Below are 126459 nucleotides of genomic sequence, written 5' to 3'. Positions count from 1 at the left end.
AGAGACCACTAATCTTAACCACTGCATCAAACTGGTTTTTTATTCCACTAATTTCCTTTGGGGCTGGTCATCCCCACACATTTATAGGATATGCAAAAACAGCATTGGGAAATGGATTGGTTTTAATGCAAAACATAAAGTTGCAAGGAAACAGAAGCCAGAGCAAAAATAAATAAATAGTAATAAATAATTGCTTATCTGTACACCGCCCTTTCATGGTCAGTTCTCCCAGTTCAATGTGCACAAGGCAGTCAGGGTGGCATAGTGGTTAGAGGGCTGAACTAGAGACTTGTAAGACCATAGCCCAATCCCTACCCTGCTGTGGGCTTCACTGGGGGGCTGGGGGCCAGCTACCATATCCCCCTCCCAGAATTTTCATGGGGAAGTTAGAACAACTCCTGTCACTCTGAACTCGTTTGAGAAGGGCAGGGTAAAACTGTGCTGGTAACTGAAACAGGGGTTTTCAAGAGGAATCAGGATGAGGATATTCAGTAGCATCCTGGGCAAAGGGGAAAAGGGATTCAGATTACTTTGAAATTGTTTTGGATTAAATAGATTAGCCCAGATTTCCTAATTGGGTCAGATCAATTCAGATACAGCCAAATTGATTTGGCATAACTGATACCCACGGCACCATTCAAATCTATGGGGATTTCCCCCTTTCTGTATTTTCCAGGCTTGGGTGGGGGAGAATTTGTGGTAGAGGCACCAAACTCACCGTGTAGCAGCAGGAGCCTGTCCTCAAAAGCACCTCCCCCCCCCACCACACACACACACACACACACACACAAAGCTGCAAAAAGATTGGACTATATTCTTGGTTTTTCTCTTCATAGGAAATAATGGAGATTGGATGGACTGGACCCATGGTCCAATCTCCCACCTCCAGAGTTGGGAAAGACACAAAGGGGAACTTTCCCCCTTTCTGTTTCCCTTTAAAGTTTAATTGGTCACTTGCTTGAATCGCTGAATCACACCAAATCACAATTCGGTAATTTGATTTGGCCACTTTAACTTATTGGGAAATGGTGATTTGGACTGAATTCAGCCGATTTGTGTTTGAATCAAGGCTAATTCAGGTACTTTTGGGCCAGATCAAATCACATCCCTAGGCTTACAATGAAGCATGCATCTCATTTCTCCTGCCAGCTTGGTGTAGTGGTTGAGAGTTGTGGCCGTTGTAGAAATGGGTTTGATTCCTCATTCCTTCTCCACATGCTGCTAGCTGGGCGACCTTAGGCCAGTCACAGTTCTCCCAGAGCTCTCTCGACCCCACTTACCTCACAGGGGGTCTGCTGAGGGCAGAGGAAGGGTAGGTGATATAAGCCACTGAGACTCCCTCAGGTAGTAAAAAGCAGGGTATAAAACCCAACTCTTCTTCTAGACAAGTTTTTTCTCACATACTTTAAAAAACGGAATTGCATCACCATTGGAATCAGCCCCTTCTCTCAGATCTCTCTCCACCTCAACTACATCACAGACATTCGGTACATTTGTATTGTGGACCTCATTGTACTGTTTTTAAGGACTGTTCGTAGGGTATTTATAGGCGCAAGATAAATGGTATATAGGTATAATTTTCACGCAGAATAAAATAATGAATGACGGATTTGCAAACAATAACACTGCAAATGCATATGTGGTATGACAGGGGGGGAATGGTACCAAGGAACCAAAAATACGTTGAAATTAAGCTGCTATGGGTTTGATCCACTCAAGGGGAAACTGTCACTGATGGGTTTTGGGAAAGATGCTGCCACCATGAGAAATTCATTCCTATCGTGGACTATTAAGCCAGCTTGGTGTAGTGGTTAAGAGCAGCGACTTCTAATCTATCAAGTTAGGAGTGATTCCCCACTCCTCCACACACAGCCAGCTGAGTGACCTTAGTGGGTCACAATACTGTTCTGCCTGAGCAGTAATAGCAGGGCACTCTCAGCCTTACCTATCTCACGGGGAGAGGAAAGGGAAGGCAAATGTAAGCCAGACTCCTTCAGGTAGAGACAAGTGGCATATAAAAAAACCGACTCTTCTTCTTCTTCTTCTTCTTCTTCTTCTTCTTCTTCTTCTTCTTCTTCTTCTTCTTCTTCTTCTTCTTCTTCTTCTTCTTCTTCTTCTCCTTCTCCTTCTCCTTCTCCTTCTCCTTCTCCTTCTCCTTCTCCTTCTCCTTCCCCAGTTATTAGACTCTTGATGCCTGTACCTGGCGCTGTCTCCAGCTTTTCTCACTCTATCTCTCCCTCCCAATATGATAATCAAAGCACCCAGGCTGTGTGTGGGCTGTGAAATCTTCATAATTACTAGATACACCTGTATGATTATGTTCTTGGCAGGATGGCTTTGTTTTGTACTGGTTTTCTTTCTTCCCCCGCCAGGAAAGCCTGAAAGGCACAAAGTCACATGAGAACCAGAAGTCCCTTGGAAAACCTGTGCCCAGGCCCTGTGCCTTCACTCCTCAGCACCTTTCTTTCCCATGGTTTTGCGTTGTTGTTTTTTGGGGTGGGCGGGTGGGTGGGTAGGAGTTACTGCCATTTGCATGTGGCAGGAACTGTTTCCTAGGAAAGCATTCTGTGAGCTTGCATGCTCAATTGGCATATCAAAAGACTAAAGGGATGCATCCTTTTTTGTCCATGGGGATATCCTCATCATAAATTTGATTCCCTCTGGGGATTCTGTGCAATTACAGCTCATCTTATGACTACTGAGACTTGTTCCCCTGGAGAAAGTAGATACTTTTGAGGGTGGACTCTACAGCATCGTACTTCACTGAGATCCCTGTCCTCCCCAGGCTTCATCCTCAAATCTCCAGGACTTTTCCAATCTGGATTCAGCAGCCTCCCCACCCCCACCCCCAATCTCCTGCCAGTGGCCAGGGGGACTGGTTGTTACTCATGCTGATCTAACAAAAATTTATGCAACAAGAAATCCACATTGTTTGGTTTATAAACATTATGTGCATACATTATGTCCATGCTAAATACTGACCCCATAAATTGCCTAACAATGGCAGAAAGGAAACAAAGAATACCAATCCCGACTACTGCTCCGAATATGGAATCGAGAATTTTTTTTTTAAGTTTCTATTGGTCCATCCATAGTTTAGAGAAAAGCAATATTCTGAAATACAGCAGTGAGCCTTCCTCATTTCACTGGAATCTTTGCATGATATATGAGCATTCCTAGTAGGGAAGAGGTAAGCCCGTTCTACAGAGTTATTTTACACTGCTGGTGATAACGTTCACCACCATGTCCACGATCTTAAGGATGTCTCCCTGGCCAGGGGCAGGATGGGATACTTGGTGCTAGATAAAATGAGCTGCCGGGCTGTTTTCACACTGGAGCCTTCCTCTGCAATCCAGTTGATGCTGCTCTGGCCTTAACCACAGGCTGGATTACAGCAAAGAAGCCACCCCTCAGTGCCCCTGCCACTTATCTGTCTCAACTGGTAATAAATAAACAAAGAAGGGCATTTACCCTTGCAAGATGCTCCGTCTTGCTTTCAGCTTTTGTTGAGGGTCGCTATAAGAACATTCCCCTTACACTGAGACAATGTTTTTGTGGGAGTGGTGAAATTGATACAAGAGAGCATATATTGTTCCACTGCCCTGCTTATGTAGACATTCGTAGCAACTTGATTGAACCACTCCTTAAATGGTTGCCAGAACATCATGATGCAGATCGAGCAAAGAGGCTGCTAAGTGATGAGTCCCCCCAGGTGACAACTCAGCTGGCTAAGTTTTGTGCCGTCACCATAAAAATCCGATGCTCTAAAGTAGCATAGTTTTAAGTTCTAATTTATGATCTGTTTTAAATTGTAGTACATTAAATGAGCATATTATTTTGGTCTTTTATGTATTAACTTCATAGAATCACAGAATCATAGAGTTGGAAGGGCCATACAGGCCATCTAGTCCAACCCCCTGCTCAACGCAAGATCAGCCCAAAGCATCCTAAAGCATCCTAAACTTCATATAACCTGGTCTGAATGACTGTCATAAAGTTTGACTGACTGACTGGCCACCCCTCAGTGGATTTTGTGACACTGATTTAATGCATCCCCTGGATTTTCCCATCTACACAGGGTGTGTGTTTCTGCACTGAACAGGATCCTGGCCCCTCCTGCTATTCCCTGATGTCCAGAAAATAAGAAAAAACTCAAGCCAATTGGCTGCTCTTCATTCTCCTTTTTATTTATATTTTGTTGTTCTTTTAAATGTTCACAACTTGAGATTCCCTTCTTTCAAATAATATGAAGCCACCAAAAAATAACCACCAAAACGGGTGCTGGATAAATTATATAATTCTATTTCCCATGTTGGGAGGATTAAAAAGGGCTACTCCTCACCAGAGGCGCGAGCCTTTGGCAAGAGACAAAGGGCTCTTGGCCTGTGGCTCTTAGCCTGGGGTTCTTGGCCGAGCAATTAGAATCAGTAGATTATATCAGTAGATTATATTTCCCTAGTACTTGCACTGCCTAGACATTACAATGGACCTCCAGGACACTCATCCCATCATCTGCAGTGAGTGTGACATGATTGCCTTCCTCCCAGAAGACAAGATGGACTACAGCTGCCCCAAGTGTAAGCTGGTAAAACTTTTGGAGGAAAAGATTAGGGGATTAGAAAACAAAATTATTACTCTGACCCAAAGTAAGAAAGGGGAGGAGTTCGTAGTCCAGAGCTCTGCAACATGGAATAAAGAGAATAAAGAGAATACAACCAGTCCTGAAGAGGACAAGGAGATTGACCACAATAGGGAGCCTCTGCAGGCAGTTCGGAAAAAGACTGAACGGCGAAGGGCGAGACAGTTCTCGGGGCCTTTGGAGCTCCAGAATAGATTTCAGGCCCTTGCAGAGGAGGTGCAAGGGTCAACAAGGGAAGAGGTCCCAAAACAAACTCTAAGACAAAGGGAAGAGGCCACGGGGACAGAAGGAAATGGAGTTGAGAAGAAAAAAAAAAGGAGAGTACTGGTAATTGGAGACTCCCTGCTAAGAGGAATGGATCGCCACGTGGCTGGGCCCGACCCCCTAACCCGAGAGGTGTGTTGCTTGCCAGGGGCGAAAATTAAAGATGTTTCAGAAAGGCTGCCCAAACTCCTCAAATCTACGGATCGCTACCCATTTGTGATGGTCCATGTGGGAACGAATGACATGTCCCTGAATACCATCGCTCCTATTAAAAAAGACTATCAAGATCTGGGGAGGAAGCTCAAGCAAATGGGGGCACAAGTGGTATTCTCTTCAATCTTGCCTGTCAAGGGAAGAGGAATGCGTCGGGAGAGGAAGATAATGGAGGTGAATCACTGGCTGCGTAGTTGGTGCCGGCAGGAGAGATTTGGTTTCTGGGACCATGGGATAGGCTTTCTTGAGGAAGGCCTACTAGCACCTGATGGACTGCACTTATCAAAACTGGGGAAGAATGTGTTTGGCAGGAACCTGGGAAGATTCATCAGGAGAGCTTTAAACTAAAGCCACTAGGGGAAGGAGACGATCAACATAGGGAGTGTATGGAAGGAAAACTATCGGAGGCAGCCCAACCGGCAAGGCCAGCTCATAGGGAACCAAAAGTAAAAGGATTCAGATGTCTTTATACTAACGCCCGAAGCATGGGCAATAAAAAGGAAGAGCTGGAACTTCTCATGCTGATGGAAAGGTATGATCTAGTAGGCATCACAGAAACTTGGTGGAATGATTCTCATGACTGGAATGTAATGGTGGATGGATATGAACTGTTCAGAAAAAACAGAATAGATCGAAGAGGTGGAGGAGTGGCACTGTATGTGAGGAAAGGGCTTACCTGTCAGGAAATTCTAGTGAAGGAGAGCATATCTACAGTGGAAAGCATCTGGGTGAAAATAAGCGAGGGGAAAACAAACAGTGTGGTGGTTGGTGTCTGCTACCGACCGCCTGACCAACGAGAGGATGTGGATGCTGCACTTTGTGAGCAGCTTGAGAAAATATCCAAACGGCAGGACCTTGTCATCATGGGTGACTTCAATTTCCCAGATGTGTGCTGGGAAACAAACTCTGCGAAGCGTCCTCAGTCATGCAAGTTTCTGACCTGCCTGGCTGACAATTTCATTTATCAAATGGTAGATGAACCCACAAGAGGTTCAGCCATACTGGACTTAATACTAACCAACAGGCAAGAGTTGGTGGATGAGGTGAAGGAGGTGGGGACCCTAGGGGGAAGTGACCATGTCCTCATAGAATTCCTTTTGAGATGGGGAGCCAAGGAAGCTTGTAGCCAGACGCGGATGTTGGATTTTCGTAGGGCAAACTTTAATAAACTCAGAGACATGATGAGTGTCATACCATGGACGAGAATGCTGGAAGGGAAGGGAGCATGTGAAGGGTGGGCGCTACTCAAACAAGAGCTATTGCATGCTCAATCAATGACTATTCCAGAAAGACGAAAACACTGCAGGAGCTCTAAGAAGCCTATTTGGATGAACAGAGAACTTCAAGAGGAACTAAGAAAGAAAAGGAAAATGTTCAGGAAATGGAGGGAAGGACAGAGCTCTAAAGAAGAGTACCTACAGGTTACTAGGCACTGTAGATCAATCATCAGAAAGGCCAAAGCTGAGAGTGAGCTAAGATTGGCCAGGGAAGCCCATTGTAACAAGAAAAGATTTTTCAGTTACGTGAGGAGCAAACGTAAAGTAAAGGAGGCAATAGGCCCGCTGTTGGGTGCGGATGGACAAACTCTAACGAAAGATGCAGAGAAAGCAGAAAGGCTTAGTGCCTATTTTACATCTGTTTTTTCCCACAGGTCTAAGTGTTTAGGCACATCTAGAGATGGCTGTAGCCAAAGGATAGTGTCTGGGTGGCAGGTTAACATGGATAGAGAGGTGGTCGAGAGGCATTTAGCTGCACTGGATGAGTTCAAATCCCCTGGTCCAGATGAAATGCACCCGAGAGTACTCAAAGAACTTTCCAGAGAACTTGCACAGCCCTTGTCCATCATCTTCGGAACCTCTTTAAGGACTGGAGATGTCCCGGAGGACTGGAAAAGAGCAAACGTTATTCCGATCTTCAAAAAAGGGAGGAAGGATGACCCGGGAAACTACAGACCAGTGAGTCTGACCTCTGTTGTGGGGAAGATAATGGAGCAGATATTAAAGGGAGCGATCTGCAAACATCTGGAGGACAATTTGGTGATCCAAGGAAGTCAGCATGGATTTGTCTCCAACAGGTCCTGCCAGACCAACCTAGTTTCCTTTTTTGACCAAGTAACAGGTTTGCTGGATCGGGGAAATTTGGTTGATGTCATTTACTTGGATTTTAGTAAAGCTTTTGACAAGGTTCCCCATGATGTTCTGATGGATAAGTTGAAGGACTGCAATCTGGATTTTCAGATCGTTAGGTGGATAGGGAATTGGTTAGAGAACCGCACTCAAAAAGTTGTTGTCAATGGTGTTTCATCAGACTGGAGAGAGGTGAGTAGCGGGGTACCTCAGGGTTCGGTGCTCGGCCCGGTACTTTTTAACATATTTATTAATGATCTAGATGAGGGGGTGGAGGGACTACTCATCAAGTTTGCAGATGACACCAAATTGGGAGGACTGGCAAATACTCCGGAAGATAGAGACAGAGTTCAACGAGATCTGAACACAATGGAAAAATGGGCAAATGAGAACAAGATGCAATTTAATAAAGATAAGTGTAAAGTTCTGCATCTGGGTCAGAAAAATGAAAAGCATGCCTACTGGATGGGGGATACGCTTCTAGGTAGCACTGTGTGTGAACGAGACCTTGGGGTACTTGTGGATTGTAAACTAAACATGAGCAGGCAGTGTGATGCAGCGGTAAAAAAGGCAAATGCCATTTTGGGCTGTATCAACAGAGGCATCACATCAAAATCACAAGATGTCATAGTCCCATTGTATACAGCACTGGTCAGACCACACCTGGAGTACTGTGTGCAGTTCTGGAGGCCTCACTTCAAGAAGGACATTGATAAAATTGAAAGGGTACAGAGGAGAGCGACGAAGATGATCTGGGGCCAAGGGACCAAGCCCTATGAAGATAGGTTGAGGGACTTGGGAATGTTCAGCCTGGAGAAAAGGAGGTTGAGAGGGGACATGATAGCCCTCTTTAAGTATTTGAAAGGTTGTCACTTGGAGGAGGGCAGGATGCTGTTTCTGCTGGCTGCAGAGGAAAGGACACGCAGTAATGGGTTTAAACTTCAAGTACAACGATATAGGCTAGATATCAGGAAAAAGTTTTTCTCAGTCAGAGTCGTTCAGCAGTGGAATAGGCTGCCTAAGGAGGTGGTGAGTGCCCCCTCACTGGAAGTCTTCAAGCAAAGGTTGGATACACACTTTTCTTGGATGCTTTAGGATGCTTAGGGCTAATCCTGCGTTGAGCAGGGGGTTGGACTAGATGGCCTGTATGGCCCCTTCCAACTCTATGATTCTATGATTCTATGATTCTATGATTTTCAATTTCTTTCTTCTTCGGTAGTATTATAAAATGATATTACAACGTATTAGTATTTGATGCATACTCAATACTCATTTTAAATAAACAATGAAATTTCCATCTACTTCAACTATAAAGTTTCTCTAATTCTTTTGACTGTTTCATATATAATGTCCTGACCAGTTCAAACCTTCTGGGAGGTTTTCTAACAGCTCATAGAGCACCATCTTCAGGGGGGTGTAACTTGGATCCCATAAATCCAGACCTCATTAAACATAGAAGGCAGGTAGAGGAAAGTCAGCCAGAGATCCCCTGTGAGCTCTTATCACTAGTATTCTACTGGGTTACAAACTTCACAAACCAAATCAGTTCATTTGATGCCTAAAGGTTTATGGCAAACCAGGCATGCCACAACCATGAACCAAACTGCATTTTCCCAGTTCAAGCCCATTCCTACTTCTGTCTCTTCTGACTGCATTAATAGCGTCTTTGTTTTCTAGTAGGTTTTCCCTCACAACTCATATCAAGTTAATTGTTAAGAGACACCACTTACTACATATGTGATATGATGATTGGCCTGGAAGAGCTGGGTTCAAATATCCACTCGGCCATGAAGCTCCCTGGGTAACCTTGGACCACTCAATCTCTCTCAACCTAAGATACCCCAGCTGTCCCCAACCGCCGGTTCGAAGACTGGTACTGGTCCGTAAATCAGTTGGTACCGAGCCACAACTCCTCCTCTTCTTCCTCCCCGGCTACTGCCTCGGGGGCTGCCCTGCCACTCTGCTGCCGGCTCACCTTTGGTGCTCTCCAGCGGCCGCCATGGCTGGGGCTCCCCCTCGGCCTGTCAGTGCACAGCTGCTGCTGGCAGCGCCCCCCAGTGGGCGACAGGAAGTCAGGGGCACTGGCGGGAAAGCAAGTGGAGCAGGGGCTCAGGGGGCGGCGACATCCCTTGGCAAAAGACTACCCCCCCCCCTGAGCCTCAGTAAAATTGTCAAGCGCTGACCGGTCCCCAGTGATAAAAAGGTTGGGGACCACTGCCTTACAGGTTCAACGGAAGGACAAAACGGATGGAGGAATAACTAAGTGCCCCACCCTCCACAAGAGAAAGATAAAAATATTTGGTTTTGCCCTGACCTGGGTAGCCCACAGTAGCCTGATCTCATCAGAGTTAAGCAGGAACCATACAGGTTAGTACCTGGCTGGGAGATGACCCAGGAAATCCAGGGTTGCCTTGTGGAGGCAGGCAATGTTGAACCACCTCTGTTCAGCTCTTGCCTTAAAACCCCCGTGTAGAGTCCCCCTGAACTGGCTGTGACTTGGCGGTATTTTACATAAAATTTGTTTTAAAGGTATGTACTCATACAACCACTAGAGGTCAGACTTCTGCAGTTGTCAATCTTCATACAGAACAGATTCAAACGGGTAGCCGTGTTGGTCTGAATTAGCACAACAAAATCAGAGTCCAGTAGCATCTTTAAGACCAACAAAAATTTATTCAAGGCGTAAGCTTTCAAGTGCAAGCCTTGAATAAATCTTTGTTGGTCTTAAAGGTGCTACTGGACTCTGATTTAATTGCTCATACAGAACAGTTGTTCAGAAACTCCTCCTTCGGCTTCCGACAATTCCTGGTAAAGAAGTTGTGGGTCTTTTAACCCTATTAACCCCAAAACATTCTGACACTTCCTTTAAGGAGCTTAATGGACCAGTTTGCTTCTCATGGATCTAGATTGTAAAAGAATACATCATATTGACTTGTTTACCAAGGAAACTGTTGTTGATGCTTTAACAAGCCTTCTTCCCCAAATTTGTGAGCCAGTATAGAGAGGAATCAGCAGTATAGCCCTATGAAGAAAGCTAAGCTCTCTCATGGCTTGCCCAATGTTGTATCGTAAGAATCAGGCCTAAAAATGTCATATGAATGTTCTCCATTCCCTCACGAGGGGAAAAACCAGAGTCCCTCAAATCACTTTTTGCAAAGCTCATCCAGTTTATTAGAAACAGAGAATTCCAAAGCAGGATTGAAGACGAAGTACAAGCAGGAAGTTTTTATACAGAAGAGCTTACCATATCATGAGTCACCTGGAAGTAGAATGACACTTTTAAGTTACCTCATGGAACATTGTATGGAGCATCGGTCATTTGTTCCTATTAATGCTATTTCAAACATCAGGGGAAATCAGATGTAAGTGTTTTCAGGTACTCTGATAAAACAGATTCTTTCATGTTGAATATTTTTGACTCAAAACTTCCTCTCATTGATTTAGGTTCTGACTTGATTCTGGAATTTAATCCTTCAGCTGTAAATTCCTTTATTCGGAAATGTATAAAGGAGAAGGATAATTACAGTACATATTTTTGTGCCTGCTGAATTTGTTCTTCATTATTTTTGGGAATCCCTCCACCTGAAGGGATGTGTCAGTCTTAAATTATTTTAGAGCTTTTTTATTGATTTGATTAGCTGCACAACCTGCCTGTTATGAGTGAAAGGTTAATGAGGTCCCCTTTCTCCGAGCATTTGTGTCAGTGTCCCTTAGGGAAGATCGCCATGTTGGTGCATCCCGTATTGGAAAGTGACGCCTAGGAATTTATTTTTGACATTCTATTTGGACAATATATTTCCCTTTTTCTGCAGTATAAGCCAATCTCACTCCTTTTATCTGACAGATTTCCTAATATTATCTTTGCTGTCAAGTGTTTGGGCACAAAATCTTCCCGGTGTCTCCAGTTAAAAGGACCAGGTAGTAGATGATGTGAGACCATGTAGAACCACTGTCGGACCAGACTGACCTTGATAGACCAATGTTCTGAGTCCGCACAAGGCAACTTCCTGGGCATGTAGGCCAGCCTCACAACAACCTTGTGAGGTGGATTGAGAGTGGCTATCTAGTTAAAGGTCATCCATCATGCTTCATTGCTGAATGGAGAAGTGAACTCGGATCATCAAGCCTGACACTCCAACCATGGTCCATATCAGTGGTATTCCTTCTCACCTGCACTTTCACACGTGAACGTTCTGCCTCCAGCCGATGCACCACCCGAGTCATCTCAGCAAGCTCTTCTTTGACATTGCGCAGGTTGTCATAGTGCTGGGAGGCAGTTGTTTTCGACTTATGATGCTAGAACCAAAGGGGGGGGGGGCAAAAGAATCCATCAAACAGGGAAAGAGAGACAGACAGATGATGTTCCAAAGGGCCTGCGAAGGAACACTGCTCTTCCATGAGGCATATAGCTGAGGCCAAAATGGGCCTTCCTCCTTTCCTCTCCTCTTCCGTACCATGGGGAATTAGAACCAGGAACAATGCAACTTTAACCCCATTCATGAACTGTCAGAGTTTTTACTCTTACCTTGTATCGATAGTCTTGTGCATTGTTTTTATGGCATGCATTTTTATTATTTTAATCTTTGTATGGGATTTATGATATGGACCATCCCGAGCCTGTCCACAGGGAGGGACAGTTAGAAAATAAATAAATAAATAAATTCCTGCAAAAAAAAAAAAGATGCTTCAAGATGCATCTATTCAGTGACATAAGGTAGCTTTAAGAATCTCTGGAAACTATGGTTTTACCATAAAGTTTCTGTTAGTTCCTAGAGCTACCTACATCACTTCTGGGTTTTTTCTTCAGAACTGACATAGACCGTTTATGCACTGGAGGTTTCATGCCAGGCTGCAGGCTGGAGTTTTAGTTATGGCAGGTTGACCCAACTCTTCCTGCACCCACATGGGGGAGCATTTAGCCTGGTGCACCTTATCCACCCCCAATTTGTTCTCCTGCACGGAAGCTGAGGCAGTGAAGTTCCCAGTGCGTAAATGGTGATAGTGGCACACAAGAGGGAACTGACATGGGATATATGGTATACTATAGAGCAGGGGTGGCCACACTGTGGTGCTCCGGGTATCCTTGGACTACAACTAACATGAGCCCCTGCTAGCATGGTGCTGGCAGGGGCTCATGGTAAGTGTAGTCCATGGACATCTGGAGCACCACAGTTTGGCCCCTTCTGCTATAGAATCTTCTCTCCTAAGCTGCCATTTTCCCCCAGCTGAACGGTGGTAATTCCAGGAGAATTTCTGCCCCTACAGGTTGGCAAACTAACTTGGCACAAACACAAACACACATCCCATTTAGGAAAAATAATATTGAATATGGACTGCTGGACAGGGATGCCTAGCAGATTCCAGACATGATAAGGGAAGCAATTAGCTTGTTTGCAGGGCACTCAAATTCACAGAAGGACTCCATCTAGTCCTGTTTCTTGTTTCCCACAGAGAATGCCAGAGACCTCTGGGAAATACACAAGCCAGGGCTTGTAAACAACAGTTCTCCCTGCTGTTTATCCATAATCCCCGGTAATTGGAGTTATACTGTCTGAACATGGATGTTCCTTTAGCTATGATAATCCTCTTTGGATCTGTCTAATCCTTTGAAAAAACTACCTATGCTAATGGCTGTCACAACTTCATACCAATTCCATAAATAATAATTCACAGGGAAGGTGGCAGGGAGAAACTGAGCCATGTCTGCAGGCAGCGAGCAGATGTAGCTCAGTGGTAGAAAATCTGCTTTGCATGCAGAAGTTCTGTTGTTAAAAGGATCAGAATAGGACCTTGGAGAACAAAAAACCTTGAAGAACCTCTGCTGGTCAGAGTAGACAATGCTGACTTGATAGACCGATGGCTAGACTCAGTAAGAGGCAGCTTTCTTCAAGTATCTTCCCTAATTTGCTCCCCAAGCCAACCTCTTTCAATGATCATAGAATCATAGAATCATAGAATCATAGAATCATAGAGTTGGAAGGGGCCATACAGGCCATCTAGTCCAACCCCCTGCTCAACGCAGGACTAGCCCTAAGCATCCTAAAGCATCCAAGAGAAGTGTGTATCCAACCTTTGCTCGAAGACTGCCAGTGAGGGGGAGCTCACCACCTCCTTAGGCAGCCTATTCCACTGCTGAACTACTCTGACTGTGATTTTTTTTTCCTGATATCTAGCCTATATCATTGTAGTAGTTCAAACCCATTCCTGGATCCATGTGGCCCTTATAATTTGCAGCTGTAGGAAGGTAGAATGCACCTGAGTCCCTCCTTTGCAATACGCCTCCCACCTTCTGACTTGGATCTATGCACTCATGGATCTGTATTCCTACTTATATCTGGCAAAGGGAAGCACTTACTCTCTAAAGCTTATACCCTGGAAAACTTGTGGATCTCCAAGGTGCTTCTGGAGTCCAATCTAGCTGTTCCACTGCAGACCAACCTGACTGTGGCTGCTGAGATATGACCCACACTGCTTAATCCTGATCCCACCCGCCCTCTAGCCACTCACCTTGTCAATAAAGCAGGCAGATTTGCTGTTGAGACACTGGAGTGCGTTCTTCTCTTGGCATTTGGCTGCTTGAGCCGAGGTGTTGAGATGTCGCAGCAGGGTTTCATGGCAAGTTATGGGAGTGATGCCGGGTGAACCAGGAGCACAGATCCCCCAATGCCTGACACCATAACCATATCTGGTGCCACAGTAGCTATATCCAGTGTCTGTGCCCTAATAACTATATCCACATCTTGGAGGTAGGCAGTAGCTGGCAGCACTCCTGGGCCCACAAGGGCTGGTGCCCCCTACCAACCGGCTAATGGTCCCTGGCCCTAAAGAAGTCCGCCTGGTCTCGACCAGGGACAGAGCATTCTCTGTCCTGGCCCCCACCTGGTGGAATGAGCTCCCGGAGGAGATCAGGGCCCTGACGGAGCTTAAACAATTCCGCAGGGCCTGCAAAAAGGAGCTCTTCCGCCAGGCATTTGGTTGAGACCAGACGTAATCAACAGCGAATGAAGGGCCCCCGCTCCCCCCCCCCGCTCCTCCCCCTTCCTCCCAGAACTCCACCAGAGCGCTCTGGACCTATTGTGGTATTGCAATGTTGCATCGTTATACTATTTATTATATTGTTATTCTGTTATACTGTTATATTGTTATACTGTTATACTGTTATTAATTACTGTATGTTTTTAACGAAGACTGTTTCATGTATTGTTGATTAGTTCAATGTAAACCGCCCTGAGCCTTCGGGGAGGGCGGTATATAAATCTAATAAATAAATAAGTAAATCAATAAACAAACAAACAAATAAATAAATAAATAAAATAAATAAAACAGCCTTCTCCTTCATAGCCAATTCCAACAACCTCTGTATGGCAGGAAGTGCTCCCCTGGGATGGGTTCCCCATGGGGGGAAGGACAGCTGAATACGAGCTGAAACTCTTGGGGGGATATGCAGGGTTTGAGCAGCAAGACATTTTGGTTTTTTTTGTAGGCGAGCAAAAGATGATGGGGGGGAAGTGTAAAGGTGTTGTGGTGAAGTACAGGGAAACTTGTCCCCTATATTTGGGGCTGCTGGGCTTGGGCAACATAAAAACAGGGGACAAAGTCACTTCCTGGACTTTACAAGCTTGGTATGTTTAGCGAAACTAGTCCTCAGGATGCTTAGGGCTGATCCTGCGTTGAGCAGGGGGTTGGACTAGATGGCCTGTATGGCCCCTTCCAACTCTATGATTCTGGGATTCTATGTGTTTTCATAGCATGAAATGGCTGCTCACTTGGCCCATTAAAAGGTTTCAGGGATTACCCAAATTCATTGTTTACCGCACCTGCAAAGCCCTATGAAACAAACGGTTTATTCCACCCTCCTTTTTTAAATGCACAGATGAAACAAGACATATAATTAACGCATGGCTATCTAGAAGCTTGGATTTGGCCCACCTACTGTCTTTCTGAGCAAGTGGCTGGATGTGTTGGCTTCCCATGTCCTAGTTTATAGACCTCCCACTCGAGGGGAATCTGTCGTCTCCTAAAATGCCAGGAGGCTTAATTAGCAGATTAGATGCCTCCCAATGAAAGGTGGCTTTGATGTAGCCAAGTATTTTCTGCGTGGCACAATGGGAACTTTTGCAAAATCACCAAACTGCTGAGGAAGCAGCCGTCTGCAGCAGGAGTGGTTGAGGCTCAGTGGCGGAACAGTTGCTTTGCAAGCAGAAGTCTCAAGTTCAATCCCCAGCTTCTCCAGCTGGAAGATGTGGCAGTAGATGATGTGAAAGACCTTCGCCCAAGATCCTTATTAGTAGTCTGAGTAGGTAATACTGCCCTTGACAGGCCAATGGTCTGAATAAATGTGAATTGCTGGAGCCAGTTTGGTGTAGTGGTTAGGAGTGCGGACTTCCAATCTGGCATGCCAGGTTTGATTCTGCGCTCCCCCACATGCAGCCAGCTGGGTGACCTTGAGCTCGCCATGGCACTGATAAGGCTGTTCAGACCAAGCAGTGATATCAGGGCTCTCTCAGCCTCCCCCACCTCACAGGGTGTCTGTTGTGGGAAGAGGAATGGGAAGGCAACTGTAAGCCACTTTGAGCCTCCTTTGGATAGGGAAAAGCGGCATATAAGAACCAACTCTTCTTCTTCTTAGGTTTTCCCAATGCCTGGGACATCTGTGTGTTAGTCCCTGCACTCCAGGGTTGTGACACCTAAATACACCCCTTTAACCCATCGCCATTTACTTTTTGTTGCAGAACAGAACTGCAAATGCTTACTTCCTTAAAGACTGGACATGTTGCCCAAGCTCTAGGTGAGGATCCAAGTTGCTACACCATCCCACCTGGGGCCAGCATGACTGATTGTGTCTGTGTTGCGAATTGTATTTAGCAATTCACATTTGGCAACTGTGCTTGCCTGCATTTTCGAGACATTAAGGCGCTGCTGTGAAATGACACTTCACTTGTAAAAGTGATACAGAGGCCTGTAATTTCCTGCCGGGGCAGTCCCAAAGGTGCCAAACTGGTCTCCTAAGAGGGGATACATTCATTTTAATTCTGCACATTCCTTTCAGGAGGGATCTTATCTGAAGCATTGTGACTAATTACATATGCTTATAAAAGTTATGGGATTGGGGTTAGTAAAGGAAAAGGGAAGCCTAGTGGCTCATATCTCCCTAAGGTGTGTACAGGACATTAGCACATTCAAAAGAAATTCTGTCTAAACATCCGGAAGAAGTTCCTGACAGTTAGAGCGATTTCTCAGTGCAACAGGCTTCCTCGGGAGGTGGTGGGTTCTCCTTCTTTGGAAACAGAGGCTGGATAGCCATCTGATGGAGAGGCTGATTCTGTGAAGGTTCAAGGGCGTGGCAGGTTACAGTGGATGAGCAATTGGGATGTGAGTGTCCTGCAGAGTACAGGGGATTGGACTAGACGACCCAGGAGGTCCCTTCCAACTCTATGAGTCTGTGATGCTATGATTCTATGGTGGAAAGTGCCATCAAGTTCAGGAAATTCTGACAAATTCCTAGAGCTAGCATGGTGTAGTGGTTAAGAGTGGTGGCCTCTACTCTGGAGAACCAGGTTTGATCTTCCACTCCTCCACATGCAGCCAGATGGGTGACCTTGGGTCAACTGGCTCCAATGTTAGGGGAAGAGGGGACTGCCCTTCATGCCAACCACCCACTTGGACTTTTCCTAGTTCATTTAATATTCAGTTGCCATCTCTGGGTTGGGAAATACCTGGAGATTTGGGGAGGGGGGGTGGAGCCTGAGAGGAGTGGGGTTAATGTGGGGGATAATGCCACAGAGGGCCACGTCCAGGTTAATCAGATGTCTGTCACATTAAGATGTTGTAATCCCGGTTCTCTAGCCACCACCTGGAAGTTGGCATCTTTATGGCCAATCTACCTCTGGTCTATAAAAAAAACACCCCTTCTCTTCCTCAGCCATTGTCTTCTTCTCTCTGTCCTCGAATCGCCTTCCTTTTCTTTTCCAAACATTTTAGTCCTTCAGTTAAAAAAACAAACACCTTTTCCTGCCAAATATACAGGGTGACATATTTGAGTGAATGTTAATATTAACTCTGATTTCAACCCAGAGGAAATCAAATAAGAGCTGGAGTACAGCAAGTAGGATTGGGGAAATCCAGACACAAATTCCCCTTTAGCCAGGAAACTTCCTAGATGCCCTTGGCCTAGCAATAGATGCTTCTCATCAAGATGGCATTCGGTTAGTTTGATTTTGTCCCCATCTGGATTTGATTCATGGCTTTTTATGTGCCTTATATATTTTTATATTTTGTGTTCTGCTTGTATTGAAAACTGCCTTGAGTTCTAGAAGATAGAAAGGCAGGTGATGTGTGTGTGAAATGCCATTGTGGCTTCTGACTTATCGCGACCCTATGAAATAATGACCTCCCATCATCAACAGCCTTGCTCAGGTCCTGCAAACTAAGGGTTGTAGCTTCCTTGTTGAAGTTAATCCATCTCATGCAGGGTCTTGCTCTTCTCCTGTTGCTCTCAATGTTTCCTAGTGTTACTGTTTTTTTTTTTTTTTTGGTGACTCTGGTCTTCTTCTCATAATGTGACCAAAGGACGCTAGCCTCAGTCTGGTAATTTTACATTCGCTGGCAGGGGCTCATGGGAATTGTAGTCCATGGACATCTGGAGGACCACAGGTTGACTACCCCTGGTCTTGACAGTCCATGGTATCTGTCAAGCTATCCTTGAACACTACATTTCAAATGAATCAAATTTCTACCTGTCAGTTTTCTTCATTGTCCAACTTTCATGTCTAAATAGTAATGGGGAAACCTGTGCCATGAATTATTTAGATCTTGGTTCTACAGCGACACATCCTAAAATGTCTTTTCTAGCTCCTTCATGGCTACCCTTCCCAGTCTCGGTTTCCTTCTGATCTCTTGACTGCAAGAGATATAAAAGGCGGCTAATAAATGTTTTAAATGAGATGAGCTCTACAGTTTGGGCTGAGTTTGGGGGAGAAGACCGGACTTAGTTCACTGGTGAGTAGAAAAAAGGATGAGGGGAGAATGCCATGTGCTTCCCCTGGGTCTTTAGTTGAAGGACAGAATGAAAGACATGGGTCACCTGAAGAAAGAGTGACAGGGCAGCTTTGCTTCATCAAGTGTCTGCCAAATCAACCTAGTTCTTACCCATTGACAGGCAGGTGGGCAATCCCGGCTTAATAAAGACGTTGACACTCTCAGTTTTTCATTTTGGCATAGCCTTGCCACAGCTTTTATTCATAACCTAGGAGTGTTGCTCTGGCATAGACCAACCACATCACCCCCTTTTAATGATCCTGGCAGCCCCATAGGAATCCATTCTCATCTCCCAGCCGGGAGCCCAAGTTCCTTTTCTGTCAGGATCCTTACCCCAGGGAAGTGTCCAACTCAAGGTACCTTTGTGGGCACACATCACTATTGGTCCACCTTGAGCCACCCGGCTGTGTGAGCTCCATGCCCTCCCCTGGGCAGGCCAACTCACACCCAGCCACCTCTTAGGAGGCCCCTAAGGCATGGCTTCTCCCACTGAGTGGTGGAGAGAAGAGGAGGTGGCTGTGGGAGGGATCATCAACTGGGACATTAGGCAGGAAGCCAGTCAGCAACTTGAACGGCGCTGTCCAAAGTGCTCCCTGCCTTGCTTACCGGAAAGGGTAGGAAGCCCACCACCCCCTCGATTGCCCTGGAGTAGTAACCCCTCCCCACACAGTGAGCAGCTCTATTAGCCACTGTTGCTCAACACTGACCATTGACTGTATCTGGTGCAATGCTCCCTATGAGACGGCCGATTCAGATATATGCCATTATTGAATGCTGCAGTCAGCAGATAACCCAGTTAGGTACGGACCAGACTTGAAAATGCAAAATATGACACCTGCCACAGTGCTAACATTTAATTATTCCTCTGTTGCACAGTTACAGCCCGCTGAGTGACATCCTGTCCTATAGGCAGTGAAATGTCTGGAGGCTGGTATTACTAAGGCTGCCCATTTGTTACTTCTGTTTTATTCTGTCTTAATTTTAATATTGATACACTGTGGGTTTTTTTTTTTAATCCACTGTTAATTTTAACCCATGTTGTATATTGCCCAGACCCATATTGGGAGGGTGGTGTACAAATTTAATTACTTAATTGTTGACTTACTTAATTAAAATAATAATAATAATAATCTGACTCCAGGCTTTGCTCAGCTACGTTTATTGAAAACCGATATTCAGAAGAGCGATATTTTTTAACAACCCAAAAGCTACCAACCAGAGGGTAAAAGAATGAAATGCACAAGGTTGAAATAGCTCCTACTTTCTTACATCCAAATTGTTGCTAAGAGTCAGGCAATGCTAAATCTCATTCATTTGAATGTAACTCGGCAGGTGCATAAGCTGAAAAACAGCCTGACTTCCCTTCCCCATTCACCAAGGAACGGTCTAGTCCAGGGGTAGTCAACCTGTGGTCCTCCAGATGTCCATGGACTACAATTCCCATGAGCCCCTGCCAGCAAACGCAGACCAACACTCCTAGATTACCAATAACACTCATGGGAATTGTAGTCCATGAACATGGGGGCCAGAACACAGGCCATGATGCCAGCACAGGCCCAGGCACTGCCCTCCAGGCCGGAGGAGGCCAGGACCCTCCTAGGAGAAGAGAGGGGGAGGGGGTGGACTCTGTGTGCATGTTTTTGTGTGTGTATGTCTGGAGGAGGAAGGGACCAGGGAGTAGGTCGGGAAGGAAGAGGGAAGGAGAGAGAGGGGGATGGGAAGTGGGGAGGGAAGAGGTTTTTGTGTGTGTATGTGTTTGTATGTGAGTGTGAGAGAGACAGAGGGGAGAGGGGGATGGATTAAAGAGCTCCAAAGTGGGTATGTGTCCCACATAACTGCAAGAGCCTGGGTATCACTCATTTTTTAACAATTGAGAAAGCCCTGAAACATTCTTTAGACTTCAAGAACCCACAGAAGTAGCACAATTGTACAGAATATGGTTGAGAAGCAAAGCTGTGTAGATACTCACCCAGCACCCTACCCCTTCCCATCCCCTCTAGGGCTATCATTGATCATTTGGGGAGGTCATATCACCCATTAAATATTTAACAAATTTGATATATAAACATGAACTCCCACCCATTCAGGAAGCCCTTCCAGGGCTATCAAGAAACCCCAGGATTTCACAAAACCCTGGTTGAGAAAGCCTGCATCAATCAGCCCTACTGTTGTGTTTGGGTCCACCATGAGGACTTTATATAAGATGTGTGTTTCAAGTTCATCACTGGGGAAACCAGTTTCCAGACAGGAGTTGGAGAGTGGCTTTAAATCTCCCTCTCAATGCCATTTCCCCTACCTGGAACAGCCCCACCTTAGACCCACTGCTTACCCATTGGAAGGCACCACATGTAGAAGAAGAAGAAGAGTTGGTTCTTATATGCCGCTTTTCCCTACCCAAAGGAGGCTCAAAGTGGCTTACAGTCGCCTTCCCATTCCTCTCCCCATAACAGACACCCTGTGAGGTGGGTGAGGCTGAGAGAGCCCTGATATCACTGCCCGGTCAGAACAGTTTTATCAGTGCCGTGGCGAGCCCAAGGTCACCCAGCTGATTGCATGTGGGGGAGCGCAGAATCAAACCTGGCATGCCAGATTAGAAGTCCGCACTCCTAACCATTACACCAAACTGGTGTATGTACTGATAGTGTTCATGCAGATTTCCCAAGTGGAGCAAAAAGCAACACCCTGTGGCCATTTCAGGTCATGACAGGGGACAAGATGACTGAAACACCTCTTTACATGTCATAGTTGCAGCCCAAGTAGTGCCCCCCTCCACCTGCTAGAAAGTTAGGATTGTTATATGGCTGCTGGGAGCAAAGTTTCTCCTATCCCCAGTGAGCCTTGCCTGCAAGCACTCCAGAGACTGGTGAGAGAAATAAATAACCCCAGCAAGGATGTGACATCACTTTCAGTAAAAACCTCACCCGGAAGTCCTTAGTTTTCTCACTAAATTCGATATCATTATGTTGCAGGAGACTTGGCTTTTGCTACCACCATATCTGTCTGGCAGTAAAAACCTGGAAATGATTTCACATCTCTCCAGGAATTGCTGGAAAATTCCTAGAGAATTCCACATCAGTGGTAAATCCATAGAGTGTTTGTGGATTCCTAGAGAGACATGATGTCACTTCTCTGTTTTTCCAGAAGTGATAGCCTGAGGCTGTTGTTGGTGCCCCCCCCATGTTCCCCCTGATTTCCTGCTTATATTTATGGCAGACCCAGATACAAGGTAAGGTTTATGTAATTTAAACTCCCAGAGTACTCATAGATAAGAGACTTCCTGCACAAAGGCAAGCAGTGATTTTTATTATCATTTTCATCATCAATTGGACACATTATTTGCAAATTAGGGCTTTCCAGCCATTCTAGGGGTTTGAACTTGTTGCTGGTACCAGTTCCCCTGAAATGACATCTTCTTATGAGCTGCGACTTGCATTCTTAATCGAGAGGTCTAATTAGAGTTGGGCTGCCCCCCCCCCACGAAAAAAAAGAAAGCACTGGACAATTGTTTGAGAGTTTTTGTTTTGGCCTCACTTCAGTTTTTTGAAACTGAAATAATAATGCAGTCAACATTTTAGATATGTAAAATATTCAGAATATACCAAGCAGATTGTGAACGGCAAATGACCCAAGATTGGGAAGCAAGAATATATGTTGCTGGAACTTCCCAGAGATTCCCCTGGATGGTCAAGAACTGCTGAGTCACGATAAGCATGCTGAGTCAACAATATCTGATACGACTTCAGGTATCTCGGACAGTAGGCAGAAGGCTAGACTTTAGCCTCTGGATCCACAGGGAATGGCTGCAGGTAACAACCTAACATTGCCACCCTTCACATTTCTGATGTTGTATCCAGGAGGGGCGCACATGGGACCCAGCTCAACACAAGGGGCGTAGCCTGCTGGAATGCCTATTCTGAAACTTCCGGCATGGCCGACGTCATTCCCATTGGCCAGAATGCCGCCTCCTCTTCCTGGCCCGCAAACGGGGTCCTTGTTGCACACGACAGCGCCCTGACTCCTTTGCACAGCTGTGTACAGATGCATAAAAGACCGTGTGATGAAAAGATTCCGTAAAACCAATTGAAATTAGCAACAATGTATCTTATATAGTTCTCGGAGATACTTACAAATATTCACGGCACATTCTCCTTCACCCATCCTGGATGGAATTAAATAGAAAAGAAAAGGAATTATCATCTGTATACTGGGACCCAGTTGACACAGTGTTGAGGATATATGTACCTTTATATAGATGTGGAAGTTCACTCCCCTTAGGTGGAAAAGGTACAATGAGCTTACAAGCATGAAACATAAGCTGGTATACCTTACCACTATGAGAATATAGCCCTTTACCACAATTCACAACTCCATCACCCACCTCTTATTCTTTCACTGAACCCTATCCAGTCCCATAGGGTTACAGTTTGTGAAGAATGGGTCTATCAAGAGTTATTAGCCCCAATAATGTGTTGGAACCTCCATGTTCAGAGATAGTATACCTCTGAGTACCCATTGATGAGGCTCAAATGATGTAGCAGATCCTATCCATATCCTACCACTCCACAGAGCAAACTTTTGGTTGTTGTTGTTGATTACAGTATTTAAACCTTTCGCTCAAATCTGAAGCCAGTTTGGTGTAGTGGTTAGGAGTGCGGACTTCTAATCTTGAGAGCCGGGTTTTATTCTGCGCTCCCCCACATGCAGCCAGCTGGGTGACCTTGGGCTCGCCACGGCACTGATAAAACTGTTCTGACTGAGCAGTGATATCAGGGCTCTCTCAGCCTCACCCACCCCACAGGGTGTTGGTTGTGGCATGGCATGGGGTGGGGTTGGGTGGGGTTGGGGCTGTCTTCTCAGCTCCTGTCCTTCTTTCAGGCCTGCATGAGGCAGAGCCACCATGGTAGTAGGAAAGGTGGGGGGAAGGGAGTGAAAGAAGGGCAATCCCAGGAGATCTCCAGCCATCACCTGGTGGTTGGAAACCCTATTCACCAAATAGTTTATTTTGCACTTCTGGGTACATTCTAATAGCCCTTTTGTTGCATCCAACAAGGCCTCATGTTTTTACCTGCATTCCTCTCCTTCCAGCAGCTTCCTGTAGGTGGCGATCTCGATGTCCAGGGCCAACTTGAGGCTCATCAGCTCCTGGTATTCCCGCAGTTGGCAGGCCATGTCCTGCTTGGCCTTGTGCAGGGCTTCCTCCAGCTCGGACAGCTTGCCTTTGGCATCTTTCACAGCCATCTCCCCTCGCTCCTCCGCGGCGGCCACCTCCTCTTCCAGTTTGCAACGCTGTCAAAGCAGAGGGAAGGCACGAGGAGATGGAGCAAACATTTGGCAGCAAGGTGCCGAACACAACCTGGGTAGAATAATCTTCTGCTCTCCCTTTATATTCCTATCCACCTGACTAGCCATAGTGAAAGTTTTGGAGAACTCGGTACTTGGTGGACCTACAAGCCTGTGGCAAGTCCATAATGCTTCAGCTTTCTGCTTGCATTAGGAAGCATAAGGACAAAAGAGCCCTGCTGGTGGTGAAAATGCGCATGCGCGGCAGCTCTGCGCATGCACATTTTCAGCACCAGGGAGCACTAACGCGCATGCGTGGCGCCCGGGCCGCCAGCTCTTCGCCACCCCCGGAGGCGGTCCTCAACCTTAAAAAGGTTGGGGACCGCTACTCCTGTGCATAATGGTTAGTTCAGTTTGGAAAAAGGATAGCTCACTCTATTACAATGGACCAGTGGGCAGGGACCAATCTACCCATACTTGGGACAACACATGTGGTCATATGCCACTTTATTTACAAAAGTAGGGGCAAGGTAGCAACTTGATGTTCTGAGCCACAATTGTTTGCACATGTTGAACTCATTATGTTCTGTAGACAAACACATCAATCATGCATTCAAGTTCAGGGCTCACCTGGGCTTTGACATTTGCAATCTCTGTTTCCATTCTGTGAACAATACGTGTCAATTCACTCAGTTCATCCTTGACATTGCGTAGGCTGTCACAATGTTTGGCTGCAGTTGTCTTCAGCTCTTGATACTACGATGAAGGATGGAAATGACATAACAGGTGGTGGTTCTCCATCAGTCACGGTGTTCTTTCTCAGATATACTGCCTGATATGTCCATTTCAGATGCGAAGGACTTAGGGTAGGACCCCATATATGCAAAGCTCATGCTGCATCACTTAGCCCTGGGAAGATGGGTCAAGGGCTGGAGAAGGTCATCTTCTGGCCCAGACAGAGATTAAGGCTTGGATTTTAAATTCTCCTTGTGGTCTCAGTAAGAATTTGTACATGAGGAAGATGGGGAGAGAAATTACAGAGCTCACCACCTCCTTAGGCAGCCAATTCCACTGCTGAACTACTCTGACTGTGAAATTTTTTTCCTGATATCTAGCCTATATTGTTGTACTTGTAGTTTAAACCCATTACTGCGTGTCCTCTCCTCTGCAGCCAACGGAAACAGCATCCTGCCCTCCTCCAAGTGACAACCTTTCAAATACTTAAAGAGGGCTATCATGTCCCCTCTCAACCTCCTTTTCTCCAGGCTGAACATTCCCAAGTCCCTCAACCTATCTTCATAGGGCTTGGTCCCTCTCATTGCAGCCCCCACTTTGACCCTCATGATATCCTTCAGGGCATAAACTTCTGCTTTTGGAGTTTACCACGCCTGCTTGATAGAATTTCCTAAACTCTCATTATATAAAACAGAGAGAAGGGGATAATTCGAAATGAGAAGACCATTTTAAGTGACCGTGCCTTGGAAGTATAACAAGTTCTGGCCATATAGGCACTCAGGATTTTCAGTGCAATGATATTGGGTTGGTTTCTTCAGACCAGAGAAAAATATAGCATGTGGATAAAGTGTCCTGGCTTTAATATACCATATTCTGGGCCAAAGCTCACAGATCAGTGAGATAAAACCCATACTGTGCATTTTAAGACATCTATAGAAACACTCTAGGAGAACATGAAAACAATCTAGCAAAGCAAAAGAAACAACCAATTGTGTGGCCAAGATGTGAATCCATATCTTTAGGAGCACGATGAAGAATGATTGAGAGGACAGGTGCACTAACGGGCAGCAGTATCTCAAACTGACCACTCAAGCAGGAAAAGTTAAACCAGCTTGGCTCCTTCCTAGAGCTGTTTTCTAAACCTTATAGACTTTGCTGCTGAGGAAGTCTTTTTGAAACAGGGATTTACCGGAACCTCATCCAGCTTTTAGCATCAGCTTTCATCATTGCTTAAAGGAGACATACTCATCCATGCATTATATCCTCTGGAGTAATTTTGTTTAGGATGAAGATTTGTTAATGTAATGACTTATCCTCTCTTCGTTGTACTCCTAAAGACATACATTCATGCCTTGGCTACACGATTCGTCGTTTCTTTTGCTTGGCTCAAAAAATTCTAGACAGGGGACACCAAATTAAAGAGATAGCAATTATACCTGGCACTGACACCAGTTCTCAGCCTCAGCCCGGCTCCGGGAGGCAATGTTCTCATACCGAGCCCGGAATTCTTCGACGATGCAGGCCACATCTAAGGCCCGGCTGTTATCCATTTTCACCGTAACACACGTGTCTGAGATGCGAGACTGCAACTCGCCAATTTCCTACAAAAATGAACATGGAATGTATTTAGTCCAACATGGATGGATGGATGGATGGATGGATGGATTCATTCATTCATTCATTCATTCATTCATTCATTCATTCATAGATCACCACTGTAAGCCCAGCCGGCTTGTGGCGGTTTATATAAAACATAAATACATATAAAAACTTCCAAATACAGTCGATAGCGGCCCAATCAAAAGCCTAACTCCCCTGTGGACTATGGGCTTTTCTGCTCTCAGTCATAGTTACTCCAGTCGATAACCCCAGGCGATGTTAACCTGGGTGGGGCAATTTTAGAATGGAGGGAGGGACTCAGCATCTTTAATCCTTCACCTACTTTTAATTATCCACCTCCATGGAGGCAAGTCAAATGTTCTAATTTTTATGAAATAGTACCTGACCCAGAGTGATTGGGAAAAATATAAATATAAATAAATAAATAAATAAGATTCTTATCAGAGTCTGTACAGGAGTGGGCAAAAGGAAATATGACAATTTTGGGTGTGACTTTCCACCTGTATAAAACCCTATGCCATAGAGCTGTTAGATGCATTGAATTTGGGAGAAAACTCTGATGCCGTTTTCTGTTAATTGGGTAAGCTGCCATTAATAATAAAATTCTCATTAATGGATTCTCTGCTTGCTGTAGGAATTCTTGCCCTCTACAATGGGTGAAAATGAACTAATCCCCGGGGAAAGGGATAGCAATGTCCTGTTCCTTCCCAAACCCCTCCCTCACCAGGCTCCACCCCCAAAGTTCCCAGGTATTTCAAACTGCTCAACCATGATGGGCAAATTGCATTGCTGACCAGACCAAATGTTACCTCCTCAAAAGTAGTTCTATAAAAGCAGATGTCTCGTATCAGTCTCTCCACCTTGGATTCTTTATCTGACTTGTCCATAAAAACACAATCCACTTTCTAGGGACAATAAAAAAATGTAGGGTTTTAAAAGAAATTTTCACCAAAGGACAACATGCAATTAATCCTTCATGGGACAAATTGCTATTATGATCAAATCTAAATTTGAAAATGTCAATAATAATAATAATAATAATAATAATCCAAGGAGGAAAGTATACTAGAATAATAATAATAATAATAATAATAATTATTATTATTATTATTATTCTAGTATACTTTCCTCCTTGGACTCAAGGCGTATTACATTGAAGTTCCCCATAAAACCCCATAAACCTCCAATATTAAAACCAAGAACCTCAAGAGTGCAGCCCAGTGATCTTAAAGCAGCGGTCCCCAACCTTTTTGCAGTTGAGGACCGCCTCCAGGGGTGGGGGAGAGCAGGTGGCCCGGGCGCCATGCACGCGTGGCAGCTCCGCGCAGCTCTGTGCATGCGCGTTTGCGTCCACCGGCGTGCCGGTGGCCACACCTGCCTCTTCCCACCCCTTCACAGCGAGAAGCTAGCTGGGCCACGAATGAAGCGGCCGCTGGGGTTACACAAGTAACTTGGATTACTATGTCACTTTTGACCTTTGGCCAAGATTCTGAATAGTTTGTCACTTGCCTTCTTAAGTGCCACATATTCATTTTCAGCACAGGATCTTCTGTTGCATTCCTCTTCAAACCTGGAGAGGTTAGGAGACAGAGAAGTAATAGTAAGCATTTTATTGCCTTAGTCATGGGCCTGGTTTTCTCAACTACAGTTTCATGAAACCCTGGGGTTTCTTGATGACCCTAGAAGGGTTTCCCAAATGGGTGGGAGTTAATTCATTTTTAATATATTTTTTAAATGTGTTAAACATTTATCAAGTGATCTAACCATATGTGGTCATGTGGACCTGCCCCCCCCTCAAATAGCCAATGATGGGCCTGGAGGTGGTGGGAAGGGGAGGGGCATGTACACAGTTATGTCTCCCAACCATATTCTGCATGATCACACCAAATCTGGGGTTTCCTGAAACTTGAAGAATGTTTCAGAGGTTTCTCAATTTTAAAAATGTTGAGAAAGGCTGTCATTGGGGCATCGCAATCAACATACTGAGTACATAATCCACACATATAATTAAATATAAAATGTATAAGATAGTGAGATAGAGAAAGACAAATTGGCTACGGATTACAAAATTACAATAAGAAGAGAAAGAAAAATGGAGAGAGAGGTTTTATATGTTGACTAGGGACAAAACCCGTTGCATTCAAGAATCCAATGGGCTCTAGATTGGGGTGGGTGGGGTGGGAAAACTCTGCAGATGGCCTCTTCCTCCCCCCCAGGACCTGAAAAGGCTGGAGGCCCCAAGGCAGGGAACTCGCCAGCAGGGGCAGATCTACTGCAGCAGGGATCTGCAGCCTCTGAGGAGGGGGGGGGCAGGGGTGGGGGACGGAAAGCAATTGGCTGACCGCTGGACAGACAGGCAAGCCGGTTGGAGAAGGAGGAACTCAGAAGCGGGACAGCCGCCCTGAGTAGGTGTTAAGCACTGAGTGGCACTTAAGCCATGAGACCAGCTCCTCCTGCTAGGACTTACAAGAAATATTAAGTGGAACAGATAACTAGCATTGACTAGTGTGTCACCTTGTTAGGCAGTGATAAGAGAAGGGCTTTCTAATCTCCCTTTAACTGAATATCCAGCCCTACACACCACAGCCACATTCTCCAACTTCCTTCCTTACTATCCTCCATTTTCTTCTGCAGGCCTCCTGCAAGGTCCGAGATGCTCCCCCGATAGTACCCAAGACCCAAGGGTCTGCCCGGCCCTTCTGTGCTATATGGCCACATCAGGTTTTATGCTACGTAGTAACCCTCCTCTTTGAGGTGCTCAGCCTATTGCTTAATCTGGCCCTGCGGTTCACCTTTTCTTGTTCCCTTCCATGGTTTCCCGCCAGTTGTTCATTTCCACCTGCAGCTGGGACCGTTCCCATTCCAGGCATTCCAGTTCCTTCTTCAGCGTACTGAGGTGGTCGTTAAAGAGCGGCTCCATGTTGCTTTTTTGCCGTTTCTTTTCTTTCAAGAAGTCCCACTTGGTCTTCAGCATCAGGTTGTGCTGCTCAAGGTGTCGGACCTAAATGAATAGGAACAGGGACTGTCCGGACGCGTTTTTAAAAAGTTGCGCATTACTTTCCATGTATTGGCTAAGAAAAGCTGAAGAGAAGGGTTCCCCCCCCCGTACCCTGCTTTTTTCTACCTCTTAGCAGCTTACAATCGCCTCCCCTTCCTCTCCCTACAACAGACAACCGCTGAGGTAGGTGAGGCCGAGAGAGCTCAGAGAGATCTGTGATTGGCCCAAGGTCACCCAGCTGGTTGCAGGCAGAGGAGTGGGAAAGCATACCCAGTTCTCCAGATTAGAGACAGCAGAGTAAGCTGGCTGTCTTAAGTTGAATCCTGATAAGAACATAGTGATAAAATGGTCAATAACCCAAAACTGACACACCGTGAGCTGGTATCCAGTGTGTGCTTTGATTAGGATTGCCAGCTTCCGGCTGGCAGCCCTAACAATGAAGCAAGCCCAGAGGACCATCTTTTTAAAATAAAACCCTTCAGCCAGCTTCAGTGTCTAAAGAGGCAGGTGATCCTGAACACCTTTGGTAAGGCTGCCCCCCCCCCCCCGTTCCCTCATCCCTCCCATCCCAGCCTGGTGCATTTATTCCCAATTCAGAGGTTTGATTTCAGTTGTAGATGGTGACCTTCTTCCAACAATAACCTTGTAAAGTGGGTTAGGCAGAGAGAGAGAGAGAGAAAGAGAGAGAGAGAGAGAGAGAAGTTTATTTTTTATACCTTGCTTTTCATTACCCAAAGGAGTCTCAAAGCAGCTTACAATCGCCTTCCCTTCCTCTCCCCACAATAGGCACCTTGTGCGGTAGGTGTGGCTGACAGAGTTCTGACAGAACTTTTCTGTGAGAACAGCTCTAACAGAACTGTGACTAGCCCAAGGTCACCCATGTGGCTAAGTGAATCAAACCTGGCTCTCCAGGTTAGAGGCTGCCGCTCTTAACCACTACACCACATTGGCTCTTGGTGTGTGTGTGTGTGAGTGAGTGAGAGAGAGAGAAAGAGGGAGAGGGAGAGAGGAAGGGAGGAAGGGAGGGAGAGAGAGAGAGGGAGGGAGAGAGAGAATTGCTGGGCCAAGGTCGGCCACAAGCTTCCATGGCAGAATGAGAATCTGAATTCAGTCCTCTGACGTTCTGACTCTTACACCACCCTGGCTCTTCCATCTTTAGCCGGATATCGCTCTTCATTGTGCACCACGCCTTCCCTAACAGCCGTCTGCAGGGGATCAAGTAGGTTTGGCCGCTTGGGGGCAGCCTGCCACCCACTCACCTTGTCGATGAAACAAGCAAACTTGCTGTTCAGGCACTGGAGTTCGTTCTTCTCCTGGCATTTCACCGCCTGGGCGGAAGAGTTGAGCTCCAGGTTGAGGGGCTGCAGCAGAGTCTCGTTCCAAGTGACAGGCGTGATGAAGGGGGTGCCGGGGACGCTGGCCCCACTGCGTCGAAACCCATATGAACCATAACTGGATCCGGGGCCCCTCGAGTAGCCAAATCCAGGACCGACCCCCTGGGAGCCGTATCTAGCGGCACGGCTGCTACCGAGTGTGGCCTTAGAGCCTTTGGAGTTGTAGCAGGACAGGCTGCGGCTGCTAAAATAACCGGTGCCCTTAAACCCAGGGCTGCCTGCTTTACTAGAGCAAGGAGAACCGAGAGGGCAAGGGGAGCTGGCCCGGTCCTTGCTTCCCGTCGACGGCAGGACGGCTGAGCAAGAAGTAAAATTAGTGGTTCCGCTCCCAGGGCTCGGTGGACAAGACATGACTTCTTAGAAACGGGTGGCTGAAAATGAAGAGACGGAAACTGCGGGAAGGGCCAGTGCAAACCGATTCTCTCCAGAATGAGCCTGGCCTTTATATCGCTTTGGGAAGCTTGGCTTGGCAGCCTCGTAATGGGGGAGATCAGAACAAATCCTAGCATTTATGAGCGTGGAGTTAATAAAAAAGGGAACGTGCGGCTCATTGCATCTATAAAAGACACCCAGGCTGTTACCCATCATTGTTCAGAAGGCCCAGCCTATGAAACTGTGTTGCAGTCTCCCATGGAGAACTGCCCCCAGGGTTAAATGGCAAAGGTCGGGGGGATTCTATACAAGGATGAATCCTTGGGGAAAGACCTCTGTGGGATCATCACTGCACTGCAATAGAGATGAGCAAATATCCTGCGCAGAGCAGGGGGTTGGACTAGATGGCCTGTATGGCCCCTTCCAACTCTATGATTCTATGATTCTATGATTCTATATCCCTTACATGTCTACGATTTTGGTTCACTGCTTTTCCTGTTTATTTTGTAGGTTTGTTTGCATCATGGTCACCAGTTATTTGGCTTTTAAATGAACATTGACATGGTGTTCGAATGCCCAGTGTCCGGTTCTGATGCAGAGCTAATGCTGGAAAAACACATACAGTTGGTGGAAGCGGAAAAGGGCGGAAAAATAACAGGGGCTTGATTTGTGCAAGGGGGAATCTGAAATCGAAAAGGGGGCTGGAAGGTCCGAAGACCAGGAATGTTACCGATTCAAAATCTTCTCTCTGCTACCTGAGGTTCCCCTGTTTCATAGAAGGTGGCTCCTACAGTGAACTTATTTATTATTTAAACATATACCGCTGTTCACCAGGAGGTCTCACCGTGGTTTACAATAAAACATTAAAATCACAATAAAACTCCATAAGTTCCCATTATATGATAGGCAATATTAACAACGATGGCGTTCTGATCCATTAACCCCCACCTGTTCAGTCAGAGGTCATAATGTTGGTCTCACGAGAGAGAGCTGGCCGATGGATCTAACGGATCCAAGATGGAACCCGGGCTCTGCCTTTGCCTAAATAATTTTATTATTACATTGCTTCACTTCAATTATTTAGGTACATCATAAAAGCAAAACAGGGGGTTACCGGATCCTCTTTTGGACTTCAGTTGGAACTAACCTGTTGAACTGTTGCATGAATTATTCTTTGTATGACACTTGTTGAATTGTACAAAAATTTAGAGCATTTGGTTATTATGACTGTCTTTATTACACTTTATAAATGACTATTTTGTACTTTTGGAAACATTATTTACTGTAGCTTCAGGGTCATGACTACACAGCTTCCTTTTTTCCTGGCATTTTCCATTCCACAATATACCATAGATTCTAGGTAAAATCCATCCCAAATTCTCCCCTCCACAGACACAGCCTCCATGTCTCCTGGAATTTCCCCGATCAGAGTTGGCAACCACAGATGTGCACCTTTAAAAACCTATTTTCCAGATAGAAGTATCAGGAAGCTGACAAATATCGGGATTTGTGGTTTTCCCAGATTGGTATTCATATCTTTTTTTGGGGGGGGAGGGGGTGTTCCACTATTATTTGTCTATTATTTTATATATTATTTTATATATTATTTGCCTATGGGAACTAGAGGGCCTGAAGGCACAAGAGACACAAGAGGAAGCAAAGCAACCCCTGGCCAAAACGTCTTCAAAGCATACAGACCCAACAACCCCAAAGAGCCAATGCAGAGCCAGGGAAACCTGGAAGAATGGCAGGACAAGGTAGCAAGCCTAACATGAAAAATGTCCAACCCAAGAATCCAAGCCAATGTCTAACCAGAGAATGATCAAAACCAACTGCAGAGGAGCATTATTGCAAGCTTAACAAACGTAAAACTGGACAAACACTGCCAATGCACAGCCTGAGAATCAAAGGCAATGTTGTGCGGCTAGAGTAAAAAACAGTGAGGTGCACAACCTGATTAAAGAGTGGGTAAAAGTTTATTTAGGATTTAATATACTTGATAGTGCAGAGAGAGGTAGTCACTAACTACAGGTCTAGCTGAGAGAGAGAGAGAGAGAGAGAGAGAGAGAGAGAGAGAGAGAGAGAGAGAGAATGTGGCACTTCTAAAAAGAAGGGGGAAATTGTCCTTAAGAGGAGCAATCTGGAGACATGCAAGGAAGGACACTTAACAGGAGATAAGGTCCTGATCTCATTATCCTATCTAATAATCTTCTTGCTGCCTCCTCAAGGGTCGTCTTCTCTTCTTCTTTGTACACCAGACATGGCCTATTCCGACATGTTGAACCTGACAATCCAACACAAACCACAAAGCAGAGACAAACCAAGAGCCAACGTGATGCTCTAAGACTCTCCCCAAACTCTATGGGGCTGATGGAAGGGATGCAGCATGCTGGTGTGAGATTGACTAGCATGTCCCAGTCCTCCTGATTTCTCCCATTGGGTGCCAGGTAGGGCTGGAAACCCTACCACAATGTGACTTACAGCATTTTCTCCATATTAACTTCATAGCAAACCCTACCAGTCGACCCACGCCCAGCAAACCAAATTCTGCAATGTAGCTGCTGAATGGGGTGTATCCAGAGAGCACAAGCTGAAGAATGTCTTTATTAGCTTTGCCTTTCTGTTTCCAGTAGGGAGCCTTTAATGAGAGTCAAAAAGGCCCTCCAAAGGGCGGCAACTGGAGCAGCAACCGATGCTATAATCATCGGTTTTTATTAGTAAATAAAGCTGGGATGGCGGGGGAAGTGCAAGGCTGTGCATTTGCATCACGAGGGACCGGGCACTCAAAGCAAGTACGGAGGCGGTCGCCAGACATTTCCAAAAGCCAACCAGTCAGGTAAGCATCACGAGGCATCTCCTGATGAGGAATGTGCCTCTGGTGGTAACACCATTTCCCACGACTGTAACAGCTAAATCGAGGGTCACCAGGCTCTGGGTTAGGGAATTCTTGGAGATTTGCGGGTTGGACTCTGGGGAAGGGAGGGTTTAGGGCAGCTTATCTCAGTTTTTTTACCATTGAGAAACTCCTGAAATGTTCTTCAGGCTTCAAGAAGCCCCAGAAGTGGTGCGATTGTGCAGAATACGGTTGGGAAGCAGAGCTGTGGACATGCCCACCTGGTACCCCTCCCCTTCGCTCCCCTTGAAGCCCATCATTGGCCAGTTTGGGAGGGGGTGGGTGGGTCAACATGAGCCTGTATGGTCATATCACCCATTAAATGTTTAACAAGTTTTTCAGAAATATATTAAAAATTAAGTAACCCTATTCGGGAAACCTTTCGAGGGCCATCAAGAAACCTGAGTATTTCACAAAATCTTGGTTGAGAAATCCCAGTTTGGGGAAAGGAAGGACTTCATCAGGGAGGTAAAATGCCCCAGGGTCCACCCTCCAAAGCAGCCATTTTCGCCTGAGGGACGGATCCCTCCAGTCTAGAGGTCACTTGTTCTTCCGAGAGGTTTCCAGGCTCCACTTGGAGGCCAGCCACCCTAGCTGTCCTCGTTCCAAAATGGCCTCCCCAACCATGAGTTAGCTGGCCTACAGAATCTATAATTAGGCTACATACAGAGGATGAGACATATGCTTAATAGGAGGCCTTGCCACCGCCTGGAGTCCCATCTCAGCCCTGGTGTCATACTGGTGGCATCGTTCCATGGACAACATCTGAGCCAATAACTTCATAGGGCCTTCCTCAGGAGGGCAGCTGCGTTTGGCCTGGCGATGAAAGCCAGTGCGCGAGAAGCCACTTGCCGAAAACTCCCAGCTCATAAATGCCACTAAATTGCTATTCCCCCCACCAGAAGCAAGCCAAGCCCAGCTTCCCCAAAGGGATATAAAGGGCCAGGTGCCCTACTTAAACCCACAAAGCTTTGGCATCGCCTTCTTCCTGTCCCCCTTCCTCCCCCCCCCCCAAAAAAGACACGCTTTTTTGCAGTCCCTTTCATCCACTTGTGCTCCGCTCCACCAAGAAGCAATGTCCTGTCACTCTTCTCAGGCCGTCTCTGGATGCGACGGAAAGAAATGCGGCTCCTATTCGGAGGTCTGGCCTCAAAATGGAGGCCAGCCGTCAACGGACAGCCCCGTTTGCGGCCCGATCGGTATTGGGATGTGCTACGGAGGAGCGGGAGATTTTAGCAGTAGGAGCATTGGCTCCTGTGGGACAAGGCTGGTTACCCGCCCCCTTGCAAACCAGCACTGCGGCGGGGTCAGTGTTGCCAACAGCTACCGTGGTGCTGAGTACAGCTACCGGAGTGCCGGAGCCGTCGCTCCTGGGGCGTTGCGCATTGCGCCGGTGACTTGCAACGAGTCGCTGCTGCAGCCTCTCGACCTGAAGATCGACACCGCAGCCTTGGCGGTGAAATGCCAGGCGAAGGATGAGCTGCAGGGGCTCAACAGCAAGCTGGCCTCTTTCATTGGCAAGGTGAGTTTGGGCGGGCGGGCAGGGAGGGCGATGCCTGGCAATGAGAGACGTTGAATGATTGTTGCAGGGGGCACGATGCTCACGACAAGCTTCTTGTGCCTGGGGAAAGCTCAGCTATACAGCCCAGATGGATGGGGCAAGTCGCTGGCCATGTGCTTCTCAAGACTATTGGCGATGCACTTGTCATGGCTGGACAAAGGACTTTTGGCAACATTGACTGCTTTGTACCAATCTATTGGGTGTTCCTGGCTCCAGGGAGGCATACCTGGCCTCAACCAGGGCCAGGGCCTTTTCGGTCCTGGCCCCCACCTGGTGGAATGAGCTCCCAGAAGAGCTGTGGGCCCTGCAGGCTCATGGTGTTTCGCAGGTTCTGCAAGACGGAGCTCTTCCACCAGGTTTATGGTTGAGGCCAGTGTGGTGAGGCCGGTGTGGTGTGGTGGGCCTCCCCAGTCCTAAGAGGGCAGCATTAGCTATGCCATCTGTGTTCCCTCTTCCCACTCTTCTCCTCTATACAGAATTTTTTTTTGGTTGAAGACCGCCATGTTTTTTAGGAGTCTATTTTTACTGTATGTATATGTGTGTGTTAGAGCCTCTTGTGGCGCAGAGTGGTGAGGCAGCAGACATGCAATCTGAAAGCTCTGCCCATGAGGCTGGGAGTTCAATCCCATCAGTCGGCTCAAGGTTGACTCAGCCTTCCATCCTTCCCAGGTCGGTAAAATGAGTACCCAGCTTGCTTGGGGGTAAACGGTAATGACTGAGGAAGGCACTGGCAAACCACCCCGTATTGAGTCTGCCATGAAAATGCTAGAGGGTGTCACCCCAAGGGTCAGACATGACTCGGTGCTTGCATAGGGGATACCTTTACCTTTACCTTTGTATGTGTGTCCACATTTATTTATTTATTTATTTATTTATTTTTATATTTATATACCACCGTTCTCAAAAGTCTCGCGGCGGTATACAGAGATTCATAAGCACAATACAATCCCATTAAAAAACATTTAAAAACATTAAAACATAATTAAAACACAATATCACGATGGTGGATAATAAATATATAACCCACTCCTCTCTCCCCATAATTTTAATGAGGTTTTACTGGGTTTTATATGGACACATTGTGACCCACCATGACCCACCATGAGCCCGCTCAGGAGTGGCGGGTAATAAGTTTAAATAATAAATCAATAATAAACTGACCGATTCCAGGAATTTGGCTCCTCTCGACCATGGTCTGGCTCTACAGTGGTTTCTTGGTCTCTGGTCATTTCCCTCCCTCTTTGCTCCCTGGTGTAGGGATGTCCCCCATCTTTTTTGGTTTTGTTTCTTGCTGCCAGCCTAGTGTACTGGTTAAAAGCAGTAGCTTCAGATCTGGAGAACCAGGTTTGATTCCCCACTCCTTTGATGGGTGACCCTGGACTACTTACAGTTCTCTCAGAGCTCTTTTGGCCTCACCTACCTCAAAGGGTTGTGGGGAGATGAAGGGAATAGTAATTGTAAGCTGCTGTGAGACTCCTGTGGGTAGGGAGCTTGGTGTAGTGGTTAAGAGCAGTGGCTTCTAATCTGGTGAGCTGGGTTTGATTCCCTGCTCCTCTACATGCAGACAGCTGAGTGACCTTGGGCCTATCACAGCCCTGTTAGGAGCTGTTGTCACAGAGCTCTCTTAGCCTCACCTATTCAAGGGGTGTCTGTTGTGGGGAGAGGAAGGGAAGGTGATTGTAAGTCGCTTTGAGACTCCTTCGGGCAGTGAAAAGTGCAGTATAAAAACAGCTCTCCTCCTGTATTATTTTGACCATGTTTGTTGCTTGCGTTTGTTTCTTTTTTGGCATTATTACACTCCATTGGTCCTCAGTTGAGAAATGAATTGGCATCAAAAAGAAGAAAATGCATGAAATTATCTATGGGTTCAATTTTTGCAATGGGAAAAGAAAAAGAAATGGACATGTCTAGCTGAAACAACCGAGCTTTGAAATTCAATAGGATACCTACCTGAATAAGTGAACATTACAGCAGCACCAGAGAACAAAGCCATGGGGAAGCCCTAGTGCCGCTTCTGTAATATATAAAAGGGCCCTCTTGGTTTGGCGATTTGGGAGAGGTAGGCTTTGTCCCACAAGTGAACTGATTACCAAAACACAGATCCAGTGAATGTTTTCTTTTGGGACTTCAGGTCCGGCTATTGGAGCAACGCAACCTGATGCTGAAGACCAAGTGGGACTTTGTCCAAGAGAAGAAACGACGTCAGAGTAAGATGGAGCCCCTCTTCAATGAACACGCCAGTCTGCTGAAGAAGGAGATGGAATGTCTCGAATCAAAGAGGGCCAAGCTAAAGGCCGAATGTAACTCTTTAGAACAAGCCATGGAAGGTCATAAAAAGAGGTGAGCTTTAAGGAAATGTTGTGGATGTCTCTTTAATGTCCTGCTGTGTAAAGGAAAGGTCCGATTTGCTATTGATATCAACAATGGGTTGGATTCTTCCTTCTGCTTGTGGGGCAGTGCCTTCTATTGCCGAGAAGACCTCCCTTGGACTGCAAGGCGAACAAAGTCAGTCCTAGAGGAGATCAGCCCAGACTGCTCCTTAGAAGGCCAGATCCTGAAGATGAAACTCAAATACTTTGGCCACCTCATGAGAAGGAAGGACTCCCTGGAGAAGAGCCTAATGCTGGGAGTGACTGAGGGCAAAAGAAGAAGGGGACGACAGAGATTGAGGTGGCTGGATGGAGTCACTGAAGCAGTAGGTGCAAACTTAAATGGACTCCGGGGAATGGTAGAGGACAGGAAGGCCTGGAGGATCATTGTCCATGGGGTCGCAATGGGTCGGACATGACTTCGAAACTACCAACAACAAAGACATATTTATATCCTGCTTTTCTGCCAATCAGCTGGTGTTCAGATGCTGCAGCAGGGAAAGAGAGCAGTGGGAACTCTGGTTCTGTGCACTTCTGTCTCTGTGGCTCTAATGATGAATTTCTAAATATGGAGACAATACTTAATGACAAGGCAAATACTATCCGCCCGTCCATCCACCTGTCTATCCATCTATCCATGCATCCATCTGCAAATATGCTTAACTTGAATAATATATTCAGAAATGTTTTTTTTTCCGTTGTGGTAAAGAGTTTAAACTTTTTCTTTACAAGCAGACAACAATTACACCCCCATTTATGAGTCTTGAATAGAGTCATAAAATTTTTCCCTTTCCTGATCAGGTATGCAGAAGAATGTAGTAAGCGAACGTCTGCTGAGAATGAATTTATATTACTTAAAAAGGTGAGTGGCTTAATATTTGATACTGTTGTTTGAAGATACTGATTTTGGAGGTTAAGAGAAACAAAACAAAAAATTGGCTTCCCCGGATTATCAGTGCAGTCCTAAACAGAGCTATACCTTTCTAAATGTTATTGACTTTGGTGAATATATGAAGGTATAACTCTGTTTAGGATTGCACTACAAGATTTGTTAAACTGGTTTTCTTGGAAGAGAGTGGACCTTTTTGTACTTCTGTTGGAAAGTGGATTTATTTTTCTTTCCGAGTATTTGCAGCTTTTCCATATTGTATCTTAAGGATTCAGAGCCTCTTGTGGCGGAGGGTGGTAAGGCAGCTGCCATGCTGGCTGAAACTCTGCCCATGAGCCTGGGAGTTCAATCCCAGCAGCCGGCTCAAGGTTGACTTAGCCTTCCATCCTTCCGAGGTCGGTAAAATGAGTACCCAGCTTGCTGGGGAGTAAAACGGTTATGATTGGGGAAGGCACTGGCAAACCACTCTGTATTGAGTCTGCCATGAAAACGCTAGAGGGCGTCACCCCAAGGGTCAGACATGCCTCGGTGCTTGCACAGGGGATACCTTTACCTTTACCTTTATATTATGGATAGCATAAGATAGCGGTCCCCAACCTTTTCCTCGTTGAGGACCGCTTCCGTGGGTGGGGGAGAGCCAGCGGCCATGTTCCTAGTTGCATCATGCATAATTCTCACAAAGATTTTTGCTAACCCCCTCCCCCTTGATAAATTTCTCAAAATTTATAAAAGTTCTTTTGGCTTCCCTTAAAATTCCCTCTTACTTTTCATCAGAGGGGACTTTCAAGACAGTGAATAAGGAAGATGGGGGTGGTAGCCACATTTCACAGCTACTTTTGTCCCCTTTCCCCCTTTAGAACGTCCCCTGTTCCGTGAATCACAATGTAGTAGAAATCATAACTTTGGTTTTCATGCAGGATTTGGATTGTGCTTTTGCACACAAGGCAGAGCTGGAAGCCAAGGTGGAAAGTCACATCAAACAAATCGGCTTCTTGAGATGCATGTATGAACAGGTGATAAGACTTTCAGCTATTACAAAAGAGTCTCTTCTCAAAATGGCAGATCTAGCTGGTTCTCCTGGTAGCAGCCTTATACTCTGTGTGATTGAAGAGGCTTCTTATAAGAAGCCAGCTTAGACTCTCTTTTCACACCAGGGTGCCTCTGTATTTGGTGCTGGGAACCCTGCATCATGAGTAGCCCATTTTCTATATAGAGATGCTTCATCACTAGGGCATTCAATGGCCAATCTCTCACTGTTCCCAGTAGAAGCAATGGAGAAACTTATTCATGGGAGCCTAGGAAAACCTGTACTGCTGAATGTCTTCAGAAAAGGCATACCTTGGGAGGGACCAATGTCTCCAATGGGCAACTTGGGGTTTTCAGGAATGCACCAAAATTGTTGGCATGCTTGGACCAATTTAAAAAATGGAAAAATTAACTTTCCTTTTTAAAGAGCTGTATTTTGTTTGTTTGTTTGTTAGACTGATTTATTACCCGCCGCTATCAAGCAAGTCTTCTCGCGGCGGGTGACAGCATAAAATAGATCCCCACAAGATAAAACATTAAAAACACAACATAATCCAACAGCAAAAATAAATTAAAATATTACAAAATCCAACCTCCTCCCTCCACACACCCCCAGCACCCCAGGGTGCCAATGATCACAATATAGTTGTTCCTAAGTATATTCTCAGATGTAGATGTAGAGGGGCCACTAGATCTTCCATGCCCTGGCCTCAACCTGTACATTTAGCCCCAATGTCATAAATTGCTGGTCTGAACCGGATAGATTACGATCTGAGGAGAAAGAGCCTGTACAATATCCTTATTTTTACATAAAGCACAAATGATTGTCTTACACGGTGCCACTCTGCAGGAAATTTCCGAGCTCCAAGATTCGATTTCCAACACCTGTGTCATGGTCCAAATGGATAACAGCCGTGGCTTGGACATGAGTGACACCGTTGAGGAGTTCCGCCGTCGGTATGAAACCATGGCATCCAGAAGCCGAGCCGAGGCTGAGGCCTGGTTCCAGTGCCAGGTAAGCAATGGTGCCAATTGATCCTTATCGCTTTTGTGTGGTCCCCAACCTTTTGGAGGCTAGGAGAACCTTTCCGTTTGGACACTGGGCAGGGAGTAGATGCAGCGACAGAATGGCTGCTGGAAGAGGCAGACCCAACGACAAAATGGCTGCCAGAGGAGATGGGGCTAACCACAAAATCCAGGAAGTTACTGTCATAGTTTATTGTCAAAGGCTTTCATGACTAGCATCAACCGTTTTTTGTAGTTTTCTCAGGTTGTGCGACCATGTTCTGGTCGGTTTTTCTCCTAACATTTTGCCTGCATCTGTGGCTGGCATCTTCAGAGGTCTGTCACAGCAAGACTGGCCACAGAGATATACATCTTGCTGTGACAGACTTCTGAAGATGCCAGCCAAAGATACAGCTGAAATGTTAGGAGTGGAACACATACCCACAAACCAAAACAAAAACTACAAAAACCCATCATAGTAACTCTTCAACATTTCAGGTGGAAGCCCTTTCGAACAGGATGCCTTTAAATCCACACAGCCCACCAGCTCTCCATGGCTAATCAGAAAACTTCCTAGGCCTAAACCCCATCTGGTCCTGCCTATTTTCTAAAAATACTTGGTGGGCACTAGGAAAGGTGCTGGCAAGTGCCACATTGTCCATGAGCATCATTTTGGGCATTCCTGAATTATAGCATTGGACAAAGGACCTAAGACAATTTCAGATCTCCACTTAGCCATTAAACCTAGTGGGTACAGGCAGCATAGTCTGTTTCCCTAGGTTATTATCGAGGAGAAGAATGATATGTGCCATCTATCCTTTGGGAAAAGAGTAGGATGAAAGCAGGTGGATGATAGACAATTGAGAGAGAGAGATGCACACAAAGAGAGAGAGAGAGACAGACAGACAGAGACAGAGACAGAGACAGAGACAGAGACAGAGACAGAGAGAGGATAGACTGACACATTGATCTACTGAACAGTCTGTTTTGTTTCTCATAATAGTATCGAGAGCTCAAGACGATGGCAGCCAAACACTGTGATAATCTGCGTAATGTCAAAGAAGAGCTCCAGGCTCTGACCCGTGTGGCTCACACGCTGGAGTCGGAAATTGCAAGCATTAAAACTCAGGTGAGATAAATGGGCTGGCATTGGGAATGACAGGGATGGGGGGAAGGCAACGAAGATACAGATGCAATGGCAAGAGCACTCCTCAGCCACACAGGCACATGTTTTGAAAGCAGCACCAGAGCAGATTCACAAAGGCAGGGAAGCCATTTCCCCGAGGCTCCATTCCATCCTACTCTAGCTATGTTTCGATTCAGAAGCCCTGTGGATGGTGTCAACAAAGGCCAGCTTCTCCTTCAGTTGTATGATCAGCAGTTTGAAGGGAACAATATCACTGGGCTCTGGAAGCAACTGACTCCCAAGATCATTCATTCATTCATTCATTCATTCATTCATTCATTCATTCATTCATTCATTCATTCATTCATTCATTCATTCATACTTCTATTCAGTTTCTCATCCTCTGTATTCGTGTTTGTGACAAAGCAGTACAACCAGGAAGCACATGGCAGATTACCCAGATTATTTTTATGTCTAATAGTCAAATTGGCCACATTTACAGATACTTAAACCCGTGAATTATGACCGTACTGACGCAAAACAGATATTTCTTCAAACTTGGGAGGCTTCCCAGGTTTACAGGAAAAGCTGAAAACCATTTTAAAAAATCAGACAGGGTTTTTTAAAATCTTCCCCAAATAAGGAGCATTGTCTACCTACCTCTATGTCCTGGGCAGAGTCCAATAGCAGTGCCAGCAGTGGAGTCTGGTAGCTGCACCAGTCCTGGGAGGGACCTTTCAAGGAGCCCTGCCTCGGCTCCACAGGTAAGTGGAAAAAATTAGGTTTCCCCAACATAAGTGTTGCAGGCCCCTGCTTATTCATTCTCATGTTAAGGCCCAGATTTGTAGGCCACTTTGAGACTCCTTCTGGTAGAGAAAAGTGGAGTATAAGAACCAAATCTTCTTCTTCTGGGTGGAAGATTGTCAGGCATCATCAGCATTGTCTCCATCGTGGTTATTGACCATTCTTGAAATTGCCTGATGCTGTATACATGCTGTGCATGTATTCAAGGCCTGTTAATCCCTAAAAGCCTTTCCCTCCACACACATGCCCAAAAGATACAAAAGAATTTCAAACATATTTTTATATAGCAGTGACAGAAATAATGCAGTCAAAGGACTGCAAACCGTACTGCTCAATACAGCTTTTTCAACTCCACAAAAAATATAGTAGGGAGACCCTTAAGAATAGCATGAAGTGAAATATGGGGTTCTACAGGGGCACCAGGGAATCAGCAAAGTTCACCCTGCTTGCTTGAGTGCTTTTCTGCTTGTGGGCAGAGGCCTAACCCCAAAGCAGACTGATGGTGCACCAGGGGAGAAATTTCCTTGTAAGTCGCTTTGCAGTACTTTTTGCTGTGTCCAAATAGAATTTAGGTTAGCTGCAGGCAGGTCCTGCCCATTTCAAGGAAGGCAAATAGGGGAAATCCTTTTTGCATTTGCAGCGTTGCAAACTGGAAGAGGAGGTGGCCACTGCTCAGGAGCGAGGGGAGATGGCCGTGAAAGATGCCAAAGGCAAGCTGTCCGAGCTGGAGGAAGCCCTGCACAAGGCCAAGCAGGACATGGCCAGCCAACTGCGGGAATACCAGGAGCTCATGAACGTCAAGCTGGCCCTGGACATCGAGATCACCACCTACAGGAAGCTGCTGGAAGGAGAGGAATGCCGGTGAGTGTGACTGAAGCTTGTTTAAGAAGTCTTGAGTCCAAGGGCACCTTTGAGACCAACCAAGTTTTATTCAAGATGTAAGTTTTCGTGTGCACAGCCCACTTCATCAGACAATGAAATGGAAACGACAAGACCACATATGTATAAACAGAGATTGGGTATACTGCATAATATTCACCAGATACAAGGACCTAACACGAATAATATGCTAAGTTTGTAAGGTGATCAGTCATTGGGGTTCCACTCTAGGAGAAAATTGTAAAGGAAATAAACAGGTCAATATGAAAGATACATGGATAGATGCATTCACAACCGTGGAACCTGAGAGTAATTCAAAGAGAAGAACCTGTCACTGTGCTCCATTCGCCTCCACCCGTGATCCAGTATCTGCTTATATATGTGGTCTTGTCACTTCTATCTCATTGTGGGACAAAGTGTGTTGTGCACACAAAAGCTTACATCTTGAATAAAACTTGGTTGGTCTTAAAGGTGCCATTGGACTTAAATGTTCTGCTACTTCAGACCAGCAGTTGAATCTGTCTTCATGAAGCTTGTTAAGAAATCGTTTTGGGAAGGTGATGTTTACAAATAAGTCCTGGTATGTCTGAATTACAAAGGTAACATGCACATGGTCCAATATTTGATAAATGTTCCACATTTGAAACTTCAAGTGCCTCATACCTGACATTTGAATTTGGAAATAATCCCTGAAAGTGGTTGGCACAATGTTTGAAGGAAAATCCTGCCAAAACATGGAACTCACCCCAGAATCCATGTAGACATTCATCATTGAAATTGTAGGTTGGATCTGACCAAAAATTTCCATGCTTGTGGGGAGGGGATGTTTTTTTATATTCCCTATTCTTCAGGAATGGCATTTGGTGGAGAACCGTGCTGTAGTAGGATGGGAAGATGGGGAAATTTTGCCTCTGTGGATGAAAATGCTTCCATCCTTGGAAATTTTAGGCAGGATTCAAGCTTGTATGTTGAAGTATGTAATAGCCAAGTTTTAAATTCTGTAAAATTTCAGTTTTGAAACTGGGAAAATAATGTTAACTCTTATATGTGAAATAGGCTTCACCTCCAGTTTAATCTTGGTTGTTTAATGTATAGTTTTCTGACACATGAGAATGCACCTGTGCTTTAAAATGTACAGGGTCTGTTTGATGCGAGTATATTTAACATGTGTTGACTGCAGCATCAAGAGGATGACACATATGTGTGAACAGGTCGTCAGTGTTAAGCTGCATGGACAGAATTTGTGTAACTCTCCTCAGCAAATGCTTTTCTTCAGAGATATTATTTGACTGAAGAGCCTTTTTTGAAACATATAGAATGAAAGGGCATTCTCTAGTGGCATGCTCTACCCTCAACCAGCATATAATCAAGTGAAAGACACCTACAGGAGAGATTCGGCACAACATTTCCATTGGTTGAAGGCCCTCCACCTGCAATGCCTGATTTTTATGTTTTCCCTTTCTTGCAGCAGCCCCAAATGCCCCCTATAATCTGGCTGCTGGGGGAGAGGTGCCTTCTGTTAGTTGACGTTGTCATAACAAAGAGATCTGAGATATTTTCTTTCATTCATTTCCTGCTAGGTTGAATGAAGGAGAGTGTGCTGTGAACCTCTGTAAGTATAAATGGGGAAAATTGACTACCAATACATGAAGATTTACAGGGGCTTATCCCAAGAGAAAGGTGGTGGAGGAAGTGCTATAATATAAAGAAACGCACACCTGCATGCTGGACCATGCGTACCTGGAATTGCATATTTATCCCTCCAAGAGGGATATGAACTCAAAGTCAATGAATCAGTTGAAGTGTTAAGATGTATTGCGAATTAAGTGGCTCATTATTTTTTTCTAAATGCAAGTACTTGCAAAATCGCAGGTACCAGGCAACTCCTGACAAAGGAATACTTTCTCTGGTGCTTATCTCCAAAAGCAGCGGACGAATTATGCTTCACATTGCTGCTTTTATGCTCATATGAAATAATATTAAGCTACACTAGAATGACAGACAGGTTATAATAACTCATCAGTTAAAGATTCCTTTGATCGAGGGATTGATCCACCCATCCCACAAGAGGCAATGAGTATGAAGCCAGCAATGAGTGTGAAGCCAACTACTTTTCTAGCACCAGAACATGAGCTGCCTGGCTGTTTAAAAGCAAGGCTCCAGCTAGTCTGGCACTGTATTTCAAACAGCCACTAAAAGCTCATAAGTTATAAGCAGAGCGTAAAAGAGAAAGCCACCTCCTCTATCCATTAATTTGCAGGTATATGACTTCTGAAAGTGGTTCCAATCTTACCTATGGATTGGATTGACAGCTCTGGATAGATCTAGCACACATGAATTTGATATTTGATGTTATTTAGCCCAGGGGTAGTCAACCTGTGGTCCTCTAGATGGCCATGGACTACAATTCCCATGAGCCCTTGCCAGCGTTTTCTGGCAGGGGCTCATGGGGGTTGTAGTCCATGAACATCTCGAGGACCACAGGTTGACTACCCGATTTAGCTACCTCAAAGCGCCAGCAAGAAAACGAAAGTAGAGGATGTCCCGGCTGGAACCCGTATTTTGTTTTCCTGCAAAATGTGTGCTTGTTTTTCTTGCCAGGCGTCCGGAGAAGTGAGGGGGCTATAGTGCGTGAAGGGGCTTCCCGCCACGGCCCAGCATGCCCTCCTTCGTATAGAAGCAACCACGGAGGTGTACAGATTGGTGGCAGCTCTGTCGCCACTTTGGACGGCAGCCCTGCCGCGACGGGCATTCATCCAAGCAACGATGCCAGCAACTCCCCACACCCAGACTGGCATGGTGCTCCACATGGTTTAAGTGATGGAAGTACTCGTACCACCACACTGCGCTTTGTGTCCTCGGCTTACTCTTGTGGGCCTCCGTGTTGAAAACAAGAAAGCCGCTGAAGGATGAATCGCGAATGCATCTCTGCCTGTTAACTGCAATGCCTCCATCCGCTGCCAGACAAACAAGCAGAGGTCGGTTCTGGAAGCTGTGGGACATGAGAGTGAAAACGAAACCCACACAATAAAAATAATCTGCTGAGGAAGTGTTTTGACTGAAATCACTGTCTGAATTATGTTACAAAGTTGGGATGTTTACACCTCATTGGTCCATGAGGCAGAAGGCTCTCTTGGTTTTACCTCAGAAGTGGGGAGCCTTCCCATAGTCCTCTAGGAATGTTGGAAGTCAATGATTATCAGTCACAGGTGCAAGTTGCATGGTGGCCACCAGGCCTCCTAATTCCTCTTCCATCAGTGGCATGCTGGGAGAAGAGCGGATTTGCATCCCAGTCTATCCCTGCTCCCCTTGGCTTTGCTTTATATAAACTATAAGGTTTGGCAAGCTTGTTATGATTAAATTAAATTACATGTTGATTACTATTCTGCTCTTTCCTTAGCAGTTCAGGGCAGACCACATCAGACCACATCAGAATTGCTTAGAAACACCCTAGGCCACAGAGAGTTTACTAGACATTCTTTTCTTAAAGTTGTAGTTGGTGTTTCTATTTATTTGGGTAGATTTGTTCCTCAAAGTTTTTTTTTTAAGGTTTCAGATACTCTTGCAAACATGGGGCAAAGTTACATAGAACTCTGTCCCTAGCTCCATTTTGTGGATATAGTGATGATATAAACTACAGCCCAATTTGGACTTATTGTATTTATTTAGATTTATAGACCACCTTATCTGCTTGAGCAGACTCGGGAGAATTAGATATTATGATGATGTTAAGTGAGTATGCCAGTACAAATAAAGGACACTTCACTTTCAAGTCAGTGGTTAAAAGCGATAAGGAGAATTGGTCCACAAAATAGAGGCCCAGGCTGCTTGTCGGAGGGAGGGGTAAACACGAAGGTGAAATCTGGGGTCTAGAATCATTCATAGAATCCATCCTGCCTCCTTTGATAGCCTTGCACCAGCAAATGATGGAAGATTTGGGTGGATGGTACCTGGAGAGGATGGAGTTTTAGGGGGATGTTACATAATTTCTTGGTGATGTAGTAGGAATTTCCCCAAACTCTATGGTCTTTACCATAAAGATAGTAAAAATGCCTATAGTGGCATGGAGGATATGATGTCACTTCCAGGTGGAGGTCCATGGATGTGACATCTTTTCCAGGTGAGGCTCCAGGAATTCCCTCGATCTCTGTGAATTTTACCATTGCAATTGGTAGAAATTTCTAGAATGTTATCATCAACATGATTACTCTGTCCCATTTTTCTCTAGATTATCAAAATATTGAGGATGAGGGGGGGGACTGACAGTGGGGGCAGGAGATTTCCCATTGCCACCAAGCAAATTGTAAGTCTATGCCTCCGCTACCTTAACCTTATTCTTCACTGCAGTAGACTAAGCACCAAACAATACAAAGACATGAGGAGGGGCTGGGGTGAGTTGCATATATACTATGGATACTTGTGAGGTACTGGTCCTACGCTTTGACCTACAATGAAGGCATTTTAGCTTCCCTAAAAAGTTATCCACTACTGACTTAGAAATCTCACTGCTTAGGGATTCTTTCATAACACTACAACTGCTAGAACAGCAGTGTGATTTCAGGTTATCAGGATTCATCAGCTCTTCTAAGGTCCAAACTACAGGTCTGTTAGGGCTGCCAGGCATCTTGGAAGAAAACTCCCAAAGAAAAATAAGGCCTCATCTACTTACAATTTCTTACCGTAGAGTTCCTAATTATTTTAGAGCTACCTGGCTCTATGAGTTTCTTACAATTCCTAGAGCTACTTTTTTCACTTCTGGGTGGTTCTAGGAGTCACCAGGAACTCTGTGGTAAGAACTTGCTGTAAGTAGATAAAACCTAAGCTTTTTTCTCTCTCCAGGGATGCTGCCTTTTCACAACCACTTGCCAGGCAACCTTAATTGTCATTCCTAATTCATTTTCATTTCAGCCATAAAGCCTGTTGGAGCCCGATTTTGCTTGGGACTAAAATGGAGACACTCCTGTCCATGCCATTTTCCCAAGGCAAAATAGCTCTGGAGGAGAGTTATTTGCATAACTATGAAGATTCATGTGTTCAGAATGTTCCATCTGGGGAACCAAGACTGAACTTGTTAAAACATAATATGTAGTTTGACCTTAACTAAGAATGGAGCTAGAGTTTGGAATATTTCAAGGTCCACAGATAAAATGTCCAGGATTTGTACTAGCTCCCAAGAATGACACACAATAAGATTAACGATTTGGAAGTTTGTGTTTTTCTTTTAAACAGAGATTCACCACACTACACACTATCTGCTGTAAAGATTTATTAGAAAATACAGAACTTAACCAAGGAGACAGGCAAACCAAAGGAACAATGTCCGAAAACCATGAATGAAGATAACTTCCTTTGCATGAACTTTGACAGATAAAAGGTTATTGCAAATTAGTGCTGCTAGCTAGTATTGTAGGAGTTGAAAAATGACAGATTTTTCCACTTGTAGTTAGCCCATTTAGGTACGTTTGCCGTACTACTAATTCTGAACAATAGTGACGAGGTCATTCCATCATTTCTAATTGTTCATTAGCCTGGATGTTACGAATATACCCATGTGCAAAAACGCTGCCAAAACCCAATCTTAATTGATAATTGCGTGAACATTTTTCTGTGTGTGTGGTTGTCTAGCTGATGCGCACAATGTGATCCATAGTGCTAAAATGCCTCTAAAAAAAACCCTTGCATGCAATCATGTCAGCCTTCCATTCAACCATGCTGAGATTGCTTTTTGCAGTGTTTGCTTTGTAAAAAATTAGGTAATGAAAAGGTGGAACACTGTTCTATCCATTCTACTATAGAAATAGATTGCTCCACAATCTAGTAAGACGCTTGAATGAGTATATGGAAACATCCCTTCTAAAAACTCCATATGCAGTCAATTCCCTTATTGTAAGCAGCAGTGGTTTTCAATCTGTGTTCCAGGGAGGAGAAGGGGGTGCTTAGAAGTATATCAGAGATTCCTTGTTAATAAAAATGTTTGATGGAAGACAACGTTCCGTGGGGAAAAAAATCTCACATATCATTATCAATCTTGTCCTCCAGTGTGGTATTGTAGGGCACCACTGGACAAGTTCTCGCACACTCTCAACTGGGAATATGTGGGTGGCAATGGGGAAAGGTTTGGATCCCTGGGTACAAGTAGTAGATGGCAAGCAAAATTAGTAATAAAGGCATGTTATTGCTCAGATTTCACGCAAGCGGCATGAACTTTACATCCAGGTGTGCATACCTGAATACAGAAAGTAGCATGAGAAGTGGCCCTCAATGTTCTTCTAGAATGTTGCGGCTATCCCCACTGAACCACAGAATTTCCCCTTTGGCACCCTTTTGTTTAATATTTTGTTCTGAAAGAGGTAGAAGTTGACACAAACTTGACATTTGACCCCTTGGTGCTGCCAGCACTTTGTGCTCCGACCGGTGGGCAAGGGGGCAACAGGTCGCCGCCATTTGCCACAACGCTTCTTCCGACGTTGGTGCCGCACACTCCTCCACCTCGGACAATGGTCCTACTGCTAGAAACGTATCCCCCTCCCATGCACGGATCCGGATCGCACATGGCTCCTCCCTGGGTTCGACACACTGCTGAAAGGACAAGCAAATAATACAGGTTTGCCAGCCGACATCTGAAAAGTTCCCACCGATTTACATAACAAAGGCAGCAAATATGAGGACTTACAGATATTCACAGGAAGGACGCCTTCTCCGCACAACCTGTTCAGAGGACAGAGAAAAGCCTTGTGTTATATCGTTTCATGTGAATTTAGTGATGAAATCTGAAATGACATTCATATAGGGGAACGTGATATGCAAACAGCTCTTCAGTTTGTGAGGGCCAACTCACACAGCAATTTGAAATCACCTCTCCATGATGGCCACAAGGGGCTGTTGTTACCCCTGCGGTGAAACCATTTATTAGGGTTTCTCAAATGAGCCCACCTGCTCTCTTCTCCTTCCAGTAGCTTCCTGTAGGTGGCGATCTCAATATCCAAGGCCAACTTAACGTTCATCAGGTCCTGGTATTCCTTCAGCTGACGGGCCATGTCGGCCTTGGCCTTGATTAGGGCATCTTCCAGCTCTGTCAACTTGTGTTTAGCATCTTTGACAGCCATCTCTCCACGTTCCTCTGCTTCAGCTATGGCAGTTTCCAGTTTGCTGCGCTGCAGAGGTGAAACCCAGAGGCTTTTTGGCACAGGCCCAACCTTGTAAACTCCCATGGTTAAATCTAACCATTCAGATCTCGAACCCAAATACATACTGGCTTCATATTTTAGGCATAATAGCACATTACATAAGTGCTGCCTATTCCTTGAAATGCCATTACAACATCTATCTATCTATCTATCTATCTATCTATCTATCTATCTATCTATCTATCTATCTATCTATCTATCTATCTATCTATCTATCTATCTATCTATCTATCTATCTATCTATCTATCTATCTATATCTATCTATCTATCTATCTATCTATCTATCTATCTATCTATCTATCTATCTATCCATCCATCCATCCATCCATCCATCCATCCATCCATCCATCCATCCATCCATCCATCCATCCATCCATCCATCCATCCATCCATCCATCCATGATTTTATTTGATACTCACCACTATCAGGCAACCATCTCATGGTGGTTTACAATCATAACGCATAAAATCCACAATCATAAAAACATAAGCCACCCAAATTAAAACCCCACAATTACTAAGAGCCTGATGACAGCATAAGAACTCTCCTCCTCCCCTCACCAACCCTCCCACACCCAGCACATCAAGGGTGATCTCGGGTGCCTGTCCCAGATGAACTTACATATATAAATATGTGGATATATGGAGGGGCCCTCTGATCTTCCACCCTCTGGCCTTAACCAAAGACCTGACAGAGGAGCTCTGTTTTATAGGTCCTACAGAACTGTGCAAGCTCCTACATGGCCCACAGCTCTTCCAGGAGCTCATCCCACCAGGTCAGGGCCAGGACCCAACCTGGTGGAATTGCAAGGCTATTTCAAGTGCTTGGGTTCAGTTAGCAGAGAGAGTCATTTTGTACTGTTAATTATAAATAATGATTTTTTTTTAGGGATAAAACCCTTAAAAAGACCCTAGCCGGAGCCAAACCACCCAAAATTATAGAAGTGACATATTTAATTTTAAGAATCACAGAGATCTGATAAGACTACATTATAAGATCTTGGCAGCCATCACAATAATATTGCTAGCCTCCGTCCTTCGGTTAGCGCCAATAAAAAGGAAGGGGGAGAGAGATGGGAAAAGGTTTAAAAATGGATGAGAAGAAGCAAGGAAAGGGGAGAGAAGGAGGTAAAGTTGATGGGAGGAACCACAGCAAAAGGAAGGGAGGAGGAAGGGGAGCGGCTGCAGGGGCTGCTGGGAGAGAAAGAGAAAGAAAATTGATGACTGGGGTAAGGTATCCTTAAAGCTAATGGGAATGAAAGAAGGAAGCAGAAAAGGAAGAGATGCTGGGGAAGATACCAGGGGCAGGGAAGGAAGAAATTGTATGGGAAAGGACAAAAGGGATAGTAAAGTTCCCTGAATTTTTGTGGGTTCCCCACTAATAATCATTGTAATTATGGCATGTAACCACCTTCTACCATCCAATATGCCCAGTTACCTGGCTTTTGGCACTGTCAATTTCACCTTTCAGTCTCTGAATCACACGGTTCAACTCCATGATCTCGTTTTTTGTGTCCCGTAGGTTATCGCAGTGCTTTCCAGCTGTTGCCCTCATCTCCTCATACTTAAAGAGAAAACATTGTAATAATCTCCATTATAATTATCCAAGCTACCCTTTAGCCCCAATAATGTAGGGTTTGCTAGAATTGCTTTAATGTGATTGAGGAAATGAAATTACATATTGCACCATGAAGTGTATACATCAATTTTGGTGCAAAATATGGAGTACCTTGATCCAAGCTTCTGTTTTTAATGAATATACACAGTTTAAGGCTTTATCTTCACCTGGCATCAATCTGATTAACACAACAAAAGACCCCTCCCCCTTCTTTTTACTATTATTGTGCCAATATCAGCATATACAGTATTAATACTGGACACTGTTTCATGCTATTTTTTTAATGATAGACGTTTTTAACCCAGAGTTCCCTTCCATTTTTAAGTCACTGCTCCCCTGATCAGACCAGAATTCCATAGATGTTCCAAGGGACAGTGATCCTTTTCTCGCTAAGAACTCTCACCTTGCACTGGTACCATGATTCCGCATCATAGCGGCTCCTGTTTGCAATGTCTTCATACTGGGATCTGACATCAGCAATGATGTCATCCAAATCTAGACCTCGACTATTGTCCATTTGCACAATGACTGAGGTATCTGAGATGCAGGCCTGGAGTTCCTGCAGTTCCTGCAAGAAGAAAATAAGATTCATTGCTCCTTTGCTGCAAGCTCCTTACTGCGGTATTGTCAGGATCTGTGTTGACCTCAGCATCCTGCCCTGGTTTTTACTGTATGGATATGTTATCCTCTTATGTCCTCTGCAGGAAAGGGGATTTTGATGAGCTTGGGAATGTTTGGAAGTATGGGACTGTTTATAGTTTCACTTTGATCTCTGAATAGGCTGGAGGTGTTGGGAGGAGAGGAAACTTCAGTGCTATTTACATAGTACTGTCCTTGGAACCACGGAGTCTGGAAGTTGGGGTTTGCACCTAGATGTGATGAAATGCCTGGGAATGTAGGGAGGCTACCTTCTAAAGTGAGTTGGCATGATGTGACATGACGTTGGAGCCAATGGGGAATATATCAATCAGTATAGGTATTGCAAGATATTCTTAACAAAAAGGATCATTAGCTTAGTTCTTTTCTTCTTCTTCAATAAATCACTCTTGGTGAACATGCCAAGCTTATTTATTTGAGAAGTTGACTGGGATTGTGACCAGGATAGGGGTTAAAGTGTTGGACTGGGGAGTCTGGGTTCAAATCCCCACTCTTCCATCAAGTTTCCTATGCTGACTTTGAAATTTATTGCAGGGATCAAATAGGGGAGGGAAGCACATGCCAGCTTCCTAGACCAGGGGTAGTCAACCTGTGGTCCTCCAGATGTCCATGGACTACAATTCCCATGAGCTGGCAGGGGCTCATGGGCCACAGGTTGTCTACCCCTGTCCTAGAGCATCTTGGGGAAAGGGCAAAATAAAAATGTGCTAGATGGATGAGTCCAGTTTTGGGACGACTATAAAGATCTGAGAGGTGTAGAATGGGATAGCGTAGTTGGCTCTCATCATATCTCAGAATCCTAAGCAGGGTCAGTACTTGGATGTGGCATGACCATGGGAGATTTTACAGAGCAACGTGCATTTTTTTAAAAAAACGAACCACATGATGGATTGCAGAAAGAGAAGTGACATTACCGCCTCATACAAACATCTCAAGAAGGTGATCTCCTCACTTATGCTTTCTACTTTGGCTTCCAAGTCCGCTTTGTTCATATATATACAGTCAACATCCTAGTTTTAAAAAGACACAAGCAAATGTTAAGTCAGGACACTTCTGATTATTAACTGATAGTATCTTAGCCACAGCTGCCATTCAGTGGCAGAGCAACTTCTGCTACTACAGTTGATCTCCAGATGACCACGATCCCTTCCCCAGGAGAAAATGGCTGCTTTGGTGGATGGACTCTATAGCACCATATCCTGCTGAGGTCCCTCTCCACCTCTAACCTTGCCTTCCCCAGGCTCCACCCCACAAATCTCCAGGGATTTCCCAACTCAGAGCTTGTTTGCAACCATGACAGTCAGATAGCTCCACTAGCTTAGGCCTTGCTAGTCCTGAGGTGGTGGAATGAACTGTGCCGCTTCAAACTGTAGGTAAATCCCATCACTGAATGTGGCTTTGCATGTAAAGAAGAACCCATGCCAGTAGAAACTTAACACACCGAGAATTCTGCATGCTCTCTCACCTTGCTGGGCTGATTTTCTGTTGGGAATATTAAAAACAAAACAAAAAAAACATAGGACCCTTTTCCAAAATGTTATCAAGAAGAAGAAGAAGAAGAAGAAGAAGAAGAAGAAGAAGAAGAAGAAGAAGAAGAAGAAGAAGAAGCTGTGCAACATGGGAGTACCAGGGTTGAACTTTCTAAGTAAAATCAATCGCAGGTTCAATAATGTTAAAACTGGAGGGGGACGGAATTTGGGCATCAGGATTGTTTCACATTAACCTAAGCAGTCCTTCTTTTAGAGAAGTAAATGGATGTTGTCCATATCAGACTGGGTGTAGTTCCACCAGTACTGTACCTTGGTGCTACTTCTGGCCAACTCACCTTTTTAAGAGTTACAAATTCATTCTCAGCACACGTTCTCCGATTGCACTCATCTTCGTACCTGGGTGAGAGGGCAAATCATTCTGAAACTGTTCTTAGACCATAAAAAAGATTGTGAATTTAGAACAATGCACCAATTTGGAGAGTCAGTTTGGTGTAGTGGTTAGGAGTGCGGACTTCTAATCTGGCATGCCAGGTTTGATTCTGCACTCCCCCACATGCAGCCAGCTGGGTGACCTTGGGCTCGCTACAGCACTGATAAAACTATTCTGACCGAGCAGTGATATCAGGGCTCTCTCGGCCACACCCACCCCATAGGGTGTCTGTTGTGGGGAGAGGAATGGGAAGGCGACTGTAAGCCGCTTTGAGCCTCCTTCGAGTAGGGAAAAGCGGCATATAAGAACCAACTCTTCTTCTTCTTCTCAATCCTTAGTGCAGCCTTTGTCAATGTTTTTACCAGTGAAAACCCTTGAAACATTCTTCAGGCTCCAAGAAACCCCAGAAAAAAATGTGATCCTGTGAAATATGGTTGGTAAGTGTCATGCCACCTCTTCCCACCCCCTCCAGGCCCATCATTGGCCATTTTGAGAGGGGAGTAAACATGACCATATATGGTCATATCACCCGATAAATATTTAATGAATTAAAAAAAAAATTTATTAACTCCCACCCATTTGGGAAATCCTTCCAGGGCCACCGAGAAACCCAGGGTTTCATGAAATCCTGGTTGAGAAAGTCTGACTTAGGGTGACCCCATGGGGTTTTCAAGGCAAGTGGTTTGTGATTGCCTGCCTCTTCATAGCAGCCCTGGATTTCCTTGGTGGTCTCCCATCCAAATACTAAGCAGGGCCTACCTTGCTTAGCTTCTGAGATTTGACATGATTGGGCTAGCCCTGACCATCCTTTGAACATCACATCCATAGATTGTACTAGTGTCCAGGTGAGAATGTTGGACTAATAGTGATATAAATAAATAGAATAGAGTAGGATATCCATGAAGTCACTCTTCACCCTTGGGTCACCCTTCTCCCTGCCCAGGAAACTTTTACATGATCAAAATGTAAATAGATGCTGGTTTAAGGTTGGGGGTAGGTGGTGGGGAAGAAATTCTGTTCAGTTCATTCGACCTCACATCATTCATCTTCTGAAGTGCTCCGTATTCTGAAAAACTGGTTAATTTTTGCACTTCATTAGCACTCCCCTCCCCCCAATTAAGGTAACGTGGCATAACAAAACTGCGTTGAGCAAGCCTCCTATGGTTTAGATCAGGGGTAATCAAACTGCGGCCCTCCAGATGTCCATGGACTACAATTCCCAGGAGCCCCTGCCAGCGAATGCTGGCAGGGGCTTCTGAGAATTGTAGTCCATGGACATCTGGAGGGCCGCAGTTTGACTACCCCTGGTTTAGATCTAGCACTCCACTTACTTTCTCCTGTAATCTTCTAGAGCTTCCCTGGCATTGGCCAGGTCTGTCTCCAGCTTACTTCGGTCACATCCGTGTCCATCCACCTGCCTCCTCAGGTTACTGATGAAACTGTCAAAGAAGGGGTCGATGTTGCTCCTGACCCTTTTCTGTTCTTGCAGCAGGTTCCATTTTGTCTCCAGCACCTTGTTCTGCTGCTCCAAGAACCGGACCTAACTCACGCCCAAGCAGAAACATTTCACTGGAGATGATCAAAACATGTTCAAGTCTAGACCTTGGAAAGATCGCACTCTCCCATCTGCCCTCCCAAGGCTTCCCCCCGAAATAATTTAATCATGAGGAAAAGCTGGGTGTCATCGGCATACTGATGGCACCCCAGATCAAACGATATCAGCTGGGCAAGAGGGTGAATAAAGATGTGTTTTGGCACTCTTTCCCAACTTTTTTACCACTGAGAAAGCCTTTGAGAAACCCCAGAAGTGGTGCGATGGTCCAGAATATGGTTGGGAAGCATAGCTGTGCACATGGCCACCTGGGGCCCCTTCTCTTCCCATACTGTCCAGGCCTGTCATTGGCCATATATGGTCATATCACCCAATAAATGTTTAACACATTTAAAAACATACATAAAATTTTAACTGATTGCCACCCATTCAGGAAACCCTTCCAGGGCCATCAAGAAACCCCAGGATTTCCCAAAACCCTGGTTGAGAACGCCTGGTATTGGTAGAATTGGTAGAATTAGTGGCAACCGATTGCTGCTTTTATTTAACAAATTCATCCCCCAGTCTGGGGCTGCAAGTGATATCAGCTGTTGTTGTGATACAAACCCCTCACCATGAGATGGCATGGTGAAGCCTTAGAAATGAGACAGCTGGGGCTCTGCAAACAGCAGAAAGTTGTAGAAAATCACAACTTTATTTGCTACTCTCTCTGATTCAAGAAACTCAGGTAGCAGATGTGAGAAAACCCTTTCCCTTTCTGAGCGCCAGTTCCAATCGGAATAGACTAAACCTAATGAAATGCCGGCTTTAAAAGGGACACTTCATATGGCCTATGTCCTAGAAAGGACATGAGCAACTTTGTAATCACACAGCTAAAAAGTATAATCTAGTGAGTTTAATGGCAGCAAGGCTCTTCATCAAAGTTTACCACGTTGATCAAAAGAACCCTGTTCTTTGTTAGAGCACCCTTGCTATGTATCTGCACTGGGACGAATTTTCCTTCTTCCCATTGGAACATGTTAACCATATATATATCGTTAACTCCCATTTGCTGCAGAGAATATCTCGCACTGGAACAAACAGCCCTTGTGGCCTCATCACTCACCTTGTCAATAAAGGAAGCGAATTTGTTGTTGAGGGTCTTCAGCTGTTCTTTCTCCTGTTGCTTCACCATTTGCACGTTGGGGTCGATATCCAGGTGGAGCGGCTGGAGGAGGTGAGGATTGACGGTTACAGGTGCAATACCAGGTGGGCAAGGCCCGCTGAGTCCGCCAACTCTGTAACCAAAGCCAGAAGAGCCGTAACTGTGTCCGAGACCAGCAGATCCCAAACTGTATCCGTATCTTGAAGGGCGGTAACTACTGACAGCAATTCTGGGCCTGGAGGATGCAACACCACAAAGACTTCTGCTGCCAAAAGCTAACCCTTTGGGGGCCATATTGCTGCCCCCTTTGTACGAGACGGTGCTGACGGCGCTGTACCGTTTCATGTTCCTCGGTACAACAGCTGAGCTTGAACTGTAATTCCTAACCAAAGTACCACCCCTAGAGCTGACGTGGTAGGTTCGAGTAGACATTGTGGATGATGGACAGCAAAATGGATAATGATATGGCTTCGGATCTTCGGCGTCAGAACAGATAGGACGGTGTCCACGGGTGGCTGCTACTCTTTGAAACCAGAATTAGAACTTTCACCTTTTTATTCCCGCAATGAGTGGCCCTCGGCTGTCTGATTGGCCAAAACAGCGATTTGAATTCTATTTATTAGCTTGGGGTATTGGGTAACAGCACACGGCAGGCCTGTTTTGCTGGACAGAAACTGGGGCTGTACTTAGAAGCGCTTCTACAGTAACTTCTAATTTAACGGGCGGGAAATCCAGTTCCATAAAAACTATACTTGCAAACCTCCCTTTTTAATGGTGATGATTAAAAGAAAGCAAGAAAAGAAAAAGACTCCTTTGATGTACCCAGCATGTTTCAAGCTAGGCAAGGGGCTATTGCTTCATTTTATATGTGAGGAAAGCCCACACACACGCACGCACACACACACACACACACACACACAGTGACCCCAGTGTACCAACATCACTTATGGGTGATGTCAGCACATTGTGTTAATTTGCAGCATGTTTTTCAGTTTGTGAGGGGTTTGGGTGGAGTTTGGGCAGCCAGGTGCATCTAGGAACTGTGGGACTCTCACCAGGAACAGGGGACTTAGTAGCCCTGGACCAGGCTTTCTCAACCAGGGTTTTGTGAAACCCTGGGGGTTCTTGATAGCCCTGGAAGGATTTCCCAAACGGGTGGGAGTTAATAAATTTTTAGATATTTTAAAAATTTGTTAAACATTTATTGGGTGATATGACCACATGTGGTCATAGAATCATAGAATCATAGAGTTGGAAGGGGCCATACAGGCCATCTAGTCCAACCCCCTGCTCAACGCAGGATCAGCCCATGGGTCATGCAACCCACCCCCCCTTCCCATAATGATCAATGATGGGACTGGAGGGGGTATGTAAGTTCTCCAGTTCTGGTTATCTGTGTTCCATTTCTTCTGGTTCCAGTGCAGTTGATGTAGCTGAGTGGTCGTGACTGAGATTGTTTCTGCAGTTGTTATTTGCTGGTGCGTTCTCACCACATTGACTTCGGGATGCTGACCCTGATTTTGCGCCAGGTATTCTACATTTGTGGTTTTCTCCAGCGCTATCCAGGGGTTGACTAGTGATTTGCATTTTACACTTCTGTTGGGAGAGTCGGCGTTTCTGACTCCCACCTCACCTGCCTTCCCTTTAAAGAAAAAAAAAATTCCAAGCATGTGCAATAAGGCCACCCCATTGCCATCCTTTCTCTGCACTCCCTTCCTCCCCCTCGCATGGGAAAGGTGCCCAAGTCATAGAATCATAGAGTTGGAAAGGACCTCCTGGGTCATCTAGTCCAAACCCCTGCGCTGTGCAGGGCACTCACATCCCTATCACTCATCTACTGTAACCTGCCACCCCCTTAAGCCTTCACAGAATCAGCCTCTCCGTCAGATGGATATCCAGCCTCTGTTAAAAAATTTCCAATGATAGAGAACCCACCACCTCCCGAGGAAGCCTGTTCCACTGAGAAACCGCTCTGTCAGGAACTTCTTCTGGATGTTTAGATGGAATTTCTTTTAAATTAATTTCATCCCATTCGTTCTGGTCTGTCCCTCTGGGGCAAGAGAGAACAACTCTGCTCCATCCTCTGTATGGCACTCCCATTTTCCATATGCTGTGTGGCTAATCCCCAACCCCCCAGCCTTGCTGGGAACAATGCAAATTCAAAGGCAGCTTGGGGAAAATGGTGCCTGCTTGCACCTTTGTTTTAAGTATGCTATTTTAGACAAGCATTCTGTGCTTGCTTCCTGCCTCCCCCCCCCCTTCCCCAGGATATAAAGCATGTTATTACTTTTTTTTTTTAATCCCTCAGTTATTATGTTAGGACACTCCTGCTTTGTAACACAGACAGCTCTTTTTGGGGGGGCTTGGAGAAAGCCACAGGAGGCTTGCTGGATGAAATTGACAATATTCCTCATCTTCCTGAAATTGACCAAGGCTACATTTCCCTTTAAATATGGCTTTGCATTTCACTTGTACAAAATAACGCAAGGTCTCCGGTGCTCATGTGACTCTCCACTGCTCACAAATTGTTTCAACATTCAGTGCAGCGGGAGAACAGCGGCAGCAGAATTTGTTCATTTAGATCATTTCTTTGACTCACTTCTCTGTCATCAGGATGAGGTGCATAAAAAAACCCACAAATTAACTGCATGTCCAGAAAGCTGCTGGAGGTGGGGGGAGAATACTCCTTCACTAACACAGGTCAGGGGGAACATACTAAAGATGTGTCTGCACAGTAATCTCCCAGTTGATTTTTCACTGAAGCAGAAGTAGTGTCTGAAAAACACAATATTGTGTGCTGCAGGGTAATATATGTTATTTATTTATTATTTTTGTATGGCATGTGTGTAAGGTAGCCAGGACCCTTAGGGGTCGCCCTTCCATGTGCTAGCCAGGACAGGACCCTGCTTACCGTCTAAGATCTGACAGGATTGGGCCTGCCTGTGCTATCCAGATTGGGTCGGGTAATATGTGTCCCTGAACAGACCATATGACATTCGTTTCCCCTGGCAATCAGAGAATCTATCTCCTCCACTACACCTACTTTTCAGGGGAACTAGAGTGTGCTTAGTGATGGAGACCTCCCACAATAGGTATGTTTTAGCACAGTGGTTCTCAACCTTTTCTTCGCCATGACCTCAGCTTTGGCGCTGAAGCCCAGCGGGGACCCAGCCGGAGAAGCTGCTAGCTAGTGCTGCGGAGGCGCTTCTGCTGGCCCCCCTCCAGCTGTGGCCATGGGCGACCGCGTGCAGGAGGCGACTTGGGGGGGGGGGGAGAGGGCCCTGCCTAGGGGCCTCGCTGTCCCACTCCAGGGCTTGGCCACGCGTCTTGCTCCCTTGGCTCGCCACTTCTCTCCTTTCTCCCTTCTTTTAACCACACGGGGGGAGGGGGGGCTCCATTAATTTGTTAGCCAAAATGTCTCCTAGAAACTCATATGGGGTTGTTATAGATATTAGTTGAGCTGTAGTTGTTTCCCCTCTGAAACTAAAATTGCACCTCAGTCTTCTTGAGACAGTTAAGTTCCTGGCATGATAAACTGTTTGTCTTCTCCCTCTGCAATAGAACCATGACTGACTAAGCCAGGCTTTCTCAACCAGGGTTTTGTGAAACCCTGGCATTTCCTGACAGCCCTGGAAGAGATTCTCCAATTGGGTGGGAGTTAACTAATTTTTAATTTGTATTTAAATATCCATATGACCATATATGGCCATGGCAACCTCCCTCACCCCCTCCCAAAATGGCCAATGATGGGCCTGGAGGGGTGGGAAGGGAAGTGACCCCCAGCCAAATAAATCCTTGCTGGTCTGATGTCACACCCAGTGGGTGTTTCTGGGTGATGTCATTTTTGGTGACATGTGACTTCTGGGGCCACGGCAGGAAGGTGTGGCCTGCTGACATCACTTCTGGGGTTTCTCAAAGCCTGAAGAATGTTGCAGGGATTTCTCAATGGTAAAAAGGTTGAGAAAGGCTAAACTCTTTAAAAATGAGATGTCGTAGGTGTTCCTCCTTGACTATCAGTGGACAGACCTGCCATCGAGGCAGATAATAATACTCAGATAGCATTTACAAAACATCCAACTCTGTAAGGTAGGGGTAGTCAAACTGCGGCCCTCCAGATGTCCATGGACTACAATTCCCAGGAGCCATCGAGGCAGATAATAATACTCAGATAGCATTTACAAAACATCCAACTCTGTAAGGTAGGGGTAGTCAAACTGTGGCCCTCCAGATGTCCATGGACTACAATTCCCAGGAGCCCCTGCCAGCGAATGCTGGCAGGGGCTCCTGGGAATTGTAGTCCATGGACATCTGGAGGGCCGCAGTTTGACTACCCCTGCTGTAAGGTCAATCAGTATTGCCTTCCCTGTATTACAGATGGGGCATGAAGCCGAAAGGGGGCAGCTCACCTAATGCCACCTTCTGAGAACGCATGGTAGGGATAGGATTCAAACCTGGGACTTCCTGAGTTTGTCAAGCCCTCTCTTGGCCACTACGTTACACCAGTTCTCAGCAGAATCCCTGATTCTTTCTGCAGACTTTAGGTGGTGCCCATGAGTCAGCCAACGAAGGTGATGCTGTGGCTCAGGGGCAGAGCTTTTGCTTTGCATGCGGGAGGTTCCAGGTTCAATCCTAGGTATCTTCAGTTAAATGAATCAGACAGTAAAGTGAAAAACCTCTCCTGGAAACCCTGGAGATTGGCTACAGTCAGAATGAACAACCTGGATATTCTTGAGGAAGAGTTGGATCTTATATGCCACTTTTCTCTACCAAAAGGAGTCTCAGAGTGGCTTACAATCGCTTTCTCTTTCCTCTCCCCACAACGGGGTGTGATTCAGGATATGGCACCTTCATGACTCCATGTATGGTACCTTCATGACTTCATGTAAGCTCCTACTGCATTTACAGATAATCACCAAGGTCTTATATGAATAGTACAAACACAGAGCTGTTTGACTTAGCTATTAGGTATCCAACTGGTAGTTCACAGATCAGTTGATGAGCCAGGTGCAGGATTAATGCCTGCAGCTGAAAAGACCCTTTCTGAATCACAGGCACATGTGTTTGCCTCTTGGGCATAGCTGTGCATTGAAAGAACCCAACATACAGCAAAAATAGATTTCAGAGGTCAGTTGAAGAGCTAGTTTTTCTTTACTGACAACACAGTTACAATCATCATTACCCCACAGACGACAATAATTACTCTTTGTAGCAGGTCAGAATGGCTTCCATTTTAAAGTCGGGGGAACTGAGATCGAGATCTTGCCCAAGGTCACCTAAAACATTCCCCACTGAGCAGGGCGTTGGGTCTGAGTTGAAGTCTTCCTTTTGGTCCACTGAATGGTGCCGTCAGTATTCATACAAGGTGTCTGTTGATCAGTACAGCAGGGGTAGTCAACGCTGGCAGCGGCTCTTGGGAATTGTAATCCATGAACATCTGGAGGACCACAGGTTGACTACCCCTGCAGTACAGAATTAGCCCATGAATGTTGCAAAAAATAAAGGTTCTAACATTGTCTGTGTGTGATCCTAAGATTGTCATGTGAAGAATTCCGGTGTTTTTTTTGTTTTTTTTTTTGCCTTTTGAGTCTTCTGACATTAAAGAATCACAGGCAAACAACCTTGGACTTCTGAAGAGCCTTTATTTTTCGTGACATTCACGGACTGGGTTACCCCTACATGCTAATTCTGATTCATTCACCATATTCTCCTTGTTCATTGTGGATCAGTATAAGGAGATTACAGGAACCATTTGCGAGGAGAGCTACGGGATGTGAGGATAAGGGTGGAGGGGCAAGTTGGATGTGACGACAGCATACCTGGGGGGTTAGAAAGCTGGTCGCATTCAATTCTTTGCCAAATTGGGAGAGGGAATATTGATAGGACAGCACCAGTGAGCAGCAGGATGTAGCTCTTCCTGTATCAGCACCTTCCTATCCAGAAATCCCTTCTCCCTTGCACTGTTTTTTCTCTGCAGAGTTTACTACTGGTCTTGGAACTCCAATGAGGGGGAGAACCAGGGGTAGTCAAACTGCGGCCCTCCAGATGTCCATGGACTACAATTCCCAGGAGCCCCTGCCAGCATTCCCAGGGGCTCCTGGGAATTGTAGTCCATGGACATCTGGAGGGTCGCAGTTTGACTACCCCTGGGGAGAACCATGCAAAGAGAAGACGTTTCAGGAAGAAATGTATGGAGGGGGGGGGGGAAGATGGTTCAATATCCCTGCTCCCCTACCCATTTAAATCACATCCTCCTCATCGGTTTTTTACAATTGGGTGATGAACCAGTTCTAATCCATGTGTCTGCTGACATCACATCTGCATTGCCCCCCTCCCCAGCCCAAGGCAACCCTTAGCTGATGATTTTTTTTAGCTCTGGTAGCTTTTCCTGGATGTGGAGGTTTTTGATACGATTTTCATACTGGAAGAGGCTCCCCTGACCGAACTCATGCTCCCACTTAACCCTCTCCCACTGCTGGAGCTGAAGCCACCTCCCCCAACGGTGAGGCCTCCTCCGTAGCCGAGGCTTGTTCCACCTGAATGGCCCAGCCCTGTTCCAAGGCCAAGGGAACTTCCACCACCATAGTTCATTCCTCCGGATGAGTGGACCACAGCTGCAAAGAGATAACAGGAGAGATTCAGAGTTCATGGAACAACAGAAGGAAATCAGATTCCCTGCCCAGCTAGTTTGGTGTAGTGGTTAGGAGTGCGGACTTCTAATCTGGCATGCCAGGTTCGATTCTGCACTCCCCCACATGCAGCCAGCTGGGTGACCTTGGGCTCGCCACGGCACTGATAAAACTGTTCTGACTGAGCAGCGATATCAGGGCTCTCTCAGACTCACCCACCCCACAGGGTGTCTGTTGCGGGGAGAGGAATGGGAAGGCAACTGCAAGCCGCTTTGAGACTCCTTCGGGTAGGGAAAAGTGGCATATAAGAACCAACTCTTCTCCTCCTCCTTCTAATGGCGCTCCTTGTTCATTTAGGGCTATTTTGCTTGCAGAGGCCCCGCTGTCCTCCTCTCCTTGAGGTCAGAAAGGCTACATAATGAACTTTCCATTGCATTGGCAGGAGAATGAAAGGGCAAGGTCCCTCGTGCTTCCCCTGAACATTGCTCTACAGTCTTTCCAATTCCATCATAACATTCCTTTGTATTTTTGTTACTAAATATTTTGACTGGCCAATACATCAGAAGCTGCTCCGGCCCTCAATACTGCTATTTGTAAAAACAGATTTGAGAAGTTCATGCAGGACTGGAGTCTTTTTAATGGGTTCTAGCCATGATAGCTAGGAATGGAGTCTCCAATAGAATGGAAATCCGAGTGGCTGATGCTCAGGGAGGGCGGCCTCCACCTAGGTTAATTTCCTCATCCTGGCAGCTGAGACTTGATTTAGATTTTTCTTCTTGCTTGTGTGAATTGAATCTGTGATTAGGCGCAGCCTAGCAGGCCAAGAGACCCTTGTTAGCAAGCCCTCCACCACGATCCTTTTCACAGGGCCCTCTCCTCTTACCTGCTGCTGGCTCCAGGCATTGAGGCATGCCTGAGAGCAAAGAGGCTAGAGACCAGGGACGGAGGGCGGGAGCTGCAGGGGCAGGGCCAATCAAGGTGCAGCCAGCTGCACCCTGATTGGCCCTATTCCAACTTGGACAGCTGGACACATTCCACCCCCCAGGCTGTTTCACAAATATATAGAGGAACAACAATGGATAAGGATGTAAAATTGATATTGTAATGAACTCCTAGTTCCTGACCCGTGGTTGTACAAATAAATACAGTGCAAACTGCAGAAAAAAAACAATAGAACATGTGCACCCAATTCAAATGAATATACTGATCTAACCAGCAAAATGCAACAATCTAAAAGCACTGTTAAAATGTATATAAAAATAAACTCTATCAGGAATGGCTTACTCCTGCATGCCACTGCCATGCCTTTTCTGTGAATCTTCACCCTTAGGAAGTTTGTGCCATGGAGGTTAAAATGGGCAGCGGAAATTCACCTGAAGTGAATAAAATTTGAAGATTTTTCCTCTGGAATATCTGAAGGAATCCCACAAATAATTTGCTTAGATTATCAAAATTTCTGAGGGGGATTCTGTGTAGGGTGCCTCCAGAATTTGCATGGAGCAAAATTCGGAATGAGTTTCACCGATGAGTTTCACCTCACTTCAGAATGAGTTTCACCGATTCCGTAGTTATGATGTGCTGGAATGTTTTAACCCTATCAGATTCTCAATGTGGACTCAGATTCGCACCTGGCATTCTACGTCTATGGTTTTCTGCTGTCACTGGTCAGGACTCCAATCACGGCATGTGTTTTGCATTTCCATTGGGAAAGTGGGCAGTCTTGCCTCCCACCAGGCCTCCTTTTCTTTTGTCTGAGCATGCTCAATAATGCACTCATGCCGTAATGCAATATTTTTTAAAATGCACCCCCCTCAATTACTCCGGCATTGGAATCACTAAAGAAAGGGGGGGGTCCTTGTGTTGATGTGTGCTCAATCACCACACATGCATGATGACAAAGTACGTCGGCCACCACTACACAACTATTTATCTGCACAAAAGTTATAAAGTGCTCCGCTGTACCTTAAATCAAGAAAGTGCATTTAGGTGCTGGAGGAGGAGATAGAGGATTCAGGGGAAAGGAATATGGAGTCCAGGGCCTAGTCTGCACACATAGGATAATGCACTTCCAATGTGCTTTGGCAGCTGGATTTTCCTGTGCAGAACAGGATAATCTACTTCTAAAGTGCATTGAAAGTGCAATATCTATTGTGTGCAGACTGGGCCCTAGTTTTTGACTTAACTTTCTGGAGCATTCCCAGAAAGCAGGCATTATTGTTATTGCAAATTCACACTGTAATGTGATCATGTTCAATTTTTAAAAAAATATGGGGGGGTGGAAAGCTGGATAGTAGGTGGGCTTGATACGTATCTATGGCACCATCGAGATGGAAATAGAAAAGGAAGAAGACTCAAATCCTGAGCTTCCTCACTGGATAATCCCTAACTGCCTTCCAAGGGGAGGGGGAGAAATCATGATTTCTGAGGATTCTCAAACTGCATGTCACACAAGGATTGCGTTCAGAACTGCTCCTCAAGAGACTGATTTTTGTGTAAAAGGTTTGTTACCAGGAGACTTTAGGAAGGTGGTTGTGATATTTTTCAGGCCTGTGGAAACAGTCCCTCTCAGAGGAAAAGAAAATCTGAGGGGCTGACCGAAAAGTTACATTAAGACCAAAAACATTTCACACGGAGGGTTTGGGGGTGGCCAAAAGGACTATTTGTGCAGCTCCACTGACACAAAACCTTTAGAGTCTAAGATCAAAGGCTCATCACTATCTTACTGAGTTTCTGTCATTTTTGTTGTTGTTAGGTGCTAAGTCGTGTCCAACCCATCACGACCCCATGGACAATAATCCTCCAGGCCTTCCTGTCCTCTACCATTCCCCGGAGTCCATTTAAGTTTGCACCGACTGCTTCAGTGACTCCATCCAGCCACCTCATTCTCTGTCGTCCCCTTCTTCTTTTGCCCTCGATCGCTCCCAGCATTAGGCTCTTCTCCAGGGAGTCCTTCCTTCTCATGAGGTGGCCAAAGTATTTGAGTTTCATCTTCAGGATCTGGCCTTCTAAGGAGCAGTCAGGGCTGATCTCCTCTAGGACTGTGACCGGTTTGTTCGCCTTGCAGTCCAAGGGACTCGCAAGAGTCTTCTCCAGCACCAGAGTTCAAAATCCTCAATTCTTTGACGCTCAGCCTTCCTTATGGACAGTTCTGTCATTTTAATTTTTATAATTATTATACTTACATATATTTACTGCACCAACTCCCTCTCCAGCCAGCCTGTTAAAGGAAACAAGAAGGGAAGCCATAAGAAGGGTAGAGGTGGTTCAGAAGCAGTTAATTCCAGAGTGATTCCAGTCTTTTTACATGTACAACTTTCATTTTATGGGCCTCATTGCCTCCATAACAAAATGAATATGCGGAATGTTCTCTAGATTCTTGGGATTTTTTTGTCTAATTGCACCTAGACAAAAACACAATGCTCTCAAAACAGCAATGAGAAGCCTGAGAGAATGATTAAATATTGGAGTGGCCATGTTTCCATGAGGCGATAGATTATGGGTTCCCAAGGTGGGCAGTACACCCCACCCCCCAGGGTGCAGTGGAAGGATCCAGGGGGAAGTGAGGAATTTTGGGGCAGTAGAGGGGCAGCAGTCTGACTCTTCTTGTTGTGGCAGAGTTTTCCTAGGGAGGCACTGCAGTGAGCATTCTTCACTGAAGTGATTTCACAAGACATCAGGGCATCTTGATCCAAACAAGGTCTTAGGCTTCCCCCACCTGCTCTCCTCTCCTTCCAGCAGCTTCCTGTAGGTGGCGATCTCGATATCCAGGGCCAGCTTGACGTTCATCAGCTCCTGGTATTCCCTCAGCTGACGGGCCATGTCGGCCTTGGCCTTGGTGAGAGCCTCCTCCAGTTCGGCCAGCTTTATCCGGGCATCTTTAAGGGCGAGTTCCCCACGCTGTTCAGCATCAGCAATGGCTGTCTGCAGGCCGGCGCACTGCAAGAGGAAGGAGATGAGATTATAGAATCATAGAATCATAGAGTTGGAAGGGGCCATACAGGCCATCTAGTCCAACCCCCTGCTCAACGCAGGATCAGCCCTAAGCATCCTAAAGCATCCAAGAGAAGTGTGCATCCAACCTTTGCTTGAAGACTGCCAGTGAGGGGGAGCTCACCACCTCCTTAGGCAGCCTATTCCACTGCTGAACTACTCTGACTGTGAAATTTTTTTTCCTGATATCTAACCTATATCGTTGTACTTGAAGTTTAAACCCATTACTGCGCGTCCTTTCCTCTGCAGCCAATGGGAACAGCATCCTGCCCTCCTCCAAGTGACAACCTTTCAAATACTTAAAGAGGACTATCATATCCCCTCTCAACTTCCTTAGATTATTCTAAAAGGGAGCTTTTTTTGTTGAAACCACAAGCCCAGCCCTTAGGATTCCAAATAGCAGGACCCCATGTGTCAGGATCAGGAATATGGGAAGAGGAAGGGGACATTGGTACAAAAAGAGATCCGCATCTTTCAATCACGAAAGAACCTGGTATGCCCCACCAATAGGCATTTTCCTCACAGCAAATGTCTTAAAAACTTGAAACAGCTTGGAGGTCTGGCAATGTCAGTAGAATGATAAACAGAGATGTTGCCTTCCAATAGAAATATCTTCTGTTGTGGCCAGATTTGCTTGGAGGGCGAGCAAAGCAAGGAAGAGCTGGGTGGATTTGGAGCAATTTAGGTAGAGACAGTCTCAATTGCTTGAGAATGCTTGTGAGTTTTAAAATTGTAATGTTGATTCTTATAGCTGGAATGTTTCAAATTTTATACTATTTTAATTATCAATGATTCTTTTATGTATTTTGTAATTTGATTACTGGTCTAGTACCATAATGAAGAGTATTTGATTTGCCTTCCAATAGCCAAGGTGCTCCAGTAAGGGCATGAGAAGAGACCTGCTTGATTAGACCAAAGGCTTGCCTATTCCTGGCTGCTTAAGGGCCCAGATAAATACTCCCAGGATGCCACCAAGTTATCAATCTATCTCATGCAGCGGTGGCCAAACTGTGGCTCTCCGGATATCCATGAACTACAATTCCCATGATGGCCTAGAGAGCCACAGTTTGGCCACCCCTTATCTAGTGCATTTCTAGTTCACGCTTCTAAGGAGACCAGGAGATACGTGGCTCTCCCATCTGCATTTTCTTCCCCAGCAATTGTATTAGAAAAGCTGGGCTGTGAGAAAATGAGTGGCCTGAGGTCACCCAGAGAACTTAATGACCGAGGAGTTGACACCTGTGTCTGGGGACGCCAGCCTCCAGATAGGACCTGTAGATCCATCAGAATTACCGCTCATCTCCAGACTACAGAGATCAGTTTCCCTGGAGAGAATGGCTGCTTTGGAGGGTGAACTCTATGGCATTGCACCCCACTGAGGTGCCTCTCCTCCCCAGTCTCCATCCCCACATCTCTAGGAGTTTCCCAAACTGGATCTGGCAACCCCACCCCACAGATCCCCTGCTGGTGGCCAGGAAGGACTAGTAACCCTACCTGGGTCTCTCCAATTCTAAACCAACATTCTAACAACTACACATTGACTTGGCAATAGGGCATGAAAACAATACCTTCCAATGGTCATTTGCCATAACAATCACATTTCCATTAAAACATCCCTCCCTCACACTCCCAAATCATTAAAGCAATTAAAAACAGCTGAAATACATGCAGAACATAATATAACAACGGCAATTAAAACATTGGTTGGGAAACATCAGTGCCTCAGATAAGGGCCTCAAGATCTGTTTGCGGAATCTTGGTTTAGGGGAAATGCGGCGGAAACTGTACCTGTTTCTTCACATTGTCAATCTCAGAGTGGAGTCTTTGAATCATGCGGTTCATCTCCGAGATCTCGATCTTGGTGTTTCGCAAGTCATCTCCATGTCTACCAGCCGTGAGCTGCAATTCTTCGTACTGAGGGAAGTGGGAGAGATAAACCCAATCAAATGACTAAAAATGGAACTCCTAAGCTGGAATGTGACGTTTCAAAAGCAGTCTGGCCTGATTCATTTACCGTCACTGATCTTGTTGCTGAGAAAATTTACTTGGGGCTCCTCTCTCCCTTGTGAGAAGCAGGAAACGTGCAAATCTTTGCTTTCACACCAGTTTCTCCACATGCTGAATATTTACCATCAAAACCGAACAGTCCTTTAATATTATTTGGCACCAGTAGCACATGAATTGCATACAATAATGGGGAAATGGTTATAAATGTACCATAAATAGCAAGGAACTAGCAGTGAGAATAAGAAAAACGATAGGGCCTGAAACCAAAAACAATATACAATATCAAAAAGAAATTTTAAAAGGCTGCTATGGCTTCATCTCTTCTGCTACATTAAAATGTTGAACTTTTATCAGACCATTATTGATCGGCCAATCACATTCGCATCTCGAGCCTCCGGGGGGGAGGCGGGATATAAATCAAATAATAATAATAATAACAACAACAACAATAACAATAATAATAATATAAGGTGCTTAGGGCAGCACATAATGTTTCCCTCCCCCAATCTCCCACTCCAACAGAAAAACCTTGTAAGGCAGATTGGTTGCAACAGAGAGATTATTGACCTAAGGTCACCAAATGAGCATCATATATGAAGATTTGAACCCAGGTGTTTCCAATCCTGGTCAAACACTGTAACCACTACACCACACTTCTCTGTGTCAACATGAGTGAGTGTGGATGCTGACAGCTTGGTGTAGTGGTTAGGAGTGTGGATTTCTAATCTGGTGAGCTGGGTTTGATTCCCTGCTCCCCCACGTGCAACCAGCTGGGTGCCCTTGGGCTCACCACAGCTCTGATAAAGCTGTTCTGACCGAGCAGTGATATCAGGGCTCTCTCAGCCTCACCCACCTCACAGGGTGTCTGTTGTGGGGAGAGGAAAGGGAAGGCGAATGTAAGCCTCTTTGAGACTCCTTCGGGTAGAGAAAAACAGCATATAAGAACCAACACTTCTTCTTCTAGATGGGTAGCTATGTTGGTATGTAGCAGCAAAATAAAACAGAAGTCCAGTGGCATCTTAGAGAATAACAAAATTCATCCAAAAATCTGATTAAGCAACTCACAAAAATTGGAATAAACTCTGTTAGGTTATAACTGACAAAGGCTGGCAATTCTAAATTCAGGACACTCCTTATTCCCCAGTTTTTGTGCAACATTTACCTAAACTTTCTGAATTACACAGCATCCCGGTAACATAGCCATTCCCAGGTCAGTACCCCAAATCAAACTCGGCCATGTCTCCAAAACTGCTGCGTTCTTCTCCTTCCAAATTTATTTGCTCAGCAAAGAAGAACGTTGATCCTTCTCACCTTGCTTTGATACCAGGACTCCGCCTCGGCTCTGCTTCTATTGGCTATGTCCTCGTACTGAGCCTTGACCTCAGCGATGATGCTGTCCAAGTCCAGGTTGCGGTTGTTGTCCATTTGCAGGATGACGGAGGTGTCTGAAATCTGTGACTGCAACTGAGCCAGTTCCTAAATTTAAAAAGTGGAAGGGGAAGTTCCTCAGTAGAAAGACCTCAGAATGTCTATCTCCACCAAACATTTCCACAAAGACACAATCTTGTTGGATAAGGAGGACTAGAAGAGGTGGGAGATCAGGGCAGAATCTGCACTTACTTTGTTTATTCCATTGTCAATCCTGTTGAATTCAGATCGCTTTGAACTCGGATCTTCCTCTCCCCCCCCCCCCATTGAAACAGGAAAGTGTTCTGCACGTGGTTAGGGTGGTTCAGAATGGGGGGGGGGGAGCCAAGCCTCTTTCTTTCTTTTCTTGAAGGGTCAGGGGAGAGGAGCTAAGCAGGGAGCCTCTTTATTTTTTTGGAGGGGGGGAGGGGAAGAGGATCAAAAAAGGCAGAGAAGGGAGAAAAAATCCAGGAGCGACAGAAATTGAGAGAAATTAGGGGCTTCTCCTTTAAGGCAAGTTTGTCACATGACCACCTGTGGCCAATCATGGGTCCTCTACCACAGAGGAGAGCCCAGATTCAAAACAGCCTTTAAATATTGAGGGTTAAAAGCACTCTAAGATATCGCACAATAAAGGTAGGGTCACTCCGGATCAATCCTTCTTGCTGCAGAAGGAAATTTTAAATTGCCCCAAATCCAAACGGAAATCGCATTCTGTGTAGAGGGCTGGGACTGAATCGATCTGGGGTTGGAATAAAAGCTCCGTGCAGTTTACACCCAGGATGCAAATCTAGTCTGCAACAGTGCTAAATGGGGAGAAACATGACACTTACTGCTTCATAGAAAGCTTTCAGGAAATTGATCTCATCTGTGAGACAATCCGCTTTGGTCCCCAGCTCAACCTTGTTCAGATAGGCACCATCCACATCCTGGAAAAGAAAGGAGTTGCAGCATGTGCCAGAGGCCAATCAATATCACCCACTTCTCCATCCTGATCCTCTATGGTTGTTCAAGAGACCTGAGATGCCCCTAAGTAAAGTATTGTTCTCGCTCTCTGTCTAAACCAGCAGTTTTTACATTTTGTTCCAGGGAATTCTATGGTTAGGAAGTTTACAAGCCGTTCCACAATTAAAACAGTGGAAATGGCATGAAAGCATTCTTTTAAAACCGTACCGCCGCCCATCTGCTTTGTCCTCACAAGGTCTCAGGTTCAATTTCTGGCACCTCCAGCTAAAAGGTTCACATAGGAGGTGGCCTTGACCTGAGACCTTGGAGAGGTACTGCAAGTCCTAGCAGACAATCCTGGCTTTAACAGAGCAAGGGTCTGACTCAGGAGAAGGAAGCCTCACATGTTCCACTACATGTTTTCCATTCCAGTGCACAGTTGCAGGAGAATATTGGTCTTATGATAAAGTATGCTTCCACTTCATGTAGGACAAAGGTAGTTTAGCATTGCTCAGCATCTTCTGACATGTGCTAGGATCTTGGTGCAATCTTGATTAGAAGCTGACATGATAGGCAGGAACACTGTTGAATTTCTCATCCCTGTTGTTTCAGCCTGAAAAAAACCCTTTATGACCTCTAAGACTTGAATATAGCTCAGGCTTTCCCAACCAGGGTTTCATAAAACCATGGGGTTTCTTGACGGCCCTGGGAGGATATCCTGAATTTGTGGGAGTAAATTAATTTTTTGTATATATTTTAAAATGTGTTAAAAGTTTAATGGGTAAAATGATCATATATGGCCATGTCAACCTGCACCCCCCCACCCCAAAATGGCCAATGAAGGGCCTGGAGGGAGTCAGAAGGGGAAGGACTCCAGGTGGGCGTGCCCACAGCTATGCTTCCAAACCATATTCTGCACCATCGCGCCATTTCTATGGTTTCCCAAAGCCTGAAGAATGTTTCAAGGGCTTTTCAATGATAAAAAAAGTTGTGAAAGGCTGATCTGGCTCAAGTTTACAAATGTAGGGAGTATAGTAATTAATTAAGCATCAATACTTTGAGAATTTAAGGGTTCTGTCAGAAAACAAATTGCATGTGGGTCAATATAATAATGTTGTGACACCTCCTAACTACCCCATTTTAGACGGTCTGAAGATTATTTCCAAGGAATGTCAACTAATCCATTCTAGTCTGGTTATATGTTGATTTGCTTTTGATTTCATCTTTCCTACAAGGCTTTCAGGGCTGCCTGCATGATCCCTTCTGTCTCTTTTATTCCAAACACAACCCTGCAAGGTGGATGAGGCTGACTTTCCAAAGGTGAGCGTCTTACCCACAGTGAGGATTTAAGCCAGGGGTAGTCAAACTGCGGCCCTCCAGATGTCCATGGACTACAGTTCCCATGAGCCCCTGCCAGCATTTGCTGTAGCCCATGGACATCTGGAGAGCTGCAGTTTGACTACCCCTGATAAGCTCAGGTCTTTCTGGCTAATGTCCAATGCTCTGGTCATCCCACTGTGCCAGCTCTCTGAATTCTGGCAAAATTTCAGTTTGTGGCCCAAGAAAAGACGGTCAAGGGTTCATGATCGTGCAGCAGCAAAAGAAAATATCAGACAGTTCAACTATCAGTTCTGTCGTCAGGGTGGTTTTGTCCCCCAGAAAAACGTCACAGCAGACAGGGTGAGAGAGCTGGGACTAGTGACTTTTAGGAGTGCAAAGGTCAATGCGTGCAAACCCTTTCACAAGCAGGGCCCTTCTGGATCGCAAAACATTCAAAGCACTCACCTTCTTGAGCACCACAAATTCATTCTCTGCGGCTGTACGCTTGTTGATTTCTTCTTCATACCTGTTAGAGGGGAAAGGGACGTTGAGTGCCTTATCAGCCCCCGGGAAAGGGAGCCCAAGAATGGATTAGAAATGGCACATCTTTCTGTCGCATTTCCCCTAGTAGCCATGTGTCACCTACAACATGAATATGTTCAGCCTGGAGAAGAGGAGGCTGAGAGGGGACATGTATCTGAAAGGTTGTCACTTAGAGGAGGGCAGGGGGCGGTTCCTGTAGGCAGCAGAGGAAGGACTCGCGGGAATGGGTTTAAACTACGTATAGAATGACAAAACAGAATCAGAGTCCAGGGGCACCTTTAAGATCAACAAAGATTTATGCGAGGCGTGAGCTTTCGAGTGCAAGCACTCTTCCTCTCGAAAGCTCATGCCTTGAATAAATCTTTGTTGGTTTTAGAAGAAGAAGAAGAGTTGGTTCTTATATGCTGCTTTTCTCTACCCGAAAGAGGCTAAAAGCGGCTTAGTCGCCTTCCCTTCCCCACAACAGACACCCTGTGAGGGAGTGGAGGCTGAGAGAGCCCTGATATTTCTGCTCAATCAGAACAGCTTTATCAGTGCATGGCGTGCCCAAGGTCATCCATCTGGCTGCATGTGGGGGAGTGCAGAATTGAACCCGGCTTGCCAGATTAGAAGTCTGCACTCCTAACCACTACACCAAACTGACTCTCAAGGTGCCACTGGACTCTGATTCTCTTTTGTTGTGCTGCTTCAGACCAATACAGCTACCCACTTGAATCTATGTATAGAAAGATACTGGCTAGATCGGCGTTCTCCAACCACCAGGCCATGGAGGCCTCGGTACCGGGATGCAGGGGGGGGGGAGGGTAGGCACTGATCTACAATTCCAAGGAATCCCCAGGTCCCTCCTGGGGACTCGTACCCTTAGGCCTCTGAGATGAAAAGGAGGATCAATAGGGAGCGACTGAGGCTATCTGAATTGAAGCCTCCACATTCAGATGTTGCTCAGTATTGCCATTAAAACAAAGTCGAGAAAGTTGCAAGAATGGGCAGCCCAAGAAAACCGGAGCTCCTTGCAAGATTATAAACTATAAAACAGTACAGGCTGCTGCAACCCAAGTAAGATCTGAGCAATGAAAGCGATGTGAACTAGAGGATATTTATGGTCATGAGAAATGCCCGGACTAGTTTTATTGACTTGGAAGAGAGGCCAGTGTAAACCCCCTTCCTTTCAGCTTTTCTGCCCCTGCCAGAAGATGCTGCAAAACAGTTCTCTCATTGGGCAGGCATGTATGTCTCGCCCAGGCTTCCTGGAGTCAGGCGATGGAAAAGGGCCACCTGCCAGGCTTAGGAAAAATGGGTGCTTTTAATGCTCCTGTAATTTTCTCCCTTGTGCGAAAGAACACCTTTAATGATTCCCTTGTGACTTTCTTCTCATGTTGGAAGCCTTGGATGGAACACAAGGGTGAGCTCATGAATGCCACACCCCAAGGAGAATCTGATAAATGTCATGTTGGTGATGGCACAAGATCTGAAGTCATAGGATGGAAAACTCTGGGTGGGTTTTCCTCTGTGGGGGATTCTTTAAGCGGAATATCAGAGGAGCCCTGCTGGGTAAGACCAGTGGCCCATCTAGTCCAGCATCCTGTCACACAGTGGTCAACCAGCTCCTCTGGAGATTCAAGAACAGAGGCTAGAGGCCAAGGCCTTTGTCTGATGTTGCCTCTTGGAGTGGACTGCCTTTGAACATGGAGGTTCCCTTCAGTCCCCATGGCTAGTAGCCACTGATAGATCTATCTTCCACATATCTGTCTAATTCCCCTTTAAAGGTTATCTATGCTTGAGAAAAGGTATGATGCTGTTGGAAAGTTTCCCACAGCATTTAATTTCTATACTATCTTCCCAGTAAGCTGGCTCAGGGTGCGTTCATGCCCTTCCTGGGATTTTGCCAGCTCTTCTCCATTCTTTTCCAAGCCTTCTTTGTTGTGAAGTTTTGGGGAAGCAAGGCCCATAGGGCTGGATGAGAAACTTCAGATTTTCCTGGTCCCCCCCCCTCCCCGATGTAGCTGCCATTTTCTCTTCCCCTGTCTCCTTAACAGCTATTTCCCATTTGGGGTTTTCAATCTGCAATTAATTGTTCTTTTAGTTCTCAGCTTTAACTACTTCAAATAAATCAGCTTTTTGTTGCAGAGATATGCTTTTCCCCTTATATCTCTGCAACAAAAAGGTCTAGAGATTTACTTTAAAAATGGTAGCTGGGAATTCAGAGAACCTGATACACATTATTATAATATCACATTGATATAAAAATATTTAATTCCGTCAACCTCAACCTCTGTTTTAGTTAACCTACCCCCTCAAAATAAACCGTTTTTGTTAACCCTGCATCCACATTATAGATGGGAATGGGCAGATGTGTATGGGGGCCCTTAGCAAACCAGGGCTAAATCATGTCCCCTCACTAGCCTTCTACAAGCAGCGGTAGGTAATACAGGACCCTTGACATACCTGCTTGGCCCCAATTTATCTTCAGTATGAAGAGAAACACTCCCTATTCATCTCATCTTTTGATGGGAGGCAACCCGAAATTCCCCTCCCTGGCTGCTTTAATTTTGTGGCAAAATTTATCCATATTCCTGTTTGTGCAAGCATAGCCTACTGTCCTTGCAAATTATATCTTATATTTTTTTCATTCAGGCCCCCAACTCGAGAATATTAGGCAACAGAGCTAATTAGGAGGACATATATATGAACTCTTTGTAGATAAATCTGGCTGGGAAGAATTGCTGGAGGATTTTGGTTCTCAGAGCCAGGTCGAAGACATGTGATGTATCAGTATCGTCAAATTGCAGCTGACTTATGGTGACCCCATAGGGGGACACAGTACATGTATCACGAGACCCAGCTTGGGGTGGAGACTTAGAATGGCGGCCTCTCAATGGTTGATTCCCCGCTCCTCCACATGCAGCCAGCTGGGTGACCCTGGGCTAGTCACAGTTCTATCACCACTGTTCTGGCAGAGTAGTTCTGTCAGAGCAGTTTTGCCTCACAGGGTGTCTGTTGTGGGGAGAGGAAGGGAAAGGTGTTTTGTAAGCCGCTTCGAGACTCCATCAGGTAGTGAAAAGCGGTATATAAAAGCCAACTCTTCTTGTCATGGAACAGAGAACTGTTTTAAATAAGTGAATTCTCCACCCCCACGTGCTTACCTGATCCTGAATTCCTCCACAGTGTCCTGCAAGTTCTTTAGTTCTGAGTCCAGCCGCAGCTTCTCTGCCCCACGGTCTTCCAGCTGTCTTCTAAGGGTATTGATGTAGGTTTCAAATAAGGGCTCGAGGTTGTGCCGGGCTGTTTTGTGCTCTTGCAAAAGGGTCCACTTGGTCTCTAGCACTTTGTTTTGCTGCTCCAGGAAACGGACCTGAATTCAATCAACATTCAGCATGTTACGGCATTGGCTTCCAAAAACATTTGCGTTTCCCTAGGCTGAGTTATTTGGGTCTGCCCTTGAAAAGTGTCTGGAAACTTCAACTGTTGCAGAAGGCTGCACCCAGGATGTTGACCAGAGTGGGGGATCGGGACCCATATCACCTCAGGCTTGTCTCATTGACACTGGCTTCCAATTGGCTTCCAGGCATAATTCAAGGCGCTGGTGGTGACCCTTATGGTTTGGGACCAACATACATGAGAAACTGCCTACTCCCTTATGAGCTTGCCCAACCGCTGCAGCCTCTTCAGAGATCCTGGTCTGGGTGCCTTGCCTTCTACGATTAGCAGGGCCTTCCCACTCGTGGCACCAAAGCTCTGAAATTGTCTCCAGGGGGATTTGTTTCTCCCCTTCTCTTGCTGTCTTCAAGAGCCTCTTGTGGCGCAGGGTGATAAGGCAGCAGACATGCAGTCTGAAAGCTCTGCCCATGAGGCTGGGAGTTCGATCCCAGCAGCCGGCTCAAGGTCGACTCAGCCTTCCATCCTTCCGAGGTCGGTAAAATGAGTACCCAGCTTGCTGGGGGGTAAACGGTAATGACTGGGGAAGGCACTGGCAAACCACCCCGTATTGAGTCTGCCATGAAAACGCTAGAGGGCATCACCCCAAGGGTCAGACATGACTCGGTGCTTGCACAGGGGAAACCTTTACCTTTACCTTTACTTGCTGTCTTCTGCCAGCAGGTGAAGATTATTTTGGCATTCCCTCAGTGATTCCTCCTCCTCTGGGTTATAACTGTTATATTTTTACCTTCTGTGGTTACTTTAAGCTTGGGTTTTATCCTGTCTTAATGATTTAGTTGTGTGTTGGTTTCAATGACTTTTAAGATCGGATTTTAATTTGGATTTTTTAATTTGTTATCCATCCCAGTAGCCCTCGGAAAGCAGAAATGTTAGATAAAATCTTGTTAATAAATAACAACGCATAAAATTGCAGAAATATTAATAACGCCTCCCACATCCTCCTCCATCTTAAACAGTTCCAAAAATTTCACATGAAAGCTATGTAAGAATGGGATCGTTGAAACTAGAAGAGTTGGTTTTTATACCCTGCTTTTCACTGCCCAAAGGAGTCTCAAAGCGGCTTACAATCACTTTCCCTTCCTCTCTCCACAAGAGAGGTAGTTGGGACTGAGATAGCCCTGACAGGACTGCTCTGTGAGAACAGCACTATCAGGGGTGTGATGAGCCCAAGGTCACCCAACTGGCTACATGCAGGGAATCAAACCCAGTGCTCCAGATTAGAAGCTGCTGCTCTTAACCACTATGCCATGCAGGTGTAGGTTTGCCAGCTCCTGGCTGCAAAACTACTGGGGATTTGGGGCTGGGGCCTGGGGAGGACAAGGGCCTCAGTGGGTACACCATAGAATCCACCCTCCAAAGCATCCGTTTTCCCCAGAGGAACTGATGTCTGTAGTCTGCAATGAGGTGATATTCCCCAGGTCCCACCTGGAGGCTGGCATCCCTATTTTTGACCAATAAAGGTTATCTGTTCATGGGCAGCTTTGTGTTGTCTTTGTTTTCCACTTCTGCAATCCTAGTCTCACCGCCCTGTTTACTGGAGGCTGTCGATGTCCGGTGGAATTGCTTTTCACAGTCTGTACGCCTCCTTGAAGTCACAATAAGGCAGATGTTCTATACACGAAGCTAATAAAAATAATTCTGGAAAGCAAGTCACGTCAGATGTGGAAGGCTTTCCTGGCCTTATAATTACGAGAAGTGTAAAAAAACCTAGCTTCCAACACTTTGCCTCTACACGCCATCAAAAAAAAATCAAGTCAGTTTGCAACAGCGAAGAGTGTGCAGTTTTGCAAGTAGCCCGGGACTGGGATCTAAAAGAACTGCAGGAAAAGAGAGTTTGCAAAGGGGAATTTCATAAACAGTTTGAGAATGTATGAAGCTGCATTACAACTAGTCACACTCATTATCAGCAGCTCCCTGGAGGCTTTCCTGACAAATACCCCACTTTTGGGCTACAGAAGCCAGGGCTTTGATCACAGAGACCTTCTGTACAGAAAGTAGGTGCCCTCCCACTAAGCCACACCCTCTTTCCGAGTCTAATAATTTGTGACAGTCCCCTGGGCGTAACCGTCGATGTTCTTAATATGGCTCTTTGGACTCCAGCTTATATTTAATGGCTCAAATCTCATTGTGGGAAGCAAGTGCTCCTGTTGATAGGGAAACCCCATGTTTTGGCATGCTTAGTCCCTAGTAAAGCAGGACTTTTCTTTATTTACATTATATTATAGTCCGCCTTTCTGACTGGGACTCCAGGCAGATTACGCAGAGCGAGTCAACCCAACCAACAGGGTTGGGTATTCAGTAAACCATGAAAGGGGATTTGGGTTGTAGGACCAGCTAGAAATTTTTAAAGGCACTGAAACAATGCAAATTGTTAACAGTGATGCAAAATCACATAGCAGGATGCAATACGGCAAACGGTACACAGTGGTATAGACTGCAGTGACTGATCCTTGGCCCAAGTAACTTCGTCAACCACTTTGTACAGCACTGGCCTGTTATCTGCGTAGAAAAGCCATCTCGAATAATTCAGTTTTGCCGAGTTAGTGGGAAGCTAGGAGAGTGGGCCCCATCCTGACCTCCTCCTTCCACAAGGTGAGGGCCACAACACAGAAGGCACATGCATGGGGAGTTGTCAACTTTGCCTGTTTTACAGGCTAGCCAGTGTAGAAGGCCGTGCTTAGAGGAGCATTTGCCAGTGGAGAGGCAATTTAAAAAACATCACTATCCTGTCCCTTCAGTACATGATGGATGGGGCATGATTGACCAAGTGATGCCTTTTCCCACACATCAAGTCTCTAGTTAAGAATCAGGACATTTTCTCCAGGCAACCTTGAAGGAGAGCATCCTCACAAGTACGCTAGCACTTGGCAGGTTTCAGCTCCCTTCCCCTGGTGGGGGTGGGGGTGAGTAATCTGGAAATGAAATCTTTGACCAGTGGTAGAAACATTTCCTGGTACCAGGGCCTTCCAATGCACTAAATGCCAGTTTGCCAGTTCCCTTCCATTCCCTGCACAGCATCAAGTCGGTGTTGCTGCAGGCAATGAAGTTACAAATAATCTGCAGTACAGCTCAATCTACAGTAAAATCAATGAACATATTATCTTTTAAAGGGGGAAACGGTATGGATCAGCTTGCCAAAACACTTTTCTCCAGAGGCCCAGTCCTTGCCCAGAGGCACAGTAAGTGGTTGGAATATATCGCCTCCGGCAATAAGTGAAATTCTGAGTCATTGTTTAGGATAAAGGGCCTGTTAAAGAAAGATCAACAAGAGTCCAGACTTCATAGCTGGCTTCTGTTACTAGAACAGGCGATGCAAGAAACTGCCATCAGAATAGCGGATTTTGTTTTGGGGATGGCAGCGGGAAGCATCTTACCTTGTCAATGAAGGAAGCAAACTTGTTGTTGAGGGTCTTGATCTGCTCCTTCTCCTCCTTGCGTACCTTCTGGATGGTTGGGTCTATCTCCAAGTTAAGAGGGGCCAGGAGGTTTGGGTTGATGGTAACCTCGTGGATGCCACCAGCTCCTGCTCCGTAGCCACCGTACATGCCGCCGCCACCACCGATTCGGTACCCAACTCCTCCATGGCCTAACCCATAAGCATATCCAGATCTGGCAGCATGGTAGCCACCAATGGAAATTCTTTGACTCGCTCCTAAGCCATGAAGGCTTCTGCTGCCAAAGCCACCACTGACACGTCCAAAACCTGCACTGCCTCCCCGGGAGACCGAAACAGTGCTATAGCTCCTTCGGCTCCCCGGCATACCGGCCGAAGAAGTGCTAAAATTCCTACTGATTCTCACTGATTTTTGAGCCATTGCTTCTCAAGCACAAGGAAGCAATGGAGCAAGAGAGAAAGAGGGACAGAGGCCAAACAAAATGGGATGAGATTCCTGGCCCACTGAGGTGAACAGACCCTCTGGGAAACAGGCCTGTTCCCTGCTTTTTATCTGTTTGGAGAGATGGGCTTGGCCACAGGTCTTTGGGCTGAATTAATCGGTTTGGTATGCCTGGCACAGGCCCATCTTTTCCATCCCGTTAATCACTGGGTTGACCCAGAATGTACCTAACGTAATGTCCTGGCAACCTGCAGACATGTAAAACCTAGTGGAATTTTCAAAGCCTATACTTTTCATCAGGGGGGAAAACAAAGAATACACTTTTAACAATGCCGGAGGTTCCCTAAGGCCTTGCTTTTAACTTGTATAATGAACGGTCTTTTTTGAACCTGGTGGGAATGGAACTGCCCACACTTAGGCTGCCGCATTCTCATCTATTCCTTGTGCGTGTGTTTGTTCCATGTTCCATGTTCCATGTTCCATCCTCATCCAGGTACAACACCCACCCTTAAGACAAAAGGCTCATGAGTGATAACACATTTGTTCAAGTTTTGCAGTAGGAAGAAGGACCATCACATTACAGCTGACTTATGATAATCCACAGTAGGGTTTCCGAAGCAAGAGATATTCAGTAGTGGTTTGCCACTGCCTACCTCCATGTCACACTCATTAATGCACACAATGGATAATGCACTTTCAATGTGCTTTGGCAGATAGATTTTCCTGTGTGCAAGTGAATAATCTACTTCAAAAGTGCACTGAAAGTATATTATCCAATGCGTGAGGTATTCCTTGGAGATCTCCCACCCAAATAATAGCCAGGGCTGACCTTGCTTACCTTCCAAGATCTGATGAGATCATGCTAGCTTGGGCTATCCAGGTCAGGAGTAGATAGAACTAGAAAGTAATGAATATAAATCTAGAGGAGATCTGGTAAATTACAAGTCATTTAACCTGATATCTGTTCTGGGTAAACTGATAATACAAAGATGGAATTATTCAGCATATAGAAGGACAAGACCTGTTGAAGGAGAATCAATAGGTACTCTTCAAAAGAAGCCCTGCTTCATCAACCATTAGAATATTCTGGGTATGATAACAAACATGTAGATAAAGGTGAGTCGCTGGATAATATATACATCTTTGAAAAGGATTTTGGCCTGTTTCTAAGAAATTTCCTTGCCAAGTTTACTTCCTGAGTAAACTTAACAGAGAAAAGAACAGTTCCATTTATGAATCATAACTGGCTGCAGGTAGAAATTAATGGACCATTCACACACTGGAGGAAATAAGCTGTGGGTCTTTCTTGGATCTATTACTTGTCCTATCTTTTTTAATGTGCTACTTCAGACCAACATGGCTACCCATCTGAATTTGTCCTATTTAGTTTGTTAGTAAATAATCTAGCTTGCAATAGGGGTGAGCAGCAAAGTGGCCAGGTTTGCAGATAACACGAGATTATTAAGGATGGTAAAACCAAAACGGGACTGCAGCAAAGAAATTAAAAGACGCTTGCTCCTGTGGAGGTAAGCTATGGCAAATCTAGACAGCATCCTAAAAAGCAGAGACATCACCCTGCCAACAAAAGGGCGTTTAGTCAAGGCTATGGTATTTCCAATTGCAATGTATGGCTGCGAAAGTTGGACCATAAGGAAGGCCGAGCGTCAAAGAATTGAGGCTTTTGAACTGTGGTGCTGGAGAAGACTCTTGCGAGTCCTTTGGACTGCAAGGCGAACAAACCGGTCAGTCCTAGAGGAGATCAGCCCTGACTGCTCCTTAGAAGGACAGATCCTGAAGATGGGACTCAAATACTTTGGCCACCTCATGAGAAGGAAGGATTCCCTGGAGAAGAGCCTAATGCTGGGAGCGATCGAGGGCAAAAGAAGAAGGGGACGACAGAGAATAAGGTGGCTGGATGGAGTAACTGAAGAAGTAGGTGCAAACTTAAATGGACTCCGGGGAACGGTAGAAGGCAGGAAGGCCTGGAGGATCATTGTCCATGGGCTCGCGATGGGTCGGACACGACTTTGCACCTAACAACAACAAAAACCAAAACGGATTGTGAAGGGCTATAAGAAGGCAACAAAAATGGTAAATCAGACTCCATGTAAATGTGTATAAACTGGATCAAGAAATTCTAGCTTTAATTAGATACTGGTGGGGGCAGTAACTGATCGGGAAAGAGCTTCTGAGTTCATGGTGCACAGCACAGTGGCGATGCTGACTCATTCCTTGGGGATCCTCGCTTGCACTCAAAAGCTCACACCTTGAACAAATCTTTATTGACCTTAAAGGTGCTACTCGATTCTAATTGTGTTGGACGGTCTTCCAAGTCACCATTAGGGGACTCTGTTCTTCTTCAGATGAGATAAAAGCACAGCAGAGCCTCTTCCTGTTGTAATTTTACCGCTCTGCCCTTTGCTATGCCCTGAAGAAATTCTCTGTATCATACAACAGAACAAATCTATTCACAAGGAAACGCCCCTCTTCAATGCAGGATGTAAAATCCTGTTAAAAGACTGGGTTGGTTTAATGAGGCACTAAATCCTTCCATAATACATCATAGTAGGGAAAGCTTTTGACACTGACTGGTCTTCCTGGGATGGTGACGCAGAATCTTCAGCTGCCCAGGGAACTAAACAGCTCAGCTTCTTTCAGGAAAAGGAAAAAGGCCTTGCACTCAGCCAGTACTAACCAGGCAGTGGTCCACAGCCAGAGAAATCTGGCTGGCCTTAACCATAGCCAGGGCCTTCTCCGCTTTGGCTCCCGCTTGGTGGAATGAGCTCCCAGAAAACATCAGGGCCCTGTCAGAGCTCACAGAGTTCTGCAGTGCCTGTAAAACAGAGAGAGCTCTTCCACCAGGCCTATGGTTGAGGCCAGTAAAGTTAACATCAACACCATATTGTCCTCCCTCCTGTGTTGTATCTGCACCCTGGGTTCTGGTTCCACACTAATAGGCAGTTTTTAGAAATGTTTTAAAGATGTTTAACTGATATTTAAGCTGTTTTTACATATGAGTCCGCTTCAGCAGAGAGGAGGTCTATACACTCGAAGATGTAATTAAAAAAAAAAATTGCCAACATTTGCTTAAAAGCGAAACAGCCATTGTGGTGCAGTCATCAGCATACTGAACTAGGATTTTGGACACCCAGGTTTGAACCTGCACTATGCTACGGAAGCTCACTAGGTGACTTCAGACTAGTCTCTCTCTCTCTCTCTTAGCCTTAATCTACCTCATAGGGTGTCTGAGGAAGAGTGCTTGCACTCGAAAGCTCACGCCTTGAATAAATCTTTGTTGGTCTTCAAGGTGCTACTGGACTCTGATTTTATATGGTGGTTGTAAGGATAAAAATGAAAGCAGTAAGGATGTTGTAAGCTGCGTTAGGCCCCCGTTGGACCGTAAAGCAGGGTATTAATATCTGAAGCAGGCTTTTTCAAACTTTTAACCATGAAGGAGCACCTGAAAAAAAAGATTCAGACTTTAAGGACCCTCGGAAGTGTTCAGCTGGCCACACCCCCAGATCATTCCCATCAGGTTCAAAAAAGACCCCAGACTACCCACACCCTTGGCCCTCCTTTTGGGGCTCTACCTCATGTAGACTGGAAAGGAGTTGAGAAGGCAGCCTGGACCTCATCCCCCTACCAATATCACACTTCAGAGGTCCCATGGACCCCTGGTTTGGAATTCCTGTTCTAAAGTAATTAATAAATACCATTGCGGCACAAGCCTCGATTATAAATTCCTAGCGAATTAGTAATGCATGCCCAGATGCTCAGACATGCGTTCTCGCACACTTAGATCAGGACTGAGTATGCAAGCCTTAGTAGGGCTGCTCGCTGTAGTTTGCACCCAGGAAAGCTTGTTTAGGACTGCAATCCGTCATGCTGAGGAAAACCACCCCAAGCTGCGGTTCTGCCGTCCCTGGCTTTCAGATGACCAGAGACGCCGACCAAGTCCAAGGGACGCTGCTTCCACGGAATTTCCCCAGATGGCACTTGTACAGTGATGCAGCAATACCCAAAAGGATGCATTCCCTAAAAAAATGTCCCGTTTAACACATTCATCTAAAGCGCACGAGTTCCTTCTTCCCTCGCGTCCGATGGCTCCATGCACCACATTCATTTACTCAACGACAACGGAACTCAGTCTCCAGGGTTCCCCCGACCGGGAGCTGGCAACCCGGGCCACCCGTCCTCTTCCGCCGCGACAATCTCTCCACCTTTGCAAGGTTGCAACCAAAACCCCTCCCCCGTCCTCGCGCCGGCGCACGGGTTCCTTGGCTTAAAGCGGCCAATCAGCGCGCTCGGAGAGCCGGCGGGGGCCAATGGGCGGCCGTTTAGCGAAGCCGGGCAAGATGGCGGCGCGGCGAGCGGGCTGAACGACGAGCCCCGGCTGCCATGGCGAGCAAGCGGCGGAAGGATGCTCTTGCAGCGGCGCCTGAGGAGGAGCCCCGGCTTAAGAGTCCTGCCAAGCGGAGCAGCAGGCGGAAGGCTGCAGACGGAGGGAGCCCCCGAGGCAGAGGGGAGGGTGAGGGGTCTTTTCTCCCCCCCCCCCATGTCCCAGGGGGCTGATTCGCACCGGGGCCCCTGCGAGCGCTCCGACTTCGGAAGTCAGTTGCATGAGACGCAACGCGGCTCGTTTGCAGAAAGTGGCCCGTGGGAAGCGATCCCAGAGAAGGGATCCGTTGCTTTTTCCTTTGCTCCGCCCCCACCCCCAAATTTTGCCTTAATATGGCAGCCTTCTATACACCCCCCCTCCCCGAGGGAATGGACTCCTAAGGCAGGGGTAGGCAACCTGTGGTCCTCCAGATGTCCATGGACTACAATTCCCATGAGCCCCTGGCAGGGGCTCATGGGAATTGTAGTCCATGGACATCTGGAGGACCACAGGTTGACTACCCCTGTCCTAAGGGACGTCTGTTTCCTTTGGTAGTGCTTAGCTTGCTCGAGCAGCGTAAAAAGGGCAACGGATAATAAAATATCCACGTGTATTGACAATGATGCCCTAGTAGTTTTCCTAAGCACAAGAGAGGAGGAACCCCATCGGCCACCCTATCCAGCTCGAGAATGTGTTGCTTGGGATCGGCCGTGCCCTACATAAGGCAAGCAGGCTGGTTGGTCCCCATGGGAACTAATAAAGGAGCTGGAGAGCATCCTGAGAGGTGCACCACTCAGGATGCTCTGGTTGCAAACTGGAGAGTTCCCATCTGCCAGCACAGGAGCTTGACTGGAAGACTCCAGTTTGAAACTTCTGCTCTGCTTCAGATCCAAAGCGTGACTTCGTCATTCTGTCTTGTGGCATAAAATGATTAGTACTATAATTGGGAGTGGTTTAAGGGTTTGCAGGACCTGTAGCTCCATGGAGGTGAAGGCACTGTGCCAAGGCTCATGAAAGTGCAGGGCATGTAGCATGTGCTACATGGATAAACCAGGCCTGGCTATAATGTTATAACAGCCAGCATTATAATGATGGTAGCAAGTTGGATCTGGTATACCTCTGAGTAGTTTTTTAGTACCTTCCCCTTTTATAACTCCCTGTTCTGCCTTTTTCCTTTCTGGAGAGGTTGCGACTACGGCAAGCTTTCCCAACCAGTGCTTTGTGAAATCCTGGGGGTTCTTGATGGCCCTGGGAGGCTTTCCCAATGGGTAGAAGTTAAATTTTAACATATTTTTAAAGATTTATCAAAACATTTATCAGGTGATATGACCATATATGGCCATGCCAACATTCCCCCTCCTTCCCAGAATAGCCAGCTGTGGGCCTGGAGGAGGTGGGAAGGGGAGGGGCCCTGGGTGGGCGTGTACACAGCTCTGCTTCCTGACCATATTCTGCATGTTTGCACCACTTCTGGGGTTTCTCAAAGCCTGAAGAATGTTTCAGGGGTTTCTCAATGGCAAAAAACTTGAGAAAGGCTGGGCTAAGGGTTAGGATTGTCCAGGATAGTGAGTTATAGAATGAGATAGGGAGACTGGCAAGAAAGGTGGACTTGGTAGAAATTACTTCACTTTTACAGGTTTTGTGAGTTGTGCTGACACCTCCTTTCATGTTGCAACAATCCTCACCCCATTCTGAATGCTCTGGTATTCTGGAAGGCCCTCCCTAGCCCCCCCTTTGGTAGTGCTTAGCTTGCATAAACAATTTGCAAGTAGATTTGGGGAGGGCACAACAGGAAGGAGCTGCTGAAGAAAGGGGAGGGGATCATTTTCACAAAACTTCTCCTCCCTTTGGCTCCATCCCTATATGACTTCCTATTAAAAATATTTCCCATATTGAAATTCATGTGGCTTTTCTCATGGGTTCGTTTATTTTAAATAAGGAATAAAGCGTATGACATTTCTCCCCCATGTGTTATACTTAACACAACTATGAAGTAGTCAGCAATAAACCTAAAATCAGCTCCTACAGCTAGTTTATTGTCTGTTGTTAAATTATTATATTCAGTTTATTGATTGTGTGGTTTACACTCTTGGAGTGGTTTAAAACATTGAAAACCAATGTTCAGTAAACAAAAGAAGAGTTGGTTTTTATACCCTGCTTTTCACTAGCCAAAGGAGTCTCAAAGCGGCTTATGATCGGCTTTCCTTCCTCTCTGCTTAACAGACACCTTGTGAGGTAGGTGAGGCTGAGAGAGCTACAAGAGAAATTGTTATAACAGGACCATGACTAGCCCAAGGTCACCCAGCTGGCTTCATGTGGAGGAGTGAGGAATCAAATCATGTTAGCCAGAGTAGAAGCCGCTGCTCTTAACCAGTATACCAAATACTGAAAAAATTATTAAAATTTATCATGCTAAAAATGTTCTACTTCCTGCCATACCACCATTTTGTTCAATCTTGCTTATGTTTTTTTTTTTTTAACAAAATCCTTTTTATCTTTTTCCCAGCAATATGTTCATGCAAGACTCCAAAGAGACCTTCTAGGACCTGCCTACCAACATTCAGTTCACCTGCTAATGAAACTGACCTCCAGCAAGAGATCTTCTGGGATCCTCAATCACCAATAGCATATAAGTTAGGTAACTGGATGCATTATACTCCCTAATTTAAAGTTTTCTTTTCAAGAAGTAATTGTTTGGTCACTTGTGGTAAAAGTATGCTTATCTTAAATGCCATTTCTATAGTTCTTGTTGTCATGTCTGACTCTTTGCGATCCCATGGCACAGCTGTCACCACAATCCCCCATCTTGCACCACCTCTCTCAGCCATGCACTGTTCTGGCTGGCCTTTTATAGTACTAGGTTTAAATTTCCTTCACTTTAGGATTGCAGTCCTAAGGACTTTTTCTTGGGAGTAAGCCCCATGAGACTTATTTCTAGACCTGTGTAGGTCTCTTCCCTAAGACTAGGAATTCTACTCAAATAAATACTGTTTTGTTGGACTGGGTCCGGGAAATGCCCATCTTGTGTCTGTCAATTTCTAGAAAGCCTTTTCTCTTTCAGACAAAAAGAAGCAAACCGCTGGTCGGCCTATGGTTGAAATTTCAGAAATTGTTAATAGGATTGCTCCACAGGTAATTATGATCAGTTCAGGGGAGCAATTGACTCTGTAATAATACTTGAGACTAGTAAGATGTACACTGTAATTTGTTTTGTAAAATGCTCAAATTTCTAATTTCCAGAAAGATTTAGAAGAAGAAGAAGAGTTGGTTCTTATATGCTGCTTTTCTCTACCCGAAGGAGGCTCAAAGCAGCTTACAGTCGCCTTCCCTTTCTTCTCCCCACAACAGATACCCTGTGAGGTGGGTGAGGGTGAGAGAGCCCTGATATCACTGCTCGGTCAGAACAGTTTTATCAGTGCCGTGGCGAGCCCAAGGTCACCCAGCTGGCTGCATGTGGGGGAGCGCAGAATCGAACGCGGCATGCCAGATTAGAAGTCCATACTCCTAACCACTACACCAAACTGGCTCTTAAGTGAACTTAGATCCCATTTAACTATAATTTGTTTGGCTGGCTAAAATTATACATTTTTAATGCATTAATTTTTATAATAACCTGGTGTTGGAGTGTTTTTGATGGGCATTTCTTAGTTTTTAGGGCATCTGCCATCTGCCAGTTATACAAAGAAAGGTTATGCAACTTGTTGCAAACAGTAAACCAATGTTTACTGTTTTATGTATTTTTGGTACCTTCAGTACCTTCAGTATTATGTATTTTTGGTACAAATGTGTTCTGTTATACAGAAATATCAGGTCCAATCTAGATGCTGGATTTAATCCTGTGCAGATATCTTTCACGTGGTGATGGAGTTGGTTGGGGATCTGTATTTCATGCCATCAAAGTGCTAAATCCTTTGCTTCCCACTTTGTACATTTTTGATAATTTGGCATGCTTTTTTGGGAGGAGTTGTAAATATTTGTGTGGTATTCCTGCAGGATGTGATGCTACATTGAATCTGTGTTTGGGTATTTTGGCCATCTCCATGTTGATAGTCGTGCTTGAAATTACTGGCATGAAGGCATCTCATGCTCTTTTAAGAGGGTGTCTTTGCAGATCATGGTGTTGCACGGACTTTCCTGTTAAGTGCAACATCAAGTATCCAAGGAAGTGAAACAGCATGTTGAATAAGGCGGAAAGCTTCAGAGGCAGCTTCTAGCAGACTGTTCCTGCAGACTTTCTAGATGTCACCAAGCAGGAAGTGGAGCACTCTACAAGATCAAGAGAGAACATTTTTCAAAAAAATCTCCCTGCATAAGATGTAATGTTATTTAAAGCAATGATACTCACTCTGTGCCTTGAGAGCTACATATAGGTCTTTGACATGCCACTCATGGCTCTTCCAGTTTGGTGTAGTGGTTAGGAGTGTGGATTTCTAATCCGGTGAGCCGGGTTTGATTCCACGTTCCCCCACATGCAGCTAGCTGGGTGACCTTGGGCTCGCAACAGCACTGATAAAGCTGTTCTAACTGAGTGGTAATATCAGGGCTCTCTCAGCCTCACCCAAGTCAAAGGGTGTCTGTTGTGGGGGGAAGAAAGGGAAGGCAACTGTAAGCTGCTTTGAGTCACCTTCGGGGAGAGAAAAGCAGCTTATAAGAACCAACTCCTCCTCCTCCTCCTCCTCTTTTTCCCTAACAAGAAATAACACAAAGGCTAAGTTTCAGTGATTGGCAGAGCAAAAACCCTAAAAGCTCAGAGCTACTCTGGTAATTACAACGTAGAGTTGCTTACTTACTGTTAATATACTAGCCACCAGTTTGTGGCTTGTTATTTGACATGCCTATTTTAAGACAAAGCCATCTTCCCCATAAAAAAAACTATGGATGCGAAAGCTGGACCCTGAAGAAGGGCAATAGAAGTAAAATAGATGCTTTTGAATTATGGTGTTGGAAATTAATGCTGGGAATACCATGGACAGCCAGAGTTACCAACAAGATAGTTTTAGAGAGGAGCAAACCAACTATGTCATTAGAAGGGAAGATGTTACGGCTAAAGCTCACTGATTTTTGACACATGTGATCAAACTTGCTAGAAAAATAATTAATGCTCGGCATGGTCAGCGGCAAAAGGAAACGTGGTGGCCAAAGGATCTGCTGGCTTGACACGATCAAAGCCGATACAGGGATGACCTTGAACCAACTAAAAGAAGCAGTCATAGAAAGATATGGCGGAGACTTTCCTACAGAATCGCCGAGGGTCGGACACGACTGAACGGATGACATCATCATTATTTTAAGCCTCTTGAAGTGGGAATGTCAGTGTAATGGCATAATATGTCTCACCAGGCTGGCCCAGACCAAGGTTAGTAATGATTTCTGTGCACATCTAATGATGTTTACAAGTTCTAATGTTTATTGTTCTTCAGGAGGAAAAACCTTCCTGTTGCGACGGATCACTTCTCGGGATGTGGATTGGGGACAATGCAATTCCATGTACTCCAGAAATAGCAAAAGCGAGATCTAGAACTAAACTAAATAGCACCAGGTATGTCGGGAAGCCATGCAGAATAAAGATCTTTGAAAACAACAAATGGACTTGAAAAAGGGAAGCATACTGCTTTGGAATTTGTTTAACCAATGTAAGGAAAGTCAGTGCCTTATTTGAATTACGTTGCTGCTGTTCTTTGCTTTTTAAAAACGGGGGGAAGGGGGAGGTCCTAAAACCTATCAACTAAATAAGATTTAATTTTTAAAACCCATATAAAAATAAGACAGTCATTACAGTAGTGGTGGATCTAGCATAAGTTTCTATAAGCCATTTCCAATATCTAAAAATAAGTTATATGCAATCTCTGTCTCTATGCCACATGTTCAAATATTGCTAGAATTCCAAGGTCCTTGATCTGTTGGTTTCCTGGAGGTGGGCTTGTAGCTTCCATGGTTGAAATATGGATGGAGGGTCTATTTTCATTGAGCATCGGTTAGCCTCCAAGAGATGGTCAGATAGTCTGAACGTCTATAAGCATCCTCAAAAATCAGTGAACATTCTAATACAAAATCGATAGGAGTGGTAACGTCTTCCCAGAAAAACCAGATGACTAGACATGTTCAAACCATTTGTGTCAGGGGAACATCCTGTTGGTTACAGTAGTGGCCCCCAACCTTTTCCAGGCTGGGGACCGGTTGTACCAGGGAGGGCGATTGCCCGGCCGCTGCTCATGCGCATTTTCAGCCGTGCATGGCATATGCGCGACCCTGCTTCCCTCTTCCCCCCCTCCCACAGTAAGAAGCTTGCCGGGCCGCAAGCTTGCGGTCTGGGAAGTTTCTTACTGCAGGGGGGGCGGGGACCCGGGACCACCGGGTTACAGGACCAATAATCAGAAACTTTACACTAGAATTGCAGTCTGAAAAGGACACCCCTTTCAGTGACCATAAAGCCTATGAACAGGTTGCTTGCAAGGCACCTTCTTAACTTTGCCCCCACTTCCTCTGCTTATTTTTCATGTAGAGGTCTTCGGCTGAAAAACAAAGAGGAGGAGCTTATGAAACTAGCGAAACAGTTTGATAAAAACCTGACCGAGGCCATCCAGCAGCAAGATGCTCCTCACCCTAATGCGGCCCAGTTGCTGTCAGAGGCAAAGTTGTCGGTCACATACCAAGGTGATGCACAGGTGGAAGATCCTCAGCACCTCCCTGGAGAACCTCCCCAGGCTGATGTGACCTCACTCTTGGGAGCTGTTAAGGAGAACACTGAGACCTGTGAAGGTAGTGGCCAGAGGCCTGTTGATTTTGATGCTGAAGTAGTACTGAATGCCCTTTTCGATTGCACTCCGACCAAATGCAGCGGTAAGTTGAGCCAGGGTTCTTCAAACGGCGGTTCGCACAATAGCCAAAACGCCTTGTTGGTGGAAGAGCACATTCCAGAGGAAGCAGCAGGAGGCGCACATGGATCTGTGGCCACAGGCAAACCTCAGACACATGGTTCAGCTGCTTCAAACCACAGGGGGGTTCCTACAGCTGAAAAAGCCAGAACGGTGTTTCAACAAACCATTCAAAGTGCCGTTATTTCTAAGACAGAACCGCAAAGAGCGGCCGTTTCTAAGACAGAACCGGCTGTCTCCGGTAACGTTGTCGGTGATGACTTTGAAGATTGGGACGCTGACCTCTTGTCAGACGATTCATTTGTAATGCAGATTACTCAGAACCCGGAACTGATCCGCACTCCGCAAAGCGCCTCTCCCAGTGCCGTTCAGGAAAGCTGTAAAGCGAAGGAAAGAAGGATAAATTCGGGCAGACCTCACAGTGGTCATTGCTCCTTTCCGAAGTCCTTGAATGATGTCATGACGTCGCTTGCAATTCCAAAGCCAGGCTGTGAGTTAGGGTCCACGAGGCCTCTTCCTTCGCAGAGCCGCTCCCCTTTAAAAAACTGTTCCAGAAGAAGCCAGAACCGGATTCCTGGGTATAATTCCATTACAGGGAAACTCGAAAATAAGAGTGTAACGGAAGGGTTTACTCAGCTTAAAAGTGCAAACCTCCCTGGGAAGAAAACTGCTTCTATTTCAGTACATCCTAACCTTAAACCACTGACCGGAAAATCCAGTATTTACTGTGAACCTTCTTCTCTTTTTCCTAACTCAAAGCCCAGTGACCAGCAGGAGCTGGCTAGCCACGCCTCTTCCCATCACCTCCTAGCAGGGTTACCCAAGAAACAAGCTTCGACGTTCGGTGACTGGGATGAGCCTCGAATCTCGGACAAGGTTTTAGACCTGTTCCGCAAATCAGAGAGCCTTTGGGACGCAGGCTGCGAAGATGACGACTTGTTGTATCAAGTGTGCGACGACGTGGAGAGGAATACTCTGAGCCAAGACGTCGCCAAAGAGAACGTGAAGGCCGCTTTGGTGGTCGTCGGCACTGCCAGGTTGGAGACGGATCCCGGCTTCCGGGTAGCAAAGCAGGGACTGGCTAATTGCCTGCAGCCCCAGAAGAACAGGAAGACCTTCTCTTTGAATGCTCCTCTCACCACGGCCATGCCCCCGAAGGGCGAGAATTCTTCAGAGCCCTGCCGTCAGCTCAGTAGCCTGCCATTTAAAGCCGAGAGCACGAACAGCAGTCAAGGGAAACTGTATCGGTCAAATTTCGTGCTTGACGGAAGCTTAGCTTCCAAAAGCGGATCGGTCCTGATGTCCGACGCATGCTTGAACACTAATAGCGTGCAATGTCAGAATGTCACTTGGAATGACAGGAAGGTACAGGATGTTTGTCGTCGTCATCAAGCATCTCACGAAAAGTCAAAATACGCATTCCGAAAGGCCAGTAGTTCCCAGGCCCGCGTTTCGGATTGCAGCAGCGTGACGGGGGAAAGCTTTGGTGGAGCTCCTTTAGCTTTGGGGGAAAGCAAGAATGGGCCGAACATCCCGTTGGGCACAGCATTACAAACAAACCCCAAGACCGCTTTTAGGAGGCATTTCTCGGACTCCGTTGCAGACATGGGAACAGGTAGGTTCCTGAGCACTGTGCTTTTGTGGTGAGGTAGGTGGCCTGTTTTGTTTTGTTTTTTTTTAAGTTCGAAGGGATGAGTTTTCATTTTGCATCGAATTAACATAGCAAGGAGAAAAAGGGAGGGTCGCACCAGTTGGTGCAAAGAGACAAAAACAATGATGCAGTGGGAAGATTATTGTATTCCTATTTAATTATTTGGTTGGATTGATATGCCACCTCTCCCCGCAAGCCGGCCTGGGGCAGTTAACAGCATGATAAGAATTAAGTCAGATTAAACTTGGAACACTTACAGTAGGAATTTAAAAAAATCGAAAGCAATTAAAACAGTTCTTAATGATTCCATTGAAACAATAGCATCAAGACAGCTGTCCAAAGTCTTCCTCATTCCAAAGGAAGAGTCTGTCATGGCTGGGAGGGGGGCGAACTCAACAATGTTATTGGCGATTAACCCCAACTTAATGTCTGGCAGAAGTGGTCCATCTTGCCCTCTGAAACTGTGCTAACTCATGAGCTATATATCAGAACCACCAGTATGTTTTGCATTTCCTTAAGGGGGGGGGGAGGTCTGTGAAATGTAAAAGCGGCAAAGCTTCCACTAAACCAGCTTCAGGGGGGGGGGGGGGGAATCTGTTCTCATTCTGTATTTAGGAACTCACAAGTTGAGCTGAACAATAAAAATAATGTAAAACTTGTTAAATATTTATTATGGTGCACAATTAAAAACAGAATAAAAACTTCTTAAAAACTATACCGAACTAACAGCACATAGAACCAAGGACCAAACGCGTTTCCACCCTTCTGGGTCTTCCTCAGTGGTCAAGATTATAATAATACACTCCCTATGTAAATATACCTATATAGAACTCTATAATGTATAGCTGAATGGTTCAGTGGGATCTGTAATGTATAAATTTTATCCTTTTTGGAGACCAATTCCTATGTTATGTCCCTAAAGTCACCACTCTTCGCTATCATTAAGTTCTGTACTCAGAGTGTAATCTCATGTGCGTCAGAAAAAGCTTTTACACATTATTATAATCTTGACCACTGAGGAAGACCCGGAAGGGTCGAAACGCGTTTGGTCCTTGGTTCTATGGGCTGTTAGTTCGGTATAGTTTTTAAGAAGTTTTTATTCTGTTTTTAATTGTGCACCATAATAACTATTTAACAAGTTTTACATTATGTTTATTGTTCAGCTCAACTTGTGAGTTCCTACCTGTTAAGGTTGGGTTTTGTTCCTTTTTTGGTTTCTCATTCTGTATTTATCCAGAGTGAGAATAAAATTTTATTTCTTTAAAACTGGTTTAATGGCAACATTGCTGCTTGGAGGAAATGGAAGTATTGGTCAATTAGTCCTGTCCCCCCAGCCAGAAAAAAGCCTTTCCCATCCCCCTCTTTCCCTCTTCCATTGACTGACCCAACAACATCTTTGCAGGTAGACACTGGTGGGGGTTTTGGTACTTGGACCCAAAAGGCTGCTTACCCCCAAAGGCAATTTGCCTCCCATTAGAGAATATGCACATAAATGTTCCATGCTAATGAAAAATCTCCATACCTTTAGAAGAAACTAAGTCCATCCAAGCTTTCAGGTGATTACAGAATCATTATGAGGGATAAAAGGAGGACTTTGCATGACTGTTCTCACCTCTTTAGAGTGAAGATGAGCTAAAATGCCATAGATAAGGCTGCTTTGTTAACTTTGTGCTGAGCTGTACCATTCACATGCAAAGCTGATAATGGGTGTCTTCTTTTACAGAACAGCAAAGCCGCAAGTGTTCTCAGGAAGAAATTGCGAGGAAAAAGCAAGAAGCTCTTGAGCGGAGGAAATACAAGATGCTAGCCTTGCTGAAAAATACAGCGCCCACATGAGAGCGATCTGTCCATCTGGATATGGGAGAGCCTTTGACATAAGAATCTCAAGGAAGACTCTAAACAAGCTTCAGGCTTTTTGAAGTTGTGTCTGTGACACTTCCCCTGTGCCGGTCGCTTCCTTTGGGAAATAATGATGTTGACCTATAAGCAAGAAGCTGCTTTTTTTAGTTTATTAGGTGTGTTTTTTAACACTACTTGGTTACAGCTGTGAATGGTAATCCAGTTCTCAGGAAAACAGGTCTAGCATAATCCCACATAGGATTCCAACAGATGCAAGGGATTTCTGACCCCATTTCTCTCTTCCCCTTTCCACTGCAGCCCCAAATATCTCCTGAAATAATGCTGGTGAGAGGCCCTGCAGGAGCAGCCAGGAGTGGGGCGGGGGGAATGAAAAATGTCACCTCCACTTCTTTCCACAAAAGTGATTTGGAATCCAAGCCTTGATTTCGCTGTTTTGTGACTCCTTATCAAACAAAACAGTTCCTGCTTGAGGCTGCATTGAAATTATTCAGGATTTTCCCAAATTCAGTATTAGGGTGGAATCTTTTCACACTGCAAAGTTACCTGCCCCAGTTTGGTCACCTAGATTCTGTCCCAGTAAGCATATTCTAAACTTTGTGACAGGCAATCGTGACACTAATGTAGCAAATAACGCCAGTCTACAGCTCAGGCCAATTGTTAACTTTTGTACATCAATAGCACGGAATGTGCTCTCTGTTTTTGTAAATGTTTGTATGCAGCAGACCATCCCAGTGTTTGCTAGGATTTATTTATCTCTGTAAATGATGTACAATGATGTGTAAATCATGATTAAAATTGCAGCTTCTTATACAGCAGGCTTTTCTCCGAATTACCACTAGACAATGGGGAGAGACCCTTGCTTTGCTACCCATGAGGCATAAGTTCTGCTTGAACGTAACTCACTTCATTGCCACACAGTGGCTTGTCATGTGGAGAAGCCCATGTAGATCTCTACACGAGGAGGCGCACTGGTAGCCAAACAGCGTTGCCTCTGTCCTCTCTGCTTGTGTGTTTAGGGTTTCCTTTATACAAAAGAATGGTCATTTGGTCTTGTTGCTTCTCTACTACTGTGTGAGGAGGAGCAGAGCTCCCTGCTGACTGCGGCTGAGGTTGCAGGTACAAGAAGAGCTCAAGAGAAGTTGACCAGAGTTTGCAGTCTGTTGGAAAATTAACATTTATAAATCTCTCTCTTTCTCTTGTCTCTCCCCCCCCCATTAACTTAAAAGTGCCTTACTCTGCTAAGCGAGCCTCTTATGGCACAGGGTGGTAAGGCAGCTGACATGCTGTCTGAAGCTCTGACCATGAGATTGGGAGTTCGATCCCAGCAGCCGGCTCAAGGTTGACTCGGCCTTAAATCCTTCCGAGGTCAGTAAAATGAGTACCCAGCTTGCTGGGGGGTAAAACGGTAATGACTGGGGAAGGGAATGGCAAACCACCCTGTATTGAGTCTGCCAAGAAAACGCTGGAGGGCGTCACCCCAAGGGTCAGACATGGCTCAGTGCTTGCACAGGGGATACCTTTACCTTTACCCTGCTAAGAGAAAGTAGCCTACATGCTTGCATACAGGAACCTGCGAGGCCTAGTGGCTGTTTGTATACATGACAAGACATGCAGAAACAGTTCTACAAATATAAACAGCTCATGTATAAAGAGAACACATTACTACGTGTTTGAAGGTATCATTCCATTGCTGATGGATGAACATCCCCCTTTCTTTGGCCTCTCTCTTTTGTGTAGGGTCTCTAAAAGTAGGGCTGCAGCAAATTTTGCCAGGAATATGTCTGACAACAAAATTTTCCATTTTGAAGATGTTGATAAGGCATAAACTGATCTCATGGCCTAATCGTCCTTTACACCCACCCCGAAGAAGAAGAGTTGGTTTACATCCCCTGCTATATTTGGCTTCCCTTCCTCTTCCCACAAGACACCCTGTGAGTTAGGTGGGGCTGAGAGAGCTCTGAGAAAACTGCTCTGTGAGAACAGCTTTAACAGGACTGTCACTAGCCTAAGGTCACCCGGTTGGCTGCATGTGGAGGAGTGGGGTATCAAACCAGATCTCCATATTAGAAACCATCCTTAACCGCTACACCAAGCTGGCTCTCCCATCAGTCTATCTTTTGTTTGCCCCCGGCTATGTTATTTATTCACATAGACCAGGTGGCCAAACTGCCTTTCCAGAGGTCCACGGACTACAATGAACCCCTACAGCAGGGGGTCATGGTAATTGTAGTCCATGGACCTTTGGAGAGTCACATTTTTCTCCCCCCCCTCCCCCATCATAGACCATTCAGTGGGGAACCAAAGCATCATGCTCCTTTTATTCTTATAACAGCTACATGGGTTAAATTAGGTTGAGAGTACGTGCCTGGTTGAACATCACCCAGTGAGCTTCCACAGCAGCGTGTGGCTCAGTGCCAGAGCATCTGCTCGGCATGCAGAAGGTCCCTGACATCTGCAGGTAAAAGGATCAGCTAATAGGTGTTGTGAAGGACCTTTGCCCGAGACACTGAAGAGCTGCTCCCAGTCTGAGAAGACAATGCTGTGATTTTTGTATAAGGCAGCTGATCGACAGGCGCCTGACAAACAATTTTGCATTGGGTTTTTGCAACACTGAACATACACCATAAATCAAACTGGTCAGCAGCCATTAGCATCACGAGGGACTATTTAGTCAAACAAATTTAATTCAAGCCCCAGCATCTATTTCTGACTGACTTGTATGACTTCTGGTTGGTATAATTGTCTGCTTCAACAATTGCTTGCTGGGAAGAGCAATTATGCAGCAACACCAAAAAAGACATCTGGTAGAATACATTTGGGCTCTCTGAGAATGTGCATGTGGGGAAAAAACGAGTGGCGCTCTGCTCTATGTGATAGCCATCTTCAAGCACTCGAAGGGCTGTTGCACTCAGTTCTGGCAAAGTATTGATCTGGTTTGCTTACTTGCTTTCACTTATATTGAACTTTGCACCAAGTCAAGGGCTCATTTATTGAGCAATCTGCGGAAACCTCACAACATAATGTTGTACACTGTCCTGAGCCAGCTTGCTGGGAGGGCAGTATAAAAATCAAATCAATCAATCGAGGATGGAGCAGAGTTTTCTGTTGCCCCAGAGGGTCGGACCAGAATCAATGGGATGAAATTAATTCAAAAGAAATTCCATCTAAACATCCGGAAGACGTTCCTGACAGAGTGGTTTCTCAGTGGAACAGGCTTAGGAGATGGTGGGTTCTCCTTTGGAAGTTTTTAAACAGAGGCTAGATAGCCATCAGACAGAAATGTTAATTCTGTGAATTTAGGCAGATTGTAAGTTGGTGGACAGAAGGGATTGTATAGGTGCTTGGCTCTTGAGGTCATTTCCTGTATTCTGCAGGGGGTTGGACTAGATGACCCTGAGGTACCTTCCAGCTCTGTGATTCTATGATTCTACTGCATGGCTAGAGAAGAAGAGCTGTTTTCTTGTACTCTACTTTTTACTATGCAAAGGAGTCTCAAAGTTGCTTACAATGGCCTACCCTTCCTCTCCGCACAACAGACACCCTGTGTTTGAGGTGGGGCTGAGAGAACTCTGAGAGGAACTGTGACTGCTCCAAGCTCACCCAGCTGGCTGCATGTGGAGGAGTGGGGAATCAAACCCAGTTCTCCAGATTAGGGGCCACCACTGGTAACCACTACCCCAAGTAGGTTCTGGGAAGGAATACTGGGAAGCAACCACCCAAACATCCATGACTGGAATGACGAACTGGTGAACTGACAACTGAAAAATCAGTTCCCTACAAGCAGAATGGGCTGGTCTTTGGGTATCCCTATTTCAGAGCCTGTTCCAGTGAGGCACTGAGAAGGTTAAAAGGAAAGAAGCAGAACCTCAGGGTAGCCTTTATTGTACTTGTGAGCAGGTCAAAGTGTGGAGCTTACCAGGCCTGGATGAAAGGTACATATCATGTCTGGCCTGCCAGAGGGTTTCCCAACACAATCCTATGAGTTGTGAAATCAAAAATTCTATTGTGGTTCTTTAAGGACCCATACCCACTACGCTTAAGGCAGGGCTGGCTGGGGCTCCTGGGAATTGTAGTCCATGGACATCTGGAGGGCCGCAGTTTGACTACCATTGCTTTAAGGGTTCAAAGGAGTTTCTCTCATCCTCCCAAGGTAGATGGAGCTGAAGCCTTTTCTTGTGGAGCTTGAAAGAGTTTCTGGCAATTTAAAGGTTAAGGATGAGGAAAGAATGGCTTACATTTGTACTGGAATTTGCTGAGTGACATTTATGAGGAAATGAGAGCTGGGGAGTCTCTAGATTGTAACCTCTTTAAAGAAAGGATGAGACAGAGATACAGCCAGACAGCACAAAACTGTGGGGAAAAAAGGAAAGAGAAAAGAAAAGAATTCAGGGATTTGAAGAAGAAAGTAGATAGAAATTACTCAGATCTTTTTGCACCTCATTCATGTCATCTTTAAATCTCCGTAAACAAAGAGTCACAATTGTTTATTCATGTCTTGGAATTTTCCCATGGGGTTCCCATGTTGTGCAGGATTAATTCTGGCCTATGTTACAGAGCTGTTGTAAGGATTATAGATGTGGAAAAGCTTTGACACTTGGAATTTGATATGGGGGTATTTATTTGTTTGTTTTATATCCTTCCTTTCTTCCCAATAGGAAACCAAAGCAGTTTACACCGTTCTCCTGACTTTCATTTTATTCTCACAACAGCCCTGTAAGGTGGGTCAGGCTGAGAGTGTATGACTGTCCCAAAGTCACCCTGGCTTATTCTGTACCAGAGGCAGCGTGCCAGGCTGCTGCCCAGTTTTTGCCTGGGGGCAGGTTGCCCATCTGCTTCCCAGCTCCACATGGGGAAGAATTTGGGCCGCTACACCCCATCCATCCTGGAGGTATGCCCCCACGTAGCAGCTGGGGCAGTGTGGTTCTGCCATGCTGCAGGGTGGCGTGGGCTGTTGTATTTTAAATCTTTAAGAACCTACTATCACATAACAATGCAATACCACATTCTTATAAAGTTTTTAAAAGGCTCTGGGCAGCTCTGTCATGCTGCACAACACCGTGAAGCAACCTGGGTCATTTTTTGTCCCTTCTGGGATGCCGTACACAAGCACAGGTGGGGAAGAGCCAGGCCAGGATGGCCCAATTCTTCCCTTTCAGTACAGCCCAAGCCCAACATAGGCCCCAATGGGTCCCACAGCAAAAAAAGGGAATGTGGATTCATCTACATTCCCTTGCCGCAGGACAAATGAGAGCCTGAGTTGGGCCAGGCCTTGGACATCCCCAGACCGGTGCCAACATCTGGAAGTGGAAATTAGCCTAGTGACCAGACAAAACAGAATTGGGCCAACTTCTGAGCATAGAAACGGTCCCAGTGAACTTCCATGGCAGAGTGCAGACTATTGTTATTTTCAGAAACAGACTAACGTCTTTATCTCCCTTTTCTACTCTTGGTTCAAAAGGACGAAATGAGACAGATGCATACATTACAACATGCATTTAATTAGACAAAATAACACGCAAAACGGGAAGGGAGGATTCAAACAGCTTCCCCAAGGACAAAGGGACAGTGGTCTGGTTTATACAAAATTGAAAGTGCTCGGAGGAAAAGAAAGGAGGCAGGTTGCGTTTTAGTGCAAAGTAAGCTCAAGGCAGGGCCCGGTACAATTTGGAACGGCTGTAAAGCAGAGTTTCGGGGGCATTGCCAAGTGTGCTGAAACAAGCTAGCAGTTTACAAAGGCCATTAATTCAGTAGCAGCAGATGTTTGTCTGGAAAGTGACGGACAGTAGTGAGATCCAGTGTAGCATCGGAGACCATCAGAGATTTCGTTGGAAGAGACTGCGGGAGATTGCACTTTACTTTCGGCAGTTTCTTTGAGAGGAGGAGCTTGAAGAATATCTGATGCTGGAGCAGCTTCCGCCGGCAAGGCCTCGCCCGCTTCCGGCACTGAAACTGCCTCCTCCGACCCCAAGTCCGCTCCCAAGGCCCACACAGCCTGCTCCCGCGCCATAGCTGCTTCCTCCTCCCAGGCTGAGGCTGTTTCCAACTCCGCCTCCACAGGCAGCACCGGTGCGAGTCAAGGTCGAAGACACCACTGCTGTGGGAAGAAAAGGACACCGCTTGTTGAGGATTTGCCCCTCAACAGAATGGAATAAATGAGTGGGAGGGGAAGGAGAAGAGGAAGGGTTGGTTTTTATAGCCTGAAGGAGTCTCACAGCAGCTTACAATTGCCTCCCCCTCCTCTCCCCACCACAGGCACCCCGTGAGGTAGGTGGGGCTGAGAGAGCTCTGAGAGAAAGTGTTCTAACAGGACTGTGACTAGCCCAAGGACACCCAGCTGGCTGCATGTGGAGGAGTGGGGAATCAAATCGTGTTCACCAGAGTGGAAGCGGCTGCTCTTAACCGCTACGCTAAGATACCGAAAAAGTTATTAAAATTTATCATGCTCTTGGAGAGCTGTGATAGGTCCAAGATCAAACAGCATGCTGTGGGTGGAGGGAGAGTGGGGAATCAAACCCGGCTCTCCAGATTAGAGGCCACCACTCTAATCACTATGCCCTGCTGGTTCTCCAGATTGGGGAGGTGGGGAGGCGTTGAGGTGATGATCCCATTGTTTGCTACGCAGGGCAAAAAATGGGGTAAGATCATGCAAACAGGCCCTTCAGGCAATTGTGGTGACTGTCTACTGAACCGAACACCTGGGATACTATTCTAGTGAAATGAAGTTGTGCAAATGAGTAGCCGTGTTGGTCTGAAGCAGCACAATAAAATCAGAGTCCAGTGGCACCTTTAAGACCAACAAAGATTTATTCAAGGCGTGAGCTTTCGAGTGCAAGCACCCTTCGTCAGACTATGACCTTCCATCATGACAGTAGAAATATACAGCAAAAGTCATGGCGGAAGTCTGACGCAGAGTGCTTGCACTCGAAAGCTCATGCCTTGAATAAATCTTTGTTGGTCTGAAAGGTGCTACTGGACTCTGATTTTATTGAAGTTGTGCAAGTCACTGTTGGTTGCTGGTAGGCTGGGGGTGGCCAGTGAGTGAGCTGAGAAGTATTATTACTGTTGCTGGCCAAATCTGAGCTCAATGCTCCCTGCAGATCTCCTTTGTGACACTGTAGGGGATGCTCATTTTAGCTTTTCTGGGCCACCTATGGGTGGACTGAATGCATGGTGGTATGGGGCAGTGGTAGCACCAGGCCGTCCTTCCATACGAACAGAATTCCTTCTTGCATAGATGTAATCCCCAAACAAGCATGTTAAGCAAGGTACTTACAGATGTTGACTGCGTTGGCTCCATCATTTCCCAGTCTGTCAGGGGGAAAAAATTGGGGGAGATGAGAATTCAAACATAGAGTGAACATCTGGAGAGAGTTCAAAACGTGATTAAAATCAATTAGCCAAGTTTCCAAAGGGGAGGACTGGCTCAGAGCAGCAAAGCCTGCTGATTTTTTTAGAGGAAGGATATGATACAGGGCACATACGTTACTCTGGTTTTCTGTCAAATTCTGTCTGTCCATAGCAGACTCTTCCATTAGTTACCTGGAGACCTTGAATGGATGCCTGATGTCGCTTTGATAGAACTCAAGGTCTTTTGCCCTGGGTATTATCCCCAAGACATTTTAAATGTTGTTTGAATTATTGGCCAGTGCTGGGATGAAGTAAAACACCAGGATAGCCAACCAAGAACTGCACATTGGAAAAACTCAGCCTTCACTTTTTGGACAAAGTCATAACGAGCAAGCATCCCTAAAACTCGCTGGCTGGGAGCACAGGACCCGGGGTGGAGACACCAACCTGTGCCCCCATGAGACCTGTTGTGTTAATAGCCCTACAGAACCTCTTTCTGACATTCGCATCATAGAGTCCTGGAATCGTAGAGTTGGAAGGGACCTACAGGGTCATCTAGTCCAACTCCCTGCACAGTGATCCTGTTTTTGTGACTTTGTCCATAGGTGGGACTCAACAAGACGGCTGGAGCTTGTGCTTTCCACAACACTATTTCCCAAGAGGGGTTTTTGTAAGAGCGGTCTTCCTTCCCTAAGCACAAGCCTTCCTTCATTTGAGCTCCACAGCAGATTCTTTCACTCAGAACCAGAATGGGGAAAATGTAATGCAGACATGGGATTTGAATGTACTCTAGTGCAGGGGTGGTCAACCTGTGGTCCTCCGGATGTTCATGGACTACAATTCCCATGAGCCCCTGCCAGCAAATGCTGGCAGGGGCTCATGGGAATTGTAGTCCATGAACGTCCGGAGGACCACAGGTTGACTACCCCTGCTCTAGTGATTATTAATAGAGAAGCCAGAAGCACTAGCTGTTCCGGATTAGTGAGAATGGGTGCGGTTGCCGTCTGGTTCCTCACTGACCTGCATTCCTCTCCTTCCAGCAGCTTCCTGTAGGTGGCGATCTCAATATCCAGGGCTAGTTTGGTGTTCATGAGGTCCTGGTACTCCTTCAGTTGCCGGGCCATGTCCTGCTTGGCTCTCTGAAGAGCTTCTTCCAACTCGTTCAGTTTCTGCCTGGCGTCCTTGAGGGCCATGTCGCCACGCTCTTCGGCCTCAGCAATGGCTGCCTGCAGATTGGCACACTATAAGGGGGGAGGGGGGAGATGATAAGTGAATTTGATTGCCTTGAGGAAAGGGCCTGCTGCTTGTCTATGCTGCTCCTCAGAGCACCATTATCTCAAGAGGGCCACGTAAATAAAAACAAATAATCAATGTTTCTACTTATGGAATTATGATGGGAAAAAAACACTGGGTGACCTTCCTCTGTCCACTTTGACATTGCACTTCTGTGGTACAATTTTATTCCTCTTTCTCTGCTGCGTCAGATCTGGGGTCTACTGGGGAGATGTTTAAAGACACACATATACCCCTCAGCCGAATCATTTGAATCAGTTTGGGCAACTCTGATTCGGCCCTTTTAAATTGACAGGAATTGCGATTCGGCTCAGATAAGCATTTAAAAACTTCAAATCAGCATGAGTTCAAGGTTTTGGGGGCTTATGCAATCCAAATTGCATTTCCCTACATATGTGTGAGTGGAATCATACAATCAAGAAATTTCTCTGTCATTAGAAGATCAAAAATGGCCGATGATGACCTTTGAACCATGGGCCTAACACTGGTGCTGACGTAAATACTAAATGATGCCAGGAGTGACATAACACGGTGAAAGATGGGAACTCTCCATGAAAAATCTGATCTTTCAAACTCCTTTGGGAAGGAACAGGCGATCAGCTCCATTGTGTCATATGTATGATCACAGAACAGTTTGCCCTCTTTCCAAATGCTAGACCTATTTCTCCGTGGCCATTTTGACCAATTTCCTACCTGCTTCTTCACATTGTCAATTTCACCTCGCAGTCTCTGGATTTGCCGGGTGATTTCAGCAATCTCGTGCTTGGTATTGCGGAGGTCATCACCGTGTCTTCCCGCAGTAGCCTGGAGCTCTTCATACTGATAGAGGCAAGAAGACGCACAAAATGTTGGTACTCATTCTATTTAGAGCAACAAACTTACTCTTTTAGTTCAATATCTGTACACCGCCCGTGGCGCCGCGGGCGCCACGGACTAAATAAAACAGTAAGGGGTTCTGGGGCGGGATGTGTCCGGGATGAGGAAGGGTCCGGATTGGACCCTTCCTCATGACAGACAATCAGAGGGACCAATCGGCAGGCGCGAAGCGCCTGCCGATTGGTCCCTCTGATTCCCAGCCCCAGCAACTGCGAGCCGCGCGGAGCGCGGCTCGCAGTTGCTCCCGGACTGACGCGGCGAGAGGCGCAAAGCGCCTCTTGCCGCGTCAGGCCGCCGCCTGAGGGAGCCCCCGGCAGTCGCGCGGAGCGCGGCTGCCGGGGGTTCCCTGCCCGACGGCTTGACGCGGCGAGAGGCGCGAAGCGCCTCTCGCCGTGTCAAGCCGCTGGCCAGGGAGTCCCCGCCGCCGAAGGTAATACCACTGTGAAAAGAAGATGGCCGCCGCCAAGAAGCCGCCGCCAAGAAGCCGCCTGCCTCTCCTCAAGGGAGCCCCCGCCAGTCGCGCGGAGCGCGGCTGCCGGGGACTCCCTGCCCGGCGGTTGGATGCGGCGAGAGGCGCAAAGTGCCTCTCGCCGCGTCCAGCCGCCGGGCTGGGAGTCCCCGCCGCCGGGCTGGGAGTCCCCGCCGCCGAAAGACACAACGCCGCCGCTTCAAAAGAGCCCCGCTTCAAAAGAACAAACACCCAGGAAGTCCCCGCGGCCGAAGGACGCACCGCCTCGCAAGACCTGCCGCCCAGGGAGTCCCCGCGGCCGAAGAACACACCGCCTTGCAAGAGCTGCCGCCCAGGGAGTCCCCGCGCCCGAAGAATGCGCCGCCTTGAAAGAGCTGCCGCCGAGGGAGTCCCTGCGGCCGGAGGACGCACCGCCGCACAAAAGCCGCCGCCCAGGAAGTCCCCGCGGCCGAAGAACGCACCGCCTAGAAAGAGCTGCCGCCCAGGGAGTCCCCGCGGCCGAAGAATGCGCCGCCTAGAAAGAGCTGCCGCCCAGGGAGTCCCCGCGGCCGAAGAACTCACCGCCTCGTGAGAGCAGCCGCCCAGGGAGTCCCCGCGGCCGAAGAATGCGCCGCCTTGAAAGAGCAGCCGCCGAGGGAGTCCCCGCGGCCGAAGGACGCACCGCCGCACAAAAGCCGCCGCCCAGGAAGTCCCTGCCGCCGAAGGACACACCCCCGCGAAAAGAAGATGGCCGCCGCCAAGAATCCCCCGCGCTGGAGTCGCCCGCCGTCCCTGTCGCCCTCTTGAACGTAAGCCACCTTTCTTCAGCCAGCCCTCGCCAGTCCCTTGATTTCTCCCCCCCGTGCTAGCGCCCATTGTCTTTAGAATACAATGGGCTATTTTACTAGTTTATAATAATCGTTTTAAACAGTATATGGTCCAGTGTGAAGACATACACTTCCAATTCCTTGTTTAATGCTGGGTTCTTTCTTTGTTTATTTAATGATTTAGGTCTTTGGTCTGCTGCAGAGAGAAAACCTCAGAGTGAGAGTATTCAACAACAGGTCAAGACTATCCTGCCAATTTTACCTGCGGAGTAAGTTTCAAAACATTTCCAACTGTTATTTGATCTACCGATCCAACTTCATTGGTATGATGAATGCAAGCAGAATTGGCAATGGCTTATTTGTTAACACACGGTGGTGCTGTGTTAATGATTGCACAATAGTGACTATAGTTGAGGGGAAGGAGAAATGAGGACTAGGGGGCTGGAGATTTGGGACTGTGCTCTGTAAGGCAAGTTTCCCCAGGCTGTGCCTATCACTGTGGATGCAACCCACAAGTCATGAACAGAGGCCCATTACAAGCCCAATACATAAGCTGTGTTGGTGTTCTACTGTGGCAGCCTTATGCAGTATCTAGCAGACCACAGTTCATGACCAATGGGCTGTATTTGTTACAAGTTATACAGGTGAAACTCAAATACTTTGGCCACCTCATGAGAAGGAAGGACTCCCTGGAGAAGAGCCTAATGCTGGGAGCGATCGAGGGCAAAAGAAGAAGGGGACGACAGAGAATGAGGTGGCTGGATGGAGTCACTGAAGGAGTCGGTGCGAGCTTAAATGGACTCCGGGGAATGGTAGAGGACAGGAAGGAGGATCATTGTCCATGGGGTGGCTATGGGTCGGATACGACTTCGCACCTAACGACAACAACAATACAGGTGATAATGCCTTTATCTTTTTTAAAATTCCCACCATAAAGGCAAAACAGCACATCACTCTAGTGTAGAAATGAGGCCTTACCAGCAAGACTTAAAAGACAAACAACTTTCAAGTGCCTTTCTGCCAATTTCCCCAAGAGAACAAGAGGATTATTCTAGAAGAGTCTTAGATCTTGCAAGTTCTCTTGGTGGTTTAGGAGAGCTTACAAAAAGGAGTGCTGTTCACTGATAGCAATATCCTGTGCTGCAATACTGTTTTTAAGTTTCTGAATTGCATAAAATGTCTTTTTCCAGCACAGTATGAGCAACCTGTCACTGCTTCAATAAACATTTGGGGAATGGGGGAGGGGGGAAGGGGTGGAGGAAGAGCTGGGTTTCTATACTCCCCTTTTCATTAATCAAAGGACTCCCAAATCAGCTTACAAGCACTTTTTCCTTCCTCTCTGCATCAGATAATAATTTTTGTCTGCTCAATATTGAGATTCTCAGAGATTTAGTGGAGATGTGCAGCTTGCATAGGGACCAACCACACCATTCTAGCCATCCATGTGTTACCACTCCAGCCCCAAGTGCGCCAATATATGGATCAGGCATGGATTTACTGCTCCCTTAATAGTTTGAATAAGTGCTAGAACTGGGTTTCTCTAGATATGGATTCTAGAATGTGCCTGTTACTTAAGGCTCTTTACCTTGCTTTGGTACCAAGATTCAGCCTCAACTCGGCTCCTGTTTGCGATGTCTTCGTACTGATTTTTGACTTCAGCAATGATGCTATCAAGGTCCAGGTTGCGGTTGTTATCCATGGAGAGAACCACGGAAGTATCGGTGACTTGGGCCTGCATTTGTGCCATTTCCTGAAGATGACACAATAATATCCCGTTAGGAAGAAGACAAACACACCACGGTGTGCATTAGGAAAAGATATTAGATGCCCAAGGGCAACAATTTTGCCCGATCCTTACTTCATGCAAAGTTAGTAAACTTGCTTTTACTTGCTTATTTTGCATTGTTTCACTCTGCTTCCAAGATTTCGGTTTTGAAAGAATTTTGAGTTTTTGTAAGGTGTCAGGGAAATAGTCATGGGAAAATATATGGAGTGGGATGCTGGGATCACAGTAATGCACTGATATCGATGATAAGAAGTGGAAAGAAGGAGCTGGTGGGAAACCCCTATTAATTTCCTGGTTCGTTCTCCAGCAGAAACCTGATCACAGAATCATAGAATCATAGAATCATAGAGTTGGAAGGGGCCATACAGGCCATCTAGTCCAACCCCCTGCTCAAGAGGGGTGCTCAAGAGGACTTCCGATTCTGCTGAGTGGAGATTTTAGGCTGCAAGCCAATAATGCCAATGGACCACTGATCTCTCAGCCAGCCCATATAGTCTAACAATCCAGCACAGAACTGAAGTGAGAAAAGAATAGGAAAGATTCTCTTTACCTCTTCATACAGGGCTTTGAGGAAGCAGAGCTCATCTTTCAAGGAATCTGTCTTGGCTTCTAGTTCTATTTTGTTCATGTAGGCAGCATCCACATCCTAAAAAAAACGATTTATTGTTGAACTAGATGGTCAGAAGCCAAGGGAGAAGTTATAGAGAAGGAGGAGTGATCCAATTTATGCATAGATCGTTATTATTATAATATTATTATTATTTGAATTTTATATCACTCTCCCAACCAGCCGGCTCAGGGAGGTGCACATCATATAAAACACAGCAGTACAATTTAAAACCATTCAATTCCAAATTAGGTAAATTTAAATTAACATACAAATTAAACACAGTAACAAAACAATATCAACAACTGAACGCTCACTGTAGATCTCCCAGAACTGAACTCCGTTCTGGGGTGGTTTTGATTGGAGGAGGGGGGGGAGAAGATGTTGTTTTTCAATAAGTGAGCGTCATTTGGCACGCAGTTCTATGAGCATTTTGGCCACCTATTGGACTATGCTTTTGATGTTGCTAAGAGCACCACCACTTCGAACAGGCTGTGGATCCCTGGCCCTAAAGAGGCACGTCGAACCTCAACAAGGGCCAGGGCCTTTTCAGTCTTGGCCCCCAGAGATCAGGGCCCTGCCAGAACTTCCACAATTCCGCAGGACCTGCAAAAGGGAGCTCTTCCACCATTTGGTGAGGCCGACTGACCCTACAGGTCCCCCCCAGACTGAGGGACCGAACCTACTGAGGGAGTGTTAAAGTTATTGTTAAAATACTGTTCTTGTTGGTATGTTATTGTTATATTGATTTTGAGAGTGTTCTATGTAAATGTTTCAAAATGTTTTATGTAAACCGCCTAGAGCCGTAGGGACGGGCGCTTATAAAAATCTATATAAATAAATTCACTCATTGATTCACTCATACTTTGACTTGTATGCCGCCCCTCTCCAGTGGTCTCGGGGTGGCTCACATCAATAGGATTAAAAACTCGTACAAATTTAAAACACATTAAACCCAGTTTAATGAATAAACCCATTGAACCCAGTTCAAATATCTGCCTCCAGCACCCCTAACCTGGCAATTAAACCACAGCCAGGTATAAAATAGAGGGTAAAGGGGTTCGATTGTTCAGCTGGGGGGCCCTATTGGATGGTAATGGTGGGTCCTGGCCACGACCAAATGCCTGGTGAAAGAGTGCCCTCTTGCATGCCCTGGGAGGTCCATGATGACTCGCACCTCAGATGCAACTCATCCCATCAGGCTGGAGCCAGGGCTGAAAAGGTCAAGACCAGGCACCTTCCCCAGTTTATGATCCTTGTTTCAACACCTTGAAATAGTGTAGAAGCTGAGTGCTCTGACACCGAGAGACTGAAGATGGGGAGTGCCCCCAGCCAGGGGCTTTCAAGACAAGAGAGTAGGAAGAGGTGGTTTGCCATTGCTTTCCTCTGCAAAGTTTTCCTTGGTGGTCCCCGTTCCAAGAATTGGTTCTTATATGCCACTTTTCTCTACCCAAAGGAGTCTCAAAGTGGTTTACATTCACCTTCCCTTTCCTCTCACCACAACAGACACCCTGTGAGGTGGGTGAGGCTGAGAGAGCCCTGATATTACTGCCTTCCCTTTCCTCTCCCCACAACAGACACCCTGTGAGGGAGGTGAGGCTGAGAGAGCCCTGATATTACTGCCTTCCCTTTCCTCTCCCCACAACAGAGACCCTGTGAGGGAGGTGAGGCTGAGAGAGCCCTGATATTACTGCTCTGTCAGAACAGTTTTATCAGTGCTGTGGCGAGCCCAAGGTCACCCAGCTGGCTGCCTGTGGAGGAGGAGTGGGAAATCAAACCTTCCTCTCTAGATTAGAAGTCCACACTCCTAACCACTACACCAACAAAGAATTGCTCCAATGTTTTGGGAACCTATCGTGTTCTTTGGAAAGATACTAGATGTTGGCAGAGTACATACAACCATGTTTTAACACTGCAATAAAGAAAGATCTCCTGTTAAATGATCTCTCCTGAAGGACAGTGAATGGAATTGCACTGCAAAGATGCTTACCTTCTTCAGGGTTACGAAGTCATTCTCTGCATTTGTACGCTTGTTGATCTCATCTTCATATCTGTTTGGGACAGAAAAACAAGTTTTCATTAGAAGAAGAAGAAGAAGAGTTGGTTCTTATATGCCGCTTTTCCCTACCCGAAGGAGGCTCAAAGCGGCTTACAGTCGCCTTCCCATTCCTCCCCCCACAACAGACACCTTGTGGGGTTGGTGAGGCTGAGAGAGCCCTGATATCACTGCCCGGTCAGAACAGTTTTATCAGTGCCGTGGCGAGCCCAAGGTCACCCAGCTGGCTGCATGTGGGAGAGCGCAGAATTGAACCTGGCATGCCAGATTAGAAGTCCGCACTCATAACCACTACACCAAACTTAGCCAAATCATCAAGACCAGGTTGCATCTGTCAAAGGAGTTCAAAATGAAGTGCTCATTCCTGGTAGATTATTCTTAGAATGGTGGTTCAGAAGGTGACCAGCCTCTCATGCTTAGTGCCTCAAGTGGCATAAGCACCTGGGAGGGAGGAGCTGTACTTTGTAGACTGGTGATGTGTTAAATCCCTGTCATGTGGCCGGCCTTGCACATGATGGCTCTCTTTAAGTATCTGAAAGGTTGTCACCTAGAGGAGAGCAGGGAAAGGTTCCTGTTGGCAACAGAGGATTGGACCCGCAGTAATGGGTTTAAACTACATGTAGAATGGTATTGCCTAAATATCAAGAAAAAATGTTTCACTGTTTGAGTAGTTCAGCAGTGGAATTGGCTGCCCAAGGAGGTGGTGAGCTCCCCCTCACTGGCAGTCTTCAAGCAGCGGCTGAACAAGAAGTTATCCTGGGTGCTTTGGGCTAACCGTGCACTGAGCAGGGGGTTGGACTAGATAGCCTAGATGATTCTAGGCTCTATGATGATTCTAGGAACAGGCTACCACAGTTTGAGCAGTAGCCAAGTTGTGACAATAAAACAGCCATCTATTATTATGCAGTTTTAAAGATAAAATGCAAACATGGGAGTGGTTTATGTAGGAGAAAGAGTTTAGAGAGATATTTACTTGCACTTGAAGTCCTCAACGAGACCCTGCATGTTGTGCAGTTCTCCACCCAGTCTTGCTCTGTCATTCTCCAGGGTATTCAGCTGCTTCCTGAGGTTGTTAATGTAAGCCTCAAAGAGCGGTTCAGTGTTGTTTCTAACAATTTTCTGACCCTGTTCCTGAAGCAGGGACCATTTGGTTTCCAAGACCTTGTTCTGTTGTTCAAGGAAACGCACCTGGAAGCAAAAAGATCCCAAAATGTTAGTTATTCCCATTGCTTTATCAAGACAAGGTGGCTTCTTTTGTAGGGTTTTATCAAGGTGTGTGTATGCCTCCGTAGTTTAGGAAATAAAACCAAAACTCTGCACATACACAGAAGGAAGTGAAAATTCTAGCAAACTGTGCCTCTTTTCCATTCTGGAATTAATTTTTGAAATTCCGTTAGATCAATTGAATAAAAGTTGATTTTTATACCCTCCTTTTCACTATCAGAAGGAGTCTTAAAGGGGGTTACAATTGCCTTCCCTTCCTCTCCACATAACAGATAGGTGGGGCTGAAAGAACTCTGACATAACTGCTTGGTCAGAACAGCACTATTAGGACTGTGACTAGCCCATGGTCATCCAGCTGGCTGTGTGTGACAGAGTGGGGAATCAAACCTGGCTTGGCAGATGACAAGCTGCCGCTCTTAAGAAGATGATGAAGAAGAGACAGTTCTTATATGCCACTTTTTTTCTACCAGAGGAGTCTAAAAGTGGCATATAATCACCTTCCTTTCCTCTCCCCACAACAGACACCCTGTGAGGGAGGTGAGGCTGAGAGAGCCCTGATATAACTGCTTGGTCAGAAGAGCCTTATCAGTGCTGTCATGAGCCCAAGATCCCCCAGCTGGTTGCATGTGTGGGAGCGGGGAAGCAAACCCAGCACACCAGATTAGAAGTCCACACTCCTAACCACTACACCAAGTTGGCTTTAGAGGGTTCCCCCACCCATGTTGTTTTACTTCTTCTCTTCTTAGGAAAATGTTACTTTTATTGTTGCTGCCTGCCTTTCGTCCCAGTTATCCAGGAGGAAGGTGGGCTTGTGAATGTTTTATTTCAAACAAAATATTTTTTTTACATGATAGCTTCATGCAAGGACCACAGTAAAGCACTGCTCATCAGTGTCTATTCCACTGCACAGAGTCCCCATGCCCACTTCAGTTTCACCAATACATTTTTGGCAGTGCCCTGGCATTCTTCTCTACAGAGAAAGGAGTCTAGGCATTAGGCACCACAGCTTTCTCATCTGGATGCTGGTGTTTTTCAACATCTTCCAGCAGCTTCCTTGAGGAACATATTTAACTTGATGACCAGAAGTCTGGGAGAAGCAGTGTTGTCCTATCAGAGCAAGGGTATTCTAGCCTAATTTTATTTGATTGACCAAGGAACCTATTTAACAATAGGCTAATAGTTTCCATGCAAATCTCCTCTAAAAGGTTTAGTTTAAAATATATATGTGCTGTTGATTCAGTTTCACCCTGTGAACAAGAACAAAGCCTCTATCAACAAGGGATTTTCTTAAACCTCCTTTCTAGTACCGTGGAGGACAATGCTGAACTTCTAGCTAAACAACTCAGTTTGAGGAAATATAACTAGGCTGCCAAATCAGCAATACATGTAGTATTTGTAGAGGAAATAAAACCTGGAGAACTCAAAAAATCTTATTGTCTTTCAGTATCCATCACTCTCTGTTTGACTAAAGAATTTTCCCATTCTGTCTCAAGATTGAGCCAGGTTTGGAGGAAGAGGCCAGGGCTTATTCTGCACACATAGGATAATGCACTTTCAATGTGCTTTGGCAGCTGAATTCTCCTGTGCAGAACAGGAAAAGCTACATCTAAAGTGCATTATATATTGTGTGCAGAATAGGCCCACCCTGCAAGGTGGGTGAGGCTGAGAAAGCCCTGATATCACTGCTCAGTCAGAACAGTTTTATCAGTGCTGTGGCGAGCCCAAGGTCACCCAGCTGGCTGCCTGTGGGGGAGTGCAGAATCAAACCCGGCTCGCCTGATTAGAAATCCGCACTCCTAACCACTACACCAAGCTGGCTCTCTGGGCCAGCACTGGGCTAGCATATGCAAACAAAAACATTTTTGACGTGTTAATTGTATTTGTTGCAAATAACTAAGTGGCTGAAGAGAGCTGAACCAATGATGGAGAGAAAGAACAACAGCAACAAAATGGTGCAATGGGGAAAGAAATGCAGGAACTGCTTTAGACTACTATATAGAACCCTCTGAAGAAGCATAAGTAAAACATATTGGGATTCTTTAATGGAATAACACCATCATTTCCCCCCGTTGTATCCCTGTGTTTTGTTCTTTCACAACCTACTATAAGCATCTTGGAAATCATTTGGCCAAAAGATGGAATAGAAATCTCAGGGGAAAAAAATAAATGCATAATGAAAGGAAGTTAGGCAAACTCATGGTGGTCTATCAATCACTGCTATCCAAGATGACTCAGTGGAACCTCCATGCTCATAACCAGTATGCCACAGATGATCAGTTGCTGGATGTTCAGTGGAAGAAGGCATCTCCTTCCCAGTGGAAGAAAATTGCCCCAGTGGAGGAGGGCACCCTCTCTACTTGCAGATGAGCATCCCAGGAACATCTTTTTGACTGCTGTGGGGTGCAGGATGCTAGACAAGGTAGACTTTGGTCTCATCCAGCATGGCTTTCTGAAGTATCCCATCACAATGAAGAGTAGACGTATGCATGGGATTTTGGTTCATTTCGTATGATTTTATTCATTCCAAAAGTGTCTGTTTCAAGAAAGCACTCCCTAGTCTATGCTCTTTCTCTAATGAACACGGTTTATGCCCTTATTAGGAAAACACACTGGCTTCCTTGTAAAAGCGAAATTGTTATTAGGGTCAGAGAATGGGGGCACTGCAATAATAAAGAGAACAAGAGAAAATAATCCCCTATCTGGTATGTACTATTTAGACAGGGGATTATTTTGTTTATATGTGAATTGTACTAATTAAAACACTCCATTTTATAATTGTGATTCTTAACAGGAAATGTACAGGTCTAATCAATAGCCTACCTTACCTCTGCAATTTGGTACATATTCATAGAGGAAATATATTAAGAAAATATCCTAGATCTGGTTGCAAAAAAAAAAAAAAACCTTTCTGGGAAATTCACTAAGCCTTGGATAGAAAATTTCAAAAGAATATCTTTAATTCATCATGACTGTCAAGATCAGGGCTAAACTGATAAAACTGAATGTCCATCCACTATTGTATTTAGAGCACCTTGATCTAAATTGTAAACAGGATTTTTAAAGGCTGCCAACCTGGGAATACATTCTGGTGAACGTAGTGAGCTTTTCTTCCAAATAAATATGCATAGAGCAAAGCAGCCGAAAGCTGGGTTTTAATAGCTGCCTGGCCCCGGACTTTATACTGAGGCAAATTATAGATGAGATTGGTGGACTGGTTGAATGACTGAGCAAACGAATGAATGAATGAATGGAGTTTTGAATTGCACAAGCAGATTCTTCCAGTGCTACAACCTGACCCTCCCATCTCCACTTCTACTACTCATGACTCAGCTCTTCCTCTAGCCCTGCTGTCTATCATATGCAAAGAAGACCACATCATTCTCGTATTCATTGCCGGGCTATAGCTGTTGCCAATTTGACTTTATGGATCCTGGTGGTACGCTCTGAAAACCAGCCTGCCACACTTTGATTGAATGACTGGAATGAATCTTATCAAAGCACTTTGCTTCTCCCAGAATAATCCAATTCCTTCCAAGCAGGAGCATTCAAACCCTGCTTTCAAATTTTTATTTGAAGTTATAATTGGTAGATGCTGTATAGCTTTGTCCATCACTGGACAAATCTATACAGCCTCTACCAATATAGAGGCTGTATAGCTTTGTCCATGTCAAGAAATTATCATTATCATTATCATTATCATTATCATTATCATTATCATTATCATTATCATTATCATTATCATTATCATTATCATATAGATTTCTTACTTGTTGCTCTCAGAATTGACTCATGGCAGGTTACAGCAAGACTCAACCCCAATGCATAAAAACCATAAAACCAAACCCCAATCTACTCCAGCAATAAGGAAGATAACCCCCCCTCCTCTGTCTCCCATGTCCCCCCCTCTATCAGCGCCTCAGGGAACCAATCCCCAGAGGTGCTGATATTGGAGGGGCCCCTATGATCTCCCACGTCCTGGACTCAACCAAAGACCTGGTGGAAGGTGAAATGCTTCACCTGCAACATTTGTGCATTTTAGAGGCGTAGAAGCAGAACTAATAAGATGTTGGACTCTTGTGTACGGGATGCATTCCCTGGCCTCACAGTTTGATATGAGCAGCTTCAGTAGGGGCTGCAACAAGACTCGTGTGATTGCATCCTCAGGTACTCCTACTAACAAAGCTCAGAGAAAGCATTTAATTCTCACCTTATCTATGAAGGAGGCGAATTTGTTGTTGAGCGTCTTGATCTGTTCTCCCTCCTCTTTACGAAGTCTTTGGATGTTGGGGTCAAAGTCCAGGTTGAGGGGTGCCAGCAGGTTGTGATTGACGGTCACTTCGTGGATTCCACCAGGGGGGTAAACTGGGAAGCCAGCCCCGCTTCTGCCACCACCGTAACCGAAGCCTCCGACTCCTACACTGCCACCAAGCCCGTATCCACTGCCAGCACCGCCACCGAACCCGTATCCGCCACCAACCCCACCGCCATAGCAGGCACCGCTGCCACCGGCCGACATCCGCTGAGATCCACCCAGGCTGTACAGGCTTCGGCTACCAAAGCCGCCACCGCCACCTCCGACCCTACCCAACCCGCCACCAATGCCGCAGCCTCCACTTCTGGATACAGTGCTGGAGGTGTAACTGGTACGGCAGGAACCAGGGATGACAGCAGATGAATTGCTGAAGCCTTTCCTCTGGACCTTTACGGAGGATTGGTGTGCCATCTTAGCTGGGATGCGGTAAACGAAAATGCGGAGATGCAGAAGGAGAGAGAAAGAGAGAGAGAGAGTACACGATGCAAACAGCCGGGAGCACTTGCGTTCCCTCGGACTTAAGGGCTCTTTTATTTACATTGTCGAGGAAGTGGGATTGGTTGTGAGCGATGTGGATCATCTTTCTGATTAATGGGGCAGGGCATGCCCTGTGGCTTTTGGGCTGGGTGACATCACCCAGCCACACACACCCATATCCAAAAAGGAGGGAGGGGAGAGTGTGCCACAGTATAGCAATTTCATTTCTTAGCAGGCATTACCATACCATTTGGATATAATGATCACCTTCTTTGGCCTCTGCCATGTTAATGGGTTCAATTTGTACTCTCACTGGCAGGCAACAGGCAGAGAGGCTTTCCTGTGAACCCGTACATAAATCACTCCCAGGTGGCCTCTCGCCCGATCTCCTCCCAAAAATGCAAGGCAAGGATGGACATGCAGAATACCCAATGCACACGTGTCCTGCAGAAGTTATAGTTCCCACAGGGTTTCATTTAGCATGTGAAATGTATATCCCACCTTTATGCCCTCGGATAGGCACTGGCTTGCTCATTTTCAAACACCAATTAATGGTCCCAAAGGCCGGAGTCCATTGGAGTTTTCCCAGGAACGTCAGGATTTATTCTATTTCTGCATTGGGAGACATACCTTGTTTTAGCCTGGCTTTGGATTTCCTTTGGATGCTGTGAGTCGACTCTAGAGGTTCTGCATTTGGGCTTAAAGGTAAAGGTAAAGGTATCCCCTGTGCAAGCACCGGGTCATGTCTGACCCTTGGGGTGACGCCCTCTAGTGTTTTCATGGCAGATTCAATACGGGGTGGTTTGCCAGTGCCTTCCCCAGTCATTACCGTTTACCCCCCAGCAAGCAAGCTGGGTACTCATTTTACCGACCTCAGAAGGATGGAAGGCTGAGTTGACCTTGAGCCGGCTGCTGGGATCGAACTCCCAGCCTCATGGGCAGAGCTTTCAGACAACATTTCTGGTGCCTTACCACCCTGTGCCACAAGAGGCTCATGCATTTGGGCTTAACTCCCCTTATTTCCCAGGCTGAAATTTGCAACATGCTTTCCTTACTGAGTCCGATGGAGGTGGCCTCCCATCATGCATTGCTCCCTTCCCCTTTTCAAAAAATGTGCCTGCTTGAACCTTTGCCTGCTTGAACCTTTTGCACACCTTAATCCCGCCATTCTGTGGCCTTGATTGCCTCCCTCCTTTCCCCCAAAGAGTCCTGAATGTATTTTTTAACTGAGTTAAAAAATTATACACTGCTGTGTAAGAGTGCAAGACTGCTTTTTTTAGAATTTAGGAATAGTGTTATAATGTGATCACCCCCCCCCCCGTTTTTTTTAAAAAGGCAGATTTTTCCAAATGAGGGAGTAAGGGGGAGAGAGGGAGGGGGAGGGAGGTGATAAGGAAAGAGGCATTCCCAAATAACTCAAAATGGTGACTGCAGGGAGAAATCCGATTGCGTGCATTTCTGCATTGGGCAGTCTAGAATTAAACCCCATTAGACCCTGCTTGAAAAGATGAAATCTATTGAGGGGGGATTCCTTTGAGTGGGGCAAGAAAGGGGGCACCTGAAAAAGCAAATTTTAGTGCAGAAACAGATGAAAAAGTCAACACTTTAAACATGCGAATCCGAACATATCTTTAGTGCGGAAACAGAGTTTGACTTTCTTCCCTCCCATCCCATGGCAGCCTGATATGCCCCCTAACGTTGTGTTCTTAAGAGGCCCCGAGGAACAGCATTTTGTGCTCCCACAAGATGGAGAGACAAGAAACCCATGGGAGGAAATTCTGGCCCCGCTAGTAGAACGCCAGTGAATCCAAGTTTGATTTCTCTTTGGAAATAGCCTGTACTCTCTTTTGACCACCCACCTACTGCTACTTGGGACTCTATTCTACAAACAGGATGTTAATTCCATAATAAAGCATTAAAAAAACAGCCCTTCCTACTGAATCAGACAATACTGACTCTTCTTAAAATGAACACTAATTTGCCCACCCTCTAAGTTTCTATAGCATATATATGTCAAAGGTTCTCTGGCTTGGGTCCCGCATATTATTGGAACGTGCCACTGGATGTTCCGACTTCTCCTCCTCTCAGCAGTCCCTCCAAATGGTTAGGGACATGTCGATATGGGAAGATGCCTTATATAGAATGGGATCCTTGTTCCATCAGAGTCTGTATTGTCTGCTCAGACTGGCAGCAGATCTCCAAGGTCCCAAGCAGAGGTTTTTCCCATCGCCTGTTGCCTGGTCCTTTAACTGGAGATGCTGGGGATCGAATCTGGGGCCTTCGCCATGCCAAGTATGAGGATCATGCCATGCCAAGAACGCTGACTCCTGGAGTTCTGGGGCTCGTGTTAGGTAATCTCTGTGAAGGTTAGGGGGCTGCAGTGAGGAAAAGGAAGGAACAAAATGATCCTTCCTGCCACTTCTATCAGTGGAGGAATCATAAAATCATAGAATCATAGAATAACAGAGTTAGAAGGGACTTCCTGGGTCATCTAGTCCAGGGGTAGTCAACCTGTGATCCTCCAGATGTTCATGGACTACAATTCCCATGAGCCCCTGCCAGCAAATGCTGGCAGGGGCTCATGGGAATTGTAGTCCATGAACATCTGGAGGATCACAGGTTGACTACCCCTGATCTAGTCCAACCAGCTTTGGGCTGATCCTGCGTTGAGCAGGGGATTGGACTAGATGCCTGTATGGCCCCTTCAAACTCTATGATTCTGTGATTCTGTGAACCCCCTGCACTACGCAGGACACTCACATCCCTATCGCTCATCCACTGTAACCTGCCACCCCCTTGAACCTTCATGGAATCAGCCTCTCTGTCAGATGGCTATCCAGCCTCTGTTTAAATATTTCCAAAGATGGAGAACCCACCCCCCACAAGGAAGCCGAGAAGCCGCTCTGTCAGGAGTGCTGACAGAAAAGGGGGTGATTTCACCCTCTTTCCTCTTCTCGCAACAGTCCATCAAACTCCATCCCAGTTACTCCTCACAAGTCCCACTTCCCTGGGCATTAATTTTCCTGAGGTTAGAAGAGGCTGCTGCAGGGAGAGCAAACTGGGGCAAGATCTGTGATCCTCATGTGAGCAGAATGCTGCACCCACCCCTCTGATGCTACAAACAACCATCGAGCATCCAATAACAAATATTAGTATTTGATAGCTCCTCAGTAAATGTCAGTCCCTACTTTCCACTGTAATTGCAAACTGTATTTATTATCTTTAGATTATTTTATTTATATACCACTTTCTCCCCAATGGGGACCCAAAGTAGCTTACAAACTTCCCTTCTCTGTTTTATCCTCACAGCAACCCTGTGACGTAGGTTAGTCTGAGAGTAGGTAACTGGGCCAAGGTCACCCCTACTGGCAGAGAAACTAATCTGACCCTTTAACCCTGACACCACGTTGGCTCTTAGTAAATGTCCATACATATTGTCAATCAGGATGCTTCCCCTCAGAATGGGAAAAGGGCTTTAGGGGAGTCATATTTAAAATGTTTATGTCAAATGTTGATTCTGAAATTCAAGTATTAATGCAATCTCGCGGAATCCTAGAGTTGGAAGGGATCTCTAGGGTCATCTAGGCCGACCCCCTGCACAATGTGGGAAACTCACAGCTACCCCCCCACACTCACAGTGACCCCAATTCTATGCCCGGATGATGCCTCCCCCCCAAAAAAAAAACCCTCAGGATCCCTGGCCAATCTGGCCTGGAAAAAAATCACTTCCTGACCGCAAAGTGGCCTTTGACATTTCCCTGGGCACACAAGAAAGGGCCACAAGAGCCAAACACTGACACAATACCTTCTGCCCGTTCACTCACTATCAGTCATAATTAAGAATCTGAACAGCAAACCTACAAAAAGGCTAGAATGTTGCATTGTTTCCTTTTAGTTTTTGGTTTTAGTTCAGCAGTGGAATAGGCTGCCTAAGGAGGTGGTGAGCCCCCCCTCACTGGCAGTCTTCAAGCAAAGGCTGGATACACACTTTTCTTGGAAGCTTTAGGATGCTTAGGGCTGATCCTGTGTTGAGCAGGGGGTTGGACTAGATGGCCTGTGTGGCCCCTTCCAACTCTATGATTCTAACTGTTCAGGGGTCATTCTGATAGGACGTTTGAGTTTTTTCTATACACAGTTTGGAGTGGTCCACCTGTGCACAAAGCAAAAACTAAAGAAAACCTTTGCAATATTTGTGGGTGGAACCCATAGCCACAACCTATGCCAACAGTCACACATTTAGATGGCTTTTTAAAGGTACTAGGCAAATTTGCAGTGAACAAATTGAACCATTCTTGGGTAATGGCTACTGCTGTCTTGCCCTCCTTGTAGGCTTCCATTTGGCTGCAGACCATTCTGATGAACCAGGATGCTGGACTTGGAGGCCCTTTAGTCAGATCTAACAGACCAAATGATGTTCTTCTAAGAACATCTTAGCAACTCATCATCTCTGCATTACAGGACACACCTATATGTTGACAGGAGGTAAAATTAAGTAAAGGAACTGTGTTTTGTTAGGGAGGGTGCTTGGGCCACAGCATCTCAAGTATAATACAATGAACAACATTTGCCTTCCTATTTGTGGTGGAAAGTGCGCTCAGGTCACAGATGACTGATTATGACCATGTAGGGTTTTTTTGAGCAAGAAATGACCAGAAGTGGTTTTCCGTTGCCTTCATCTCCTGGACTTCTTGAGTAGTTCCCACCCAAGTATTCATCAGGGCTGATCCTGCTTAGCTTCTGAGATCTGCAGAGCTGAGGCTGCTACCTCATTATTAAATAAAAGCATTTTCTGAGAGCCAGCTTGGCGTAGTGGTTAGGAGTGCGGACTTCTAATCTGGCATGCCAGGTTCAATTCTGCGCTCCCCCACGTGCAGCCAGCTGGGTGACCTTGGGCTCGCCACAGCACTAATAAAACTGTTCTGACCGAGCAGTGATATCAGGGCTCTCTCAGCCTCCCCTCCCTCACAGGGTGTCTGTTGTGGGGAGAGGAAAGGGAAGGCACTAATCTCAGGGCTCTCTCAGCCTCCCCTCCCTCACAGGGTGTCTGTTGATGGGAGAGGAAAGGGAAGGCAGTAATCTCAGGGCTCTCTCAGCCTCCCCTCCCTCACAGGGTGTCTGTTGTGGGGAGAGGAAAGGGAAGGCAAGTGTAAGCCACTTTGAGCCTCATTCGGGTAGAGAAAAGCGGCATATAAGAACCAACTCTTCTTCTTCTTCTTCTTCTTCTTCTTCTTCTTCTTCTTCTTCTTCTTCTTCTTCTTCTTCTTTTACAATAAAGACCCCTATCATTGCTGACCAACATTAGAAAGGATCGAAGGCATGGAGGTGTGAGCATGCCCACATCTGACAGGAAAAGGAAAATTGTGAAGGACAGAGGTGCAAGGTTTCAACTCCAGCATGTCGATGAGGCTACAACTTGGCTGTCTGGTTCTGAGGCCCCTTTCTACTGGCCATCCTTGTAGCTTGCAGAGTTCTGTTACTGGCCAAATTGTAACAAGATGTCATAGTTCCACTGTATATCACATTGGTCAGACCACACCTGGAATTCTGAGTGCAGTTCTAGAGCAGGGGTAGTCAACCTGTGGTCCTCCGGATGTCCATGGACTACAATTCCCATGAGCCCCTGCCAGCATATGCAGGGATGATCCGGGGCCTGGGGACCAAGTCCTGTGAGGAAAGGCAGAGGGACCTGGGAATGTTCAGCTTGGAGAAGAGTAAGTTGAGAGGATACATTATTGCTTTGGCAGCAGAGGATAGGACCCACAGTAATGGGGTTAAATATGTACCGGCTAGAGATCAGGAGAAAAATTTTCGCAGTCGGAGTAGTTCAGCAGTGGAATTGGAGGCCTAAGGAGATGGTGGTGAGCTCCCTTCCCTGGCAGTCTTCAAGCAGCGGCTGGACAGATGTTTACCATGGATGCTTTAGGCTGATCCTGCACTGAGCAGGCAGTTGGACTATGATAAGACCTGAACGTAGCCTTGACAGTCATGATAGGTCCTTAGTAGACTTGTCTTCCTTTCCATTCCTTTATCCTCAAAACAACCCTTTGAAATAACTTCAATTAAGAGAGAATCTGGCCCAAGGTCACCCAGTGAGTTTCATACTGAGCACGGTTTAGGACCTGTGATTCTTATTCCCTATCCACCACTTTAATTTCTGCACAACACGGGCTCACAGCCATTAAAGAAATCTTAGGCAATTAATCACACAAGTTTTAAGGGATGACTCAGTCAATCAATTGATGCAATCCGCTTCCTTCTGCACCTGAACAAAAAAGAAATGCTGGGGAAAAATGCACACTTTGTTTTGAGAATGATGCATTCCTGAGTCACTCCAGATCCTGCCTTGGAGGAGACATTCTGCTGAGGAGGAGTGCCTCTTCAAAGATGGTGTGTACCATCTGCTGTTCTAATAAGGTTTAGTAATAAAATAATTACGTTTTTTGAAACATAATGTGCTGCCTAATGACTTGGGAGCCGTACACCGTTTAAATTCAACAGAGGCAGGGCTGATGCCGGAGGTTGACGTTTTTGGGGCAGCTACCCAATCCTGAGAACCCCAGGAGGGCCCTAACACCAATCCCTGCTCCTATGCCGGTCAAGAAGTAGATGCTCGGGACAGGAGGATGGGATGACGGGAGCAGTGGTGCCCTTGGGTGGAGCCTCAAAATTAAGGTGACCAGATTGACATTGGTAAAGCGGGACACCATTGATGGGGGGGGGTTCTTGATTAAAAATTTGGTCTATATGGAGCAACGAAACTTTTCATAGAATGTAAAAATAGTATTGTAATATATATTTTTTTAATTTCAACATAAGTACAATTTGCCAGGTGCCCCCAGGTGTCCCTCCAAAAGTGGGACAATCTGGTCACCTTACTCAAAATGTATCTTCTCCAGGAACCCCAGAAACCTGGTGTTGCCCCCGATCAAGTGTTTTTTTTTAACCCATTTAGTTAATTCACTGTCCATTCTATCATTGCAGCCCTATGTTTCTTCCCCTGCTCCAGTGATCCTGAAGAACCGTCTTGAAAGCCTTGGGAGAGGGGAGAATCACGAATTCTTTGAGAAATCGATAGTCAACACATCTCCACAAGGAGAACCACTCATCCAGGAGTCTTGTGGCCAGTGAGGCTTTCATTGTTGCTGGCTGTGGTCCTTTTCGCTATGGAGAGAGATAAACATACAGATATCATTGTAGTGCCAGCGCTTTAGAACTTAGGCACGGTTCCCAGAATGCAAACAGCATAACATTTGAACACTTGGCTTCCCCATAACTTTAAGTGCTTCTTTACATTTGGCTTCCTGGCAATTTGGAAACTGAAATACCTTAAGAACAGATAATCCAGGATGGGACCAGTAGAGGGTGGGACGGGGGGGGGGGGGTCACCTTTAAAAAAAAAAATGCATGTGCTGCAAGCACATCAATTTCCCAGATGGTTCAAGGGAAGGGTGACTCATGCCCAATGTGTTTCTACAAGCTGTCTCCTTCCCAGACACACACCACAGGCAAGCCTATTGTTCATACTCCGGAGCATCTGCAGGTTACAAGAATGACAATGCAATATTGAGGGCCTGGTCTAATGCTTTCTCATACAATGTGCCTTCCATTCAGCAGAGCTTTGGGCCGTAACTCCTTTGCACGTCTCATCTTTATGCCAGGGTTTCCCAGCTATGGTTAGGCCCCTCAGGGGCATGGTGGTTTTCAAACTGGTGGCTGGGGAGAGCCCTCCCACGCTGTGCCTGCCATTTCTGGCTCTCAGGGAAGAGGAAATAAAAGGGATTTTAAAATGTATTAAAAAAATCTATCTTTGTTTGCATAACACAATAAAATCAGCCTAGTAGCACCTTTCAGACCACTGAGGAAGAGTGCTTGCACTCGAAAGCTCACACCCTGGATAAATCTTTGTTGGTCTTAAAGGTGCTCCTGGACTCTGATTTTATTGTGCTACTTCAGACTAACCTGGCTACACATTTGAATCGATCTTTGTTTGGGTAGGTTGACCCACCCTCTCCCAAAGTGGCCAATGATGGGCATGGAAGGGGTGGGAGGAGGAGGGGCCCCGTTCATACCTTTGCTGACTGAAGCTCCTCTCACTTCTGGGGGGCGGGGCATGACATGGAGGCGTGGCCAGATGACATCACTTCCGGGTACATTGAAGCCTGAAAAATATCTCAGCGGCACCTACACAGTCAAAAGGTTGTAAAAGGCTACTCTATGCTCCTGCAATTCTCTTCATCCAAATTTCACCCTAGAAAAATTAACTGGTCTTTTCAAAGCAGAATGGAAATACTGGGGAATTCTTCCTTGATTTCGTTTTTCATTTCTGGAATACATGTGCAGTTTGATACATCTAATCTAATCCCCAATAAGCGGGTGGGATGAGTTAGCTGCCTCATTTGTATGTTTTTGGGTAGAATTCAGAGAAAAGTGGCTCTAAAATCTTTTCGGTTAGGACTTTGTCATCTGTACAATAATAACCGATATCCCCAAAGTGTAGCCACTTATCAGTTATACTTTACTTTCTCTTTTAAATGCACCTGGGTAGAAAATAACCCTAGATAATCAATGCATTTTTGCCACTAGGGAATTTTTTTTACCCCATGCGGTACTAAAAATATCCCCCCTACACATTTTTACATGCCCCGTGAGAGATCCACGGAAAGCATACGACAAAGACAGCAGATGGAGAAAGACACATGTGAATGAATGCGTGCAGAGCACTTGTGGGCCATTTTAAACTTCAAGTGTTTATTCATTTTATTTTATTTTATTTTATCATTCGACTTCTATCCCGCCAATGGCAGCTCACAGACATAATAAAATATAACCCCCCCAAAAAATACCATATATAAAGCACAGCATAGCACATAAACCAGATAGAACAAAATTGATGGCGGTGACAATAACCCACAGTTGTTTAAAGGTGCCGCTCACAATTGGATAGGGCCATTTCAGCATCTCTAAATTTCTCAGTAATCTGTATGTATAAATTGGATCATTTCTTTTTTGTGCTTGTTTCTA

The 126459-nt window shown here is 45.8% G+C and overlaps 6 protein-coding genes across 9 annotated transcripts; 2 read left to right on the top strand and 4 right to left on the bottom strand.

The window, feature by feature from the left end:
- Positions 1 to 19446: 19446 nt before the first annotated feature.
- Positions 19447 to 30708, bottom strand: LOC143833278 (keratin, type II cuticular Hb5-like). Its single transcript, XM_077328893.1, has 9 exons — positions 30172 to 30708; positions 28707 to 28915; positions 27424 to 27484; positions 26724 to 26819; positions 25731 to 25895; positions 24190 to 24315; positions 23345 to 23565; positions 22407 to 22438; positions 19447 to 22307 (listed from the first exon to the last, which is right to left on the bottom strand). Exons 1-9 carry the CDS (start codon positions 30655 to 30657, stop codon positions 22054 to 22056), a joined length of 1650 nt encoding a protein of 549 aa, XP_077185008.1. The 5' UTR covers positions 30658 to 30708; the 3' UTR covers positions 19447 to 22053.
- A 3831-nt stretch (positions 30709 to 34539) lies between these two features.
- LOC143831361 (keratin, type II cuticular Hb2-like) lies at positions 34540 to 46269 on the top strand. The gene is made up of 9 exons (XM_077324366.1): positions 34540 to 35093; positions 37264 to 37472; positions 38303 to 38363; positions 39308 to 39403; positions 40267 to 40431; positions 41425 to 41550; positions 42992 to 43212; positions 44811 to 44842; positions 45832 to 46269. Exons 1-9 carry the CDS (start codon positions 34647 to 34649, stop codon positions 46116 to 46118), a joined length of 1644 nt encoding a protein of 547 aa, XP_077180481.1. The 5' UTR covers positions 34540 to 34646; the 3' UTR covers positions 46119 to 46269.
- Positions 46270 to 48500: 2231 nt separating this feature from the next.
- On the bottom strand, positions 48501 to 57878 carry LOC143833277 (keratin, type II cytoskeletal cochleal-like). The gene is made up of 9 exons (XM_077328892.1): positions 57271 to 57878; positions 55945 to 56153; positions 54519 to 54579; positions 53608 to 53703; positions 52440 to 52604; positions 51857 to 51982; positions 50164 to 50384; positions 49904 to 49938; positions 48501 to 49809 (listed from the first exon to the last, which is right to left on the bottom strand). Exons 1-9 carry the CDS (start codon positions 57739 to 57741, stop codon positions 49559 to 49561), a joined length of 1635 nt encoding a protein of 544 aa, XP_077185007.1. The 5' UTR covers positions 57742 to 57878; the 3' UTR covers positions 48501 to 49558.
- A 5581-nt stretch (positions 57879 to 63459) lies between these two features.
- Positions 63460 to 81888, bottom strand: LOC143833275 (keratin, type II cytoskeletal 75-like). Its single transcript, XM_077328891.1, has 9 exons — positions 80960 to 81888; positions 77291 to 77499; positions 74070 to 74130; positions 72173 to 72268; positions 71244 to 71408; positions 69714 to 69839; positions 67651 to 67871; positions 67118 to 67152; positions 63460 to 63920 (listed from the first exon to the last, which is right to left on the bottom strand). The coding sequence occupies exons 1-9, from the start codon at positions 81398 to 81400 to the stop codon at positions 63676 to 63678; spliced, it is 1599 nt and encodes a 532-aa protein (XP_077185006.1). The 5' UTR covers positions 81401 to 81888; the 3' UTR covers positions 63460 to 63675.
- Positions 81889 to 85745: 3857 nt separating this feature from the next.
- On the top strand, positions 85746 to 96997 carry ETAA1 (ETAA1 activator of ATR kinase). 4 transcript variants are annotated; one of them, XM_077328887.1, is made up of 6 exons: positions 85746 to 85949; positions 88306 to 88437; positions 88861 to 88931; positions 91220 to 91338; positions 92302 to 94289; positions 96049 to 96997. In XM_077328887.1, exons 1-6 carry the CDS (start codon positions 85820 to 85822, stop codon positions 96159 to 96161), a joined length of 2553 nt encoding a protein of 850 aa, XP_077185002.1. In that variant the 5' UTR covers positions 85746 to 85819; the 3' UTR covers positions 96162 to 96997. The 4 variants fall into 4 exon arrangements, with proteins under 4 accessions (XP_077185002.1, XP_077185003.1, XP_077185004.1 ...); XM_077328888.1 differs by lacking the exons at positions 85746 to 85949; positions 88861 to 88931 and having other exon boundaries at positions 88319 to 88437; XM_077328889.1 differs by lacking the exons at positions 85746 to 85949; positions 88306 to 88437; positions 88861 to 88931 and adding an exon at positions 89949 to 90115.
- A 4814-nt stretch (positions 96998 to 101811) lies between these two features.
- LOC143831360 (keratin, type II cytoskeletal cochleal-like) lies at positions 101812 to 117434 on the bottom strand. The gene is made up of 9 exons (XM_077324365.1): positions 116857 to 117434; positions 112399 to 112613; positions 111360 to 111420; positions 109313 to 109408; positions 108562 to 108726; positions 105519 to 105644; positions 104553 to 104773; positions 103459 to 103493; positions 101812 to 102279 (listed from the first exon to the last, which is right to left on the bottom strand). Exons 1-9 carry the CDS (start codon positions 117370 to 117372, stop codon positions 102038 to 102040), a joined length of 1677 nt encoding a protein of 558 aa, XP_077180480.1. The 5' UTR covers positions 117373 to 117434; the 3' UTR covers positions 101812 to 102037.
- Positions 117435 to 126459: the final 9025 nt, after the last annotated feature.

This window comes from Paroedura picta, chromosome 3 (genome assembly GCF_049243985.1).
Source record: "Paroedura picta isolate Pp20150507F chromosome 3, Ppicta_v3.0, whole genome shotgun sequence".
NCBI classification, from domain to species: domain Eukaryota; kingdom Metazoa; phylum Chordata; class Lepidosauria; order Squamata; family Gekkonidae; genus Paroedura; species Paroedura picta.
The sequence above is the reverse complement of the archived record's forward strand: the minus strand, read 5'-3'. Positions and strand labels throughout refer to the sequence as shown.

Excerpts from the sequence above, each read along its gene's own strand:
- LOC143833278 (XM_077328893.1), bottom strand. The coding sequence starts at position 30,657 with ATGTCTTGTCCACCGAGCCCTGGGAGCGGAACCACTAATTTTACTTCT. Across the intron at positions 22,439-23,344 it reads CTGGAAGGAGAGGAATGCAG|GATGGGTGAAGGAGAATGTG; the intron begins GTAAAAACATGA and ends AATTCCATCCAG. Across the intron at positions 22,308-22,406 it reads AGAATGTGCCGTGAATATTT|CTGTGCAAAGGAGTCAGGGC; the intron begins GTAAGTATCTCC and ends ATCTGTACACAG.
- LOC143831361 (XM_077324366.1), top strand. The coding sequence starts at position 34,647 with ATGTCCTGTCACTCTTCTCAGGCCGTCTCTGGATGCGACGGAAAGAAA. Across the intron at positions 35,094-37,263 it reads TGGCCTCTTTCATTGGCAAG|GTCCGGCTATTGGAGCAACG; the intron begins GTGAGTTTGGGC and ends TTGGGACTTCAG. Across the intron at positions 38,364-39,307 it reads AATTTATATTACTTAAAAAG|GATTTGGATTGTGCTTTTGC; the intron begins GTGAGTGGCTTA and ends GTTTTCATGCAG.
- LOC143833277 (XM_077328892.1), bottom strand. The coding sequence starts at position 57,741 with ATGTCTACTCGAACCTACCACGTCAGCTCTAGGGGTGGTACTTTGGTT. Across the intron at positions 56,154-57,270 it reads TCGCTTCCTTTATTGACAAG|GTCCGGTTCTTGGAGCAGCA; the intron begins GTGAGTGATGAG and ends GGCGTGAGTTAG. Across the intron at positions 49,939-50,163 it reads CTGGAAGGAGAAGAGAGCAG|GTTGTGCGGAGAAGGCGTCC; the intron begins GTGGGCTCATTT and ends TCCTCTGAACAG.
- LOC143833275 (XM_077328891.1), bottom strand. The coding sequence starts at position 81,400 with ATGGCTCAAAAATCAGTGAGAATCAGTAGGAATTTTAGCACTTCTTCG. Across the intron at positions 77,500-80,959 it reads TTGCTTCCTTCATTGACAAG|GTCCGTTTCCTGGAGCAGCA; the intron begins GTAAGATGCTTC and ends GATTGAATTCAG. Across the intron at positions 74,131-77,290 it reads GTGGAGGAATTCAGGATCAG|GTATGAAGAAGAAATCAACA; the intron begins GTAAGCACGTGG and ends CCCCTCTAACAG.
- ETAA1 (XM_077328887.1), top strand. The coding sequence starts at position 85,820 with ATGGCGAGCAAGCGGCGGAAGGATGCTCTTGCAGCGGCGCCTGAGGAG. Across the intron at positions 88,932-91,219 it reads TTAATAGGATTGCTCCACAG|GAGGAAAAACCTTCCTGTTG; the intron begins GTAATTATGATC and ends ATTGTTCTTCAG. Across the intron at positions 94,290-96,048 it reads CGTTGCAGACATGGGAACAG|AACAGCAAAGCCGCAAGTGT; the intron begins GTAGGTTCCTGA and ends CTTCTTTTACAG.
- LOC143831360 (XM_077324365.1), bottom strand. The coding sequence starts at position 117,372 with ATGGCACACCAATCCTCCGTAAAGGTCCAGAGGAAAGGCTTCAGCAAT. Across the intron at positions 112,614-116,856 it reads TCGCCTCCTTCATAGATAAG|GTGCGTTTCCTTGAACAACA; the intron begins GTGAGAATTAAA and ends TTTTGCTTCCAG. Across the intron at positions 109,409-111,359 it reads ACTTCGTAACCCTGAAGAAG|GATGTGGATGCTGCCTACAT; the intron begins GTAAGCATCTTT and ends CGTTTTTTTTAG.